Below are 144,179 nucleotides of genomic sequence, written 5' to 3'. Positions count from 1 at the left end.
TATAGAGGCAATTAAGTTTAGCAGCACAATTTGGTGTTGGGTCCTTATATAGTTTTTTGTTGGAGATTAAGACAAATCCTCAAGGAAATTACAAAAAATATCGTGATCGTTTGTTGTGTGTAGTTGTGGTCCCTAATCCATGAGGCTCGTGAAAAGATGATATTTTTCTTACCAATAAGAATTGGTCTCCTTTTTTTTATTTGTGAGCTTGAATTGGGGATTGGTTCTATATGCTTCTGCTTTTGTAAATGAAAAAAGGTACTTTTATTAGCTGCCTTTTTAGATAGTGTGAAGGCCATTAGGGTTTTGGGATGCACCTACCCTTGGTTGAACACGTTCGTGCACACCAATGAAATTCATCAGTTATGGATTAAACCAGTGCTCTATATTGCATGCAGACCCAATGGCTAAATAAGTTCTATGTAAAAATGGATGCTGATGAGTTCCATGCATAAAATATTATAGATTTCTCACCAAACTATTGTGTAACAAATCAGATATATTTTATGTAAAACTCTTATGTTCTTCAACAATTAAATTATACAAAGCAAAACATTTAGAAGGAAAAAGCTAATCAAGGAAAGGTAGTATGTACGCGATTCAACAATTAAATCATATAATATAGGTGAAATTAAGGTATACAAATATGCTTGATTATATTGTTGACATGCAACAAAGCAAATTAATCATGAGCATGTGATCATGGGTTAAGTTTGTGAAGTTCCCTGGCTATTCTTTTGAGGCGATGGCCCCCAGTTGAGTTAATTCTATGCCTTCTTATAGTTAATAGAGCAGAAAGATCATGTTATAAAAATGTTTTACATTTCTCGTTTGATATATAGTGCTGTAAAAGGATGCATACAAATGCATGCATGATACGTAAGTCCATGGGGTTTAAGAAGCTTACTTTACCCCAATGAACGTGCTAACATATATAAAAACTCAAGATTTTGGGATTATATCTAGAGGAAAAACCTTGAGTCGAACAATCGTCTTGTTCTTACAACTATCCTGAGCGAGGAAGCAGGTTTCGGAAGTAGGGTAGTGAGTTGGCTACTTAGAATTACTTCTAAGAGTTTCCCCCTGAGTCTTCGCCTCCATCTTGGTGAACCGAATATTTTGGAGAGTTTTGTGAGCGAGGTTGGAGGCTTTGGAGGCTAAGCCAAAGCTATTATACCAATCATATTACCATTATCATAATCCACCTCTTATTTGGGTCGATTATATTGTTTTACTAAGTCAAATAAAACCAATATCTCCCCGTCACACAAATACGAGTGGTATCCTCACATTCTGTCACGTTTCATCATCCCAACATTATCACGATCACAAAGAATGAATTATGGCGCGACCCTATGAAAACATGTACAGCACAGGAACATAAAACTTTAAACTACTTGCACAGCCAATGAAGATGTTCTCGATCTCAAAAGCGTTTCGTCTAACCTAAACTGATTTTCACAAAACACTGATGAGACATTCTTAATCCCTCATGAAATAAATGTCTTTGTCCAATAAGTACTCATGTTCTCGTCTTTTTATGTGAACGATGGCCAGCTAACACTAGTACAAAAATCTATTTGCGCGACGAAGTAAATTTTGTCGTGCAAAGTGTGTTTGCGCAACGCTAAATACAAAGCGTCGGGCAAATGTCTTTTGATCAACGAAACTTTGCGCGACGAAAGTCGTGTTGCGCAAAAGGCATTTGCGCGACGCTTTTGTGCGTCGCGCAAGATTTTGGCACGAAACGAAGGATATTTACCTCTTTTTTCCCAACTTTGCGAGATGCACATGGGCAGTTGTCGCGCAAAGTGAAACCACAAATTAATGTCCTTCTGTCATTTATCACACTCTTCACTCCAATTCCAACACTCCACTCAAAACTGATAAAACCCAATTGCCAAAAGAACTATTTAAACGTACCATAGGTGAGCTTTCTTTCCCCCACAATTTTGCTACTTTTCAAATTTTATTTGGCGTATGCAATCTCGCTTATATACAAACAAGTTTGACAGTTGGATCGTTAAAACTAATGTCATACAATGCGTTTCCCATCAAAATCAATGGTATATGTATTTACCAAGTACATTTTCATTTATTTATTTTGTACTCATAAGCAAAAGGGCAAAAAAAATAAAAATAAAAAAAATAAAACTTTGCGCGACGTACGTCCTGCGTCGCTCAAAGATGTTTTGCATTGCCTTCTGCTTTTGTGGTATCCTCTTGTGTAAATGTTTTAAATTGACGATTGAATCAGTTCGTTGTATTCATATAGGTCAAGGAGTGTAGCTGTAAAAAAATCATCAAAATCGGAGTGAATATAACCGTTAAATCGTGATTTTTTGTTTATAACCGTCAAAAAGTTTGTCTCGTTACTTGATCTCTGAATGTTTATCTTTTGCGATTTTTGGCGTATGCGATCTTGAAGCATATACAAACAAGTTTGACGGTTGGATCGTTCAAACTAATTTTGTACAATGCGTTTCCCATCAAAACGATAGATTCACTAACACTTGGAATTTATTAATACTTTCATCAACTATAACATAAGATTTTGTGGTATCCACTTGTGTAAATATTTTAAATTGACGATCGAATCAGTTAGTTGTATTCATATAAGGTCAAGGAGTATAGCTGTCAAAAATCATCAAAATCGGAGTTAATATAACCGTTAAATCATGATTTTTCGTTTATAACCATCGAAAAGTTTTACCTTGTTACTTGATCTCAGAATGTTTGTTTTTTGCGATTTTTGGCGTATGCAATCTCAAAGCATATACAAACAAGTTTGACAGTTGGATCTTTGAAACTAGTTTCATACAATGCGTTTCCCATGAAATTCAATGGTATATACTAAGTATATTTTAATTTATTTATTTTTTACTTATAACACTTAAGAACTTGAATGATATATATGTAAAAAAATTATTGTGTGTTTTTGTTAGAAAAATGTATTATTGTGGGGTTTATGTAAAAAACAAATTGAATTTGAAAGGAGGAAAGTCACATTTTCAGTAATTCTTATAATAAATATTTTTTTTCGAAAAATACCTTGCACAACGTCTTAATGTGATCGTCGCATAAAACCACTTTGCGCGACGTCAAATTGTATACGTTCGTCGCGCTACTTGTGATAATTTTGGCGGTACCATAGTGAAAAATAGGCGATTTTTTTTTCAATTTTCCAATTCTTTCCCCAAATGTTGAACCCTAACTCTTTCTTCCCGTAGACCTCCAACTCTTTCTTTCTTCCTTCTCACTCATCTCTCCTTCTCTCTTTCCCCAAATGTTGAACCACCACGCGAATCTCTCCCTCTCTCTTTCCCGTAGACCACCACGCAAATCTCTCCCCCTCATTCTAAAAGACCGGCCGCCACGCTCTCGAACCCGACGCGAATCAAGTCCCAAAATCAAGGTAAGGGTTTCTGATTTTCGATGGGTTTTTGTTATTTAGGGTTTAGGGTCAAATTGCATGTTGATTTCTGAGTACTTTGTTCAAATCTTGAGATAAAATTGGATGTTGGTTCTGGTTTAGGGTCAAATTGCGATTTTCGTTATGTATGTTTTGTGTATGAACATGGAGGAAAATGTTAACAATTTCTGGGCATCCATCTTCAATAGCATTATCCCGTTGAATACGAGGTCAGTGCTTGGCAAGTGATGCCAAGAAGGGTGGTTGAAAGGCAGTGTAATGGTTTAGTTGTGTTGGAATTATCGTGTATTGTGGACTTTACTTTGGAATGTACGATTCTCTAAAACATGTGGTTTTAACTGGTGGCCTGCATGATAGCTTCTTTGCTAGCTTCTTGTTTTCTTGTTGGGATGGGGAATTACGATTGGTGCTAGATTAGCTTCTTACCCCCATTGACACAGTGCGCCACGGATGATGATGACCTAAGAAGCAGCGGTTAAATATAGTAGCTCTTTGGATGCATTTAAGCAAAATATAAAAAACGAGGGTGCTAAGTCACTGTTTAAGGGTGCTAGAGCAAACATATTGCGTGCTGTTGCAAGTGCCTATGTGCTTACTGGCTATGACAAATTGCAAGTCCTGATAATCCCTCTTAATTGGAGTCGTTGGGTTACAGGGCAAGATCTTCATAAATTCATTATTCTTTCTCATTCTTTTGATAGTGTAATGGTTAGTTATCTTTTTCTCAGTGAAAATGTTTGCTTTTATGTTCTTTTTCGTTGTTTGCATCAAGAAATACTTCCCCGTCTGATCATGTTCTCCATCTTAACAATCTTTTGTTGTTGGTGCTTGTGTAATTAATGAAAAGTAAATCAAGTTTGTGGTTCTGAGTTTATGCACTTAATTCATAATTACTAAACTTTTCTCATTGAATTGTCAGGTGAGCAATCTAAAGTTGAAGAACCCCATCCAAAGGTAAGGCAGGTAATACTATGACAGGAAAAAATGCACTTTGATTTCACAAAAGTTCATTTCCACCGTGAGCCGTTTATTTTTGGACATAGGTTTTCTGGTTTGTTTGTTACATTGGCTTGCTATGTTCAGGTGAGCAATTCATAATACTTGTTGATGAGGCAGGAAGTGCTTTTATGTTTCAAAATGTTTTGTATGGATCTGTTATTAGAAAGTCATAGTTACAGGGATGAATAATTTTGAGTTATGTGTGCTTGTTATCTGGTTGACCTCTAAATGGAAGTCCTTTTACGTTTTTAAACGTCCCTTTGCTGAGAAAAAAAAAAAACTATTAAGTGTAGACGGATATCACTGCAGTTATTATTGGAACGTAGATTTCTAAAGGAAAAACTAGAAGAGTCTGATCTTTGAGAAACCACCTTATATTATCTTTTGTCATTCTTTTTGATAAAATTATCAAATGTTTTTTTATGGAGAATTTTCATTTTTTTTTCTTAATGGCTCAATTGTAAAAGAATATGCATAGTTATTAAACAGGAACAACATATGGTAGGCAGAGTTTTCTGAGATGTACAGGACGTGTTTTCTGGTTCTATTAAGTTTATAAAATATTTGTTTTCAGTTACTGTTATTTATGTTAGCTTTGTTAAATAGAAGCAGTGTTTGACTGACCTTTTAAACATGGATTACTTCCATATTGGCATTTGGCAGCTGCATTGTTTATGTATTACCATGGTCCTTTTATTTGTTGTTGTGTGCTTCACTTTTGTTGCTGATTTTCGTAGCATATTGATTTTTTAAATGTATTTTTCTTAAATCAGGGTTGAAGTGTGTTTTTACTAGGAAGATGTCGTATCAATGCTTTTTCACACACGGTTTATTTGTTCAGTTTTCTTTGATTTTTTCTTCTAGTTTCAAATGCAAGAAAGGATTAGTTTCTAGGGAAAATTTGGAATAGGTCCAATTTTATAGCCCAACTTTTGAAATAGGTCCAATTTTTAGTGACTTTTGACTTTTGAAATAGGTCCAATTTTTAGTGACTTTGGACCCATATCAAAAGACCCCTAGTTTCTAATGTTATATTTTTATGGTTAAAAAACTGTATAGATGTCTCAGTTGATTACTCGTTATCGGAGTGCGACCAATGCGTCTCCCGCATTAGCAGCATCTATTGCTCCAACCATGAGTGCTCCATTGATTAGGGAGCCTACACCCCCTGCTGAGGCTACTTTCCAGGTGTCCCAGGTGCCTGTCTCATCAATGTCATCAGTGTCCTTTCTGCAGCTTAGTGCACAGTGGCCTCACCGGCGCCACCTGCGAGCCGGAGCCTTCTAATCACACTTCCTCGACATCCAGAGTCGAGGGTGAGGCCTCCTAGCCAGGTAGTTTTTTTTCTAATTCTCACAATATTGTATTTTTTTTTTTTTCATTTTAAAACTATTATTTTTATGATGGTGAAAATTTCCTGGATTGTGAAAATGTGTTGCAGGTTGTGAATTACTGTTATTTTACTATTTTAAGGTTTTGGGAAATGCTATACTATTAGGGGAGGTTGTGTCGAATTTTTTTTACAAATTTAAGCTTAGGGTTTTCACCATTTAAGTATTTTTGGCCAGCTAAAAAAAAACACCAGGGGGCCTAGTCGAATGCTGAAGCAGGCATAGAGTGCATGTCAGGGCGCCTCCAAGATCAAGATTGTGTATGACTGGCGACATTGTGGAGCGGCTACCTCACAGCAGCATAGTGGTGTCGCTTGTAGCTATGGTGTTGTTGTTCGACAAAATTGTCCTTTTCAGTCGGAGTCTTGGGCAGACATCCTCGAGGAGACGAAGGAACTAGTGCAAGACAAGTTGTCGGTTAGTATAATAATTTTTAGCCTTTATCATTTTTGTAATTTTGTTTACAAATATTAAAAACCAAAATATATTATCTTAATATTATTAAATTTCTTACTATTATTTTATTGTTTTTCATATTCGTAGGTTATTTATGATCTTGAGGACATATCCCCTGAGACCATGGCCTACTTAGAGAAGACCTTAGCAATCCGGTACAAACAATGGAAAAACAATTTTCACATGTATTTTAAGCGATGCGATAATCTGGAGATTGCTCGCCTACATGTTCCAACGGAGTTGCAGGACGGCCCTAGAGGATTGGGAATGGCTCTGCAAACATTTTACGAACCCAGAATTTGTGGTATGTACATAATATTTTAATAATAATTTATTATTGTTTTAGTTATTTTTTAAGCTTTTTTTTATTAATTTATTTCAAATAGTCGCACTAACATGTATATTGTGTGTTTAACAAAAGTAATCTATTGCTGGCCAAAAAGCTCAGGCGTCAAAGACACTTCTCCACCATTTCGGTTCGAAGCCCTTTTTGTATAGGCTTGAGGCAAGATGTCAGGTAAAAGTATATTAACTTTGAAATTTTATACAATTTATTTATTATTATTGATTAATAAAATTTTCTTAATGGTTTTTTCTTCAGGAGGGTTCTAAGTTCCCAGAGATCGACATGTTCAAGGACGTTTACGTTCGACCTAATAATGAGAACACTAAGCAACTTCATGTAAGTATATGTAATTATTAATATTCTTATATGTATGAATCGTACAAATATTATTTATATTTTGTTATTAAACATTATATGTCTTTTCTTTATTAATACAGGCTACTATGGTGGAAAAGAGTATTGTTGTTCTCCAAAAAGCAACATCGCAGCTTCCCCCGGAGACCCCGATTGAGGACGTCATGGTACCCGAGGTTGTAGGTTTTCAAATCATGACTGATGTCTTGGATCAAAACTTAGGTCGTCGTCGTGGCAAGATTGTTCAGGGTATGGTCAAAGCGTGGATTCATGAGACAGGTGCTTCTTCTTCCAGATCGAACACAGCAGAGGTTGATGCATTGAAGCAGGAAGTGACAACCTTAAAGGGTTTGCTTGCGATCCAGGAAGAGCAGATGAGGGCACAGATGATGGCTCAGAGTGAGTAGATGGGGGCGCAGCTGAGGGCCCAAGGCAAGGAGATGAGGAACTATGTCGGGACGATAAGAAACCTTGTACAGGCCATACAGATGTCTGACCTCCAAATCCCGCTACCATCATCTCATATTGCTCCACCTTCGACCTCAGAGCCACCTTGCCCTGCCGATACCCAATAGCCTGATGTATTAAACCTAGTTCACTTGTAGTTTTTTCTTTTTTGTTCAAACATTTTGTATGTACATTTTCATATATTTTATAATTAAATATTTTTGCTTGGTTAATTAATTATTCTTTAGAATTTAATTATAATATTTATCAAAAATTAAAAAAAAAATTATTTTTGACCAAAAGAAAAATAATTTTTATAAAAAAAAAAGGGGTTTGCTCAACACATGCCTACGTCACTCAAAGAATCTTTGCGCAACGCACATCCTGCGTCGTGCAAAGCCTCTTTGCACAAGTGCGTCACGCAAACCCCTTTTCTGCGTGACGCATGTTACTTGTTTGTCGCGACGGAGGTTGCGTTGCGCAAACCCTTAGGCAACGATTTTTGACTTTGCGCGACGAAGGTACGTACGTTGCGCAAAGTGTTTTTTTTACTAGTGTAATGAGCTATATTAAATGTGGTGTAATGACAAACTATCTTCCCTAAAGCACTCATGTTAGTCTGATTAGACTTAACCACTTTTCCAGACGCACCCCCTTAGACGGTAATGATTGCTAACCGTTGTAGATAAGTATGATAAAGAAACAAGTTGTAAAGTATCCTCTTTTTGACATAGTCTTTAATCTAAAGGGTATAAATATTGGATTCGAAACTCCAATGGCTCACACATAGTAATGAAGAAGGGATTCATTCATTACTCCCCTTATTTTGGTCGGCTAAAACACATACAATTGTCTAACTCTAGTCTCCAACATGTATGATATGATGTATTTTCATACTTCAAATATGAGCATGTCACTTTGTATGAAAAAAAACACTAATACGTTATACCAATCTTAGTCTAGTTACTATGGCAACGCCATTGCGTGAGTCTCTTGGTATAGATGCCCTCTCAGCACCCACTTGAAACAACTCACATTCGGCTGTAATCAGGCTACTTGGAGTCATGGAAATATATCCATGAATTACTCCAAAACTGACTTTCTCCATCATAAGGTCTCATCTTAGTTCTCTTTCTAAGGCGACATATTAGATAATATACGTGTATTCTTTGCTGTACCAAGTAATGCACACGTCTGGATGCATTCTTTGTGCCTAGGACATGTGCGGATGAATGCACTCCATGCTACTAGTGTTACATTCCTACCCGGGCCCCACTACATCCTAGGCTCGACTCCACCGTAGCACGATATTGCCAGCTTTGGGCCCCGACCACGCCTTTAATGTTTTGTTTTTGTGAACTCACACGAGAACTTCCTAGTGGGTCACCCATCCTGGGATTGCTCTCGCACGAATTCACTTAACTTCGAAGTTCCAATGGAATCCAAAGTCAGGCTCCCAAAAGGCCTCATGCTAGGTAGAGATGAGAATATACATATAAGGCTTATAGGATCCTCACCCCTAGGCGATGTCCAAATTGTCACATCCCGACGATATTGTCCGCTCTGGGCCCCTACCACACCCTCACGGTTTTGTTTCTAGGAACTCACACGAGAACTTCCCAGTGGGTCACCTATCCTGGGATTGCTCTCATGCGAACTTGCTTAACTTCAGAGTTCCGATGGAACCCAAAACCAGGGAGCTCCCAAAAGGCCTCGTGCTAGGTAGAGATGGAAATATACATATAAGGCTTACATGATCTTCACCCCTGAGTGATGTGGGATCTAACAACTAGGACATAAATGTCTCAACTTAATTGCTTGCTATCTCAAAGCGCCAAGTGAATCATTCGTGTGAGTGAACCTATTCAAAGCTCGGTGATATCTAATAAAAATGCGTTCGCATGCATGAAATGAGCCACTAAATCATAATGTCAAAAGCAACTCTAGTCATGGTTTTAACCATGCTAGTTGCTTAAGATGCATCTCCAGATTGCACCTTATTGTGCAATTCGGATTGAAACAACCATTTCTAATTGAAGCAACCATACATTTGGATCGTCCCAAATTAGGGACTAATTGCATGGAGTAGGGCAGTTTCGCTTTTGTACTCAAGTATAGCTAATCATCTCTGGGCTAAAGATCTTTCAAACGTCATCGTTGAACTTCAAGCTACACCACCTACCTTCTAGGTCTATGGCTAACTTGAACTCTATAGTGAGTTAGGCAATATAAGTATACTTGTTTCTCATCCTCTGAGAGAACATTTAGGTGCGTGTATCACCTTATACTGTGTTGCCCTTCTCTCTCTTTCCATTGCTCATCCTTAAGGGATGTCTCTAGCCACCTCAAGGTAGTCAGTAGAGAAGGGCAATGGTCTTACCTTGATATTGAAGAACTTTCTTCTTTTAATCACATGAGGACGTTCAGAAGTTCACTAATAAACACAATTAACTCTCAGTTAAAAATTATGATCACTCATATCAATCTAAAACGCGTTATAGCATTCTTTTTAACTCATACAAGACAAAAATTTATAGTCGTATCATGACATGACGCTCCACAATATTCTTACCAATTGTCACGAGATAGTATAGGAAAGATCATGTCAAAGAATGCATATCAATGCATGCATGATACATACGTTCATGGGGTTTAAGAAGCTTACTTTACGCCCCAAATATATAAAATTACTTCGAACTCAAGATTTACATCAACAAAGTAGAGACTGGGTACTATTACACCAATAACTACAAGCTAAGTATTTTTCGTTTTGAGAACTTAATGTACGATTTGTTACAAAAACTAGCTCATACATGAGCGTGCTGCGTGCATCTTGAACTTTAAGATGCCTTTTTCATCCAACGGTTGCAAGGTTGATAAAACAGTGGTTTTCTCAGTTCTTATTGCAAGATTTTGTTGTAAATTGAATACACATATTGAAGACAATATATATATATATATATATATATATATATTGTTTTTTCTTTCAAAATATGTTGATTGGCAACTAAATTGTTCACGAGGGATTGCTTGTAAATCTTTAGGTTTTTCAAACATACGTATTAAATTGTACAGGTGATTCAAATGGTTATGACCTGTGAATATATCTGAGACGTAGGAATAACTGATCAAGTTTTCGATTCCCTGAAGAATGATTTGGAATTCATTTTAAATGGACCTATCTCAAGGACAAAGATATGAATTATAATTCAGAGAAAAGTACAATGACATGCATGTATGTTGAAGTGTCACGTTCCGATCCCGACATACATCTAGGATCGACACATGATGTAACAACGCGTTCCGAAATTTATGGAACAAAAAGAGTATTTTTTGTATTTTCACTAAATTTAGGGATATTTTTCCTTTTAAAAATGGTTTTGGATCTTAAATGGTCTACCCAAGGGCCCACCCCTAATTTGTTTGTTCCCCGGTTCCGTTACCCTTTTCTTTCTTTTTTGATTTTTTTAACTCTTTTTCTAGCTTTCTCTCTCCCCCCCTCCCCCGAAACTCTCCGCATCTCTCTCTTGACCTTACTGTTCCCTCCTCACCGTCGAACACACACATACAAACATACAAACACACGACGGCATCACCACCATTGTTGGACCTTTCTTCTCTCCCTCCCCCTCTGTGAAGCACAGAGACCAAACCGGCGAGTTCTACTATTCTCGACTAAGTGAGTTTCGAAATACCATCACTCGTTCTTCATTTTCAATGATATGGTGGTTTTAATGAAAATGGGTATTGTTTTGGGAACATTTTGACACAGGAAAACCACCTCAGAGAACTAAACCCAGATTCCAGCAAATACTCGTGGCTTTCAGTCCACTTTCTGGCCAAACCACGATGAGTTGGCTGACGTGCAAGTATGAATATCTTTGTCTCGCTGAGTACTACAACTTTTCTTTTTGTTTCACCCAATTTCGTTGAGTATTGAAGAAGTTATATCCATTTGAATCTTACCCAGTTTTCGGTGACCTTCGCAGCTTTCGAGGCGTTTTCCAACCAAACCACGGTGATTTAGATGTCATGCAAGATACCATTCTCTTCGTCTCTTCGAGAGCTACAATTTTCATTTTTAAATCACTCGATCTTGTTGAGTATTGACAATGTTATGGACGTTCAAAATTTGTCTAAATTTCGGCCGAATTCCGGCCTTCTTCTCCAGGGTGAAACCCAGCCCAAGAAACCTTCTAGGCCTTCGGGCCGTTCCTACCAAGCCTAAAACCCTGGGCAGCCCAACCCAACCCTTTTATTTCTTTTTATTTTGTTAATTTAAAGGCCTTTGGGCCATTTCCCTTTAAAGCCTTAGGCCCGTGCACTTTAAAACCCCAAAACCCTTGACCCGGATCCGTTGTCTTTGACCCGGTCAACGATCATCGTTGACTTTGACTTAGATCGGTCAACGGTCAACGTTGACTTTTGGGGTTTTCGTGCGAGACCCCTCCTAGGCTAATTTCAATGTGTTGAACCTGTTTCCGATGTCTGTTTTCACAAATTCAATCATTTGAGTACAGTTTGACTAAATGTACCATTTATGTGCTTAGGGGTAATTAACTGTAGCGTTTCCATCTTCACTAGTTATGTGGCTCTTTGACAGCTAAGTACTATAAATGGACCCCTTCTAAAAATGCATATTTTGATAGTAGAAATGCATACATGAAAAACATGATTTATGAAACTGTTTTATGAGATAACATGCTTACTGAGGCTAGTTTGAATTATTACTATTTTTCCTATAACCCGTGTTCTTATAGAATATCCGATGGATGACAATATGATATTTAGAACATATTTAGAACACTTCTTTATAGTATAGATGATGGATGACTTTATACTATGAAGTTGCGTTTCAATATATGTATGTTCACTGGTTTTGTACTTACCTAGTGGTCCTTTCCGCTACGGGACGTAGGGATAGATTTTGGTCCATCCCGGGCAACGGTTGGTGTTGGCATAGGGTCTGCAGTGTGTTTCCTCTGACTATTAGCATAGGGACGGGGAGCCAGTCATGGGGTCTGAAGTGTATTTTGCCTCTGACTGTCTGCTCAGAGATAGGAAGCCGGCATGGGGCCTAGGGGTTATTGGACTTTCACTAGTGATTATTGATGTGTAATATTCTAACACTCAAATTAAAACCCTATGATTGTAGTATATGAAAGTAGGGATCGTTTTAGACTGGGGATTAGAAGGGATGCTAATCTACTCAATTTAAACTCTAAATCACTAAACTAGACTCAATAACAGACAACTAAACTCTTTATGACTCAAAACAAACTAAAAAGACTCAAAACAGCACAAAATAATCAAATAGACTCAAACTAGATACTAAAGGATGATTTGGATGAATTCTAACTTAACTTTGACTCAAAACACTTAAAAACATAAATTTGGACAGATTCTAACTAAAAGACACAACCAAGTAAAGGGGGATTGGATTTTTGGACGAAACTAAGGTAAAAACAAGCAGATTGTAAAGACTCTAAACAACTTGGATGAAATTGGGTGAAATATGGGTGAATGGCTAGCTAGAGAGTTCATCTCCGCACATGACATATATGCATACAAATCGATTTCCACTTATTATTCCTTTAAACCATGAATGACTATGCCCCAAGTTAATTGCATCGCACAACTAACCATCAGATTTTCCTTATTTCATTGAATTGAATGAATACGCATTACAACCAAATTATCTTTCTCAAGTTCCCTATATGAAACCCATGATAGAGATACATATCAAAAGTCATTAAATTCTATGAAAATCATAAGCATTGGCAAGGCATTCATCACTATGAAACGCATGAGACTCCTACCAATGATTCACTTAACACAATCATAACTAGTGACTTCCATTACTTGTGAATATAAGTGAATAACTATTACATGAAACTCCCTTATATTCTAGCATCAAATTCATTCATGCATGCAAACTAAGTAAGACTCCTTAATCAACATACAAGAATAAGTTATCAATCAAACAGATAAGTAAATCGCATTCACGATTTATGAAACAATAATTGGATGAAATCAATTCATATCACATATATGTTCATGGCTTTGAATTCACCTCTAACTAAAACGAATTTGGTTCCTCATGTTCGCAAAACAAAGATAATTAAATTTAAACATTGAAAACAAAGAATAGAATACACCTAGGAACGCTCCAACAATCCAACGTTTTGAATGGCAAGCACGGTTCTAGGTGTGGTGGATGGTGTGGTGTGAAATAGTGGTAGAGGGTGGTGGTTTATGAGTGTTGTGGCATCATGTATTTATAGGGTGAAGGGAAGGCATGAAATTGGGCTGAAAATGAGGGGAATTAGGACTCCAAATCACCAAAGAACAAGGACACTTTCAATCAGATTCCAGGGAGGACAAGGAATGGTCCTTATGGCAGATTCTAGAACTTCTAAAAGGGTTACATGTGGCATAAACTTAGGGCACGAAAATAGGGCTTCTAGAACCTGATATTTAGGTGATTAAATGTGAAAATGAGTCTTCTTTGCAGCTAGAATTAAGGTAGGAAAATATTAGGATATCATAAGATAAGATAAGGTTGGATAAGGTTTGGATAAGATAATGTTTGTTTGGATAATGTTCCTACTTTTATAGCTGATTCCTTATCTTCAATGCTTCCAAATTTTTTTCTCTAGATATTAAGCACATTCCTAGCCACTCTTGATCTTCAAATTCGTCTATCCTCCTTGCTCCTTATGCAAGCTATCCATTTCATGCCCAAAACTGCTCTAAAATGCTCCAAATTGCACTTTCTTGCCAACTTTGTCATTTAAACCTACAAACATACGAAAATAGCTTAAATCACTATAATAAATAGAAACTAACTATGTAAATGCAAGAAAACGAGCTAACTAAATTGCATAAATATGCTCCTATCAATTATTATATATACAAGTTATGATTTGAGACATTGCACGGACATGCTAGGTTTCAGAAAACCTATGTTTATCATGTTTGTTTTGCGCCCCCTTCAGCACTTAGAATCGAGGCATACAATCCCAGCGTCCAGACACTTCCGCATGGGCATTCGAGACCTCTTGGTGTAGGATCCATTCTTTTGTTCATTCAATTTTATATTATTTCTTTTAGTGTTCTAGATTAGATGTGTGCTCTAAACACATTCCTTAATTGCATATTCATTATTCTTTTATATTTATAAGTCTTATCTATCCCTTGTTTTCAGCATTTGCACTCAATAAATGGCTTTCGTCACCCTCGGGTGTCGACCAGCACGTGCCTATCCTGGTATTCATAGTTCGTCGTTTGCTATACCTGAACATTCATCATGTAAATTACTATGTCTCAACATAATACACAATTCAGCGGATGCAACATCTCAAGGAACAATCGATGAAGCGCAACATAATCTGTAGCCATATTGGTCAACGGGTCTAATCATAAAGACAACAATCACAACCAACATCATTCCGCAATCACATCAATCAATAACATATACCATACACCGAAATGCAAGGCTAGAGCAACACAGTTTGGCTGAAGCCTACATCTCTAAAGTTGTCTCAAATGAATCAATCCAAGGAACCAACGAGTCAAATGATGCAATTTCGGACCACTCAATGAAATCCATCAACATCAGGTTCTGGACCACTCAACGGAACCAAGACACCAAAGGGATTCTGAACCACTCAACAAAATCCAAACCAAGGTACGATTCTGGACCATTCAACAGAATCGCGGAGTACAATGCATATTGAACCACTCAATGAAATTGAAGCTGGATACAATTCCGGACCACTCAATGGAATCGTGGATCACGAGGGATTCCGGACCTCTTAACGAAATCCAGACGGAGAAGGGAACCGAACCACTCAACGAAACCCCAATGGAAACCCAGTTCCAAATCACTCAACGGAACCGAGCAGAAGTTCAATGAATATAGCAACGCTCAAAGAACAAGACATGAAACAAGTACTCAAAATACAAAAGCTCAATGAAACAAGAAATGGAACAAAGCACAAGGTACACAATTAGAACGGCTCAACAAAATGAGAAATGAAATAATGATACGATATGTGAAACAAGTCTCGAAGCAACAAACTTTATGACAATGGGTTCATGGTCTACTACTAGCCCTCACATTTCATCACATCAGGCTAAACATACAAATCAATCACACTCCACAACAAGTTCAATACACAAGTCAAATCACATAAAATCAATAAGCATAACACAATGTGATGCCATTAGTATGTTTATCAAGGTGCACATCAATCGAGAAAAACACATCATCATGTTAAGCCCAATGAACTCTATGGAATCTTAGCTAGGTAGTGATCACCCTATTGCGGATATACCAAGCATGATTACTCCTAGAATGCGTATGGGATATACCAAGCAGAACCATAAGCATAGTCTAATCGTGCAGACGGTGATCATCTATCATGGATATACCAAGTATGATTACCCCTGAAATACGTATGGTCCCCTATCACAGATATACCAAGCATGACCATCCATGTACTACTACTACATGGTGCTGTAAATTCAACACACAACCTAACCATAGCTCAACCCTTATGAGTTACAACATAGTTACCCAGGGCTGGGCAAACGCGTCCTCGACCTGCAAGTCGGGGTGGGTAATTGCAATTTAGGGCAGGTACATATATTGTAAATTCAAAATAGGGCGGGGCGAGATGAGTTCACTTAATTAGTGGGGCGGGGCGAGTACAAATTTCAAAGAAAACAGGGCCCCCAACCCGAACCATTTCCACCATTTATTTCTTAGGCTATGTGGATTCTAGACTTCATCCTCTCTCCAAAGTTTATGCCACCCAAAGTTCATACTCTGTATTCTGGAATCTAGACTCCGATTAATTCCCTCCTCTCTTCAACTTCGTATTCGCTTTTCTCATCGCTATCGTGACCACCACTATAGCACCACCCTTCTCTCTTCCTTAATGATATCTCAAAGCATCCAGGTCCTAGAACCTCAAAGGCATAACCCATCCTAATTCTCCCCTCTTCGTCGGCACCACCCATCTCGATTTCTAGACGATAGCACCATCGTCGCAATCATCATCACCCTACCACCATCGTTGCCTACTATAATTTTGGTAATTTTGAATTAGGCATTTGTTATTTATGTGAATTTTTGGTTTAAGGATTTAAGGTTTTTGAATCAGGAATGGTATAGATTCTGTTATGGGTTCTAAATTTCTGGTTGAGGAATACAAGATTTGCAGCTGTCACAAGGAAGGTTGTGGGGATGGAATTGTATTCATTTGATATATGTGTCTATTCTTTAATTTTGTTTTCACTGTTTGGTGCAACATCTTTATTTTGCTCCCAATTTTCAAAAAACCCAAATTGGTTTTGATTTGGGTTTCCTGATGGTTTTATCTCATGAGAGACATGAGTTTGGCCTTGGAAAAGATCTTGAAGATGGAGTTAAAGGTGTTGTGGACCAATAAGGCATCATGGCAGGTCTACAACCATTCTTTGATAGAGAGGACCACATCCCTCGACAGAGTTATATGGGCCATGGTTGAGAAATTGCATATTCAAAACCATGGACGAACAAGTTAAAACCTTTTCAAGAGATGGTAGCTAGAAATGCATCGTCTCCTCTGAGTTAGAGTGATGATATGCCATCGACAAGTATGTAGCGTTTGAAGCTTACCCTCGCTACCGTAAGACCTGTGGAGACCCGTAGGAACCAACTCGTTTCAAAAGGGCTGGGTCAGGTCCGAATCCTATTTTGAAAAATCCAAAACCTGCCCCGCCCCCTATTATTTACAAACGGGCTCGGTCCAGTTCCTTTAATTTTGGGCCCGGCCCGACCCTGCCTACCCCTATAGTCACCTACACTATCAACTTCTCAGGGCCAGCAACTCATATGTCACACAAGCATATAAGTTCTACAGAATACTTCTAATAGGATTCTAGGATCACATTGTCATAACATTTATCATACTTATCATTCACATTATTAAGAAGATAAATGAACACACACATATATATATATATATATATATATCACAATATGACGTCTTATACACGTAAACCGATATATATATATATATATATATTATCTGGGATAACTCATTAACCAATATAGGCCCACTAAGCCCTATCTAGTCTCTAGTAATACTGATTTTAATATTTAAGATCAATTCATAACATATTGACCATAAGTCAAGTCTCTGTGAAAGGTGGGGTCCACAACTTTATACAGTTAATTTGGAACAACATACTAAAATTTCATTACAATCCATCGGTTGGATCTCCACCAATTGCAAATTCAAGTGGCAGTCAACATTTGATCTTACAAACTTAGAAATCCAATTGGGGAAAATCAGTACTTTGAATTCCCGATCTGTAAGTTCCTAATGTCCTCAAATATTATGTACTATTACTTATTTAAGTTTGATGCCGATCCAATGGTCAGATCATCAATTCATATAATGACTTTCTGGCGACCAACTAGGTGATCAACTACAAAACTATATTAAAACCTCCAAATTTCACTAAAAAAAATGATAAAATATGGAATCGGGGCATCAAAATTTGCCTAGGATGGTCAGATGGGGTCTCGACCCACGCACCGCCACACGCGGTGGGCGACCGCCCAGAATCGTTGAAAAATTCAACTATTTCCAAAAATTACTAAATTTTACATGCATGTAGATCTCAATGAGGGGAGTAATTTTCTTTCATGTGGCTAAGGCCAATTTGGCCGGGAAAAGCTTCAATTTTCCTCGAACTCACCTGAAACCTTAAAAAGGGTGTGCCTCAATCCGTCACCTTCGATGCTCCACCGCCCCCAAACCTGTTTGGGCTTTGTTCCTGGCCTCTAGAGGAGTGTTTTGGTGGTGGTAATTGAAGGATTTAGCTTTAGGATTTTAGGAATCGCCGCTTTGTTCCTGGCCTCTAGAGGAGTGTTTTGGTGGTGGTAATTGAAGGATTTAGCTTCAAGATTTTAGGAATCGCCGCCAGGAAATCGCCGGTGTCACTGTTGCCAAACGCCACGAAATTGGTTCAAAAATGAAGGAGAAGAAGTATGCCTGAGAACTGCCAGATTCCAACCGAGTCAAGGACTAGTTGGCGCAGGTTGAAAAGGGTCCGGGTTGGTTCCCCTCATTCTCTTCTCCTTTCCCTCTTTTCTCTTGTCTCCCCTTGGTTCGTCTCTCTCCCCTCCTCTCCTAGTTGGTCCGTACCCCTTTTTCCTTGATTGGGCAGCCAATGCCCTACCTCCTTTCTCTCCCACACCTCCCTTCTCCCCTTTCCCTTGTTGCTAGTCTCTAATTATTTTTTTTTCTTTTTTTTTTCAAGATTTCACCCCCTCTTATTGGTCCATTCCCAAATTAATAAGAACCCCTAAAAATATTAAATCCCTATTTTATTTAAGAAACTTCTAATGTCCGTAGCTTCTCTTTTCCCGATTCACGAATGGCCTTCGCCTATGTGCTCATGGGGTTGAGCTCAATCAAAAACATTAAGAGTGACCCCCGAAGGTCTACGGATTTAAATAATTATTTTCAAAAATTAAAACTTTGTAATTAAGTAATTAGAATCTAAAATTAATATAAATTACCAAAAATAATATAGAATCTCCTTAATAAAAATACACAGTTTGCAATAGTGAAATCCAGGAACGGGATTTCACATGAAGAATGTTAAAAGTTCCATGTACAGAATATGACAGATTAAAATTTATATATAGTGATACCACTATTAAATACATCCCAAAAATAATATAGAATCTCCTTAATACAAATACGTAGTTTGCAATAGTGAAATTCAAGAACGAGATTTCACATGAAAAATGTTAAAAGTTCCATGTACAGAATATGACAGATTAAAATTTATATATAGTGATACCACTATTAAATACATCAGACCTATCTCAAGGACATAGATATCAATTATAATTCAGAGAAAAGTACAATGATATGTATGTACGTTGAAGAATGTTAAAAGTTTCATTTACGAAATATGACGGATTAAAATTTATATTGAGTGATACCACTATTAAATACATTAGTTATTTTATGGTAAAACCATACATTTTGGTTAACTTGAGTTTACTAAATCGCCACTGAAAACAGACTGCTCATGAGAATTGAGTATAATATCAGTGTTTGGCTCTTTTAAGAGTAAAAAATTGCTTTCGTGTAATTTATTCAATTCGAAGATCGATAAGAAAGAAAAGTATGAGAAACTAAAAATTGTTTGATTATTGGTGCCGTAATCTTCTTACATTTCTGACCTAAGTCTGAGCTCTTTATATTGGAGTTAGAAAGAAAGAGTCTGTCTAGAAAAAGTCCAAAAATGCCGAAAACGATTTAGAGTCCCATATAGCTTAGGGCCAATCATTGTACAAGCCCATACAAGTTCATGCAGCACTTTAAATTCAAGGCAGGCCATTCATCTGGGTTGTCTTTCAGTCCATACTAACAATTATCAGACAAAACCCATAAATAATTGTTCATTCTTTTTTATTTTTTCCATTTTAATTTCCTTCCTAATTAGTATTGAGTGCTTGTTATGATGCACATTATCAATCTCAGACATCCCATTATCTATCAAATGAATTTTTATTCGAATGTATAAGTCAAGCTTTGACATTTCACAACATATATTTAAATGAAAGCACAAATGTTTGTTTTTTTTTTTTTTTAAATGAAAGCACAAACTTGTTGAGCAAAAAATAATATAGAAAATAATGGAGCTAGTATGTGAAATTTTATTCACAAGTGATGAAAATACCCTCATTAAATTGACGAGACCCACATCTGTTTAACATGCAGTTCAACTCTTAAGAAAACCTGAGATACTGATTACAACTTCTTCAAGCCCTCATGCCCATGGCAAGAAGAAAAGACAAAGGTATTAAAGATGAGACTAATAACTAAGGGGAAGTGTTATTGGCACTCCAAAAATCTCATTCCACACTCCTCACAAGTGTATTTTTTTCTTTCCAAATATATAAAGTTTGGAGTGTAGAATGAGATTTTTAGAGTGCCAATAACAATTCCCTAACTAAATTATCTTAAAAGCTTCCTTATTGAAAACCAACTTAATCAAATAAGAAATCACCATCAAATCCAATGAAGGATTTCATTAGATAATTCCAAGATATTATTAATTAAATAATATCTTCGAGATTATTTCTCAAGTATCTTTAAGATATCCAACATCTTAAAGATGCTTTCCTACTACATCTAATAGATGACACACCTTGGCCAACTGAACGTCAACAAATGGCATGACAATCCTACACAAGTGGGGCAGCAATCTCCCTATAAATATCCCATTCTCCACCAAATTATGGTAAGTTTTTGGTACGCAATTAAGTCTTAAACACTCTATTTTTAGAGAAACTAACTTAGGCATCGAAGATCCATTGGCCAAACCTTCCCCTCCCCTCTCCCATTCCTTAGGTGCATGAGTTTATTCATTGATCAAAGGTGTTTAATTACTTTTGCAAACCTGCATCCGCTTCAACGATCTGCGCTCCTAGCCTAGACCAACTCCAGCAGACTTATCCCAGACCAGTTCAGTCAAATCGGTTGTTGCTCCCCAGACCTGATTTGGCTCAGATTGAATTGATTAGTTTGACCGACTGACTAGCTATTGAATCTGGGTTTGTTCACCCCATTTTTCAACAAATTTGATCCGTCCTAGCTCAAATTTCGTGCCCAATGTCTACTACACTTCCACCACTCCCAGATATACCTATCAATCAAGCTCATCCATCCCGAATAGTGACATACATATATCTCGACAGGTCTCGAATATAACAAGTGACATCGCGCAACAAACTACATTGGTGAATCAACTCCATGAGCACATCGAGATGCAACGCGCTCCTGACGAGGTGTCTCAAAGTTGGACAAGGGCAAATGACAATGTTTCTTTCCAACAACGTCCCGATAAACAACCGTTCAACTAACCACGAACCAGGCGTTCACGTAGTATACACTCTCTCTTAGCCTCCACAAAAACATTTTCTCCCACCTTAGAGCACTAAGAAGTGTTTATTGTCAGCTTGGCCCACAAGTAAGTCCTACATTTACTATTGGGTCCATACTTTAACGAATACTCAAGACCTGAATCCAGGCCCAATATCCATTCGCGACTTAGCTCATAAATAATTCCTCCTACCTCGTACCAGAGCAAACAGCATAAAAACATGAAAGACTTGAGAAAACTTAGGATAAAGTTTAACTGACACTGAACACAAATCGCAATCACCAGTAACTTGATTGTTAGTTAGGGATGAATAACGTGTACCACAGCCGTGATATAGACGAGCAAATCACAAGAAAGAGCATCACATACCTGAAAACCACTGATGTCGGCAACCGGAGGCACCATTGCACCAGCTGAGGCGAATTCACGAGGAGGTAGAAAGGCTTGAGCTGAATGACTACGCGATTTTTAGCTGATTGAGACCATGGATGAAGCACATCTATAGCAGATTATAGCGATCTTGAATATGAAGTCTCCAGCCATTCTGAAAGAGATCTGAAGTTTGATTGAATGAGCAGCAGCTCTTAACAGACTTCTTTCGCGATCAAATTCTTAGTTGATCACCAACCAAACCTTGGGGAGTACACAGCAAAACATCTAAGGGCGGCACAAATACCTAGAAAAAAGTCTGAGAGCAGCTCACAATATTCCTTACTTACACCTTTATGCAGGTTCCACGAGTAGATAACATTCATGCAGACGCATTTGCGAGTCTAGGCTCTACCCTAAACCACCAGCTTAGACATTGCATCCCAGACAAATATTTATAAGAGCAGAGCATATACACGGAAGAAGTGGCGTGGATCAACATAATCCCAAGTTGGCAAGATCCTATCACTAACTACCTAGTCATTGAAGCACTCCCCAATGATAGACTAGAGTAGAGAAAACTCCAAATGAAGGCAGCATACCACTACATGTAGAATGACGTGCTCGTTCAAAGATCATTTAACTGGGCCACATCTTCGTTGCTTGAAGCCTCATGAATATCTAAGGGTTCTCACCCTCATCCACAAAAGTGTTTGATGCAATCTCTTTAGAGGCCGATCCTTAGCTCGAAAGTTCTTAATGCAAGCTATTACTGGCCAACCACGCATTAGGATGGTAAGTATTTTATACATAAGTTTGACAGATTTCAGCGCTTTAAGCTAGTGCCCTACCTATGAACACCATTTGCGGACGAGCCCTTGGCCATTCATGTAGTAGGTGATCGACCTGTAATGACCAATGCTGCCTACTTCTGGGGAAGAAGAATGATGATTGTGGCGGCAAACTATTTCACCAGATAAGATGAAGCTGAACCCATGACAATAGCTACCCAGGCAGACATAGAAGCCATTTAAGCTTATCCAAGTTTTTCAAAGTCTTAAGCACATTGTCAAACAAGGCATCACATGCTAGAGACTATTTCAGTTGTTTTGTAGTCTTGCTTTGCTCGGGTGCACTCATAACAACAATTTACATGCTCTCTAGTGTGAGAAGGAAAACCAATCTCTCAAAACCCATCGGGTATGCTCTTTCATTCTTTCTGGTGAGAGAGGGTAAACCAATCCCCAACACCCATATGGGTATGCTCTTCAATGCAAGAAAGTAAAATAAATTCCACGACATCCATCTTGGTATGCTCTCCAATGCAAGAGGGTAAACTAATCCTCGACACATATCTGGGTATGCTCTCTACTGTTAGAGGTTAAACTAATTCCCCAACGCCTATCTGGTATGCTTCGCTACCACTATACTCTCACCTGAGAGGGTGAAATTTTCTAGTTATCTAGGCATGGATGGGTTTGACTACCTTAGTGTAAGTAGGTGCACGACAACCTGTGTCAAAGTTTTCGGAATTAGCCATAATTCTTCATCAAGATTTAGCTAACTAGCTAAACTAAAGGATTATGCCCTTTGACCTAATCTGTAAGGACCCGATTTTCTTTATCAGAAAAAGCATTAAAGTGCAGTACATTCCTTAAAATGTTCCCCATGGGAATTCATATAACTACACACATTTGTTATGACAAGTTAGCAATTTTGTGTCCACATGGAGCTTTATCATGTTGTGTTACTAGTTACGTATTCTACACGATTCATGACCCACAAGTGCAGCACATCCATTGGGTTACTACCCATGAATTTCTACACGACTGCACATTTTTTATGTGGCCAGTTAGCGATTTTCATGTCCACACTGGTCCATATCATGTTATGTTATAACTATCTGACCTTCGAGTTTTGTGACATAAAATACAATGCATTCCTTCAATCGTTGCTTGTGAATTTCCATATACCTACACACTTTTGTTGTGACTAGTTAGTGATTTTTATGTCCCAAAAATCTTTATTATGTTGTGATATATGCTATGCAGCTCAAAGAATCGATGACCTCAAATTACATGTGCAATCCAACTTTCTGGCAACTTATGAAAAACTTTGTCTTGTCACATGCATCAGCCTTATGAAGTACAACTTCTCGTGAACTCAAATTGCACTACCTATGAAACCTCACCTTAGTCTCACAATAAGTTCTTACTTTAGACAACTTTTGTTCAAGCAATGAAGTCAGCGACCAGCATCACAGGTCAAGAGGCAGCTGGTGCATGATGAACTAAACTGCTTAAGACCTCAGAAAGCTAAACCTCACAACCTAGACATGCTTGGTAGGAGTGCTTTCTTTTATCAAAGCGACATGAATAGTTTGCACCTTTATTGCTAGCATTTTTACAAGACGCTTCAGACAAGCAAAGTTCCACGAACATTTAAGTCAATTGAATAATGAAGATGGCGTAAAGCGAAGAAAACAGTTTTTTTTTTTTTTAATTTTAACAAATTGATAAACTTGCACTGCCACCAGAATTTGATACAAGCTAAACAAAGCAAACCACTCATTAGTAAGCTTGGATGATCACAGGATCTACAGCAGCCATCATGATTCCACCGGCTATCTCGCCTTTAACAAACACTTTACACTTAGCAGTTTGCGCTTATGCTATTTCATCTTCAGCAGCTCCAATCTCGACAGCTTCATCTTTTACTGCTCCATCTATAAAGCTCGAGCAAATTCCTCCTTCTAGGCAAACAGATGCCTCTTGAGCACCGAAATCCACTTCCCCAAGTGATGACCTTTCATCCCCACTTCTCATAATGACGAGCCTTTTAGAAGTCGGTTCAGACTTAGCCACAAATGGACTCTTCACTCTATCTCCGAACCTAGACGTTAAGGGCAGTACATAACTTTTGCGCTGAATGATCTTCTCAGTTAAGACTTTAGCTTTTTTTAGAGTAACATATTTCACAGGCTCATTAACATCAAACCTCCCACAAGCAATGGTGACTTCTTCTCAATTGAAGGTCCAGCAAGCAAGCCAAAATACTAACAAAGCCCCGGGCCTTTCTCGTGGCCATAGCTGCCCTGACTTGCTCCACAGCTCCTAGCCATGATACCTTTACTTCATTATTCTAACACCGCACCGACCTATGAGACAATGGCTGCACGATTTTCGCAACCTAACACACACAGCATAACACTGTAAACCCAATGCCCTAGCACACTAGACCTAAAACTCAAGAGCCTAGCGCTATGCCTCACAACCTAATCCGCTATCTCTTCTCCTCCAAAATGATCGAGCCCAGCTCCTTAATGATAGGCCTAACAGTTTAGGAAACCTAACACCTCTCAATCATCTCTTTTTCTTAAGCCTAGTAGGGCAGGCCCAAACCCCTTTCTTCCTACATGTGGGCCCGCACCAGCCTTTACCGTGGCTCCCAGCTACGCCATCCATTCATCGACCCCATTCAAGCCTCATCGATGCCTACTATTAGGCAGCCCATGCTACTATGCCACCCACGAAGGCCCCAGCCCACTAGTCCTGAGCTGCCCCACTGTAGTAGCAGCAAGAAGAAAGAAACTTTTTTCTTACCTTTTAGCACAACAACAATGACAAAGATTGACTCTTCAAATGGCAAACAAAGAAGAAAATTGGAGGAAGGGAACAATATCTTTGGATTTTTTCTCTTTCTTTTTCTGAAAATAATTGCTCTTTAGGTTTATTTGCTCCCCTACTTAAGGTAGAATTAAATAAATTCTATAAGCAACTCCATCTCCTAGAAGACTTTTACTACAAGTCAGATATTAGAATCCAATGTAGTCAAAGAATCCATATTTGGCTGGCCTACTCAACTTGGACTTCTACAACTCCTACGCACAGCACAGCAGGTGTGAGGGCATTTGTAGAGCAAAAAAAGATACGAAAATCCTAGAGTTAAAACGTGGACTTTTTCCCTCAAGTGACGAGAATGCCTCATTAAATTAGCGAGGCACACATCCGTTTCACCTGTAGTTCAACTTCCAAGAAGATTTGAGCTATTGACTACGACTTCTTCAATCTTTTCTTCCATGGGATTAATAACTAAATCTTATCTTTAAAGATTTCCTTGTTGAAGACCAACTCAATCATGTAATCAATCATCATTAAATCTAATCAAGGATTTCACAAGAAAATTTCAATATATTATTCATTAGATAATAACTTTGAGATTATTTCTCAAGTATCTTTAAGATATCTCAGCATCTTAAAGATACTTTCCCACTACATTATTTAAGACACATTTTATCATTGGAGAATAAAGTGACCACCACCTACCATTACAAAACTAACCTCTTACACCACCATTGCCATTACAACCATTATTGCCACTACCGTGACACCACCACCACTACAACCACCACTACAACCATAACAACTAGCACTACCATCGTTGGCACCACGGCCACGGCCACCACAAGCAATAATGAAAAGGTAATGGTGGGGGGGGGGGTATTGCAAATCATAGTGTCTTTGGTGATGAGAATTAGGTTAGAGTAAATAGATCACTGAGATTGTGACAAGTGCCACAATCGCTCGTGTTTTTTAAAGAGTTGTTAAGGGTTTATTGTAACAGAATAAGAGTAGACAAGTACTTTGTTCATTGTAACTCCAAAATACCGAAATATCAGTATTTGATATTTTAACTATTAGATCTTGATTTTTATATTTCTAAACAAAGATTTGGGGATTGAAATAACCCAATATAATTATTCATAACTTCAGTAGATAAGTGATTTCTGTTCTATTATTCTTATCTTAACGCAAATTACATTTGTTCCCTTGTTAGTTTCTTTCTTCATGATTGGGATTTTTAGCACTTCCCATGTACCCTTGGTCTGGGAATGGAGTGGCACAGAAATTAGCATGTTTTATTTTGTTGAGATAACGATATAATTTTGTTTAGTAATATTTTCTTTTCTTTTAAAGTAAAAGAATTTAAATTTGACCTATTCTATATTAAATTATTAATGACTCATTTGTACAATAATCCAACTTTGCTCCTACGTCACGAATCAATACCCTCGAAGGTACAAGTAAAGTCTGGTAACTTTTACCAAGTTTTTTCTTTTCTTTTTTTTTTGAGAGTTTTAACGAAAATTCGCAGTATTGTTCATTTTAACGAAAAATCACATTTTTACACTAAAAAGTCAATCCTAGTACTATTCACTTTACCCTTTATTTTATCCTTATCGTTAAAACTCAAAGTTTTCAAACATTTTTCATTAGTTTTCTTTTTTTTTTTCTTTTTTAGGAAAGCTAATGAAAAGGGCTTGAAAACTTTGAGTTTTAAAGATAAGGACAAAATAAAGGGTAAAGTGAATAATACCAGATTTGACTTTTTAGTGTAAAAATATGATTTTTCGTTAAAGTAAACAGTACTGTGACCGTTTCGTTAAAAACTCTTTTTTTTTTTTTTTTTTTCTTCTTCTTCTTCTTTTGCGTCAAACCAAGAAAAAGTAAAAGCCAGCTGCAAAGAATTGTCCAAAATTTTCAACCAAAAACATTGCAAAAGTCGGGATAATTTGATAAGATGTTAGATGTGTGTGGAACCGTATGGGCCATGGATCTGACCAACACCGTGGGACCACCGTCCTCATGAAACCCAAAAAACCTTCTCCGACACATAACTGCTGGGAGTAAGATTATCTCCTCTTCTATTACCATTCATTTCCATCCCTGCCTCTTACATTTGTTTTTTTGTCTTATTCTTTATACAAAAAAATTAAAAACAAGATGTAGATGTAGCGTAATCACAACTGTTTAAATAGGAAGGGATGAAAGGGGAGAGAGATTAGAAGGGGAGAGAATCATACTTCTGTCTGCTGAGACAATTAGGCGGTGGATTGAAACGTAAACGGATGGGCCCACTTAAGTGTTAAGTCTCACACCCGCGCTCACGACAAATTTTCTCAAATGCCGAATATTTGAGCAATATTACATGTGTATAATATAATTAAATGAAAACTAATAAAAACGATTTGAAAATTTTGAATTTTAATCAAAATGGAAAAAATGTGTTGTAAGTGAATAGTATCAAGAGTAACTTTTTAGAGTAAAACTATTATTTTCGTTAAAAATGAAGAATAACGGAAGTGTTTCGTTAAAACTCCTTCTGTTCTTTCACTTATTTATGACATAAAGAATACCTATTTGAATACCGGACATTTTCAAAATTTTCTTCACTGTCACACTAGTGTGACTCAAAGACACATATTGTCTCTAAAGGGTAGAGAGACTTGTACAAAACTGAATTTCTGTAACCGTAATGTCTTAAGTTACCAATACAATTTTGTGTAATGTTTTGTATTATCTTGTACAATAAAATTTCTCTAAAATAATACTCTATAAAGGATTCCTCTTTATAGTCATAAGAAATTTTGATCCCAATTTGGGTTGTTATGTATATGAATAAACTCCGCATTGTAATAAGTTATAATTTTGTTTAGTTCTGTTTTAAGGAAACATGCATCCACATGGTGTTAATAAGTACAAAAATATGCAATACTACATATAAAAGCGTAAGATAAACTAAAGTATTTATTTGGGACAATGTTTTAGTTTTTAGAATTTGATACCACGTCTTTGAATTTGCACGTATGTAATACTTCGTCAACATGAACACTTTCTTGTTGAAGCTCAAGCATGTTTACAGCTTCTTGGCATGAAACTTGGATATTTCCATATTGTCCATCCTTAGGATATCTCCTTCTCTTTCGAACTTCTCAAAATGTTTCTTAAGTCAATAAATAATATTTTTTTAATTATACTTCTATTAATAATAACCTTCTTAAAATTATTAAATTTATTTATTCCAACTTTATGACTATACTAAATGTCACATCCCGGCCCAGGGCGGAACACTTCCCGGGCCCGCTCCACCACCGTAGCACGATATTGTCCGCTTTGGGCTTACCATTCCCTCACGGTTTTGTTTTTGGGAACTCACGAGCAACTTCCCAGTGGGTTACCCATCATGGGATTGCTCTAGCCCCCTTCTAGCTTAACTTCGGAGTTCCTACGGAACCCGAAGCCAGTGAGCTCCCAAAAGGCCTCGTGCTAGTTAGGGATGAGAATATACATTTAAGGATCACTCCCCTGGGCGATGTGGGATGTCACAATCCACCCCCTTAGGGACCCGAAGTCCTCGTCAGCACACCACGACCAAGGTTAGGCTCTGATACCAAATTGTCACATCTCGGCCCGGGCGGGATCACTTCCCGGGCCCGCTCCACCACCGTAGCACGATATTGTCCGCTTTGGGCTTACCATTCCCTCACGGTTTTGTTTTTAGGAACTCACGAGCAACTTCCCCGTGGGTTACCCATCATGGGATTGCTCTAGCCCCTTTCTCGCTTAACTTCGGAGTCCCTACAGAACCCGAAGCCAGTGAGCTCCCAAAAGGCCTCGTGCTAGTTAGGGATGAGAATATACATTTAAGGATCACTCCCCTAGGCGATGTGGAATGTCACACTAAAAGTATTACTTTATCAGTAACATAAGACAACACGGAAATAATATACCCTTCCCACCTAGGTTGCCTTAAAAAGAGGTCAGTGGCACTAATAGAATTATAGAAGGGCAAACTACAAAACCAAATGAAAATTCTGCGAATTTTTTTCGTCATACAAAAACTCAGAGTACTATTTGGCATTACTGCATTCGATTTTACGTAACATTCATGCAGTAAACGATAATCAAGCTTTATGTTTTCTATGCACCGACTCTTCGGTACACCAATATCTTGACTAAATTCTTGCACTCATTTTTTCTTTTGAACATTTCTACACTCTTTTTGTGACGATCCGTTTCAAATTTTACGTTTTTATTGTATTTTAAAAGCGTGAATTTACGAAAATGCCCTAGAGGCAAAGATTTTGACTTACGTTGACCATTGTCTAGAGTGACGTATGACTTATTCTTTTAACATATTCTCGTAATACTCGTTGGTGTGTGAACGCATAGGCAAAAGCCATTTGTGAGTCAGGATTATAACGGTATAGTTATAGACGTTTGAAAATGGTTATTTAAAGTTTAGTTATAAATTATTTGAATTCCCACCTTATAGGAAAGTGGCCAATCAGATTTTAGGCACAAATAGGAAGGACCAATCAAGTATAAGGTCAAGGAACCAATTAGAAGTAGAGGGAGAGGGTGAGACCCAATCAGAAAAGAAAAGAAAAAAAAAAAAACAAAGGGAAAGCTTCCCGTGCACCCGTGCCCAACCCTGTGTGACCACCCATTTTCCAAGGCCGATTCCGGCCAACTCCGGTGGAGTTTTCGAAGCCACCACCTCCAAATTGAAGCTCTCAATCCCCTCTACAAAATCCACCCAAGAACCACCTTGATTAACCTTTGTATGTGGCAGTTTGAGGCCACGAAAGTTAACGGTTCTCACGGTGCCCTGGCCACCCTTTTTTATTTTCCGGCAAAACGGCAAAGCGATGGCCGATGCCACCACTTGGGCTTTGTAGCCCATCATCCCAGGAGCAAATCCCAACCAACTTTGACCCCGTTGGTCCACTATAGACGATGAATCGACAGCAGGAAGTTTTAGTCACCGTCGACTTTGTGGGCAAAATTGACCATCTTCCGTCCACTTTTGAACTTCATGGCAGGTATGAAAGCTTCTCTACTCACTGAGATCTTCATTTCTGTGAAGTTTGAGAATTTTTGGAATTAGTAGGATTTTCTGGCAAGTCAGGGCGGCCGACCGCCACCCACGGCAGCGCGTGTGGCAGCGCGTGGCCAGTGAGCCACCAATGCTATTTTTAGGCTATGTCGAATGTCTTGAATTCAGTTTTGATATTTGAATGACGTAGGTTGATCGTTGGAACCTAAATTCATTACGATACGTTACTTGATAAAAATGTGAATCGACGATCCGACTGTTGGATCATCACCAAACTTGGATACGTTATAATACGTAATATTTAAAGATCATAGGAATTTATGGATTGGGAATTTGACGTGCGGATTTTCCCGAATTGGATTTGTAAGTTAGTAAAATAAATGTTAACCGCCACTTGGTTTTGGGCAATTAGCGGAGATCTGACCATTGGATCATAATGAAATTTTAATAAGTTATTCTAGAAGCATATGATGGATCTTTGGGAGTTGCGGATTGGAAATCTGATATGCGGATCTTCCGGGTCGAGTTATACCAGGTGTAGACCCTACCGTCGATCTTTGATCGACGGTTAACTTGTGGTCAATGGGTCTTGAACTATTTTAGAATGTCCTTGAGGATGTGTTTTACATGAATTACGTATTCTATTGATAAGAGTTCTGAGATGTGATTCGATAATTAATCACATGCACCAATCATTCAGGACGCCTCGATGCATGCGCTAGAGAATCATAACATGGATTCCAGGTGAGTGGATCTTTTTCTTTTTATCATACATATTATTGATAGTTCCATCGACACTTTTAAATTGATTTAGGTATATTACTTTCATATAATTAATGTGAATGTTTGAAGTGCTAATATGAACTACGAATGGCTTGATCCCTGTTTAGGGTACATAGGTAGTCTAACGAGACGTTAGATGCAGCCATAATATATTTGAGACAAAAGCCTTATTTGGGAAATTGAGTAATGCGAAGGAAATTGGTCAAGACAAGTTTTAGTTTTGTGAATTAGTTAGTTAAACTAATGTTAATTGGGCTTGTCACGGATAATTATCTCTAAAAATAAGTAGTTCGCGAGTAGGGTGTTATTGATTGTACTTTTTACACCGTATTGTAAGTAATTGGAAATGCCATGACATGGTTGAGTATTAGATTGCATCATAGTATATCCATATGTATATTACCTGCACATAATTATTGTGAATGCTTTGAAGTGCAAAGGTGAATGCAGGACACCCAGGTAAGTTCAGGTGAGTTTATGGTATGAGTTGAATTGATAGAGTTATAGCATGACTACAGTTATGTGTTAGGCAACTCTGACACTGTCGTACTAGTTGCCCATGAGTTGTGCATGTTATATTGAGATGGATTGATGAGATATGGATATCTGCACCCCGGTGTTAGTGCTCCCACCCATAGACAGGGCACAATCCTTCACGTAATGTTCACCTCCCGCACCTTACGCTCATCTTGGACTTAAGGTAGGTGCACAGTCTTGTCGTACATACCACTATAGGTGGTTCCGACTCGTAGGTGACCCGCGATTATTTGCACAGTCTTCACGTGATCGTAGGACTTGAGCGTACTTATTTACATCCAGTCCTGTCGGACAGACCACTAGAGGTGGTTCCGACTCATGTGCAGGGATGATTGGTGAGATATGGATACATGCACCCAGGTGTTAGTGCTCCACCTATAGACAGGGCATAGTCCTTCACGTGATGTTCACCTTCCACACCTTACGCTCACCTTGGACTCAAGGTAGGTGCACAGTCTTATGGTACAAACCACTAGAGGTGGTTCCGACTCATAGGTGACCCACGATTATTCGCACAGTCTTCACGTGATCGTAGCACTTGAGCGTACTTATTTACACCCAGTCTTGTCGTACAAACCACTAGAGGTGGTTCCGACTCGTGTGCAGAGATGATTGGTGAGACAGGTCACTATAGGTGACTCCCGACTTATATGCTAGCATTGATTAATGAGATATGAGTACAGTCGTACGAGTCATATTAGGTGATTCCGGCTAATATATCATTTATATTGATCAAGTTCATTTGGCCTGCTTGTTAATGCATTGTAGAGTTGATGGACATGGCATACCCATGGTTTTGGCCATTTTTGAGCATGGGTGGATCTATATATATATATATATATATATATATATATATATATATATATATATTCGTGTAGTACTGTCCTATAGAAAACAATAAGGGACAATGAGGAGTTATTACTGTTAAAAAGGTAATAGTTTGGTTTTATTGCTTACTCACACTTTCTGTTTTGTACCCCTTCAGGTTTTAACTGCTGAGTTCGTATCGACAAGGATATATTGCTAATCTTAGTATTGGTGGCTACTTTTAAGGGTATGATTCTTACCCACACTACTGTACTTTACTTATGCTCTGGCATCGCGTGTGAAATGGGTTCGCTCCAACTCGTAGCGCACTCTGGTATTTAGACACTTTTAGGTTCAAATTTATTCACATTATACACTATCACATTTTATGGCTTCGTCACCTTCCAGGTGTCGGCCAACACAGCTCGATTCTATGTCTAAGTGGACTTTCCTGATCGGGGGGTGTGTCACTTTTTCTTTTCACACATTTTTAATTTTAAGGGCATTTAGATTTAGGGATTAAATAAGATAATTTTAGATTATAACTTGAATGGATTTTTAAATCTAATTTAAGTGTCTAAATTAAAACTCACTATCGGAAATTACCATTTGCCTGACGAAATTTTTTCAACGACCAAACTTTTGTCGAGCAAATAAACTTTATCCAATGGAATAAAAAGTTCGTTGGGCAAACCTAATCAACATTTTGGTTTATTCAGAGGTTTTTTGCCGACGAAAAGTGTTCGATGGGCAAGGTTACCTACGTCGGGTAAAGTTTTCGAGCCAAGGAAAAAAATGGCGTATAATATGGCATCCTTTACGCGACGAACCATTCAGGTCTCTCAAGCTATATATTTTATGATTTAGCATTTAGGGTTTACCATTCATTTAGAAAAATATACTATTTTGTCGGGCAAAAGTGAGGGACATTTTGGCATATGCAATTCCTTCGATAATTTTCCTAGTGTACAAAATTAATTTCAACAATCTAACCATCAAAATTGTTTGTATAGATTTCGAGATCGCATATGCCAAAAATCACCAAAAACAAACTTTCAGTGTCAAATCCCGTTCCTGGATTTCACTATTGCAAGCTACGTATTTGTATTAAGGAGATTCTATATTATTTTTGGGAATTTATATTAATTTTAGATTTTAATTACTTAATTACAAATTTTGAATTTTTTAAAATAATTATTTAAATTCATAGACCTTCAGGGGTCACTCTTAATGTTTTCGAATTGTGCTCAACCCCACGAACACATAGGCGAAGGTCATTCATGAATCGGGACGAGAAAAGAGAAGTTACAGACGTTAGAAGTTCCTTAAATAAAATAGGGATTTAATATTTTTAGGGCTTCCTATTAATTTGGGAAGGGACTAATACGAGGAGAAAAGAAAAGAAAAACGAAATGAGAAGCTACTAGATGGCAGCAAGAGGACGGGGAAGATGAGAGTTGCAGGAAAGAAAAGGAGGGATCTAGGGACCAATTGGGGGAGAGGAAAAGAGGGAAAGGAAGAGCAACCAACCCGAATCATTCCTCGACTCGTTATAACCGCGTGACTTGACCCGGTTCCGAAGTGAATTTTTGACGTGAAATCGTCGATTTTTCCGGTGAATTACACTAAACCAACACCTGTAAATGGATCCCCGACCTTCCTTCTTCCCTTTTCCACCAAAAATCCGAGAGTTTTTTGCCTCAATTTCGTGAGAATTGCACTAATGGGTTCGTTGGGAGTACAGCGGCGATCCGCCAATTTTGCAGGTACCACCATCTACCACCACCGTCATACAAACCCTTTTAAGACCAGGAACAAAGCCTAACCAAGTTTGGGAGCGGCAGAGCTTTGAATTCGACGAATTGAAGTTCACCCTTTTTAGGGTTTCTGGCAGATCGAGGTGATTTCAGGCGACTTCCAAGTCAAACTGAACTTCGGCCCATGTATGAAAAATGTTTCTCTCAATGAGTTGTACATTCCTACAAAATTTGGTGAATTTTAGAGTTGGTCAGAATTTGTGGTTTTCATTCGCCGAAAACTACCACCCACGGCGGCGCGTGGCTAGTGGGCCGACGTTGTCTTTTTAAGTTAAATTTGATGTTCTTATTTCAGATTTGATATCCATCTTATGGGGTTTAATAATTTGAACCTAGTATGGAATATTACGCCACTTAACCATTTAATGATTCAATGATCCGACTGTTGGATCGTTACTAAACTTTAATATGTTATAGTACGTAACATTTGAGGACCATGGAAACTTAAGGATCGGGAATCCAATGTACGGATCTTCCCAAATTGAATTTCTAAGTTTGTAAAACCAAATGTTGATAGCAACATAATTCTAGCAATTGGCGGAGATCCGACCGTTGGCTTGTTCCAAAATTTTAGAATATTATTCTATTAAATAAATGAGACCCTTGGGAAGTTACAGATCGAAAATCCATGGGCGGATGTTCTAGATCGACTTGTATAGGGTTGTGGACCCCACCGTTGATAGAGACTTGACTTTTGGTCAATATGTTATGAATTGATCTTAAATATTAAAATCAATATTACTAGAGACTATGTAGGGTTTAGTGGGCCTATATTGGTTAGTGAGTTATCCCAATTAATATATATACCTCGGTTCACGTATATGGGATGTCTTATTGTTATATATGTGTAGTTATTTTCTTGATAACAAGAATGATATGTATAAATGTTTTGACAATGTGAGATAGAAGTATCATGTAGAACTTATATGCTTGTGTGACAAGTTAGTTAATGACCATGAGAAGTTGATAGTGCAGGTGCCTACGTTGTAACTTATAGGGGTTAAGGTATGGGTAAGTTGTGTATTGAATTTACTGCACCATGTAGCAATGGTAAATAGATGGTCCTGCTTGGTATATTTGCAATGAGGGACCATACGTATTTCAGGGGTGATCATGTTTGGTATATCCGTGATGGGTGATCCTCGCTTGCACGATTAAACTATGCTTTTTGTTCTATTTGGTATATCCGCGATAAAGGACCATACACATTCTAGGAGTGATCATGCTTGGTATATCCATGATGGGTGATCATTACCTAGAGCTATAAGATACAGTCCTGCTTGGTATATCTGTGATGGTGAACTATTAGGGGTGATCATGCTTGGTATATCCGCGATGGGTGATCACTGCCTACGTTATTAGACTATACATATGGTTCTGCTTGGTATATCTGCGATGGGGGACCATACGTATTTTAGGAGTGATCATGTTTGGTATATCCGCGATGGGTAATCACTACTTAGAGCTAGGATGTGGTCCTGCTTGGTATATCCACGATAAGGGACCATACATATTTCAAGGGTGATCATGCTTGGTATATCCATGATGGGTGATCACTACCTGCACGATGAGATTATGTATATGGTTCTGCTTTGTATATCTGCAAATGGGGGACCATACCCAATCTAAGGTTGATGAGGATTAGTTGTACTTGGTACATTTTGATAAGTGATCATATTTTAGTTAGATTTCGTTTAGTGGTCCGGAATCCCTACTCTTGCTCATTTCCATAAGGTCAGCTCGATTCTAGATTTGAGTGAGTAGGAATTGCTCACAGTATACGTTATGTTTATAAATTAGAATTACCATGTTATTACTTGGAATCCAAGTAAGGAATTATGTAGAATTCCTTTATTAAATTTTGTTCATTGAAATGCAATCTTATTGATTGATTAATGTAGTTAAATGTTAATATGGTGCATCTTTGATTCTTAGGACTGATTAATTGGAGTGATTGTGGAATAATGTTGGATATGATTGTTATTATTATAATTAGACTCGTTGACCAATGTGGCTAGAGAATAACATTGTGCTTCGTTGACTGTTCTTTGAGATATTGCATAATATGAATTACGGTATTATGTGAAACACAGTGATTTATATGATGGATGAATTGGAAATCTTGATGGTAATGTGGGTTTGTTATGTAGCCTGAGTCTAGTAATTTCATGCTTGTCAAGTTCTAAAGAATGATTAAGGAATTTTATGCCTTTCTTCTTGAACGGACTGTGATATATGTCGAATTGTAGTGAATGGTGAACTACAAATAGCTTGATCCCTTTTAGGGTACGTAGGCAGTCTAATGAGGAGGTCAGATGCAGCCATAAAGTATATGAAAATTATCACGTAATTCGAATCTTGAATTATGCTTTGTACATATCCCGAAGGCAAGGTCTATTGGATATACGGACATTTGGTGACGTCAAGTGTCGATCTTGGACATATGTCGGGATTGGGGCATGACATTCAAGGATTAGGTAACTGGACAAAATCCTTTGACGATTAGAAACGGAAAATCACGAGTTAATGGCTACTTTAGCTCCGATTTTGATGAGTTTTTACAACTATACTCCTCAACCCTAGAAGAATACAGTGAACAAAGCCGATAACTAATTTAAAATATTTACACTAGTGGTCACCACAAAATCTTACGTTTACTTAATGGAAGTATAGGAAACACTCAAATGTTTGTTGAATATATTGTTTTGCCGGAATACACAGTCTAGGAAACTAATTTCAAAGATCCCACTGTCAAACTAGTTGGTGTATACTCAAAGATCGTATACACCAAAAACAAACTTTCAGGGATTAGGTGACGAGACAAAATCCTTTGAACGTATCATCAAGATTAACGGCTATATGACCTATGATTTCGTTAGGCAAACGTAAAATTTCCCCCACTTTTTTTTTTCAAAAAAATCAATTTTCCCTTTGATTAAATGGTTTCCCAACAAAATATTCTACAATTTCTTTGGGCAAAAGTAATTTTCCACCATTTTTTTTGTCAAAAATTAAACTGGGCAGACATTTTTAAGTGACCTTTGCCCAACTGGTTGGTTAGTTTGCCAACGAAGAATACTCCACTCACCACAAAGGCCTCCCTTCATGATTTTTATTCCACTTAGAATTTTATAATCTACTTACTTTCCAAATTCAATTGCAACTCTCCAACGCAACCCCCTTCCCTCCCCTTTCCAAATCCCACAACCAAGCCTCATGTGTGCATTCTCAAAATTTCATCCTCATGACCCATTTCCAAATTCACGACAATCCAATGCCACCCTTCCAAGCCTAATTCCTTCTTCTGGTCTCTCATTCAATTTTAATTTTTAAATAATTGTTTCATTAGTAAAATGTTTTGATCAACTCTTATTTATGATTAAACCATAGGAATATAAAATGAAAAAAAATATATGCTTGAAGGAATTGAGATAGTTGCAAAGAGATGGGGAAAAGAGAAGAGAATCCCTTTTTTTGGGTCATTGTGTGTCATTTTGCAAGAGTAAAATTCGTATCAAAATTTTTATTAAAAAGGAAGAGATAAAGTAGTGAGATGAGTTTATCAACACTCTTCATTAGGCAACATCTTACAAAGGATGTAGTGTGAAATTGTGATTCTCTTCATCATTGAGGCATGCACTGCATGAAGTGTGCTTCTGTTGACAGATCAAACTCTCCAACTATCAGTTTGGACGATACTTCTAACAAGTCAAATTAGGAAGACAAAAAGAAGAAGAGAGAGAGAGAGAGAGAGAAAGAGTTCAAATGACACTACTAGAAATTTGGCTATAAGCCGCTCTTTTCATTGGTGGCTATTGTCAAGTGTTGCCACTCACATTGGTGGCAAACCTCTACGGCCACTAAGCACCCACTAAACTAGAGAGTGTGGCCTATGTAGAGGACTCTATTGTAACAATGGTTATCAATATTGCATTGGTTCCTTTCTTGCAGTGCCACCCTAATTCACATCGGTGGTAAAGTTGCAAAATAATATTAAAAAAAAGGATGCCCTGTGTGGGCACCCAAATTGGAGTATCATATTTCTTTTTCTATTTTTGGTGAGAAAACAAGTTGTTATATCATTAAAATATAAGAATACAACTATAAATTTACATAACGGATATTTTATAAAATTTTGTACAAATGTTGGAACCAAACTTTAAAAAGTCTTCAAAGCCTTTGTTTCCAAGAGCTTAATCATCTCAATAACTTGAATCTGATCATCAGCTGCAGCCTGCACCCAAAATCAAACCCACAAATTTCCTAAGAATAACGTTAACTCAAGTCCAACTGAAAGTGATTAGAGTTGAGGACAACACTGAGATATGATCACATAAATACCAGGGAAAAGTAGATTTTCAAGGGGTTTGCAATCATAATTTACCATACAAAAATCTCCACAAATTCACTGCAACCCTTTTGCAACTTCAACTAAGAACATATTAAATTGACAAGTTCATGAATATGCAGACCACCTTCAACCTTGAAACAACAAATGATCTCCCAATCAACGTGGGTATTCAAGAATAAGATAAAGAAAGCATAGATACTATATTTATGACCAATGGGCAGAGGACAAGATACAACAAAGCATTTGCATATGAATAAGGGAGAACAAAAATGAGAATGGAATATCAGTGAAGAGCGCGCGCATACTCACACATATAAATGCATTAACATTTTCTCTTTTTTCAGAAACTCAAAAAACCAGGAAATTCCAATACAAGAGATCACCAACTAATGATCCAGGCAGCTACAAAACAGAAAACAAAAAAGTGAGTTCTAATTGAATTCATTTACATAGTGATAGCTATTTACTGTCCTTTCTCACCATAATCTTGACTCTATTCCATTATTCAAGCATTCTACCGTCCTTTTAGTTCTACCATATGTGAATGTCTTCATATACATGTCAGCATATATATACATATACATACATATGCACACTGAATTCTGAAAGCAATGAGAGAAATATACCTTTGGGGCGTTGATGCCAGAAGGTTAAGTGAGGGATCTAAGATGTTTGAGAGCAAGAATTTTTGAGCAATTTGTCTGAAAAAAGTTGAAAATCTTCGAACAGAGTAGAGTGAGTTGGCCTGGGCTAAAATAAAGAGGATGAACTCTAGAAAGTAGAAAATGTTGTTGTTCAACCAATCTCAGAAGTCAAGAAACCATACTATTAACAGATAAATAAGTTTTAGATATCAATGTTTACATGTAAGTTGTTTGAGAAGGTAAATTAGCAACATATACAGTGATCAAAAGATTAACAGCAATAAACTGCTCATTATTCGAAATATACATGAAAGTTGTCATTCACATGATCCGAATGGTTGTTAATACAAAGGACAAAACAGAAGAAAACAAATATTATAGCGGCATAAGTTGAATAATTGCAACAAGCAAACAAATATAAGACTTAAAAACTGGAAATGAAAACATGTAACATTGAGTTTTAATAACCAAAAAGGGACCTTGTTTAAGCAGCTCCACAACAGCATTTATGCTTGGACGATGAGCTACAAAAACAGAAAAGAAAACACAAATTAAACTAAAAAAATATAGAATTTAACACTAATCCAAGGATTAAATATCAAATATAAAGTCATTAGGATTGGGACATTTGCATTGAGGAATATCTACTACATTATGAGTTCCTAATGATAAAGCCTAATCATGGGGTTTTCCGGTGAGCCACGAACAGCTAACTGTGCGCAACACTGCCAAACCCAGATAATATCAAACCTTACATGTTCACCAAACAGAGTTTGGAGTATCAGTCCAATTTATGGGAAATGGTCAAGTTCAAACGGAATAATTAAAAGGATTCCTAAGACATATCAACCGGGATTTGGATTTGATAAACACCTAAACGAATTTCTGAGACAAATCAGTTAGCAAGTAGTTTTAATCCAGTCATTTATGTCCAAACAATCTTCCCAGCACACAGGAAGGACAGCCCTACATTGGCTGAGTGCATTAGTTTGCACATGATGACCTTCTAAGTTCAAGGAGTTCCTTCTGCATATATATGGTTGGTGAGATTAATTTTAATAATCTTTTCATCTAATACTATGTAGCTAATTGGTCATGCAACTTGATTACTCCTATGCATATTAGAAATAAATCAAAAACACAAAAAAAATTGAAATTTTCATACCTCAAGTTTCTAGGAGGGTAAGAGTAAAAAACCACGAAAACAATAAGTGCGTGCTCAGATCAAATCAGCCAAAACTTGATCTAATTGCAGCAACTTGAGTGAAATCCGACTTCCAATTGTTGCACCTCCTAGCTTCCTTCTGCTGCAACTCAAATTTGGTAGAACAAAGTCTCAATCTTTAACAGATCGGAAAAACCCAGTAATCACACATATTTAACAGATCGAACTCAAAAATTAAAGAACGAAAAGAAAAGGTGAGGAATTTACTCGAACCCACAAAATTAAAATTAATTACAGCATAATTAGGCTAAAGATTCAAAATTCACAATGTAAAGACCTAAATTAAACATAAAATTCAAAATTCACGACGCAACAACCCGAATTAAACACAAAATCAAGGTCCTTTCAGAAACATAAGCTTAAGAAGGCGAAAATCTGAAACCTTTCGAAAGCGCAGAAATAAAGAGAAAAAAGAATTAGGGGAAAAGTTGGGAAACTTACTCGATGGGTTTAGGTGAAGGTGCCAAAATGAGCTGATCGGCAAGGCGGATTGAAGCTCGAAGGGTCAAGCTTGGACTCTCCGACAGTGGTGATATCTGGGGTTTTTATAGACATAGAGGAAACCTAGATTCAGAAAATAGAGAGAGAAATAGAGACCTTGATTCGAAGAGAAATGGTGAAGCCCTAAATCGAGCTGCTTGGTGCAGAAGAAGAGTGAGGCGAGGAGGGAGACGGGGAGAGCATGAGTCAAACAAAATAAGGAAAAGCTGATAATGGAGAGAGAGAACCAAAGCACCCAAAGAAATCGAAATCGCAGAGGATAAACGTGGCCTTGAAAGGCAAGGAAGTCATTTTATTGTAGAAAAGATGGCAAAAAAGTGGCTTAATAATCGAATTGAGGGGCATTTTGGTCTGCACACTACCCTAGAACAGTACCACCCGAGTTTTGGTTTTAGTAAATATAAATTTTTATTCATGTATTCCATCAAGAAAAGAAACTCGGCGTATAGAACAATTATAGGTACATAATGATTTGATAAGATAACACTTACAACTGTGCAAGACCTTGCTATTGCACCAGCATGGGAGCAAAGCGTAAATTATTTTAATCAAGTACATACCAATCGGTTGTAAATTTTTTTACTGCAGGTTGTTGAAATACCAACCACAACAATCTTAGCATCAACCTCCTCCTGCAAGGAAATGAAGTTAAACTTAAAACAGATCAATCTGGGAACACATGTAAATGAAAATTAGGGTTGTCTAACTACGTATTTATTTGGGGGTGAAACTACTGTAGAATAAGATTATTAAATGAAAAAACAATTATTTTTGACAGATACAAAGGAGAAGACTGAAAAAGAAATAAAAAAATATGCCCCAAAGTTGAAAAAACATGTGTCTTTGGTGTAATTTTAAGAAATAAAGTTAGTTAACAGACACCAATCATTGGTGGCTGATTTCTTAAGGCCACTGATATCAGTGGCATCCCACTGTAAAGCCACCAAAAAATAGTAAGAGTAGTAGTTTTATATCTATGGCCACCAATTGCAAAGGGTGTGCAAAAAATGGTGTGCAATGAGCATAATTCTAGTAGTGTGATATCCTCCAATGATGAGCTGTAACTTGTTAGTGATTCTTATGATCAATCGAGAAATGTTAGAATCAATCGTGCGTGTCTACATGTAGTGCTACCCAAAAGCAAATTTAGGGTTAGAAATAATCCACCAATCTGATAAGTGATGAAGTGTAAATCGATAGGGATACAATTGTGAGATGCGATATGTGCACCATATCAAAAGTCCCATAATTTTTCTTTTTCTATGAATTTTGACATACCGACCTCCCCAGTCCACTAATATAATATTATCGTCTTGTTAAAAATATAGATTATGTACAGTTAAATATGATTTGGGCAGAGGCCCTAATAAAAAAATTTCTGAAACATTGTCATCTTCGCAAAAGACAGGAGTAAAGAGTTCATATTTATAAATATTAAATAATAAAAGACAACTCCTTATTCTGTTTTATTTGTAAGTTAAAAATCTTATGTTTAATTCTCCTTAAAAACAAATTTGAACTCCAAAAAAAAAAAGTAATAACAAGGTGACAACGAAGCACTATTTCGCTATTACATATTCTGAAATGTAAAAGTGACAAATCAACACACTGAATTGTTAAGGATACTCTGTTAAAACCCGTTTGATTGAATAATGCTATTCATACTAATTATTTATACCGTATATTATATATCACCTTATGTGCTAAGTGAAGAGGACACCCTGTCAATAATTCTGAATTTTATAGTTATTTTTTCATTGAATTTTATAATTCAATTATTCAAAAAAGTAAAAGCAAAAAAGCAAATCCCAAATCTTTTTCAATTCATTATACCACATTCCGATAATTCTGATTAACTCTATCTTTGGCCTCAACATACCACGCCCACCGATGAATTTGGATTTGATGCCAATGGAAGCTACTCCGATCCCAACCCACGATGAAGACTCATAGAACCCAGTGGCGGCGCTGCCCTCTTTCACAAACCCAGCACTGCCGTCATCTGCATCTCTATTCTCCTTACCACCTGCGTCACTCTCTCCACCGCCGCCGCCGCCGCCTCCCCTCTCTTCTACTTCTCCAAAATCTTCCCCCGTTTACGACTCCTCATCACTCGAATCCAACCCTGTTGTTCTGTTGGTTTCCGCAAATGGGTTTCGATTGGGGTACGGCTCGGAGGGTCGACGCCGATTCGGATTGGGGTTTGATAGGCTAGTGTTTTAGTTAAATAAATATTAATTTTAACGAAAAATCACAGTTTTACATTAAAAAGTTAATCCTGACATTATTTATTTTACCAGTTATTTTACTTTTATATTTAAAATTCAAAATTTTCAAACTTTTTTTATTAATTTTTCTTAAATAAATTAGGACATTTAATTGAGGTGGATGCCCACCACAGTAAGGCAGTATAAAAAATATGATATAAATAATGGATAACAATAGCATTATCCTGTTTAATTTGATTTTATCTTAAGTAAAATGTTCGAAGTCTCTAGTACCAAATTAATGAAATTTGACCATGACCCCAATCGTATCATCGATCCCAGCAGTATTTAAATTTTTAAAGTTCCCTTTCGGCACCTAAAAAAAGTATTATTAATTAATTAAAACACAGGAGCAATGTAATATGACTTGATCACGTTCGAGAAATTCTTTAATGTATTCAAAACATGATTTATTAACTACAATCAGTGGTTCAGTAGTAAGGATGTAAATTTCAGTTCTCAAAATACAAAAAATAGGGAGATCTTACGTTCGAGGCTCCAAACCGATGAGTCTGCTTAACTGTGACTAGGGGAGACTGAAATGCTTCTGTGAGTCTTCCCAACCTCCAAAAATAGTGGATAACCATAAATTGCCACTAGTTTATTCCCCTTAAAAAAGAAAAAAAAACACGATTCATTACATTACGTATCATAATATTATTAAAAAAAATTGAAAAATATATTCTTTCTAATTATATTAAGACACCTAAGGCCATTTCCAACCGAAAGATGGCCAAAGGATCATGTTTAGCCCTATAGTCCTGCAAGAAATAATATTTTAATGAACAATGTCAGGCCATATTTTATATCATCTCCAACTGAAGGGCCAAAGGGTCATAGGCCAAACATAGTTCTTTGACAAAAAACCATCTCCAACCGAGAGGGTCAAAAGATCATAGGTCAAACATAATTTATTATTTTAATTGAATTAATATGGTTAATTGAATTTAACTACCATATTAAAATATGGTTTTCGGACATATTTTGAGTGCCACTTGTCGCTAAATTAATAAGCCTTCGAATTTCTTATCTTTATAGAATGAAAAGGATGTGAAAAATTGGTGAAGAATTGAAATAATGAGATAAGAAAATGTGGAATGGTGAAAATGATGTGAGAAATGGGGTAGAAATAGCATAGGTATTTATAAAAAAATGAAAAATAAAAAAGATTTCTTTTTATTTTTAAATTTCGTCTAAAAAAAAAAAAAGTCAAACAATAACCTAACGTCAGGTAGCAGGTGCTTGGGCTGGGCTATAAGGCTGGCGGACTGGCTGCTCTTGGCCAACCCTTTGGCTAGTTCTTCCATTTTTGGCCGGCCAAGGCCCACGAGCCCTCTAGCCTAACTCTCGGTTGAAGACGATTTTCGCGTTAAAACGAACTATTTTAAGTCTTATGGCCCTTTGATCAGGTCATTTAGAGATGGCCTAATGTCTCAACTTGTATTTCAAATACATAAAAAAAAGTCGGGAGAGTCCCATTTTGTAGGGAGCGACGTGACATGGGAGACCAGGGTCATGTCGATCTCACCTAACGCAAGAACATGCACGATACAACAAAATAAAGTGAAGAATAAAGATTGCGAAAAAGCAAAATGAAATTTGTGATGGAGGGACCACTCAATTTTTCTAACATTATGTTGATATGATAAAAATAAATTTGAAATTTAGACAAAAGTCATAATTTACATATGAATGTGCATCAATTTTTTTGTTTGGGTTCATAAATATAAAAATTTAGGATTTTCTAGTGAAAAAAAAAAAAACTTGAAACTTGAGATTCAATTCCAAAGTTTAAATTTCATATAAGTATGAGTTATTTCCAAATTTCTGTAAGTGAGAGTTTAAAAATAAAAAACACATGAAAACTCAACCATGATTGGCCACGACCACAACATGTCGCCACCACCTACCACCACCACCTCCCATCATCACCATCACGACTACCGCCACCACCACCGCCATCGTCGTTGCCACCGCCGCCACCACCCACCATCATCACCTTTGTCGCCACCACTACTACTAACACATTTCATAATTACTATCTTTTATTTATGTATTAATAACCCTATACACACGTTAAATTTTGTATTTAAATTCTATCGTTTTTTTAGGTTAAATAAATAAGAAAATTCATAAATTCTAGAAAATAAAATTCCCTCATTTTTATTTTTTGTCAATTTAGAATTCTTTAGTAATCTTAAATTTTCTCAAGCACACTGTAATTAAATTGTCACAAAATCAAGCTACTAGCACCTACGAATTCAATACGTATGTGATACCATGCGCAAGGAAAACTTGGCTCCTTAAGATTGCGGAGTTCCTCCTCAAGATACGTTGTGACCATTTCAAGAAACTTTGTACTCACGATTGCAACTCTTCATAAGTACAAAGAGATAGACGGTTCGTAATAAATTCATTTAGCCAATCAATTATACCAAACAGATATATATCACAACATACGTCACCCATGGATATTGGTTACAACACTCATGTCTGAAGGTGTATTAAGTTCCACAAATGGTAAATGCATTGAATGAATTCTGGCAAACATAACAAGCACATACATGGGTCCAAAGATCGACCATCAACAAATTCACACAAAAATATATACTTTTGGGGAAAATTAATTATAAATTGAATAAATAATTTAACTGCTGTTCAGAGACAACACTGGAATGTTATAGCCTACATATTTTGTACATGAAACATTTCTCTTTTGTCTTTCTAATGATTGTTTTGGCAGTGGATTCCCCCAAAATACAACAAAATTGGAACTTAAAGATAACAAATTAAGAAATAACTAAGCCTAAATGATCAATTGGTGAAAAAAAGAGGGAAAAAAAGCTGTTTATATTTCACTGATCTCACCCTCTTTACATAAACCAACATCTATCACCATGGTCCCCTTCTTCTTCGAGTCCACGATCCTGCAACAATTTCGCCTCGGAGACTGCCCAGAAACACACCCCAAAAACGAAGGAATGAAAACGCGTTAGTTATCATTTTTTGTTTCAGTCGACAAAGATGTGGTGGTGAAGTGTGTAGTGCAGTAGTAGATAAGTGAAATGGAAAGTTCAGAGTGGTGGTAAATGGAAAAGAGGAGTGCAAGCTCTTGAAATGTACTTACTCTATCCCATAGATGCGGGTTGGGCTTCTTATGAACCTCAACTTTGTCGAGATTAGAAGGATTAGCCATCTTCCACTTGCAGTGGGGATGGGGGGTACGATGCTGGACATACTCGCTAATTGTTGAATTCGTCGTAGCATTAAACCTTACCTTTGACAAGTAATAGACAAAAGGTTTCTGGCATGGGTTTCGGCTAACAGGACGGGTGTTGAATGCATATGCAGTATAATCTGCTCTTCTGTACCAATTTAAAAACGTTCGGGATGGCATTTCCATCTCACGGGGAGAAAAGACTCCCCGAAAAATTTGTACAGCAAAGCCCCATGAAACTGAAATGGTCCAGCTCTTTGACTTGTCGTAGCAGATGGATTGTTGCATAATTCCTGCCGAGTCCAGCTGCACCGGTGCAAAAAGCCGCTCAAGGGCTTGAATACGGGTCACATTGGGGAAGATGGGCTCGACCACATCCAGGTGATGCATCGTTACTAAGGGTGCCACTGGGTGTGCTGCAAGGAGCCCGAACAGGTTTCCGTACACATCATACTGAGAGCCATTGATAAGAAAGAAACGCACTGTAAGTTCACACCAAATCTATCTGAAAAATCTACAATTTAACCATACAGAAAATCAGAAAAACATTGTGGGAACGGCAGCGGAGGATCTTGCTCTATTGCCAAACTAAACCTACGTTCGTTGAATGCAACAAATATATATCGGTTTAACCTAAAGCTCGCAACAAATCCGCCGTTGCCTGCTATAATTCTATGCCAAAATTAAGCTTAATCCATCAATGTAAAATGATCACCGGAAAATTTTCATGTAAAAGGAAAAAAAAAACCAACAAATTTCAACCTTCTTCACCTCGAAAGACCACCGACATAATTGAGGTTGGGCAAAACTGAAGCTTCCATTCATTCGATGTCGACAGGACTCTACCGAGTCGGTGAAGGAGCGCGACGTACACGGACAGCAAGTGGTCGTGGGGGATGTGAAATTGTGTAAGCGCGTGATGTGTAGTGAGCTGTGAGACAGACCTGGTCTAACCCTTAAATGCACGTGGGGCCCATCCCGTCATCTACGGATCCCGAGCATCGACAACTTTGAGCAAATCACCCGCCCAGTCTTAGATCCCCACCTCGGACCCAATGTTTTGTTTTTATAGACCGGTTTTACGGTCTAGTGAACCGACACAACGAAACGGCCCAATCTACCATTCGCCGACACCGGAAAGTAACGTATAGGGAATTATCGAACTAAGAAGATGATTAAACATTAATTAAACTCGTTAATACTTAATTAAACAAGAAACACTAATTAATTGTAGTTCCAGAATCCAATGCACAGAGCCAAACCGACACTGACCCAATTCGTGTTTCGGACGATTTTTCGGCCCAAACTAGAGAGTTTCGGGATATGCCGGGTGTACTAGTTTCCATTGCAGGAAATCAAGCTGGGTTTTCAAATTCGGAAAAAACCCCAGATAAATTCAAGCCAAATTACGACTAATTAAAGCAAAAACAAATCAAATTAAGCAGATTAGAGTACGCACCTGGTGAAATCCGAGTTCTTTAGTGAGTGGGACGCCGAGTTCCGCCATGCACGCATGCATTCGGTCGTCGGAGCCGTAGAGTCCGGGGTACCTCTGAATGCACCGGTCCTGCATTTTGCTCAGCGCCATCGCCAGTGGGTAGCTGATGGCAAAACCGCCGCCGCCGTACGCCATGCCGTACGAGAAGAAAATGTTCTGCAGGTGGCTTTCCGATAAGCTCCCGATATAATAGTACTGCGTGTGGTCGTACTTCCTCAGGACCCGGACAAGGTTGTCGGTGATGAAAACGGTGTCATCGTCGCCCATCACGAACCACCGGACGTTCTTGAGGCCGAGACGCAGCGTTTCGCTCACGATCCGGGATATCCGAATCGCGGACCGGTGGCCCTGTTTGTTCGTGTAGGCGAACCCGGAGGTGTCGCCGGAGATTTTAATCGGCGGAAGACCGACGCCTTCCGGATTTTTATCCTCTACTTTGCGGTCCAGCCAGACTATCCCGCGCATCGACTTGGGCTTGTACCAGAGCTTGATGTAGTTCTTCCTCTGTTTCCAAAGCTTGGCGGAGGCGGCAATGCCGAAAACGATGTCGTTTATCTCCGTCGGCTGGTTTGCTTTATCGGGTTGTTGGGTTTTGAGCTGGAGCATCTGGGAAGTCCGATCTTGGGCGGTGGTGGTGTTGCCGGTGGAGGAGGAGGAGGAGAGGCGGAGAGGGGTGAAAGGGTCGTTGTCATCGGAGCAGGCGGCGCGTGAGGTGGAGACGACCTTGAGAGTGTAGACGATGTAAGTGAGAGAGACGAAGAGGAGGAGCCAGACGAGGAGTTTAGGGGTGGCTCGAGATTGGGAGCCGGGTCCAGGAATTGGGGTCCCTGTGGAGCTCCGCATCTGATCCCAAATCACTTTCTCTTGATCTTTCTGGCTCCCTTTCATTTTTCTCTCCAAGACCCTCTCTCCCTCAAAGCTCAACGCTTTTCGCTGCACTCTGTTGATTGAAGAAAAAAAATCAGAGGTTTTGCAGCATTGGGTTTTCAAAGGGTGTTAGATTGTGGGGGATATTTTGGTTCCTTTGGGAACCCAATTGGGGCGGTTCAGATCACTCTGGAATTTTCAATCAGTGGTGGAGAAAGATTGGGACTTTTTGGGGGACAATTGGGGATTGAATGGGAATGGGGAGACCCAGTTGGGTGATTTGTTGGGTTAGGGGGTTTGGAATTGAAGGAAATGGGAGTGAAAAGAAGGAAGAAGATGAGGACGGTGTTGGTGTTGCAGAAGAGAGGTAAAGGTGAGAGCTTGCATTGCTTGCTGCCAGGTTGCACAAATCACACCCCAAAAGAGAGCTGCACCCCTGAATTTTAATCTCTAATACTTTTTTCCTTTTTTTTTTATTTTTTTTTAAATTATGTAATTTTGTTTTAATTTTGTTAATTTGTTTTGTATTTGTGTGGGTTAATTTCACAATTACCCCTAAGATTTGCAAATTTTTTCACTTTGGTCTTCCAACCTTTTTTCCGTCACAGTTTGGTCCTTTAACTTTTCAATGTATATCACTGGACCAGGATTCTCTCTAGATCATTCTATAAGGATCTTGTCAGGATCAATTCACCATAACCGTTCACCACAAATCATGCGGTCATAAGTAATTTTGAATTTTTTATCCTTATTTTTAGTTTGCAAGCACAAGTCACGATTTCGTTTCTTTCTCCATCCCTTTGGAGCCTTCTCTGTCACCACACACCGAAAACACCTCTGATATCGCCTCCAGACGAACCTCGACGGATCAAAACAATTGCCCAAAACCATAGACATTTGCAACCTCAGACCTCCAATTCTTCTTCCTCACCGTCACATGTAAGACTAAGTCCTGACTCCTCACCAAAACAAACTCTTAAGTTGTTACTCAATCAACAGTTTTGTTTTGGATAGGTTTTATATTTTTTTGAATATTTGTTTTACAAAGATTATTGCGATTAGCTTCCACCGTTTAATCTGGTTGTGATTTTGAATTTTGAATTGTAGCTTGTAAATAGGGTTTTCAAAACCCTGATGTAATCTGTATTGAATTATAAATACATGACACCCTACATTATTAAGGGTATGCAAAACCATTGAAGAAAACCTTGTTTATTAGTTTTAGTTTCCTGCTAGTTTCTACTTTTATAAACTTTTGCTCTAGTTCTTTATGGTACTCATAGCCCTATAAGTCCAACTACAAAATATCCAATTTTTTTTCTACCCATCATGTCTTCGAACAACAATACTGGTGCGAGTGATCCCATATTAACCCTCCCCCTACTTGCAGTCTCTACTACAAATATGTCTTTCTCCATGACTACTATTGTGAACATCAAATTGAATAGGACTAATTATCCACTGTGGTTAGCCCAGATTTATCCAATCTTGAAGAGTCGTGATCTTATGGGCTATGTCGATGATGATGCTCTCTACCCTCCCAAACATTTTGTTGGGAGCAACTTTGTGAATCCTGCGTATAACACGTGAATGTAGCAAGACCAAATGATCCTCAACTAGATCAATGGTTTTCTCATTGCCTCGGTTCTTGCTACTGTGGCATGCAAAAGATCTACTCGTGCAACATGGGAAGCATGGAAGCAAAGGTATGCCTCATTGTCACAGAATCATATTTTTTTTCCTCCACAATGAATTACTTCAAAGTAAGAAATGTGAGTTATTTGTTGCTGAGCACCATGATAATATGAATGCCATTGCTGACAATTTGGCTATAGCTGGTAAGCCTGTGGATGATGATGAACTCATCCAAATCATTTTGAACAATCTTGGCCTTGGTTCGAAATGACAATCAATACAGCTCAGGCTTGTGATACACCTATCACATACCCAATTCTGGAAGCTCTTTTACTGACTACTAAGAGGATGATGGAACAAACTATTCCTTATGTTGAATCAGCCCATGTGAATGCTTTTATAGCTGCAATAAAACTTTGTGGACGTTCTCATGATACTGGAAGAGGTGGATTTCCGTCCAATTGTGGAGGCAACAATCCACAAATTCCTAGTTATCGTAACAACTACAGCTACCAGTGTGCTTCTGGTGGTATCGGTGATTGATTTCCTTCTAGAGGCAGTCGCATTACCTGTCAAATTTCTGGGAAAGAAAGGCATTTAGCCCTTGATTGTTACCAACGCATGAATGTTGTGTTTGAAGGTTGGATTCTAACCAAACGCTTGACTGCAATGGCGTCGTCACCCATCGTCCGGATACCAGACATTCTACATGTGGCTTCTGTATTTATTTGGGATCTAATTTGGTTTCGTGGAGCTCAAAGAAGCAAAAGACTGTGTCTCATTCTAGTACTGAGGCGGAGTATAAGCAGTTAGCTTACACATCAGTTGTCATGGCTGCGATCATTGTTCAGGGATTTACAACTAAATCTTGTTGAACCACATATATGGTGTGATAATATATCTTCAATTTCATTGGCCTTTAATCTAGTTTTTCACTCACGTACAAAATATTTGGAGGTTGATTACCATTATGTCCGGGAAAAAGTGGTTCATGGAGAGCTTCTTGCGAATTTCATATGTTCCCAAGATCAAATCGCAGACTTGTTTACTAAAGGGTTGTCTTTCGCATGTTTCAAACTCAGTCTATCAGCTTACGGGGGGATGTAAAACTAAGTCCTGACTCCTCATCCAAAACAAACTCTTAAGTTGTTACTCGAACAACAATTTTGTTTTGGATAGGTTTATATTTTTTGAATATTTGTTTTTCAAAGATTATTGTGATTAGCTTCCACCGTTTAATGTGGTGGTGATTTTGAATTTGAATTGTAGCTTGTAAATAGGGTTTTCAAAACCCTGATGTAATCTGTATTGAATTATAAATACATGACACCACATTATTAAGGGTATGCAAAACCATTGAAGAAAACCTTGTTCGTGTTTTTAGTTTCCTATGAGTTTCTACTTTTATAATCTTCTGTGATTCTCTAGTACTTTAACCTCTAGAACCCTCCATAATCTATCTCTAGTACTTTAACCTCTAGAACCCTCCATAATCTATCTCAAGTACATTAACTTGAGATTCATTACCAATCCCTCGCCGCCATCCACTTCCCCGTACTTGTCGTAGCTGTGACCTCTCTTCAACACCCTGAGAGCTCTTGGCCTTCAAAATTCAATTATAATTCCCAGATCCTCACTGACCCATACTCTTTATGGAATCCAATTCTGATTCCAAAAAAATTTTGAAACTCAATGACTAATAGGTAAGAAATCTCCATGCAGCCTCGTTTTTGTATGGGGTAATAAAACTAATTTCATTAATGAGTAAGAAAGAGAAAGACAGTGAAAAGAAGAACATGAAGATTTAGAGGAAGAGAGGTTAGAAAGAGATTCAGATGGTGAAAGAAATAAAATATATTACATTACTTTCTCACCGTTGGATTTGGTTCAACGACTAATGTAGAAAGTCTGAAGGATACCCAGATAGAGATCAGGAGAGGCTTCTAGTCCCTTATCAATGAAAAAAAATGGCTTTCGTCATAAAAGAGTTGATGGAATGAAATGCATCCGTTTTTAAAGGGATTTTAACTATTCCATCTTCTTTGATAGTTTTTTTTTTAGTACTAGCTTGTGACCACGTATGTTGAGGGGTGAGTATTTAGGTTGAATTACGGACAAAATCAACCGCGCTAAATCAGTTTGTTTGGTGTTAATGTAAGGTATTTTTGATCATTAAAATAGTACAGGCCAAGAAGAAGACCAAGAAAGATCAAAGTTCAAAAAGGAGAATGAAGCCAAAGTATACAATGGAAAGAGCTTTTTACTAAGTGCTATAGTTGACCGCTCACCAATCTAGTTTGACTAAGTAATGTAAAACACTTTTCGACCGATAAGGGCACGTGGGTAGATTGGCAACTTTATGGCACAATGATTTAGGAACAAACCTACTCAAACACGAATCCAGGCCACGTGTCGGCCACTAATCAAGGCAGAAGTCTAGGACATGACATAAAGGTAGTTGGACCACTACTCGGAATGAACATTATTAACTAGTCAAGGTCGAACAAGTCACTCGATATGCTTTGGTCCAAAAAACCATGCAGTGCCGACTGAATGATTGCCACTTCGCTACCGAATGTTGACTAATGAACAAAAAGGTTGTCAACACTCCAATTTACGTAGATAACTTATAACATCCCACATCGTCCAGGGGAATGGATCTTGTAAGCCTTATATGTATATTTTCATCTCGACCTAGCACGAGGCCTTTTAGGAGCTCACTGGCTTCGGGGTCCTTAGGAACTTTGAAGTTAAGCAAGTTCGCGCGAAAGTAATCCCAGGATAGGTGACCCACTGGGAAGTTCTCGTGTGAGTTCCAAGAAACAAAACCGTGAGGGCGTGGTCAGGGCCCAAAGCGGACAATATCGTGCTACGGTGGAGTCGAGCCAGGGATGTGGTGGGGGCCCGGGCCGGGATTTGACAATTTGGTATCAGAGCCAATCCATGGTCGGATGTGTGCCGACGAGGACGTCGATCCCCTAAGGGGGGTGGATTGTAACATCCCACATCGTCCAGGGGAATGGATCTTGTAAGCCTTATATGTATATTCTCATTTCTACCTAGCACGAGGCCTTTTGGGAGCTCACTAGCTTCAGGTTCCGTAAGAACTCCGAAGTTAAGTGAGTTCACACGAGAGCAATCCCAGGATGGGTGACCCACTGGGAAGTTCTCGTGTGAGTTCCTAGAAACAAAACCGTGAGGGCGTGGTCGGGGCCCAAAGCGAACAATATCGTGCTACGGTGGAGTCGAGCCCGGGATGTGGTAGGGGCCTGGGTGGGGATGTGATATAACTCATTTAATGTCAGAATAGTAAAGTAGGTGCGCCAAAAACTTTCTAGGTTCAGTGAGGACTTATATAAAGGGGTGGGCACCTTTTGTAGGGTCATACAAATATAAAAATAGAAAATTTAATCTCCTCTATAGTTAAGCGCCTCTTGTCATTTTTAAATCAATATATTACAAGCAACACAGTGGATGTAGCCCAGTTTTAAGGCATGAACCACTTGTCTTGAGTCTATTTTATTCATAGCTTTAATCTCAAGTCCACCGAGAGCTAATTGTTTTAGTTTGTTAACTTGCAAATTTTGAACATTAACAATTTGACATTGTCTATAGGAAACACATACAATTTAGTTGGGCTTTCTACCCAACTAACTCCAGCATATTTCGCAATGAAGTGATCATACTCCCCCAAGTATCATGAAAAGCAAGAAGGCTCTTACTCAAAGAAAAGAATCATTGAATTATGGAATGCCATACATCCATCATATAGAATGATAGAGGGAGAAAATTTTCCATGTGGCTGGAACATTAGCTGACTTGGAGCTCCCAACCAATAAAGCTTTAACACGTGTCTATTTCATAGTTAATTAAAAATTTTGCACGTTTTTCCATTTATGATAGACATTAATGAATTGATCAAAATATTTCCTAATATACCCCTAACATAACAGTTCAAAGATGTCAGAAAACTCTTAACTAACCCCCTTCCACGCTGACCACCTAAAAACCACCCATATCCATTGCCGCCCCTATGATTCCACCAGCGGCACTCCATCTTTATTCTCTTTTCCTCTTTTTCTTTCTTCTGTCATATCTCGTTCTCTCACTCTAATTCGACATGGAACTAGAGGGATGGTTGGCGACACCTCTGACTTGCCGTTGCCGAACTTTGATTTAAGATCCTATCAGTTTGTCGATGTTCTTAGTGCCTTCTTCATAAGAGAAGAAGATCACAAAAAAGAGGAAGAAACAATGAAAATGAAAGAGAAAGGGAGATAGAGAGAAGTGAGAGAAAGATAGGGGGTGGACGGTGCAAGTCTTTGGGAGTGAGTCGGCAATAGGGGGAGAAGAAGGGTCATGGAGGCGACTTGGTGAACTAAAAACTTTTTATTTTAAATTTTTTTATATGAGTTAATTGTGTTAAATTAATATGTTATAGAATACATGTGTCAATAAGTTATTAGTGGGGAACATTACTTTTTATGCTGAGGTGTGTGTTTCAGTCATATGAAAGAATTTGGTGTTTGTCCGAACACAACATAGTTACAAAGTTATTCGCTCCAATCTTAAAAAGCAATTGAACCGAATTACGCCCTTTTTCGTCAAATTTTGTAGATGACATCACTGTTATCCTCATTAACATATATTAGTGATCAACTTGGGACTAAAAAAAATTCAAGGACCAAAATGAAACCACCAGTAAAATTAGGGATCAAATTTGTAATTAACTTTTTGTGAATTTTTGTCTCTTATTTGGGTCCCACAAGAGTAGAGGCGAGATTGTGATTCAATCTTGGGTTGGGTTAGGTCACTTGCTTTTTGGGATGGGGTCAGACAGATCAGAAACTAAGATTACGCGCATCAACAGTCTAAAATTATTGTTGTTTTTTTCTAAAATTTTTTAGTAATCTAATTATTTTATTTTAGAAGAAAAATAATCTAATTATTTAAATACATTAATTTATTATCATACTTGTCGTGACCCTAGTGGCCTCATTGCAATTACTAATAATTAGCACTAGGCTTTAAAGTTCTCTTTTCTACTTTCGTAATTATCCTTTTTTCAGTAATCACTTCTGGTTGGTAGTGCGGTACTTAAAAAAAAAAAAATTTGTTTTTGCTGTTAAAAATAAACAGCGGTAAAATTAAGTGCTTTAATTTTTGATAATTTTTTTTTCTTTTTTTTTTTTACATAAAAATAATGTCTGAATGTTTAATAAAAATTGCTGTAAGTATGTTACAAAAAAAAAATATTGTATTTATTGAAACAAAAAGATAGTCTGATAGAAAAATACAAGATAGCGACGGAGGGAATGAGCAGGCATGCAATGCAGCAGCTGCTTGCGTTGGGATGTTGGCGAATCTGGAAGTGCAGAAATTCTGCTACTTTCCACGGAGAAACCTGCTGCCCGGTGGAAGCTCTCAACAATCTAAAATATCCAATCGAAGGAGTGGGTCGCGGCCGGCGGCAAGAAGAGAGGAGCAGGTCACCGTGGAAAAGAATACAAGGAGGGAGGAGACGGTTTGGAGGAAGCCTGCAATTGGTTGTTTGAAGGTTAATTGTGTGGTGCATGGAGATCGAGAAGAGACGATGATTGGAGGTACGGGTTGGGTGATTAGAAACAGTGCTGGGTGTGGGTGGTTCCAAATGGGAGGGGGACGTGGTGGAGTGAGGGCCGCCTCCTGTTTAGCCATCGAAGCTGTGGCGGTGAAGCAGGTGAGGGAGGCCTTATGGGCTTGCGTTGAGAAGGGATACCAGCAAATAATTGTGGAGTCTGATTCCTTTAATCTCATCTCGATGCTTAATGGTAAAGAAGTATATGATGCAGCCATTGAAAGTTTAATCTTTGACATTCGAGAGCTTGTCAAACAATTGAGTGCTGTCGAGTATGCTTTCGTGACTAGAAACTGCAATAAGGCGGCTCACTTGATGGCCTCATACACTAATACTAAAGGGACCAGGATCCTCTCGTAATTTAAGGATGAGAATCCTCATGACCAAGAGATGTGGACCGTTGGATAAAAATCAAACAGTTATAATTATTATAACTTTAAAGAGACCCACCTGTTTGTAGCTGTTAGATAAAAATCCAACGGCCCACATCCCTTAATCATGAGGATCCTCATCTTTAGATTAGGAGATGATCCTGATCCATACTAAAGGGGTTCTCAAAGGATGGAATTTTTGTTTCCTGAATATTTACTCAATGTTTTTGCTGAGAATGTAAATGTTGATATTCGAGTTGATTGAATAAAGCTATCGTTAGGCATAAAAAAAACAAAAAAAAACAAAAAGAAACGCATAGACATCTTTATATTTACTAAAGCTAGGCTTTTGATCTTTGTAGTTAGATTTTATTTTACGGTACATATGTTTTTATACCTATGAAAATTTGGACACAAAGAGTTGAGTCATTCGTTGTCACACTATTATAAATTTAAGAACTAACTCATCAAAACTTCAAAAGTACAAAAAGAAGAGTACAAAAAGGTTTCGTTTCGAATTGTAATTTGTATGAAATGAGAATGACTTCTCAAAAGTGCTAAGTATTTTTCGGTAATAAGTAAAGAAGGGACGCAAAGAATGCAAGTGATTCATTGTACATTTTAGTTGATTCAATTTGAGTTTTATAATGTTATATTGTATCTAATTAAATCCATTGTAACTAATACTTTCACCCTGTCAAAAGAAAAAAAACCCAATACTATTACGATTTTTGCTAAAACATTGTATTTGGGCATTTTTTTAAATTTATCAAGAAAAATTATAATTTATATAATATATATATTTTTTGCAATCGAATTAGTAGGTTAAATTGTTAATTGGTAGGCTGTCTTCAATAGGAGGGTAGTAAAAAAACCTAACTTTTGGTCCAAATCATCTCCAAAAAATGTATTTTGCGGTGGAAAAAAAAAACGATTTTGAGTTGCTAGTTTCATCTAAATTCTAATTTAATACTTGAAGTAAGTGAACTTTAATTTAAATTTTAACCTTTTAATTGTTTGATATTTGAAAATTCTTTTTAAAAGGTTTCAAAAAGCTAACTATGATTTTCTAGAAAAGGTTTTAAAACAGAAAAAAAAAGAAAAAAAAAAGGGGGGCTTACGATAGCCGGCTTGGGTTTTCGAACCAATGCGCAAATGTGCAGAATATCTTAAGCCTTCGCAACCTCTCGGGCAAACGAGCTACTTGCATGAGCATAGCTCATCAACTGTTAATATTAGTATGGTCTAGTAAATAATTAGAACCAACATTGAAAATATAAACTGATTGTGGGTTTGTTTTTAAGTTTTTTTAAAATAATTGAAAATATTTTTATGAAAGTGTCTTGGAAAATCAAAATCAATTTTTAGTAAAAATGTAAGTGAATCTTGTTAATGTACTTGAAGTGTTTTTAGCAAAAAACACATAATTGATACTTCTTTTACAATGCACTACAAGTGCTATTGAAACTCAAAACACTTTTACCAAAAACATTTACAATTATTTAAAAGGAGTTCCAAACAAATTTTGCCTCTCAACTTTTATTATTCAAAATTTCAAGACATTTCATTATAAAATAGACTATCTACTAGGAAAATATGACCAGAAAGGGGAGCATTATATATCTTTGTCTCAGTCAAATCAAGTGGTTGTCCTTTTCCTAAACCTAAACCAACAAATTCTATTACGCCCAATTAGGCTTTAAAGAATTGAAGTTTGAACCCAAATCATAGTGCTCATTTTGTTGAATTCCTCCAAAAACCCATAATTAATTTCCGAATATTGTGTCAAAGTCGATGTAGAACAAAATGGTTGAGGAACTAACTACATGACACAATAACAAAATCCATCATTTGTGGATTTGAATTAATATTTAGACTCTTAATATAACACTTTTATAGGAAAATAACTGCAAAATCTAACTCTAGATTCTAAAAGTTATTTTAAAGTCGAATTCAATCGTTTACCAGGTTAGACCACAATGACATACTCATTAAATTTTTTAAAAATGCTTGTATTTATGTTACTTGTCTATTTTCATATTAACTTTGGATGACATTAGAGTCTGACGTAGTATACAAAACAACTTTAACTTTATCTTTAGTGTTGTTATTCATATTTTTTTTTTTCAATTCATAAACTTTGAGATTTTTCTCCCTTCCTAAGTGAAGTTCATTTCCATTGTACTCTATATGGCTCCAACTACTTTAACTCTCGTCTGTGCATTCAAATCCAAGTTTCCTGCATTTTCCTGCAGTAGCAGTGATTTCTCAACTAAAGGTTGTAGAAAATTGGCAGTGATTTCTCAGATAAAAGGACCACAAAACTGTATTCCACAGCCTAAATGATCAATCCAAAACAAAAGATGAGAATCCGTATTTGGATCTTGACTCTGCGCCTTTGAGAACGATATTTGCCAGGAATATTGTCAGTTGGGGTAGCTGGGTGCCCTAACGTGTTCCGGAACTTAACGGCTACTTTGTTCTGTCAGTTGGGACAAGGAAAGCTAATCTTCCCGCCTTTGAGAACGGTATTTGCCAGGAATATTGTCAGTTGGGATAGCTGGGTGCCTTAACGTGTTCCGGAACTTAACGGCTACTTTGTTCTGTCAGTTGGTACAAGGAAAGCTAATCTAACCGACTTCTCTACAACATTACATCCATGACCGAGTTTTGTATCAACCTATTGCGAGAAACCAAAACCCTAAATAAGAACAAATATTGCAGGTTGGCCCGAATTCTGAAGACAGTGCCCGTGAAGAAACCATGGCAGCTTCTCGGTTTCTGATCAAACGTGGAACATATGGATGGTGTGATTAGTGGGGGAAAGTATTTGATATATCTTGAATCTGGTTATTCAGCATCACCCATTCTTTACCATTTTCATCGCACTGTAACGAGGATAACTAGTCACGCTTATGATAGGTTTGAGATCGATTCCCCCCAATATAAATGAAATTCAAAAGATGAAAAAATAATAATTAATTTTTGGCACGAACCAGCATAAAAAATTGTTGACACTAAAGTTACTGAATTAAAGTTAATAGAAATTATAGAATATGGTTGTGTCAAGTTATCTTCAATCTGATAAAGTGGACAGTTTTAGTAACATAATTATTTAGTATAATTGCATGTTTTATAAAAAAAAACATGTATGTATTAATGTAAAACTTATTAGAAATGTATTTTTCATTTCATTGATCACAAGAAGATTACTTTTGAGTATATATACATGTAAGCCAAGTCTAACAAACTGTAACAATTACTTAGTCTCTAAGTTTTATCTCTTGAGGAGATATTTACACTTTCATCCTCCCTCAAACTAAGCTGAGGTACCCAAAGAGAGAGTTTGTGTCTGAGAAGGGTAAATCTGGACTTGGACACAGACTTGGTACAAATATTTGCAACTTGATCTTGTGTACACACAAATTTGACAGCAAGTTGCTTGGCTAACATTTTCTCCCTTATGTAATGATAATCTATTTCAACATGCTTCGTGCGAGCATGAAAAATAGGATTCTTCGCCAGATAACTGGCAGAGATATTATCACACCACAACTGAGGAGAACAAGGAAGAGAATAGCCAATATCAACTAAAAGCTTGGAAATCCAGGACAACTCTGCGATAGTATTAGCAAGGGACCTGTATTCTGTTTTAGTGGATGATCTTGCCACTGTTGGTTACTTTTTAGCACTCCAACTGATAATGGAACTGTCAAGGAAGATACAGAAACAACCAGTGGATCGCCTGTCTAAAGAGCATTCTGCCCAGTCAGCATCAGAGAATGCTTGAATTGCCAAAGGAACAGGGCTTTTAGAGAACCATAAACCCATATCAATAGAACCTTTTAAGTACCGAAGGATTCTTTTAACAGCCTGAAAATGAGAGACTCGGGGACTATGCATGTACTGACAAACAAGATTAACAGCAAAACTCAAATCAGGTCGAGTCCAGGTGATATATTGTAAGGCACCTACCAAGGACCTGTATTCAGTAACATTGTTAAGAAGTGGAGACTCATGATCAAGCTTTTTTGTACTGAGGGGTGTTGAACATGGTTTTGCTCTATCCATGTGAGACTGTTACAAAAGATTAAGAATCTATTTGGTCTGATTAATAAAGATCCCGGATGATGATCTCTTGACCTTAATGCTTAGGAAATAATGCAAATGACCAAGATCTTTAACACGGAACAAACTACTCAATTGTGTAATCACCTTTTGACATTCTGCAGAAGAGGGTCCAGTGACTAAAATGTCATCCATATAGATCAGTATGAAGACCAAATGTGGAGCCCTTTTGATAAACAGGGAATGATCATTTTGAGAACCAATAAACCCCAAAGAAACCAGAGTACCATTCAATTTTTCATACCAAGCTTGAGGAGCTTGTTTTAAACCATATAGAGACCTGTGAAGATGACAAACATGATTTGGCTTGGATGAGTCCTCAAAACTAAGAGGCTGTTGCATAAACCTAGATTCTGTAAGTGTACCATGCAGAAAAGCATTGCTAACATCAAGTTGGTTAAGAAACCAATCAAATTGACATCAAGTTGGTAACTGGTTTTGCCACGGGACTAAAAGTCTCAGAATAGTCTAAGCCCTCTTGTTGATTGAAACCTTTAGAAACTAATTGGGCCTTGTATCTGTCAATAGACCCATTTGGCTTTTTTTTTTTATATTCTGAATACCCACTTGTAGCCGACAATATTATGAGATGATGTGGAGGGAACTAAAGACCATGTACCTCTGCTGAGAAGAGCATTATATTCCTCGTGCATTGCTTGGCGCCAGTAAGGATGTTTGGATGCTTGCAGATATGTGTGAGGAGTATAATATGAAGAAATATGAGCTGAAAGTGGATGCTTTGTGGCTGTGAAAACCTTGGGTTTAAATATCCCAGACTTTGATCTTGTCTGCATTGGGTGATGATTAGAGGAAGGTAAGAGAGGTGGTAAGGTTGAAGTAGGGGGTGATGATATAACATGAATGAGTAAAGAAGAAGGAGGTGAAGTAGGAGTAGTAAATGTGAGAAATGATGGGATTTGTTGAGGAGGAGAATTGAGAGATGTGGAAGGGACAGGGACTGAAAGATTATGAAAAGGAAAACTTATTTCATCAAAAAGAACATGCCGGGATGTGTAAACTCTCTTGGTTACAGGGTCAAGACATTTATAGCCTTTATGATGCAAGCTATATCCCATGAAAACACATAACTTGCTCTTCGGATGTAGCTTTGAAGGAGAGTATGGTTCTAACCAAGGGAAGCAAGCACATCCAAAAACTCGAAGAGTACTGTAATTTGGCAACCTTTGAAATAATAACTCCCAAGGTGAAGATTTATAGGTAGTAGGTAATCGATTGATCAGATAAATTGCAGTGGCAAATGCATTAACCCAATAGAAATGAGGAACACTAGAAGCGGCCAACAAAGTCCTTGCAGTTTCAACTAAGTGCCTATGTTTCCGTTCTACACACCCATTTTGCTCAGGTGTACGAGGACAACTAAGTTGATGTTGAATGCCATTGTCAATAAGAAATTGAGAGAAATAACTACTCATGAACTCACCACCAAAATCAGATCTAAGGGCAATTATTTTAGTACACAGAGAGTTTTCAACTATATTCTTGAATTGAACAAATGTAGAGAAGACCTCAGATTTGTATCTCAAAGTGAAAAACCAAGTACACTTGGTGTAATCATCCACAAAAAGTACATAATATCTAAAGCCATTGAGAGAAGACACAGGTGATGGCCCCCAAACATCTGTGTGAATAAGCTCTAGAGGTTTACTTGTAGTGCAAGTAACAGATACAAAAGGAAGTCTAGAACACTTGCCTAATGCATAATCTGAGCAAAAAGACTTATTTTTACTATGAGAAACTGAGATACATGATGTTGCAGCCAATTTATGTAAAATCTTCACAAAGGGGTGGCCCAACCTTTGATGCCACACTTTATTGGAAGCTTTAACAGTTGCAGTCAAAGCTTTAGGATGCACAGAATGGGATGAAGATGGATGAAAAAGATAGAAACCTTCTCTAACAGGACCTTTAAAAAGCATCATCCCCGAAGAAAGATCATTCACAGTGAAGTGAAAAGGATAAAGATGCATTGAGTACCAGTTATCAATCAAAAATTAATTTGCAGACAATAGATTTTGCTTAAGAGTAAGGACATGAAGCACATTATTTAATTGAAAATTATCATGTGCAGTAGGCAAAATAGAAGATCCAGAATGAGAGATGGAGAAACCTTTTCCTCACCAATGTAAACTTGTTCAGGTCATCTATAGGCTTCTGGATTCTGAAGATTGCCATATGAGTTGGTTATGTGAGAAGTAGCACCTGAGTCGACAATCCAAGTAGGAGCAGAATTCGAGGTGTTTGCCACCATTGCAGAGTGAGAGGATGTAGCACTGTAATTGGCATTTATGCAATAAGGACAGTCCCAAGCTTCATGATCAAATTGTTTGCAAATTTGACAAGAAACTTTCTTGCCAAAAAATTGAAAGGTGTTTCGACCTGTACGATAATTATTATAATTTTGCCTCTGATTGTCGTTGCGATATGAATTATGCCGTTGATTGTGATTATTGTTTGAACGAAAATTACCTCGATTTTGAGAATAATTCCTAGAATTGCGATCCATGCCACGACTGTTGTTTGTGGAATTTGAGAAATTATGAGCAGTGAAGGCTTGAGAATTAAGGTTTGGGCGTAACAGTGTAGGTAGAATACCAGCGGACGATGAATAAGCCTCAAAAGGTGTCACAAAGGACGATTTCTTGCGATGATTGAGTTGAATCTCTTTGCTTATCAACAGGCCATGAAGTTCATCAATCGTTGTAGATGCAAGTCGAAATTGTATCGCATCCACAAACGAATCAAATTCAGGAGGCAAGCCATGAAGAGTGATGGAGATGAGATCAGAATTATCAACCGGTGTGCCAGCACTAGCAAGTGCATCAGCAATTTCTTCAATTTTCTGGAGGTATTGAGCAGCAGTAGATTGACCTTTGGAAAGATTGCAAAGCCGAGATCGGAGCTCATGAATATACGACTGGCAAGACGTGATTCCAATTTAGCCCAAAGCTCATGAGCAGATGTAACGCCAACGGTGTAAGGAATAAAAGACTCCGAGAGCATTGAATTTAACCAGATGAGAATGTTCTGATCATTCTCGAACCAAGTCACAAATTCTGGATTCAAGGTTGTAGTACGATTTCCTGAGGCATCAAGAAGAAATTTAGGCGGTGCCTCCATGGATCCATTGATCAAACCAGTGAGATTATACTGACGGAAGATTAGAGCAAAAAGAGCACTCCAAGTCAGATAATTTGTAGTAGTGAGCTTAATCGGAACTAGAGATCCAATATTCTGAATCGTGATTGAGGTAATTGCAGAAGAGGCAGAGGAATTAGGGCTTGGAATCGCCGGAAGAGAGAGATGAACATGAGAATCCGCATCAGATGACGGAGATGCACCAGTCGCAGCAGTCACCATGGCTAGGGTTTGAAGTCAGCAAGCAGAAATGAGGCAAATTGGAGAAGAAGATCAGAGTGGGAAGCTAAAACGTTGGGATTGAGAAAGAAAGGCGGTCGTTAGACCAAAAAAGGCTCTGATACCATATTAGAAATGTATTTTTCTTTTCATTGATCACAATAAGATTACATTTGAGTATATGTACATGTAAGCCAAGTTTAACAAACTGTCCTAACAAAACTATAACAATTACTTAGTCTCTAAGTTTTATCTCTTGAGGAGATATTTACACTTTCATCCTTAATAAAACTTGCTTTTCCATCTTCAATTCATTTGTTTAATTAGGATCAAATCTCACCAATGAAAATGAGCAATAACAATGGAGGTTGGATGATCATAGTGACTCACTAACAACAAATACAAGCAAATACAACAACGATGACGACAACAACAAAAAGGCATATGAAGCATGTTAATTAACAACAAAATGTTTTGACAATAATTAAATGTCTGCTTTTCGTAAGGGGGTGGCTGTTTTATTGCCGTTGGGATTGTCATAAGAAATTCTTTAGGAGTATTTATTGTTTGTTTTTGTGCAAACTTTAGTCGAGGTGAGATTCTAAGTGTTGAAGTTTGCAGTGTATTTATTGGTTTGAATTTGCGTAGAATAAAGAAATTGAGAATATTTTGTTTGAATATGATTTTGCTCTTGATGTGCACTTGATTCTAAATGCTTAAGTTGATAATATCCTTTTAAGGAGTTTGGTTTTAAACTATTGTAATCTTATATGTACTAGAGTTGGTCTTTTGAACTATGGCATGTTTATTTGGAAATGAATTTTGTTACTGATGAACTAATTTGTTTGGGTTTATTTTGCAACTCGATTCCCGTATTTTTTTATCAAGCTCCCCCAAATCTTTATGCCGCAGCTGGCATAGGGAGTGCTATTGGAAAAGTGAGAAAGGTAATTAAGGAAAAAATAGTCAGCAAGGACCCTAGTTCTAGTTGGCTTCGGGTTCAAGTTGGAGGAATGATGCATTACTTTTTTTGCTGATGACAAATCACATCATGAGAGTAAAGAAATACATAGTGAGCTAATAAGGTTGTATTGCCAAATGTCAATGACATCAAATTGGAAAATGATGGTCCAAGTTTAATGATCTTTGAATGTAAAATCGCATCATTGAGAGTAAAGAGATGCATATCTAGCAATTCTCATTGCTTGCTCGACAACCACTTGCTAACAGAAGTGGCATCCTTGCCATCTGAGCAGGTTGGATTTTAAATTTATGAAATCCGGTCATATATGCTAAAGCAGTTAATATTAAACAGTACTGCAAGGTTTTACCATTATATTCATTATCCATCCTACAAGGCGCACCCAAGCCGCTACGGGAAGGTATTAAATAACAAATGATTTGAGATATAAAATATTCATAATCCACACATATGCACATGTCTATATCTCTGTATATAACATCGGCCATTAGCTTTCTATTTTTTCTCCATGGAATGCGTAAATATTAAGCTGCTTTTCAAGATTATTTGCAGAAGTCCAATAGTTATAATGTATAACCAGTAATCAAGCTTAGAATATCATTTTGTTTTACTAGCTTCATGAGTTGTGAACCTTCTAAGTGTTTAAAATGAATGATTGCAATGTAGTATCTGCTTGGAATTTGGCACGCTAATGTATTGGGGTGCTGCTTCAAGTTGAATTATGAGCAACAGTCGTGGAAACTAGATGGAGCTATTTCCTTATTTTTTATATTCTGAGCTTTCTTTTGCTCTTTTTCCATAGTGAACTGCCATATCTGACTAGTGAAGAGAATAACAGAGTATATGAAAATGTAAAAGAGTCCAAAGTTAGTTAGAGTTAGTTAAAGTTACCGTTGTAATAATTCTTTTACTTTTCCTTTTGGTAACTTTAGTTTTTACTCTATTTGTTTGTATATTTATACTCTGTAAAATTATTCCTTGAGTTAATGAAAAAGACTTTTCATTTCCTCAATATGGTATCTCTCGCCATAGTCTAACCACCTCGATCCTTTCTGAAATTTTATCACCTACCAAACAGCCTCTTCTCACATACCAAACAGCTTTGCTTCTACTTCCCTTTTGTGATTCTTGATTGGAATTCTGCAATCTCTGATCTTTAATGGCGGTCAATTCTTCTAGCTCATCTTCTCCGGTGATTGCCCTTCCTCGGTCTTCTCCTGCGATCGTAAATCCGAACTCTTCTCCGCTCATCTCCAATCCTAATTCTTAATTTCAGGCTTCGATTAACTCGATTACGATCCAGAATATTACTAGTATGGTTCAAACAAAGCCCAAATGCCACAATTATCTTGTCTGGAAATCTCTCTTCGATCTGATCTTCCGCCGTTATAAACTTACCAGAATCATCGACAGATCTGAGCCACTACCGCCTCAATTTCTTGCTGATGACTTTGGTAATCTTACCTCTTTTCCAAATCCAGCCTTTAAGCAGTGTTATAAGAAGGACCAGAACATTATCATCTGGATCAATTTCACTCTCTTGGAAGATCTCATTTCGTTCACTATTGGTGCTTAATCTACTCATGAGCTTTGGTAGAATCTTGAATGATAATTTGGTGGTGTCTCTCGCTCGCATATTCATCAACTCCACACTAATCTTTAATCAATAAGCAAAGGATCCTCCTCAATCTCTGAATATTTGCAGCGCATCAAGGAGGTTACAGATGCTCTCGCTGCTGCTGGCGCACTAATTGATGAACATGATCTTCTCCTCATCATTCTTAGTGGTCTTCCTGATGAATATGACTCGTTCGTGGATTCTATTCAATTCCACTTAGCTGACACAACCGTTGATGATCTTCATCGATTTCTTCTCAATAAAGAAATGGCTCTTTCTAGAAAGAAGCAAAATCAAGGTTTTTCTTCCAATGAACCGTATCAAGCTTTCAATTCCATTCAGGCATCAAATAATCCTTCACTGCTACCTAAACCAAATATTCCTAGGTTGCAAGCTCACAATGTTCAAACTCAGCCAAACAGAAACAATTTTTAGAGGAACAATTCTCAATGCAATTATTCCAATCGCTACAACAATAACAATCGCAGAGGACATCGTGGTGGAAATTGTGGTGGTACTTACTACAACAACAATCATAATTCTCCAAGACCTATTCCTTGTCAAATTTGTGAGGATCTAGGCCATCTGGTTATTGATTGTTCAAATCGTATGAATCCAAATTTCCAAGGGTGCATTCCACATGCCAAGCTTGCCATGTGTGCCAACACTTCCACCTATTCTTCCCCGCCATGGTTGATTTACTCCAGTGCAAGCTCTCACATGACAAACAATGTTCAAAACTTACAAAATCCTCAGTCATACAATGGTCCTGACAAAGTCTATATTGGAGATGGCCAAGGTTTGCCAATTCTTCACTTAGGTTCTTCGTTTATTAAAACACCATAAGCTACTTTTAAATTGAACAATGTTTTGCATGTTCCCCATCTAAAACATGATATTGTCTTTGCAAATATGTTTCTTTTAGATAATTGGTGCTCCTTAACCCTAAACCCCTGTTTCTAGCCTTCACTATGGGAACAACTCTTTCACAAGTCCCCAGAGTACACTAACCTTAAGGTTTTTGGGTGCACACGTTATCCTTAGTTAAAACCTTATACCACCTTCAAACTTAAAGCTAAGAGAAATTTTTGTGTATTCATTGTTTATAGTCTACTTCACAAAGGCTATAGATGTCTCAATCCTTTCACTAATAGAGTCTACATTTCTGGGCATGTCTATTTCAATGAAACCTCACTCCTTTTTCACCAATCTAACTTTGTGGCACTGCCTACATCCCCTTCCTTAACCACCACTCCACCTTCTTCTTTCTCTCTTACCTTTCCAAACTTATATCCCTCATCAAACTACAAGTTTTCTTCCTTTTCTCCTCAAGAATCACCATCTGGTTTCATTGACCAAGATCGCTCTCATCATGTTTGTTATTTAAAGAAGTCTCTCTATGGATTGAGACAAGCTCCACGAGCTTGGTTTGAAAAGCTATAGGCTGCTTTAATTTCCATTGGATTTCAGGTTTCTTAATTAGATCACAGTTTATTTGTACTTCATTAACTAGTTCTAGTTCTTGTTCTTGTCTACGTGGATGATATAATTGTGACCGGACCTTTTTCCATTGCCTATAACAATGTGATATCTCAGTTAACTGCTCAATTTCCTGTTAAAGACCTAGGTGATCTTCATTACTTTCTTGGGTTAGAAGTACAAAGGTCTTCTGCAGGTGTGTTTATTCATCAGTCTAATATATGTTTTAGACTTGCTCAAAAGAACCAAAGTGGATGGAGTAAAGCCTTGTGTTACTCCTCTAGGCTCTGCAAAACTTGACCACACTAATCCATTGCTTGAGGATCCTACAGAATATAGAACCATTGTTGGGGCTCTTTAATATCTTACTTGGACAAGGCCTAATCTCTCATTTGCTGTGACCCTTGTTTGTTAGTTCATGCATTCTCCAAGGACCCCACATCTTCAAGCTGTCAAACATATATTGAGATATCTCAAAGGTTCTTTTGGTCATGGTTTATGGTTTCCAAAAGTCTCATCCTCTTTCACACTTAAAGCCTATTATGATGTTGACTGGGTAGGTTGTTCTTAGGACAGAAGATCCACTGGAGGTTTCTGTATTTTTCTCTGTCATTCACTCATCAGCTGGAGTGCAAAGAAGCAACACATTGTTGCTCGTTCATCCACAGAGGCTGAATACAGATCTTTAGCCCATACAAAATTACTTGGATATGCCAACTGTTTACTGATATTGGATTCCAGTTACTTGTTTTACCCTAGATTTGGTGTGATAACATCTCTGCAATTGCTTTGGCCTCAAATCCTGTCTTCCATGCTCGGACTAAACATGTCGAAATTAACTACCATTATATTTGGGAGCTTGTTCTTGCTAAGCTTCTCACAGTTCAATTTGTATGTAGTCAAGATCAGATCGCTGATCTGCGATCCAAGCTTTCACTCCAACCTTCTCCATTCAGCTTGAGGGGGTGTTAAGAGAATAATGGAGTACATAAAAATGTAAAAGAGTCAAAAGTTAGTTAGAATTAGTTAAAGTTACTGTTGTAATAATTATTTTACTTTACCTCTTGGTAACTTTAGGTTTTACTGTATTTGTTTGTATATATATACTCTATAAAATTATTCCTTGAGTTAATGAAAAAGACATTTCATTTCCTCAATAACTAGAAACTATCAGTTGCTCGAATGGAAGAAGAAAAATGTAAATATAAATATATAAAAGTAGAGCTAAGAGTATTTTTTTAATCTATTTAGTATATTCTATTTAGAAATAGGGAAATTCATAATAAAAATAATTAAGAACGTAGTGATCAACTGATCATACATTTCCGATTACGATGTAAATCTATAACTTCTACTTCTTTGGCTCTAGCTAAAACTGGGTCTTACTGCAGCGACGTTTTTGCTCTGAAGAGGCTTTGGAGAGCACAGAGACTATTGAACGAATGGCATTTGCAGCTATTCTTGATTTTATCTGTCCCCGCTTTGGAAGAGGCTTTATGCTTCTGACGTTGTTGGAAGTTTCAGTGGCAGGAACAATAGAGATGCTGCTTTTCATTTTGTAAGCTGAGTAAATATCGATTTTTTTTTCTTTAGTGGTTCTCTTGTTTGATGGGTGTGTGGATATAGTGGCATTGGTTGGGAGTTTATATAGCACACCCACCCAGCTCAAGCATAGGATGGGAGAGGATTGATCCGGGAAGATCAGAGAAAGCTACAAACAAGCTTTTTCAGAGACCGTTGTTTGTTAGGGGGGCATGCCAGCTAGAATGTCTTGCTGTACATGACATTTGAATTTGTGTGATGATTTGGTGGCTAATTAAAAGTATTATACATAGTTTAATGTTAATGATTGGTTCAAGTTTGTCCTAACACGTATACGTGCGGGTTTTCACAAGCTCCACGGTGGACCTCGGTTCTGGTCCCTGGTTTTCTTTACCAGATCGGCTGAAAGGACCAGGGGAGGACACATATTCTAATACAATGGTGAGGATTTGGTGACTTCTTTTTTTTTTTTTATTTTTTTTTATTTTGACAATGTTAATAGATGATTATATTACTTTTAATGCAAGCTGTGCGGGTAGCAGGGAGCAGAACATAATCCATTTGTGTATATGTATTGATATATATATACTTTTTTTTTTTTTTTTCTAATGAATGCCCTTGTTTTTAGGGAGACCTTGGAAATGTCAAACCCGCCATGTTGCTACCTACAGGTGAAGCTATCTTGTTCTATTATTTGTATATTTGGATTTGGTTTTGCATCGCAGGGTTGAATAGACTGATCCCCAAGTAAAGAGAAAGAGATGAAAATAGCAGTGTGACTCTCATTGATGCTTATTTATTTTACATGATTTCTGTGTACTCATTTTTTCTCGATTTATATTTCAAGTTATTTTTGGCCTTTAGTTGAAATGAGTCAAATGAGAATTAAAGTAGTGTGCGGAAATCATTTCTCTGAATTATAAATCTAATAAAATTGGAATAAAGTGAAGGGATCAACAAGTGGACAAAGATATCTGTGTCTCTTATATTTTGATTTCGTTTAAACTTGAAAAGATGCTATATGAAGTGCTTCTTATACACTTAAAGTCTCTTTTTTCAGTGCAGCCTGCATAAATAGTAAAATAAACATAAAACTTCCTCCACCTCTTGAGATTTTTTTTAAAGTTACAAGTGAAGAAAATGATATATTTTTCCGTATTCCTCCACTTATTTTATAACACCTAGAGTATGCGCTTGAATACCGATCACTTTAAAAAAATTCTCCTCTACGTTGTTGTCTGTCAACCATGTGCGCTGAATCATTTTGCTGGATTCTCTTTGTAAAGTTTATTTTGTCCTTTCAAACCCAAAAAAAAAATTGTTTTGTCCTTTATGTGTAATTATCATTATGTGCATGTACATGCTTTATCTAATAACGTTAGTTTATCAAATAGTTTGCCCTTATAATCGTACCATCTGTTTGAAACAAAAAATTTCACTCAATGGATGATTGAGGTTCACATTGTTAAACTGTTTGATAAATTTACTCATCATAGAATATAAGCTACAAACACATACGTATACGGTCGACCGTACCAACTAACTATATATGTATGTAGATGAGACTATTTTGAGGAAAAACGAATTACATAGCTAAAGAGGTCCTAATTAATCTATATTTCCATGTTCCAATTCTACAATGGCAAGATGATTGCCAAGCTGTGACCCTATGAATCTAGGGTATCTAGTCATGCACAGGAGCATCGAGGCCCATGCAATTCCTTGTCATGCCTAGTCCTAACCCCCCACATTTGCTGCAACAGTAAAATGGCTAAAAATGCTAACAATTAAGAATTGGAAATGGAAAAGCCAATTCAACTTCACGAAGAACGTCCTGATGGGTGTGGTGGGGTTGGGTTTGGTTTGTACGACCGGCTTACATTTTCTGTTGAATTATGTGTGACAGTGATCAAAGTAAGACGTAGCCATTTCCTTGACATCTTCTTGTTGTTGTTCGAAGTTCTATTTTTCTCTTTTTTCCAAGTGAACAGAAACAAAATGATATACAGGAAGAGATAAATACATTGAGAAGGTAGTGATCAACTGATCATGATATGAAACTATTTCAGACTAAATATGGGTTTTCCTGCAGCGACGTTTGCAATCTGAAGAGGCTTTGGAGAGCACGGAGACTATGAAATGGATAGCATTTGCAGCTATTTTTGATTTGATCAGGCCCCTCTTTGGAAGAGGCTTTCTGCTTCTTAAGCCTTTGGGGATTTCAGTGGCTGGAACATCAGACACCTTGCTATTCATTTCGGAAGCTAAGGAAAATTGCAATATTTTTCTCTAGAAGATTTTTTGTTTGATGGATGTCGATACAGTGGCACTGGCCGGTGTTTATATAGCAACCCCAGCTCACTATATGATCCCAAGAATGGGGGTCGATTGACCCGGGAAGGTCAGAGAAAGCTAGAAACAAGCTTTCTCCGACTGAAGTTTGTTAGGGGGCATGCCAGCAAGAGTGTTTGGCTGTGCCAAGATTCCTTTCAGCCCAACTTGAGGTAATTTGAATTTGTTTGTTAACTGACTGCGATTGATTATGAATATTATCATCGATAGTCTAAGCGCCTCTTAACGTGAAGACGCGAACACGTGTGGGTTATCTACGAGCTCGTTGGTGGACCAGGATGGAGGCTGGTCCCTGGTTTTCTCTAGTAGAAAGGCTGAAAGAACCAAGGGAGGACACAGACTCTAAAACAGCGGTAAGCATTTCGCAGTTCATTATTATTATTTTTTGTGTCCTTGTTAACAGATGATTATAGTACTTAAATTGCAACTTGCACTGATGACAGGGAGCAGAATACAATCCATTTATGTACATGTACATTATTTTCTAATGAATATCCTTCTTTCCAGGGAGACTTTGGAAACGTCAAACCCACCATGCTGCTACCTATATAGGTGAAGCCATCGTATTTTTTTATTTGTATATTTGTTGTTGCATCGCATGGCCGAGTAGATTGATCTTCAATAAAGAGATTACTAGCATATAGACAGGGATTGCTGTATTATTCATGACCTGAGGTGGTTTTAACTTATAGGGCTACGCTGCTGCTGTATGAAATACTTCACATATGCTTTGGTACTCTATAAACCTTGTACGAGCAATCATCATGCAGGATTTTCTTAACTAGTAAAGTATATAATGTCCTTTTGTAACCAAGAAAAATGTACGCTTTGTCGTTTATGGATGAACATGTGCCTTTTCATCCTTTCTTATTATGTATGATATATCTAATACCAATCTTTTATCAAATAGTTTGACGTACTATTTTGTCGATCAATGAATGATCTTGATTAACATTGCCAGGCTGTTTGATATCTTTTCTCAATAAACAATGCAAGTACGAACACATCTGCATACAGTCATGTTCTAACAGTTGTAAGATCTCACATCGTTCAAGAAAGTGATCCTTATATGTATATTCTCATCCCTATCTAACACGAGACTTTTTGGGGTCTTACTGGCTTTGGGTTCCGTCGGAACTCCGAAGTTAAGCGAGTAGCGCACGAGAGCAATCCCATGATGGGTAACCCACTGAGAAGTTTTCGTGTGAGTTCCTAGAAACAAAACGGTGAGGGCGTGGTCAAGTCCCAAAGCGGACAATATCGTGCTACGGTGGTGGAACGGGCCTGGGATGTGGTGGACCCCAGGCCGGGATGTGACAATTTCTTCCCAGAAACAAAACTGTGAGGGTGTGGTAGGGCCCAAAGTGGACAATATCGTGCTACGGTGGAGTCGAGCTAGGAATGTAATGGGGGTTCGGGCCGGGATGTAACAACAGTTGTACGCAGATAACATTATTTAGGGAAGAACACGTTTTCATTATTTTGTTTTGTTTTTATTGGAAAAATTAGATAAGGGATTTGTTCAAAATGATACAGGAATAACAAAAATAAGATGATATAGGAAGAGCTAAGTACATTGAGAAAGTAGTGATCAACTGATCATACATTTTAGTTTATGTTTTGAATCTACAATTTCTACTGCTCTAGTTCTCACTAAAAAGGGGCTGTCCTGCAGCGACGGTTGCGATCTGAAGAGGCTTTGGAGAGCACGAAGACTATGGAATGGATGGCATTTGCTGCTATTCTCGATTTGATCTGCCCCCTCCTTGGAAGAGGCTTTCCGCTTCTGAAGCTTTTTGAGATTTCAGCGGCAGGAGCATCAGACATCTTGCTATTCATTTTGTAAGCTTGAGGAAATTTCAAATTTTTTTTCTCTAGAAGCTTTCGTGTTTGATGAACGCAGACATTGGCTGGGTACTTATATAGCAATCCCCAGCTCAGTATATTATCCGAACGACGGAAAGCAAGCTCTTTCAGGCTGATTTTTGTTAGGAAGCATGCCAGCCAGATTGTCTGGCTGTACAAGATTCGTTTCCGTAGTTTAATGCAAATGATTGTCTTAAGCCCGTCTTAACACGAACACGTGCAGGCTATGTTCGAGGTTTTCGGTGGACCTGGATGAAGGCTGGTCCCTGGTTTCTGTTTGGTAGATAGACTGGAAGGACTACGGGAGGACATGGACTTCTCTACAGTGGTAAGGAGTGACTGATTTATTATTATTTTTGTGAATTGGTAATTGTTAACAGATTATTATATTACTTTAATTGCAAGCTGTGTGGATAACAGGGAGCATAACATAATCCAGTTATATATTTCTGATGAATATTCCTTGCTTTCTGGGACACCTTCCCGTTTTTCCTATTCGGTGCTGCATCACTTGGTCAAGCAGATTGTTGAGATGTCCAAACTATTGGAGGGAGGGAGGGATGGAGGGAGGGAGAGAGGCATGACTCTTGTTGGTCTCCTTCCTTTGACTATATTTTGAGAGAGAGAGAGAGAGAGAGAGATAGAGAGGTATGACTCTTGTTGGTCCTTCTTCCTTTGACTACATTGCTCTATGTACTGAATTATATATCATCCATGGAATAAGCAAAAAAAACAAGCCGAGCGCTGCTGGTTTGAGTATGTGAAAGGTTTCTGATTTGAGTTTAACAGATGACAAGTGTGATACGTATGTGAAGCTGACTTATTGTGTAGCTTAGCTCACATTTCTTTCTCTTTGAATTGTATCAAAAGAAAAACGATGGTATGCATGCAGGTGACATCATTATGGAAGAACAAATTGTAATAATCAATTAAAACTATGCTCCAAGAAGTTTAAAATTGCATTTCCATTTTCCAGCTAAACAAGACCAAGATGATTCCCAGGCCAGCAAGACCTAAACCCCTATGAAGTTAGGGTATCTAGGAACAAATAATTGAGACATATAAACATATAAACATAATTCCAAACATATAAACAAATATATCGACAATCCATTGATAAAGCAAAGATTCCATATAGAATTCCCAATTCCTTCAACATAATTGAAACATATAAACATATTGATATTTCATAAATATGTTGTTTATATGCTACATTGTTAGACACTAAGAAGACAAGTGCGAGAATACCTCACATTTTATATCTGGAGTTCCCAATAAATATTCTCATTCACTATGCTAGGAAAACCAAAATTTTTAAATCAAATGAGTGTCATGAATAAGAAGTAAGTGCGTTAATCAATAGTTCATTAATAATCCGATCATCTTCAACCACATCATTTGGTTTGCAAAGTTGGTTTAAAAAATTGGTCTCCCAAACATTACCTTTAGTATAATTAAGGTTTCCATCACAATGATCCCTAAATTATGCAAAATTACTTTAGTCTAAAGAAGGAGGCGAAATTGCACTGTAGAAATGAAAAGTGTTTTTCGACATTTCAGTTTATTTACAAGATTGCCACTATGGTGAAAGCGGCTGGGTTAGTTCGTTTTGGGCTGTGTTTGCTAGGCTTACCTCAATTGTTGATGAGGCATGCCCTTTGGGTGTTCAAATGATGGGAATGCCCATCTAGGGTTAAGATTGGACGGCCCGAATTAAAAGTTTGGAGGGTACTTTTGTCATCTTGATTGTCGGGACTGATTGGGATAGATGGTGAGGGGATTGTAGGGCAGACACGAGGCCATGCCGCCTCTAAGATAGAGATGGAGAGAGGGAGACCGCGAGAATGACTGTCTCGCCTCCATCCTATCCTCCTCTCGCCGCCGTCTCCCTTCTCTCGCCTCCGTCGTCTTACTCCTCCTTTCTCTGTCTCTAGAATCGTTCGCTCTATTCGAAGAGGATCGAGAGTTCTGAAATGGTGTTTAGATAGGTAGGGGGTTGTGCGTGTGAGGTCATGCTTGATGATTGTGGAAGCCAGCGATTCTGCTTCTACGACATAGCCTCGACCCTGCTTCCATCTCCATTTTCTCTCCTCGCCTTTTCTCTCAAAAATCACCAACGAGCTCAAAAACCACCAAGCCGTTAGAAATCTCTTCGATTCTCTCTCTCAGAAACTACGAAGCACAACGACCTCTTGCTGAAAAACCGTGAATATGGTCCCAATTCGAAGGAAATTTTAAGCTCAGAAAAGCCTTGGTATCCTGGTGAGTTCTCCGGCCGATTTGGAGTAGGTAATTTTGTGATTTGCAGTTTATTTTGGGAAATGATTGATGGGTTTGCAGCTCAGTTTACCATTTCCAGAATATTATGTGAAGTATTATTGTCTGAAAAATTAAGTATGCATGTATATTTTATGTGTGTGCGCGTGCACACCTCTGCATGGTGTTAATCTCTTTGGGTCATCTATATATGTGTAGACATATCTCTGTGTGTGTGGAATGCAACATATCAGATTTAGGTTATACTGTGCATAGTTTTATTGTCTGTTGTTATTTGCGCTATACCATTTCTATGCAGGCTCTGAAAGTTATTCATGAGCTTTATAAGCACTTTCCATAATTTAAGCAGTCTGTTTTGGGTTCTTTTTCATTAGGTCATTAGCAGCTGATTAATGGAGAAACGAGGACCATGCCATTGCGAGAATTTGTAGTTTGCAACTTTCATTGGTTATTATATTTGATTGAGTTAAACTTGGATTTCTAGATTTTGACTTTTTCGTTTGTTTCTCTGTTGCAGAGTTGGCTTCATTTCATTCCAGTAACTCTAAATAGGTCCAAGAACTCACTGAATAGGTAATTGTCTTATATCTTCTTCTCTCTTTGTGTTTATATTTATTTTTCCCGAGTTGTGTTCGAATATGACAAACAAGAACTACAAAGGCAGCTAAGAATATCCAGCGATCCATTAACAGTTGAACAATTAATTGGCTATATATCTTGGATTTGCAGTTTTTTCGTTTCGGAAACGTGGGAGACTTTATGCATCATGTATATCTGCAATGTATATCCCTTATATATTTATTGTACAAAATATTAGTTCGCTTACACTTTAATTCTATTCATGGTTGTGGTGTCTTTTCAAGGTAAATGGTTTATATTGAAGTCTATTGATACTGCAATTTAATTCTATTCAATAACACTTTTAGTTATTTCTGCTCAAATTTTGGTATCTAGAAACGCTTTTAGCCTTACCAAAGCATCCCAAACACACTCCTTAAGTTGATCAATCATTTGTTTTGTTCAACATGGCAAGTTGCTCTTTAATATTTATGTGTATTTGTTAAAAATTGAATCAATTGATTAGGATGAGAACTTCAGTTTTGGGTTTTGTTCCACAAGGACCCTGGTTGGTCATTTTATCTGTGTGTGAATTTTGTAGTGAAATTAAGGAGTGGATTAAGAAGACCAAGTAAAGAAGAGGCGTGGTTTTGTTTTGATTTTCATCATCCAATATGTTAAATTTATTGTTAATTTCAGGGTATTACCAGCTTTCTGCCGGCTCTAATTCCACACTTCAGAAAGGTATGCCTCTAATTTATGATAAATTTTGCCAGTTTGCTTCTCTTGATTTGGAAAGGTACGACTCCAATTACTTTGTTTTCCAAAGCCATCTTAGCATCTGCATCCCCAATTATAGAACAAAAGTTAATCCAATTGCTAATCTTAGCATCTACATCACCAATTCACCATTATCTTTCGATTTTGAGTGCCTTTATCAAATAGAGGGTAACAATGTAGTTTTATATCTTCGATATACAAATATCAGCACTGTTTTCTTTTCTTTACTAAATACGTGCATAATCTGTGGTTCGTTTGAACTTTGATATATGTCAAACTTATAATACAGGTACTGGGATGTTGTTTGGAACAGAGCTGGAGGTGACAATGTGGTGGAAAAGTAAGTCCTCTTACTTTCCTCCCTACCTACCTAGCATACTACATAATCTTTCCAACTTTAACTAAAATTATATCCACAACTCATTTGCAGGCTACAAGGACTGGATATAGAGTAATGGTTTAATAATGGTTTTAGAATGGTAAATGATTGCAATTAAGTGCAATTGTGGCTTCTTGCTCTGTGTTTGTTTATTGGGATACCTAGTTGTGGTTTTCCTATTGGTCCTTAATGTGAAATGGAAAGATGTTGGCGGTCTTGAGAATGTGAAGAAATCGATTCTGGATACTGTTCAGAACTTCAGGTATGTGCTCTTTGTATCTCTAATGCTTAGCTTTTATGAAGGTAATCCCAATAAGATCCATCGGTTTGGTTCACTTTAGTTTTTATAATTCTTATTTGTTCGCATTTCCTCATGTTCATGCAGGACAGTGCATCTTTCCAAAGACTTGATGGGCGACTACCTTCATTACCTATTCAAGGGGCCACTTTGGCATAACGCTACAGAATAATCCCTTGAATGATACTTAGCTCTCAGTTTCCAAGCCAACCCCCTTCGATGCTGATCAGAGATACTCGCGTTTGCACATTTTCTAGTTAGTTCTAAATCAATAACATATCGTCTTTATTGTTTGACGCTGCACATTAGTGTTTGCTTCCTGTCCTCAACTTCATAAAAAAAACAAACATCCATCACAATTAACACAAAGACGCACATGCAACAAAATAATCGAAACATTGATATGCATATCAAAACATATGGATCATATCAATTATTAAGCAATTTTAAAGTTTGAGAACCAAGTGAGGAGCTTCGCGTGATTTAGAAAGCTACTTAAGACTTTGGAACGCTGCAGCTCAATTACTTGGCGACGCTTGCTACATTTTGCTTTACATTGGAAGGTTTTTCTTCAACTAGACGATTCTATTTCTACAAAGTCTTTTAGCCAAGCAATACCAAGCATTACAAGGACAGCTAAATCACCTGTCAGTCATCATTGCTATCACGACTTGACCATGTTTCTAGCAGCGAGAGAAGAAGCAATGGGCCGAAAACTGGTGGAAGGGGCGGAGGCCTGCTGAAGGCGACCATTGGTTCGGTTTTCTCTTTTGTGACAGTTTCTCCTTCCGCATTATCGTAGTTCCCAAGTTTCTTTGGTGTTGAACTGGCCAACGTACCTGATTATAATACATGACACTAGTCAAACACACAAATTGTTACAACATACAATTCTAATTATAAAATCCTCAAATGAGAGAATATATATTACCCCATGACCCTTTGATAGGGTAGAGTCGTTTGAATTTGATCTTTGAGGGCGATTATGCAGTTATTCCACGCATGTAGGCTATCTTTTTGCTGATCGTTTCACAATGGAATGGTTAATACTACGGAACCGACAATCCTGGAGCAAAGTGATGACATGGAAGATGTGTTAGAAAAGCCAGTTTTTTTTTTTTTTTTATCTCGATGTTCTTCCCAATTCTCCTACACGGATCGACACACTCTATGATCATTCAACGTGAGAGAGTTCAGAAAAGGAAAAAAAATGAGTTGTATAGCACTATCACATCAACAATCATCATGCAAATCGTAAAATTTTGGAGACGGTTGATCAGATTCCTTGAAATTGAAAACCTCATATCGGAAGCATATGTAAAAGTACAACACAAGACAAGACAACGAACAAGAATCCCATGTTCTATAAAGCAAAACAAGATATTAAGGCTTCCTGAAATTTATTATACCATAATTAAACTCCAAAATTAACAATTTTCGCGCTTCTTTTGTTCATTCGCACTCTCGTCCCCTTCTTTTTATGCTTCGATTCTCCTTTTATGCATTCAATTATCAAAGCGCGGTACCGTAAGGGAGGAGTGCAAACGGATAAAACGAGAGAGTGAAAATCGCCTCCTGATAGCGTTAACACAACATTTAAATGCAAACTAGAAAGAAAAATGAATATATATTTAAGCTTCAATTGCAACCAAGGAATTAGCGTAATATTTTGACTAAAATGTTTTAAGTAATAGAAAGTGAAAACTTGATAGTACGTTCCTAGTTGATCAAGTTAAGAATTGAAACAATAAACATTAAAAACATAATAAAATCAGACAGACAGTTAATTTCCAATGACTCGAAGAACGTACGGTTAAGTAAAAATTATGGAAAACTATAGAATGATGAATGAATCTTAAAGTTCGTTGTTGTGTTCAATTAACCAAATTAACCCAACAAAGTAATAGAGGAGAGATACTAATTAAGATTAGAGTTTGGTCTCGTACCTGCCTGCTGTGCTTCTCTTGACCTGCAACGAACATCGACACAAACGAAGAGAGAGAATTATGCGACAACGTTGTGGATGTGGTTCCTGTTCCAGAAGATATGGATGGCCAAAAGAAGGTTCAGGAAGTTTCAAGTTTTGAGTGGACTCGTCGTCGGACAGATAAGGCACCTATAATGGGGATTTGGATCCTCACTCGAGCTTAAGAGGCTGAGCCTCCTAAGCAAAGCGCAAGGACCGTTAGATTTTGATCTAACTGCTATAATTATTATAACTTTTAGATGATTCTCCTATTTGTAGTCGTTCAGGAGGCTTAGCCTCTTAAGCTCAAGAGCGGATCCAAATCCTTATAATGGGATTTTGACTCGTTGACACGTGTGCACTTAAAACAGGAAACAAGTATCTAAACATCACGTAATTACATGGATTTTTTATTTTATTTTTTCAAAACGAGAAAAGCAATTGAATCAAACTGTAAGGTCATCTTCCTAATACAAAAACGAGAACTGTTATTTACACTTTAAAAATTTTATTCTACATTTTTTATAATTATATTTTTCTTTCTAATTATAAAGTTTAGCGTGTAAAAAACAATTTCCTATAAAAAAAAATTAGGGGACTTTAACGAAAAGCTCCCCGTATTGTTTACTTTAACGAAAAACCATATTTTTACACTAAAAAAATCAATTTCGGTACTATTTATTTTACCCTTTATTTTGTCATTTTAGTTAAAACTCAAAGTTTTCAAGCCATTTTCATTAGTTTTCCTAAAAAATTATGCTTCCAATCTCTTTCTTAGATTCCTTTTCGTTATTCGGGATTTGTATTAAAGTGGATGAATCTAAGTCAATTATTATGAAGAAATTGTAACAATGGCCCCACAACTTTAACTTAATTGGAGTAATGGTCTCTTAACTAAAAATTCATGATCATTGGTCTCTTAACTCATCAAAACATGCTGCTATGGTCATTTTTTTCAACTCCGTTAGAACTTCCGTCAAAATGAGTCATGTGTTTGCGCATGTGAGGCTGAATAAAAGGCAAATAAGGAAAACCAAATGAGAAAAATTGTTACAATGCTCTTTGAAATTTAATCCAGTTCGAAAAATAGTCCCTCAACGTTAATCCAATTGGAGCAATGGTCTCTCAACTTTAATCCAATTGTAGTAATGGTCTTTCCAACATAACTCATTTTGATGGAATACTGATGGAGTTGATGAAAATGACTATAGCTGTACATTTTGATGAGTTAAGGGACAAATGGTCATGAATTTTTAGCAATGTTCTAAAGGACGCTAGGCGTTTGTCAGGCAGCAGGCTGGGGCCTAGCGCCTAGGCGGCAAGGCGGGCGCCTAGACTGACTAGGCTGATTTATGTAAATCTATTATATTTCTTGTAAATAAGTGTCAGTTTATACTTAAAATATAAACAATTTCATTATAAACTACAAAATAGAATGACATATATATTATGAAGTATTGGAACATTGTGAAAACACAGAGAACAAACATATAATGTGTGTTCATTTAAGTCTACAACAAGTCGCTTACAATTTATTGAAAAGAAATAAAATGTAAAATGAAAGTTATCTATTTTCTGTCTAAGTGAGTCGAAACCTAGGCAAGTGCCTAGGGTCTGGGTGGGTTAGGCGGGTGCCTTAGCAGGTCTATGTTGTGACAGCCCGTTCCAGATTTTCGAACCGTAGGGGTGAAATGACGATTTTGCCCCTAGCATGGCTGTTTCATTGTGTGGTTGTTTTTGGGATTTTTGTTGGCAGGTTCTGGGCCACACACACTCCCCCATACCTCCCTCACCCTTTCCCTGCCCTGCACCCCTGTCCCGAGCCTTTCTCTCTCCCATTTCCATCCCCATTTGTACGGACACACCCCAAAACCCTCCAAATCTTCACAGATCGAGGAAACAAAGTATATATTCATGCTTGTGAGGTCTGTAGAAGTTCAACCATACCCATTTCAGGTAAGGATGCCTTCGTTTTCACGTCGAACTCGGGATACCCCGATTTTGTCACTGTTCATGCACACGTTAATTCTTGTGTTTTTGGGAATTTCAAGCTTGTAGGAAGCTTGGTGAGGTCCTTAGGAGGCTCGGGGTGGTTCGTTTGAAGGTTTTGGACGTCGGGATCGTGAGTTTCAAGGTTGGCCGGAGTTGGTGGTGTTTTCCCGGCGAGATTCCATGGATTTTAGTGCTTGAAAGTGGTATGGATTTGTTCCTCTCGTTGTAAGCTTCATTTTGGTACCAATTTTGTGAAATTTGGTTGAAAAACGAAGAAGATATGAAGTTTTGAAATTTTCACGATTTTCGGGCGCCAACGACGGCGCCGGAGCCTCGCCGGAGAAGACGACGGAATATTCTGTCAGTTTGGACGGAATATTCCTAACGGCGTTAACGGAATTCGTTAAAGTTAACGAAATATTCCTGACGGCGTTAACTGACGCCGTCAGTGTGCCAGGCACGTGCCTGCGTGTGGGGACGTGTGCGACGGTGGAAAATTTTTCTAAAAATATGGGGATGTTCCTGAGGTTGAGTAGATCACGTTGGTATATTCATACACCCCATTTGAGCATTGTATGAGAAGTTATTTCATAAGGTTGGTTATGTGCTTTAAAATTAATGTTTTTATAGTTGTTTCGCATATAGGTGAGACCTACCCCGAGGACAAGCGCGGTCACTCGAGGACGAGCGCGGTCACTCGAGGCAAGGGGGTTACGACCCTTCTACATACCAGTGAGTGGGCTTTTGGTTTTCCGTATATACCTATATACTTATGTTTTTCCCAGAAATTGATTTGAAACATTATACGTTTATATACCATGCTTATTGTTTGCCATTTATTTACGCATTATTAGTCGCATATGTTTATATATGTTTGGTGCTGCGGACGCATAGGTAAGTGCCAGGTGAGTTATGATTTATGTTACGTTCAGTAGCGATTTGAGATGCATAGAGAGCTCATAACCTGCACTCCCGGTGTTAGTGCTCCCGACCAGAGTTGGGCACAGTCCTTCACGTGATGTTCACATCCCGCACCACACGCTCATCTTGGATCCAAGTTAGGTGCACAGTCCTGTCGTACAGACCATTTTAGGTGGTTCCGACTCGTAAGTGACCCGCGATTCGTCGCCCAGCCTTCACGTGATCGTAGCACTTGAGCGTATATATATTACACCTAGTCCTGTCGTACAGACCACCCTAGGTGGTTCCGACTCGTGTGCAGGTACAATTAGTGAGATAGATATTTGAGCTCTAGATTCAGCCGTACAACTCACGTTAGGTGACTCCGGCTGACAGCTTATATAACATCGATTTGACGTTCCTGAGCACTTGCATTCTATTTAGAGGCATTTGGCATGGCATATATTTCTGAGCATGACTTATCTATATGTATATTCTACTTTTCTGAGAAGTATACAGGTTTTACGGCGAGGGGTTAGAATCTTGTTTTTGAAATGGTTTTTGAAAAACTTTGTTTTTGCCCACTCACGCTTTTGTTTTGCGCCCCTCCAGGTTCTAGTTGGCTAGCACTTTTGGTGGCTCCCCAGAGGATTTCCCCGACATATCTGACAGATTATCACCAGTGTAGGACCACCTTTGGGTGTGTTTATGTAGTATTGTTTCCCCCGGACTGCATTAGGTCTTCATGCTCTGAACTTTGTTTTCACACTTACGCTTGCACATGTATGTTATTACTTTGTGTAAAGCTGGTTTTTATTTATTCGTACTTTTATTTTTATTTTATTAGCTTCCGCACTGTGCACATGGTTATGTCACTTCCACGTAGCGGCCAGCATGCCCTGATCTCGGTCGGGGTGTGTCATATGTGCCATTTCTTAATTTTCAAATGTCTAGACATTAATCGTGGCGGTGGTTCGTCACGTAGCGCTTAGGCAGCGTTAGGCGGGGATTTTTAGTTAAGAGATCATTGCTCCAATTAGGTTAAAATTAAGAGATCATTTCTAGAAATTTCTCCTATTATTACCTTCAAGTACCTTTGATGAGTCAATTTCATATTATATATTTTACCCTATTCTTAGTATATTTTGGTTAATATTTTGGAAGAATTTTGATACTTTGAATTGTATTTCCAATATAGGACTTTCGACTTCTTTTGGAGCAAAACATCCTCAAATGGATGAATTTTGGAGTAATTCAAGTTGGAAGACGATCGTGAGTCACTTAGCTTGATCGTATCAAAATATCAGATTTTTCTACCAAGCGATGATTTTTTGGCAATAAAATAAAGGAGCAATGTGCAATGCTAGAATAATGATGTTTTGGGCTTGAATTGTGTTTTTGGAGCTCAAGATGACCTCAGATGGGTTCATGGCCTTCTGGAGATTTGTTCAGAACGTCCTGATCTTCAAAACAAGCTATTTTGGGCCGGATTTGGAGGAGATTTGAGGCTAAAACGTGGCTAGACAATTACTTGGCAGATTCTCCTAGTTTAATAAGGGCTATATTTTATAAGATATTTTATTATTATTTGGTTTCCTAGTTGGAATAAGAGGCCTATGATTTAGGGTTTGTGCGATGGCTTAGCAAATATATTGCTTGGCCGTTCTTAGTCTTTTCTACACTTATTATTATGCAACTTTGGAGACAGAGAGCATTGCTAGGGTTCTTGGAGATTTTCTACTTTAAGGTGTTTTCATTTCTTTTATTCTTAATAATATTTTCGGTGATTTCAATTATGAATATGCGTAACTAATTCCTTTTACTAGGGTGAAGCCTTGAGCCTTAGCATGAATATGTAATTTTTATTTAATTGCTTCTGATTGATTGCATGCACACTTTGAATTATTAACCACCGTGATTAAAACTATCTAATTGTCTTAATGCCTGATCACTATTAGGATCTTTAGAAAAATAATTTGATGCAATTTTGGTTGGAAGGTTCCCTGAAATTGGCGCTGGTTGCTTGTGATTAATAATTGTAATTTCATTTAGGATGAACACCACATCCTAAGGGTTGCATGGTTTTTCAAAGGGTTTTCATAAAGCATAATGAGTCTCTCGTGTTTAGATTTGATCCGAACGTCCGGACGGATTGCATGTTAGATATACGTTCTATGTTAGAGGTTCCAAGTAGAATATGAATTAGGAAAACCTAACCTTCAAAGTGGCATGTGTAGATCATAAGTAATTGGTAAAAATATATAGGATTGCTAGGTGATGTTGGAACCCTAATGCTTTCTTAATTTGATTTTTCCAAAATAGTTTTCTTTCCCCTTTGTCTTTAATATTGCATATTAGTTTATTTTTATTAATTAAATTCGTTTTAATTATGGTAGGCCATAAAAATCAATCATCTCAACATTTTTCTTTACAATAATTAATTAGAATTTGGTGCTTCGATTTATTTAATAATCCCTATGGAGAACGACCTTGCAAGAATCGTTTATACTACAATATCCTTGTCATTCTTGCAAGTATTATAGGAGTTTTTAACCTGTTTGCATGTGTGGTAAATTACATATCAATCTTTCTTCGCAACATGCTAATAAAGCTTCCTTCACTCCCAAGGGCCCAAGGCTTCAAAGGCCAAGCTCGAAATCCCTCTTAGATTTCCTTTGCCACCCCATATAGTTTCGAACCACCCTTCCAACTCCCCCTAGATGTTTCTGCCGTTCTCGCACAATCGCAATAGACTTTTAAATAACCAAAATCTGGTTTCATCCATGTGGCCTTCGAACTACCCCCAATTTCTTTAATTTCACTACTACCCATAGTTTCCTCAACTTTCCGCAAATCACACCATTCTTTCCAGTCTCTTGACTTTAGAATTAATTATGGCGGTGACCAGCTACCTAACTTTTAAGCGAGACCTAAACCGGAATTTTTAGAATAGTTATTTGAAGTACTAAAGATCAAAATTAATCTTAACAATCTTAATATCTATTTTATTTAAGGACTTGATGAATGAGAATAAACAAATCAAAACAATATTATTAATTAAAAATGATGAATTATCAATCTAATTGTGTAAGGTGTGAGCTCATTTTTCACTTATTATAGTAAATGGCGAAATTTGTGTTTATTCTTACTGTGCAATAATTGACGGGCCAAATGGTTAAAAATAACACTAATACATATATTTTGGCAGGTAGGTTTAAATCGTGTCAAGTTTCAATTTGTGCTTAATACTAACATTACAACACTAATCACATTAAAGCTTTGTTGTCTCATGTAGTTAGGTCCTTTATATATGGGGTTGGCATTCAATTTATGTTTGATGTGATAAATGTAGTAATACAAGTAAAAATCAAAATAAAAGTTAATTACAAATTGATGGAAAACTATCAATGAAAGTACAAATTGATGGAAAAAAAACTACCTTTAAAAGGCCATACACAAGCCCGGTGGAAGAGGGAAGGTGCAAATTTTATGCGAAGAAATATCCATAGAACCGACATATTGATGGAGACAGGGAGTGTGCAAAGAAATATGTATGATTCTACATGCTATCTCTCAACGAGTAATGCTATTTGTAGACAAAATCTGTAAATTAAATAAAGTGTTGTACTAATAAGAAATAAACATATTAATTAACAATTAAATAATCATATAATCATCAACTTCCCTTGTAAGTTTACAAAATTTTATTTACACATTTAGTCTCCTTAGCATTACCCTTTCTCCACAGCTGCCAAATCAATTTTATATTGGTAAAAGTCAATTAACTGGGCATTCGAAATCCACAAAGAGTGCCACGCTTTTGTGTTGGAGTTAAGTGTTTAATTAAATGGTAAATTTTTCTCGTCCCATTTTGTACCTTATGATTACCAGGCGTTTTGCAGTTAATTGGCATACAAGGAGCATTTTGGGGCTAAAAAAAGTGGCGAGGAATGGTGAAAATATGGAGCAGAACGAGGATACCTGTGTTAATAATTCATTGTAGCTAAAATTAACTCGCCGCTACCACCACTACCACCACCCACCCCTGCCCTGCGTTGTATTCCACCTTGTCAATTTGGTAAATTTGAGAGCAAGTTGATGGTTGTAAGCAAAATGCAGTGTTCAAAGTCAATGAAACCCTCTTTATATAAGAAAAGAGTAATGCTAATAAAATTTGCAAACCATACAATGTGCCACCAATAAATAATAAACATATTATTCAACATTTAAGTAATAATTCAATCATCTATAATGATGTAATGTGGTAATACACACGTATTGTAGTCTACAGTTTGCAAGGCTTGTTGGGTTAGAATTAGGGCTTTTACTATCTCTTTTTTATGGGCCTTTGTTACTCATGGGGAAAAAATTGTAATAAAATCATTTTGAATGGACCTAAAGCCGATAGAATTACAAAACTTTAGAGGTAAGAGGGCCCTTTAGAGCATTTTTACCAGTTAGTGGAGGACAATGACAATTGAAGAGAAAGAGTAACAAAATTTCCCTCACTATTCACTCTAAACTGTAATTGCCTTTGTGCAGGTCTACACGTTTGGAAGGAGGAAAGACAAGGACAAGGGCGATTACTATTCATAAACATTTTTTTTTAAATATTTTCTTCGTCTTATCCCCACATATCATTATCGCCGTAGATTTTTGGGTAATTTTAGACGTTTAATTTGTAAGTGTGTTGGACTTTGTAAGATTTTTAAAGTGTGAACTTTGTAAGTTATTTTAATTTTTTGGAGTTAGATTAATCCTAACCGTTGAATTGAACAATTTTTTGAAATCAAAGGCTCACAAAGAGCCACGTGGGTGGAGAAGTGGGAGACGTGGTGAACATCTTACGAGTTGGAACAACTCTAGGCTTCACATGGGGTTGGAGGGAGGGGGCTCGCTTGCTGGGCTTCAAGTAGGGCACAAGCCTTTGCAATTGTTGAAGGGGTAGCTACCCTTGAAGTTGCCTTCAACCCAATTGCTTCCTATTTTGTGGACTGGTGGAGGAGTTTTTTTGGGTGAAGGGCAACTTAACCTAATTGCTCTGGTGGAGGAGTTTTGTTTTTGGTGAAGGACAACTCAGCCCAATTGCCTGTGCAATTGAGTGACTGGTGGAGATGCTCTTAACGTTGGGCTATAACTATCAGATAATTTCTATTTTTTGGGTGTAGGATTCAAAGATTTGTATTTGGCTGTCTTGTGTTTTTATAACCAAAGTAAGAGATATAGGTTTAGGGTTTACCATCAAAACGATCATACACCACCTAAATTTGAACTCTCGATGTCTTCCAAATATCATATGGCCATTGACAGATTTTTTTTATCATTTTTAATTTTACTATTATTAAGTGGTCCTACTTAGTAGGATAAGACTTTATTATTATTGTTGTACTATTATTAAGTGGAGGGATGAGAGTTCAAAACTATTACATTAATTTTGGGGAGGAGAGATTTCGAAACTATTACATGAGAAGGTTTTTCAACCAATTATCTCAAGAGATGTTTGTTTGAATATGTAATATTTAGACAGGCCAGGGGTTTGCTATCCCCAATTTGTGTGTCTCATTGATGTCTCATTCTTAATTTTTTGACACATGTTCCTCTATTTAACTTTAAATTTAATATTGTTAAATTGCATAAAATTTAATTAAAAAATAAAAGACCACATTGCTGAATAAACCTTTCAGCAACCTCCCCCAAATCTCGCACTGCAGCCACCAACCCCATCTTTCCAACTATGCATTTCGGCCATGGGGCTCTTCCTCATCGGGGTGAAGCTTTCTTTCTCTCTCTCTCTCTCTCTCTCTCTCTCTCTCTCTCTCTCTCTCTCTCGCTTTTCCAGCAAAGTTGTATTAACATTCTTCGCTGTCGTCACTTATCGATCGATTAGATATTCCTAAATTTTAAACTTCACTACCTATTTGCCGGCTGTGATGAGATGGATCGATCACATATCGATCAATTAGAAATTCCCAAATTTTAACTTCAAACTTCACACGTTTTGACAAGATCGATAGATCATCAGGAATTGAAGAGAGACAAAGGAAAGGAAATAAAGCATCGCCGACTGTGAGGAGCAACATGGCAGCGATGGGGTTGTGCTGTTGCAGTGATCGGCGGCGATGGGGTTGTGAAGTTGCAGTGGATGGTTATGAATAGGGGTGGGCATAGTCAGGTTCGTTCTGATTCTACTCTCAAACTGGAATTGGAATTGGAACATTTCAACGGTTCGGTTCAGTGCGATTCCGTTCAAATTTATTACTAAAACCGTACCGTTTGATTCATAACGGTTTTTGTTCGGTTCGTGTTGATTTACGGTTCTAACCAAAATTATATATATATATTTATTTATTTATTTTCTAATTTTCTACATTAAATACCAAACATATATTTCTACCACAAATTTAAGCAAATTTGAGTTTCTACTACTAAATCTACAAGATTTGTGATCGAAAAATAGATAGTGTACATATAAATATAAATCAAAAGATAAAAAGTCTCAAATTACGATCAAAATGTATATCTTAAACTAAAACTGAAGTGTACATAATGCATAATATAATGGAAAAGAATTGAGAAAAATAAAGTAGGGGGAGAGAGGGATAAAACAACAAGGATAAATTAGAATTAGATGCTTCATTTTAGATTTTTTTAAATTAAACATCTGTTACTTTTCAACTTTTGATTAAAGTGCTTTTACTTTTAATTAAACTTTATATGCAAGGTATATTCTTAATTTAAGTATTTTATAAATTCTTTTAAATACATTTCTATGTAAAAAAAAAAGAGAAAATGCACTCAATAATATTCATTAATTTATTGCTATTTTTAAGGAATCTCATCCCTTCCTCAATTTAAGGATTCAATTATATCTACTGGGGTTCAAGATTAATTAGATGAAATATAGTTTTTCCAATTTCCAACTCAACATTTTATGTAGATTATAAAAAACAAGAGTTCGTTTATTTAAAATTGAGATGTAGACAAGACTGCCTAATTTCATGCAACTGAAAATAAATTTGAATTTTTTAACAACTACTTATAGTAGAAACGTGAACTAAGAGTTTTCACATTTTTATTTTTATTTAAAATGATTCCTTATTCCAATTATTAATTATTAAGAGTTGACAAAATATTTTTTAGTGCAATGTTTTAATGTGAAAAGTTATCTGTTTTTTTTTTGGGTTACACAACTTACACATAACGTACCACAAGTTTTTTACGTACCAAAATAAGAATAATACAACGTACTAATAACTTGGTACGTACTAAATTAAGAATTGCATAACGTACCAAAAACAATATTTTATAACGTACTAAAATACTAATACGTACCCAGATTAAATTTATATAACGTACCAATAACGTACCAAATGATTGGTACGTTATATTTAATATATCTGTTTGGTACGTTATATTTAATATATATGCATGTTATATTTCATAATTGTATGTTAATAGGATGTTTATGTGTTTTTAGAATTTAAAACAGCAAATTATTTGAATAAGAAAAATTCATTTTGAACGAATTATGATAAGATAAGATAGGATGTTTGTGGTGATTTTAGAATATTTGTGATATTATTTTCTGAACTAGTTGGTTAATTAAATACAATAAAAATCATAATTTTTAATTAAAAATTAGTAGAAGAATGTTTGATCAAAAGTTTAAAAGTTATAGATGTTTGATTAAAAAAATTCATATTTGAGGCATCTATATCAAAATGCCCCAAACAACAAAGGAGGGGAGACAAGTGAAGAAAAATATTGGGCTTATGCACATAGCCTTCTTGGAAAAATGTCTTATTTATCTCAAAAGCGGTTCGGCCCGGTTCCTCTTGCTTTTAATATTTCCAATTCGAAACCAGAACCAATTTGAGACGGTTTGGTTCGATTTTTGTTTCATTTTTTTACTTTTCTGGTCAACGTAGTTTTTTACCCTTTATTATCATGGTTTGATTCAGTTTTCCAGCTCGGCAGTTTTTATGCCCACCCCTGGTTATGGAGTGATGGTTTTTATTTTCTTTATTTTTTAGTTTTTTAATTAGTATATGCAAAGTTAATAGTGTTAAATTAATAGAAAATTTGATGTTAGATTACACAGTGATTATAGTACTTAGACTATATATGTTTAACTTCTTTTAATTATAAATGAGAAAACATTTCAAAAAATATTAGTGGTACAAAAAAAATGTAAATACATAAATATATGAAAATTGATTGGTTTACCTAAATGTCTGTACCGAAATATACATAAAAAAGTTAAATGCATGTACCGAAATATATTAAATAAATTAATGTACCTAAATGAAGAATAGAATTAAATACATAACCATACGTGAACACATGGATATTTACTATTTTAGAAAGAAAGAAAAAAAGTTTAATAAAACCTCAAAATATAAGTAACATACGAAGTGATTAAATGTATGTTTACCTGAATATTGAGTCAAGAGACTATTTTTAGATTATAGTCTTACGCAAGGTTTTATTTAAAAGAAAGATTCTAAAAAGCGCTATACGATAGTTGAGCAGTGTCACATCCCGGTCCGGGAGGGGACCATTTTTCGGGCCCGCTCCACCACCGTAGCATAATATTGTCCGCTTTGGGCTCCGACCACGCCCTCACAATTTTGTTTCTGGGAACTCACACGTGAACTTCCCGATGGGTCACCCATCCTGGGAATGCTTTCGCACACTACTCGCTTAACTTTGGAGTTCCAACGGAACCCGAAGCCAGTGAGCTCCCAAAAGGCTTCGTGCGAGGTAAGGATGAGAATATATATATAAGGATCAAACCCCTAGGCGATGTGGGATGTCACAATCCTAATTATCACATCCCGCTCATGCGGGACCACTTCCGGGGCCTGACTCCACCGTAGCATGATATTGTTCGCTTTGGGCCCCCAGCACACCCTTACGGTTTTGTTTCTGGGAACTCACACGAGAACTTCCCAGTGGGTCACCTATCATGGGAGTGCTCTCGAGGGCTACTCGCTTAACTTCAGAGTTCCAACGGAACCCGAAGCCAGTGAGCTCCCAAAAGGCCTCGTTCTAAGTAGGGATGAGAATATACATATAAGGATCACACCCCTGGGCGATGTGGGACGTCACAATCCACCCCCCTTAAGGGCTCGACATCCTTGTCGGCACACCAAGGCCAGGGTTAGGCTCTGATACCAAATTGTCACATCCTGGCTCGGGGTGGACCACTTCCTGGGCCCGCTCCACCACCGTAGCACGATATTGTCCGCTTTGGGCCCCGACCACACCCTCACGGTTTTGTTTCTGGGAACTCACATGAGAACTTCCCGATGGGTCACCCATCTTGGCAATGCTCTCGCGCGCTACTAGGCTTAACTTTGGAGTTCCCATGGAACCCGAAGCTAGTGAGCTCCCAAAAGGCCTCGTGCTAGGTAAAGATGAGAATATACATTTAAGGATTACTCCCCTGGGTGATGTGGGATCTTACAATCCACCCCCCTTAGAGGCCCGACGTCCTCGTCGGCACACCACGACCAGGGTTAGACTCTGATACCAAATTGTCACATCCCGGCCCGAGGGGGACCACTTTCCGGGCCCGCTCCACCACCGTAGCACGATATTGTCCGCTTTGGGCCCCGACCACACCTTCACGGTTTTGTTTCTGGGAACTCACACGAGAACTTCTCGATGGGTCACCCATCCTAGGAATGCTCTCGCGCGCTACTGGCTTAACTTCGGAGTTCCCATGGAAGCCGAAGCCAGTGAGCTCCCAAAATGCCTCGTGCTAGGTAAAGATGGGAATATACATTTAAGGATCACTCCCCTGGGCGATGTGGGATCTTACAGAGCGGGTGTCTAGGCGGGTTTAAGCAGAGCTAGGTGGGTGTCTGGGTAGGCAAGACGGACGCTTAAGCAGGTATAGGTGCCATTTTTTAATTTTCAAACACCTAGGAATTAATTGGAGCGGTTGCTAGCTGCCTAGCACCTAGGCGAGAATTTTTAGAACAGTGTTTAAAAGTAATTTTTTTCCAAGAATTTAAATGAAGTGTTCTATATATTGTATTCAATCGGAGACTCAACACGATGTCACCGGCTTATTCATTTTCACAGGAATCCAACAGATTTGTCTCATATATTTTTGCATATATGGGCGATCTTCATCTGTCCCCATCATGTGGCTATCAATAAGGGATTCCATACTTTTACAATTTGGGACCCAATATTTCATACCTTTACGTGTAATGTTCAGTAAAGAGGATACATGTAGAGCTCCTTTGTTTCTCAGTCGGCTAGGTCTCAGTCATAACCTCCACTTCCTTTTTCCAGTTCTAATATCCTTCCTAGGTCGTCTCAAATTTCCATCAATACTTCATTACCTTATCTTTTTTCATCACTCACTCATAAGATTCCACAATCCATATACAACCGCATCAATTCCTTAATGCTTAAGGCCTAAAAGAAAACAAAAACCAGTTAAGTAATGGGGTCTTGAAACGAACCAACTTAATGGCTGTGTTATGTGGTGAGGCCAACATGTAGATAATGTTTCTGTTGATGGGCATATCTACAACTTGCTTGCATTACTTTAAAATATTAAAGGAAGTAGTTTCGAAACAAGTATTTCAATTTTCAGAAAACTAAAATAGTTATCAAAGGAACTAGTTTTTATTTTGTGTCTTTCCTTATGCATTTCTTCAACATCTCTACCACAATCCTTCCTTCATCTCTCATTAACTTTTGAAATCCCTCTATCACTAGTACAAAATTGAAAACCAAAAATTAAAAACAAAATGTTTATCAAATAGGGTTTCTCTTATTATCTGCAATTTTCACACTGGTTGATTCTCTAACATAGCACAGCACAACAGCATCTTGAGTCCTTCACTCATACATTTCACTTCATGCACTCCTCAGCACCTCCTTACATATACCAAAAAGTTTCGGTTCATTAATCCTGGCACACCACCTTATTCCATTTCTCCTTTAGTCCTTGACTCAAGCCTAGTAGTTTTCATGCAAAATTATGCATCAATAGTCAAACTTATTATAGTATTGAAAGCACCTGCTAGCTGTCATCAAATACGGATACTTTTTGCCCTAATTCTGTACCGATCTCATTTGTTCTATCAGGGCGGGACGAGAGAGAGAGAGAGGAGAGTATAGCTGATGAAGAAATGATCTTGATGGCATTTCACTCAAAATAATTGATGTCCAAAACTAAAACAGATGACAGATACTACTGACCATCGAAGTACAAGTACAGATTTTTACAGGAATAACATAATTCATATTCGACTGAATGAGCGATGATACATTGGTTGACCATTATTATGTCACTTTGAGGGCCATATAGGGTATCATATTTTTCTCCAACAACTCTCCCTGCCCAAGGTTCAAACAAACACTACTCAATGGCTGACAAGACCTCAACACATTAATTCATCACCACTTATATCTCAGCTACCAACTTTCTACGAATCAACTTATATTAGCAAACCTGTATACTTAATTCATACTATTACTTTTTGTTATTGATTAATTTGTTTGTAGATCCAACAAATTAAACCTCATATTATAATTATAATATTTTCTGTTGTTCTAACTTCGTAGAGTGCTAACAGTACTACTTAAGTTCTTATCTCAAAGAAAAACCTACCATCACTATCTTTTTGTTTTCTTTTAAGAATTTATCTGAAGTGAACTGATTTTTTCTTCTTTTCCTTTGAATTACTTTTGTGAGCTAGAAGCCCAGAAATACAACTATTACTCTATGTATATATCTGTCCATTTTCTGTTTTTCATATTTTATGCATAAATATATATAGAGAGAGAGAGAGACAACCCCCCCTTTATAGATGCTGATAGACTCATCCATGCACTATCATACTGATTTAACCCCAACTAAGATTGCTTTAGTTCTTAAAATAATGTGGTTTTCGGCAATTAGTCCCAATAATCACATGAACCTGTCGAGTGGGTGACAGTTAAATATATCATGGACTACAGTAAATCGAAACCCATATGATATAAATTCCACCTGCTTTTTGACAGTAATGAGGTAATTTATAACACTTTTGTACGATTCCAAACATGTTATTATTGATTAATATTGAGAGTTGCATATGATCTCCAGAGACATTATCAGATTCACAACTAATATAATTGCATACGATTTCAAACATTGTTTTATTAGATTAACTGAGAGTTGCATACGATTTCAAATATGGTTTTATTAGATTCACAACTAATATATCGCTTTATAGACATTGATGATTGATCCATAGCATTCGCTTTATTGTAGTAGTGATGCTAGCTCTTCCGGTACGATTTCAAATATAGTTTATTGGTTTTGTTAAAATTGATTTTGTTAACTTTTATATATATATATATATATATATATATATAATGATATATTTAAACTAAAGGGTGGGTGAATAAATTAGTTTCGAACTCATTATCCAAAAGATTCGAACTTAAGTCCTATCATTTATAATTGAAGAGTAATATCAATAAATCTTAATACTAAATGACATTTTTAACCTGTTAATTAAATGCATATCTATCAATTTCAATCAAATGCGGGGGAAACTAAAGTTACTAGACAAGTCAAGTGATTAAGTTTTTTCGTCGGAAAAAAAAAAAAGTGATTAAGTTTCTATGTAATCATATACCACTAATTCCAAATTATGCTAAAGATTGATTTCAAAGGCTAATCAAGCCCACTTGATCTTGACATTCAACCAACTTAAGCAACTGTTTTTAAGTAATTTTTTGGGAATTGCTATTATTAGCATTCCAAAAATTTAATTATGTACTCTAAATTTTTTTATTCTGAAACAAAAAAAATACTCTTACGAGGAGTGTACAATTAGATTTTTGAAATGACAATAGTAGTTCTCTAATTTTTTTTTTCTGCTTTTCAATATGTTTACTAGTTTTACTAATTACATGAAGATTACAAATTAACAAAATTTATATCGTGCTTGCATATCTATCAACTTCGTTGAATGTGGTTTAGAAGTGTACAACATTTCATTTTATTTCAAGCCAAATTATATGTGTGAATTGTTGAAAAACTGAGGTCTAATTGCTATATTTAATTACACAAAAATTGAGAAATACTCATGCAATATAATATCAAATTTATGCATACACATTTGACGTGTAAGAAAAACAATTACTTTCCCAAAGCGTTCATAATTAAGGTAACAATTTGAGGATAGTCCTACAATTACAAGTAAATAGTTCATCATTCATAAAAAATTTAAAAAAGGAAATAGTTCATCACTATTTTCCCTTCAACTCAAACATTTTTTTCCCCAAACCCTTAACTAAACAAATGCTAATAGCTGTGAGGATCTGAATTTCAAAGTCCCTCACGGAGGGTTAAAATTTTTGGATGGTCATATAAGGGAATGGATCACTCTCTCTAATGTCAAATAATTTTAGGGTTGAATCAACTTCATTCATCGTGTCAATTCATGATATCAAGTCTATCCACATGTGAAGTCCAACATCCACTTTTGTTGTATATGAGAATATAAAGTTCAAAGTCCCACGTCAAAGAGTTGAGAAACATTACATAAACGTATAAGTTCTTAGGTCACTACCTATTGAATGAATGCTTGAACAACTGTTTATTCATGGTTGAGCGTTTCAATAAAAGAGCAATTAACTATGGATGGATCATGAAAGGTATTACATGGAAACTATTAGACAATCCCATACATATACCATCACCATGCAACAAGGGCAATTACTCAATCCATCGGATGCCGTCCCTTTCAAACCTAAATTATTATGCACCATACGATTAAAGTTGATTTATATAAATCACTAAAAAAAACAAATGACAAACTAGGTATGATGCATCATCATCGTCAACATCCAAAAATATGCACAAAGATTTCACACATAATTTGTTTATATATATTAGCTAGGGTTCTCTTTCTTTCTCCTATATACCTCTAACTTTAGACAAGCAGATCTTGAAATTGTCAAACTAAGCTGCCGCCATGAGTAGAGGTGGGAGCTATGGTGGGGGACAAAGCTCATTGGGATATTTGTTCGGCTCAGATGATCAGCAACAAAGTCCACCTCCAACCGCTAAGCCGGTAATACCACCATATGGTATCGACAGATTCGATTCTAGCACTGAATTTAAGCCTCCAGATACGCCTACTAACTCTTCAGAAAAACATAAAATTTCCAATAACTATCACAGAGCTGATGGCCAAAATTCTGGGAACTTCTTAACTGTAAGCTCTCATGTTTTATAACTTATTTTGGGAATTCAACTCTTTGCAGCTATAGCTTACTTATTATAAATTTATAATGTATTTTTCTACCAAATGATATATATTCAGGATCGTCCGACAACAAAAGTTAAATCAGCTCCTGGTGGAGATTCATCACTCGGGTACTTGTTTGGAGATAAGTGATGTGGTTCTCTTTAATTTCTCCCACTTCTACCTAATATATATATTTGATTGTGAGTTGGGAGAAATTAAGAAAAAAATAACTTGTATAATAAGAGGGATTTATCAGTCCTCATAAGTGTGAGATTTGCAAGGGTTTCAATTTATCTGCTTTATATTTGGGGGCCGGAAACACGAAGACGAAGATGAAGTACTGGGTATACAACTACAAAAAATGTACGTTTGAATGATTTCCCCTTACGATGGAATTTATTAGCTAGGTTAGTCTATGTATATTTGAGTTTGCTAAGTTTGTCTACATATATATGAGAATATGATTTTATGTTTTCTTTGGGTGTTTGAATTCTGATATGGATTATATGTAGAATTGTTTATCTATCATACTTTGGCCGGATTTGGAAACATGAACATGACTCCGTTTGGGGTTTCGTTACCATGCATATTTCCGACCACTATTCTTACTAAAATCGAATTGGTACTCCTTTTTATTTTCTTTTCCTTAGTTTCTGTATTAACTGCTTTTTACTTACCAACTGATGGAAATTTAGTTCATGATTTGGTCTCTCTGTGTCTTCCAATTATGGCTCTGAATTTCATACTTAAAAAAACTTCTAGTAATTTAATTTATATTGATTACTAATTTATGTGTGTTTTTGTTTAATTCATGGTCATGGAAACAAAAAATTATTTGTTTCCATGTACATTAATTGAGTTACTCTCACGTCGATGGTTAAAACTTTTTTGCAAACAACTTATATATCTTGTCTTATTACAATTTGTGTTGAATCATGAAACTTGAATAAACTACTACGTACTGTTACTTATCTCTCCCTCGATTATTTTTTCGTTTCTTAATATTATCGTGGAAACTGAAAATTTGTGCCGGGAACCAACTTTCCCTTATATTCTGCATGTCCTTTGAATGTTCGACATAAACCAAACTCTTATAGGTAAGTAGCATTTTGTCTATCGGATCATCATCATCTTATATTATCATATGTAGGTTAGGTAACGGTTATTTCTTTGTCTATGTACTTCTCACGCTCTCCATATGATTGAAGAAGATAGGTAACCCTACGAAGAAGGTTAAAAACAGTTTAAAAATTGTACTTTAATTTGCCAAATTCTCTAACCAAAGTGATGCTTAATTTTATGTTTCATTTTCCAAATCGTGGAAAATGAATGTCTGCAATCACTTGCTTAGTTAAATCAAACTTGCTGGTACCGCTGCTATTTGCTAGGTAAGGAAATATAACTTTCAACCAGATTTCAATTTGTTATTGCATGAATATATCGTATATGTGGCTTCAAGCGTATTACCTGATTAACAAATAACATGTTCAAATGCAATTGCTGTTTGTTCTTGTTTAACCCTTGATCTAACTTAATATTAATTCATATTCCAGCCTCCCTCGCCACTAGATACAAGGGCGAATTTGATGAAGGGCTACGTGCCCCCCTAAGTATTTTGGATTAAAGAAAAAAAATAAAATGTATATATATATATATATATATATATAATTTTAAGTAATTTGTCAAAATAACTACCTTCAAAATATCGTTTTTTCAATTTTTTTTTTGTTTTTTTTTTGGTGAAACAAACGAGTTCGACAAAAGCTAAGCAACATTGACATTTTTCTAGCGCAACTCTATCACTCGATCCTCATTGAAGACCACCAATAGAAAAATGTATATGTTTTTAGTGAAATAACACCGTTTTTTCAATTAAGTTTAAAGTTAGTCGTTCTTTCTTAAAATAATAAAAGGGTCATCAATCCTCCCTTTTCCAATCCTCTTATAAATTTGAGCTCCGCCCTATACCCTATATGATCACTATTTGTTTGACCTATAATAATATTGACCTAAAGACACAAGAGCACTAAAAGAGCGGGATATACAGTAAGCACACAATGGTATGAGTCAACCAAATGCTCGACAAAATGCCTCATCAAAAACATTGGAAATTATTTTTTGGGACGCAACGAAGAGAGTCATGCATACGTCACTGCTTAATTAGTTATGTCTCCAGTGAGCTAACTTTCTAGATTCGCTCCTGACTAGATACGCAATTGTTGTCGTCTTTGCATGCTCAGTTTACAGGAATTCTGGTAGCAGAAATGTTTCCTGACATTACAAAAAAAAGGCTCTCCAAATACTTAAGCAAACAAATCCTGGGATCATTAGCTACGTAAATGTACAATTATATGATTTATATTCATATTTTTTAAACTTAAAACTTCTTTAACAGAAATTGATTGTTTTATCTTCCAATATATTCAATTCGCTCATATATACAATTAATCACTTCAATATCATATGCAATTATAATTTTACTTTACAAGGCTCGATATTACTGATTTCTGATTGTAAAGTATTCTCAACTATATACCTTTCACTCTAAAACTGTTTACTAGGCATCATCTTGCCTTGTTAATTCGTTTTTCATTTTTAAATGTCATGCCTGATTGGTTTCTAAGAAAAAAAGTTACTTAATTTTTTTAATTTGATCATGAATTATATGTTTGGCTTTGTAAGTTAAATTTCTAAGTTTTATTGTCTTACAATTAATTAAAAAATATTGAATATCAAAGGGTTATTCTATTATTCTTTTTATGATATAAGTAATATCTTACACTAAAATCATCTAAATAAATTAAAAAAAAAAAAAAAAAAAAAAGGTCTTTGGTTAAGCGCAAATCTGTAGACAATGAACTTTAGAATTAACATCCATTGCCTTTTTCGAGATATTTTTTTGAAATAGGCCACGAGCATTCAATTTTTTTAAAGAAGAATTTTAATATATAAAATTATACCAATTTTGTTGTAAAAATTGTGGAAATGCATGCCCACATGCTTTAGCTAATAGTGAGGAAGACTTGAGAATAATTGTGCTGTTGTTGATATATGAGGTTTTTCAAAAGACAATCATTTCATTTTTGTAAACCTTCACGAATGTGGCTCTATATAAAGAGCACTCTGTGTGTGATCATAATGCACAGCAAGAAAAGAAGTGAAAGCAATAATATCAGTATCCCTCCCTTTCTCTCTTTACCTGCAATCCTTTTGTGTTATAGTTACAAAACTAAATAGTGTGATATTTTGCATCTGCTTCGCTCTTGTCCCTAGAAAGGGTTATCTCTCTCTAACTTTTGCCTATTTATAACACGTTATCAGCACGACTCTTTAACCTTAACTAGTTCTCATCTCCCTTCGCCGAAAAAAGCCTCCTCCAAGGATTTTAATGTTCTTCTTCCTCATCTGCCTTTCCTGCTTGATGTACCCTCGCCAAGATCTGCTGGCACCATGTCTGCTCCTAGTTCTCAATATAACAATTACTTATATTTTTAATTTCTTGTCTGGTGTAGCTCGTGATTACTAACCCAGTGTTTATTTATGTTAATTTTACTGCGATCAAAGATGGTGCGATACAATCTCTCATCTTGAACTGCAAATTTAATTTTACTGCAATTTTAGGTGGTGCGGTATAATCGCGCACGCTACTCTACATATTTAAATTTCTTTGCTACTTAAGTGGTGTAGTATACTAGCTCATCAGATGCTATATTGTTTCAATGAGAGTGGTGCGGTACAATCGCCCTCCTCATTAATCATGTAAATTTCAAGTCTGAAGTTTCGAGTGTTTATCATTATGGCCTGCAGATCAAAATGAAAATTTTGTAACAGCCAGAAGTTCTAATACTATATTCCTCCAGAATACATATTATTGCAAGTTCTTATACATCTCATTTTTCTTTTAAAAAAGAAAAATGACAAACTTAGCAAAGCTTGATTTTGTTGCCCTGGATATTACTAGGAAGAACTACCTTACCTGGGTAGTGGATACCAAGATCTATCTGGAGGCAGGAAATCTTGAAGAAAACATCAAGGAGAAAAACAGTGCATCCTCTCAAGATTGGACATAGGCCATGACCTTTATCCGTCGCCACCTTGATAAAGTACTAAAGAGCGAATACGTAACGGTTGAAGATCCATTAGCCCTCTAGAAGGCATTGAGAAATAGATACAATCACCAGAAAACGATGATTCTTCCAAGGGCTCGTTATGAGTGGACACACCTGAGGATCCATGATTTCAAGTCAATTGGTGAGTACAACTCTGCAATGTTTAGAATTAGCTCCCAGATGAAGCTTTATGGGGAGACCATCACTGAGAAAGATATGCTGGAAAAGACTTTCAGCACTTTTCATACCTTCAACGTGCTCTTGCAGCAGCAGTATAGAGAACAAGGCTTTACAGAGTACAACCAGCTGATATTGGTGACCCTTATGGCTAAACAAAATAATGAGCTTCTGATGAAAAATCATCAATCTCGACCTACTAGATCGGCGCCACTCCTGGAAGTGAATGTTGCTTCCCTTGAAGTGAACACCACATCCTGTAGTGGCAATAATTACAAACAAAGACTGTGGCCACAGGTAAGCCTGGCAAATGAGTCATGTCTATCATGTTTGTGTCGTTTTCATGTAACACCTGTTATTTTAACGGGTCGTGTCGTGTGACACCCGTTATCCTAACGGGTCCTTAACAGGTCAGGTCACTTTACCCAACTGTTATGACACATTAAGAAAAATATATATTTTTTCTTAAATTTGCACATATCACACATTGCCACATAAATATTACTTCAAAACATTAAAACACGTTTGTCGTTTAAGTACTACATCTACGCTCGAAAATAAGAGCCTAATGAAAAAAACATCCATACACTACTAGTCTATTACAAAATATTATATGTACAAGGATATGCAAAATGAAAGACTTTGTTTTCAAGGTTGTGAAACTTTTCTCAAAAGTTTAAACCTTGCCAATTGAACTCAAAGCTTGCATGTTATTCCTTTTACAAAATCCTCAATTTTCATCGATCATCATGAGGAAATTGTATTGGAATTTTGGCTTGATCTATTGCCTTCAAGAGTTTGTTGATGATGTTTTCAGTAAGGTTTTCCACGTCATAACTCTCTTCCGCATAAACTAAGTATGAAAAAACCAAACATTAGAAACCATTCAAATTATGAGAAGTTTACCAAAATAATTATAAAAAGAAATAAAACAACAGTACTATACCATATAAAAATATATTAGCCTCCAACCTAATGCACAATGGACAGCTGAGATTAAATCTAAGCTGATCCAATGGTCACAAATTTTTTAAATTTAATTTAATATATATAAATATATAATTATTATAGTTTTTAGGGGTATAAAATTGTTAAATTAAAATATATAATTATTATAGTATTTTTTTAGAGTTATAAAATTATAAAATTAATATTTTGCTTATCGTGTATCATGTTACCCACGTGTATACCTGAACCAACCCGTCATCTTAACAGGTGCTTATCGAGTTACCCGATAACAACCCGGTTTGCTATCATGTCGACCCGAACACCTATAAATTTCGTGTCGTGTTATTGGATCGTGTCAGGAATTGCCAGACCTAGCCATAGACGAGGCCGGTGGAACGAGAAAGGCAAGAATCATGGTGTCCAGTTTTACAACCTGGGTCCAAGACATAATTCAGGCCCAAGCTTCAAAAATGTAAATCGCCACAAAGGTAAAGCTCATATGAATAACACTCCCAGAAATCCTGAACGAGCCTACCATAGGTGTGGTGGCAATGAGCACTAGGCGCGTACCTGTCGTACCCTAAAACATCTGGTGAACCTGCATCAAGCCTTCCTCAAGAAGTAGGGTGTCAAACTAATTTTCTCGACCAGGCTAAACCAATGGATATACTTGATCTAGTGTTTGATTCATTAGGGCAATTGAACACAACCCACATGGGTGTCTCTGATTTCATTATGGAAAGAGGGAATAAAATGTATCAGTTCGATTGAATCATTTCTGTTTGATGTATTCTTATTATCTGAACTTGTAGTTTAAAGCTTGCATTGCAATTCAATAAAAGTGGCATTTCAATTTCCTTTTATTATGAATAAATGGTTTTTGACTATGATTCCCTTACTCAGAAAGCATGGATTAAAACTATGGTTATTCTCAAAACAAGAGCAATGGTGGAGATATTTGTCTTGCAGATAGCGCAACCACACATACAATACTTCAAGATCGAAAATATTTCTCAAGCTTGATGCATACAAAAATAAAGGTAACAACAATATCAGGCCAATTAGATGTAATTGAAGGCTCAAGAAAAGCCCAAATCATATTACCAAATGGAACAATATTGTCCATACAAAATGTGTTGTACACTACTTGATCTACTTGAAATTTGTTGAGTTTTAAAGACATACGTTTAAATGGATACCACATTGAAACGAAAAGTGCAGAAAATGTGGAATATTTATGCATTACCTCCAATGATGGCCAGAAGCGTACATTGGAGAACGTGCATAGTTTATCGAGTGGATTGTTTTATACATACATAAAGACAATTGAAGCACATACTATCATGAACCAGAAGTTCATTGAACCAAAAATTTACATGCTTTGGCATGACCGTCTGGGTCATATAGGATCCACCAAGATGCGTAGAATCATTACCAACTCTAATGGACATCCATTATTGAGCAGACACATTATTATCTCAAATGATAACCTTTGCAAGGCTTGTTCTCAAGGGAAGTTTAATTAGACCATCACTATTAAAGATTGATGCTGAATCCCCATCAATTTTTCTAAAAATTCAAGGGGATATTTATGGGCCTATTCAACCACTTTGTGGACCATTTTGATATTTTATAGTTTTGGTTGATGTATCTACCCGATGGTCACATGTTTGCCTCTTGTCTACTCTAAATGTAGGTTTTATGAGACTTCTTTCTTAGATAATTAAGTTGCGAGCATAGTTCCCAGATTACCCTATTAAGTTAATTCGACTTGATAATGCTTGTGAATTTACGTCTCAAACCTTTGATGATTACTACATGACACTAGGCATTAATGTTGAACACCCTGTTTCTCATTTCCATACTCAAAATGATTTAGCAGAAGCATTTATCAAGTGGCTTCAATTAATAGCTCGCATTATGCTAATGAAAACAAAATTGCTAGTTTCTACATGGAGACATGTCATTTTACATGCTGCATCATTGGTTCGATTAAGACCTATAGTCAACCATCAATACTCCTCAGTACAACTCGTGTTTGGATATTAGCCAAACATTTCACATTTACGAGTTTATGGTTGTACTATTTATGTGCCTATTGCACCGTCGTAACGCACTAAAATGAGACCTCAGCGCAAACTGAGAATTTATGTGAGTTTTGATTCACCATCTATCATTAAACCCTTGACAGGTGATATGTTTGCAGCTCGTTTTGCGGATTGTCACTTTGATGAGACAGTCTTCCTGTTGTTAGGGAGAGAAAAAACCATTCCAGAAGAATGGCAAAAGTTGACATGGGTTATGCCCACCTTATCTCATTTTGATCCGCGAAACACTTCATGTGAAAATGAAGTGAAAATGATCGTTCATCTTCAAAGTATTGTTAATCAAATGCCAGATGCATTTAATGATGTCCTTGTTGGACAAAATAAAGTGGTAGCAAATGTTTCATCTGGTGTACGCCTGAAGTGTGGTAGACCCCCAGATTAAAAAGATTCAGCCCTTCGAAAGAGAAGATGAGGGCATAGCTGAATCCAAATGAAATCATTCAGGAAAGGAAAATGAATGACAAATCCACAATTCAGGATTATGTACTTTCAGAAAAAGAAAATGTTCTTGATGAGACACATATCCTTAAAGAGACAGAAGTACATAAAGCAAAGTAATCTCCATAAATTATGCATGTACTAATGAATTGTGGGATCAAAATGAAATAATCATAAATGACATGTTCGCATTTGCAGTAGCCATTGAAATCATATTAAGCAATGATATTGAGTCTTGCTCGGTTGATGAATGCAAACAGAGACAAGATTGGCCTAAGTGGAAAATTGCAATATAGGTAGAATTAAATTCCTTAGAAAGGCGAAGTGTTTTTAGGCCGTTAATCCAAACCCCGCTTGGTGTAAACCCCGTGGGTTACAAATGGGTATTCACAAGAAAACGTAATGAGAAAAACGAGATTGCAAGATATTAAGCACTACTCGTTGCACAAGGTTTTTTACAAAGACTTAGAATTGATTATGAGGAGACATACTCTCCTGTAATAGACGCAATTATGTTCCGTTACTTAATAAGTTTGGTGGTTTCAAAAAAACTTGACATACGATTTATGGATGTCATCACTGCGTATCTATATAGAGAATTAGATACTGACATATATATGAAGGTTCCAGAAGGACTTAAGTTGCCTGAAATAACTAACAAACCATGAGGTATGCTCGCAATTAAATTAAGGCGATCATTATATGGGCTGAAACAATTTGGATGAATGTGGTATAATCGTCATCTCAGTGAGTATTTGATCAAAGAATGATATACCAACAATGTCATTTGCCCTTGTGTGTTCATTAAGAAATCAAATTCTGGATTTGCTATAGTGGCAGTATATGTCGATGATATGAATTTAGTTGGAACCCTTGAAGAGCTCAATAAAACTGCTAAATATCTAAAAAGTGAATTTAAAATGGAAGACCTTGGAAAAACAAAATATTGTCTCGGACTGTAGATCGAGCATTGTGGTAATGGAATTTTGGTCCATCAATCAGCTTACATTGAAAAAATCCTGAAACAATTTGGTATGGACAAGGCTTTTTCACTCAGCACGCCAATGATTGTTCGTTCTTTAGACATTAAGAAAGATCCATTACGTCCAAAAGAAGATGATGAAATGATTCTTGCTCTGTAAGTACCATATCTAAGTGCAATAGGTGCTTTATTGTATTTAGCATAATGTATTAGACCAGATATAGTTTTTTTAGTCAATTTGTTATCAAGGTATAGTTCTTCTCCAACACTTCGTCATTAGAAAAGAGTCAAAGATGTTTTACGATACATTCGTGGGACAACAGTTATGGGTCTCTTCTACTTAGAGAAATCTATAAATGACCAGATCTTTGTTGGATATATAGATGTTGGTTTTCTCTCTGATTCGTATAAAGCCCACTCATAAACTAGATATGTGTTCACTAATGGAGATACAGTGATCTCATAGCGCTTAACAAAGCAAACATTAGTTGCTACATCCTCCAATCACTCGGAAATACTTGCTTTACATGAAGCAAGTCGTGAATGTTCTTTGTTAAGATCAATGATCCATCATATCTGGAATTCATATGGTCTACCTTCAAAGACAGACACTCCAACTATCGTTCATGAAGATAATGCAACTTGTGTTACCCAAAGGAAGGAAGGATTCATCAAGGGCGATAAGACCAAACATATATCTCCAAAGTTTATTAGTGCACATAAGCTTCAGAAGGCTAAAGTTATTGAAGTCAGACAAATCTGTTCCAATGAAAATCTGGTAGACCTATTAACAAAATCTCTACCAAAGTGCACGTTTCAGAAGCTAGTGCATGGTATCGGATTAGGTCTGCTTACCAATTAGTTAAATTTGAAGAATGCGGAATTAAGGGGAGATACATATAAGAGGGAGTATCCATGATACATGCATGTTCTACTCTTTTTCCTTTGTCTAGGATTTATCCCACTGGGTTTTTCCTATCAAGGTTTTAACAAGGCAACTGATGCTGATATGTGGGCATCTAAGGGGGAGTGTTGTAAAAATTATGGAAATGTATGTTCACATGCTTTAGCTAATAGTGAGGAAGGCTTGAGAATAGTTGTGTTGTTGTTGATATGTGAGGTTTTTCAAAAGAAAAGGCAATCATTTCATTTTTGTAAATCCTTACGGATATGGCTCTATATAAAAGCACTCCGTGTGTGAACACAATACACCGCAAAAAAAAAAGAAGTGAAATCAATAATATCAATGTCTCTCCTTTTCTCTCTTTACCTGCAATCCTTTTGTATTATAATTACGAAACTAAATAATGTGATATTTTGTATCTGCTTCGCTCCTCTTCCTAGCAAAAATTATCTCTCTAACTTTTGCCTATTTATAACAAATTTGTATTTTTCGTCTATTCAACTGATTCCATTAAAATAATAACGTGGTAGACGTGGAACTGATTTCTACATTGCAAAGAAGCCAAGCAACAGTTTCCACTTGTCCCTTTATTTGGGATTCGACCCAACTGGGTCTCTCAATTGAGCTTCCTTTGACCATTGGGTTTGTCAAGTCTGTTCACAAAATTAGCCCAATATTTTCTTCTCACATTTCGGTCCATATGAATGTGAAGAAAGGAAGAAGGTATTCTTTTTGAGCAGCACCATAATCTTTGGGATGTGATATTTACACATCTCATTTTACTTTTCGCACATCTTTTTAATTTTCGGTCGTTGAATCGGATTAATTGAAGAAAATCAACAGATAGAAATTAATAAAGGGTGTATAAAAAGTAAAATGAGTTGTGTGGATAGCACACCCCTAATCTTATATCACAAGTGAAGTGTAGAAAGTTAAGAGAATTACTAGCCATATTTTCTTGCGTTGCACAACATAGCGAGAACACATTCAAGGCTTTTAGTCTGTTTTAGAAATACAGCCACTCTAGAATCCCCATAACAATACCAGTAGATCAAGTACCAATGATTTCATATCCGATCAAAATTTTGGCTAATTGATTGTTTCTTTGGATCATCATAGCATACTTTCACATATCCACTAAGAGAAAGATCTTTTCATAATGGATGACCCTCGAAGCCATAATCTGTTGAGACCGTTTGGAGCAGTGCTTGAACACATATGAGACCACTTGAGAAGTGTTTGAAAACCTCTTTAATATGTTCGAACTCTCCTCAAGTGGCAAATATTCTATAAATCTAAAACTACTAAGCAGGTAAGATTCAGCCACTAGTCTAGTGTAATCCACTAAGAATTTGAGAGTGAATTGTATACTTAAATATAAATACTATAATCATAAATATAAAAAATATATAATTATTCTGGTCATGAGATTTTGGACTGCGATCAAGCTTAGGAACAGAGAAAAGTTGGTGCATGTACTTGCAGATAAGTTGGCTTCCTAGCACTCCACTCCAGTCCACTACTTGAGCAGTGCCCGTGAAGAGCTGGCCATTGCTCAAGTCACGGGTATACATAATGCGGTGCATATGCCATAAAAATACATGCAAGTTGTGACGACAAGGTACTATATATAAAATTATGGACCCCAATCAAACACATCATAATCAGCCAAATATCCCCATGATTAAGTTGTTTTCTTTACTTTTTTAATTGGTGGTCTTATAACAAACCCATTTGTTTTTCTACTCCACCAAGCACTAACCGCCCAACATGACCTCACCATTACCACTTTCATTTTGGGATACCAAATTTCTCACATGAACCTTTACATGGAATGTACGGGTGTTCGAACGACTAAACTAAGACTGTCAAAATTCAATCATCCAATGCACTGCCGGTAAATTGAGACTATCAAAATCCAGTCACGCAATGCACCCTTACATCACATAAGCCATGCACTATAGAATTTTCAAAGCAATTATGAGAGAGGAAAAGATTGTTTCATATTGAAGTATCAATAGAACGATTTGTATAATTTGGTAAATTATTAACACTTGATTACTCTTTTTTTGTCAATACTATTCTATAATCTCATTCGAAAAAACATTGACCAAATGTATACAATGTGTCAAATTTGTAGTTCTAGCAACCATTTACACAATAATCAAATCAAAGTTATGTTTCGATCAATCGATCATACTTGAGTAAGTGACTTTCAAGTTAGCAGGATTAAGGAACCACAACACGTGTGAGTCACGCACTTACACGTAACGTGAGCAATTATCGTTAGCATTTCTCAAACAAATGGAGGAAGTAGTGTACTACTTTTTACCGTGTGCGGTTATAATACCGCTAGTGTTTTAGGGTTCTCTCCATTCTCAGGTCTATAACAAGGTGGGGACTGAAGTGAACCAACTTTGAGGGAGAAGAGGATGAATCTCATCCACAAATAACAAGGAAAAAATGAGAATGCTTTCTATAGTGCGCACTGGCATTCAGTTTATGGTGAGTGTGTTCGGCATCGTCACCATCATTAGGTTGTCATAATATCTTCTAGAACCCCCTATATCGGCCTTTCTTCAACTTCCAGTTTTAGAAGTCTATGAAGCAAATGTGCTACAACTTTTTCTATATGGATGGAAACTGATCACGTGAACAATGATGACCTCAAACAACTAAAACGGAGCACAATCATATTCTATTTAGGATTTTTATCACAAATTGCTTCTGAAATTGAAAATTAATCAATGTAATTCTTGAAAATAGGTGTCGCAAATCAATGTGGTCATTCCATCATAATTCTGTTAAAAATTCAGTTAAGTGTTGATGCGGCACATACATGGGTTCCATAAGTCCTTTTTTTTCACAAATAGTCCTTGAAATTGACCCGCGACATCAAAAGTCCCTGAAATTGACTTGCGACATCTAAATAGTCCCTGAAATTGAAAACTGATTAATGTAGTCCTGCAAGTAAGTGTCGCAAATCAACGTAGTCCTTCCATCACAATTTTGTCAAATATTATGTTATGTGCTCTGTTAACCCTAAAAATTACGAAGCCTACGTGTCGTGCATGCCGAGTAACTAATAAGCTAACTATATCCTTCGGTTGAATGCGGGGCATGCCAACTCGTCGGCCAAGCTCGGACGAGGAGTAAAATTTGTTGATGTTGTGTTGAGTGCGCTGCTGACTTCTTTATCTTGCGACTGTGGCCGAGGAAGGAACAAATCTTGGCCTTTGGATTCTCGAGCCTGAAGATAAGGCTGCTAGTTCTGCGAAGTTCATTATCAAATTCAGCTCTCAGGGTGCCGAATGTAATAACCTGGTAACACCTCACTTCGCCGAGAAGGCTAATGAGATGACCTCTACCAATAAAGATTCGAAAATCCTTCTCAGCCAAGACTTGGATAGATAACCAATCGGCCTCGACGCAATGTTGTTTATCCAAACTAAAGGTGTTTCGGGAACGGCTGATTCTACGGCAACGGTGCTGTTTATCCAAACTGAAGATGTTCGCCGGTTGCCTTCACAATGCTATTTATCTAAACTGAAGCTGTGTCGGTGAAAAAAGAAAATAAAAAAATCTCAAGTTGTTTGAGAGGTTTACGCAGGGCAATTGTGGGTTGAATTGGAGGTCATTTTTGTCTTTGCCACTGCCTTTATTTATAGATTTTGTAATGCTCAGCCACTAAAATAAAGTATTCCAGTTCCATTCTAACTCTCAGCGTCCATATATTGTGATAAAGAACCTTTTTGATAATATCCCTCAAAGTCAAGATTCCTTGGGTCAATGTTGTGTGCTCCTTTCATCTTTGTAGAACACCAATCTAATCAAAGATTGGTTATATTAAATGTCGTGGATCTCTGTCATCCAAATTCCATGTACCAATGACATTCCAATTTGCATCATTATCTTGACTTCAACATTTTCCCAAAACCATGCATCTTGACTATTCAAACCTCATCTTAATGCACCATCCCTATGCTGCTGCTCAATCTGATAATAGGAGTCCCAAGTCCTTTTGAATTGTACTGCTTGCTCGAAAACTTACTTTGCATCTTATTATCCTGTATAAGAAAATATCAAGATAATTTGTTAAACGATAATTATTCTGATAAAAATCATAATATTATCTTTCAATAATAACAAAATTATCTTCACTTTTCATCCGACGTTTGAGAGCTATGCTCACTCAATGGCCTTAATTGTACGGGCCGATGGTGTAAATTTGGGTCCAAACATTGCCCCCCAATTTCCTTGAACTTCGGCTTGTAGGCCGAATGGTTAAGGAAATTAGCACAGTCGAAGAACTCTCGTATCGTCGATAATGAAACTTTTTACTCGGCAACATCTCTGTACTGCCAACGCTATGGTCTTCCTTCAGTTCCTTGGCTGCCACAATTCTATACAAGGCTCGGCCACCTTAATAAATAACCTCTTCGACCATCTCGAAAAAATTTGGACCGAGGAAAATCAAACGCCGTCAAGGGCCAAGATATATAGGTAACCTGATTACCTAATATAATTAGTCGGTCATGCCTATATATATAAAGAACCTGTACCAAGCACCAGTTCGCCGAGCTCGGCATGTACGATACAGGTCGAGGAGAGTTAGGGGTGAAGGGCTGAGGGAAAAATCTTCCTTGACAGCTTGTTCCTTGGCCACGGCCATGCATATACATATACACACACAACCCATTGTCAGCAATCATGACTAAATAGGTAGCCTGATTGATGTGATGCTACTATATATCCAATGTCAGCAACGCATGTGATTTTTGTTCCTGTGGCCAAAAGCATTCTTTCGGTCACTTTGGTCAAAAGCATTACTTCTGAGCTGGCTAAATGGGTTAATATCCTCGGCCTCTTTTGCATTTTTTTTTTTACACCTTCAGCCAATAGCCGAATGACATTTTTATACTCATTCGGCCCTTCCATTCCTTCGGCCAAAAGTTTCTCTCCTTTTTATTTTTTTTATTTTTTATTATATATATATATATAGTTTTGTAAAGTGGGCCGAGGCCGAGACCAAAAAGAATTGGGTGTAGAGCATATATATATATATATATATTTGGATTGCCGCGCTCTTGTTGCCCCCTTTATTTTCTTATGCATCGATCTAAAAGGTCAAATGGGTAAAAAAAAAAAATTATTCATTATATATATATATATATATTTTAGCAAACGAAAATAAATGTGGCTGAATCGTAAAGTGAAGGAGGCCAACTATGTTTTATTTCGGGCCGAGATCTTTTCACATCAAAATTCTCAAATTGATTTCGCTCTAGGCCAAGAAAAGATTTTTCTCCAAATATTTTTGACTCGGCGGAATATTTTTCATTTTCGGGCGCTGAATGTGTTGGACAATTATTATGCCCCCCAGGCATAATAATTTCGCCAATTTCGGCTTTTAACCCGAACAATTGAGCCGAACGGGATTGCTCCATATCGGCTTTATCACTAATAATCATATCGATTGGCGTGGTTTGTTCAACTGAAACCATGAATTGGTCTTGTTCGTTATTGGAACACTTTTCTGACGAATTATTTTCTGAGTCAATTTTTGGCTCAGAAACTTGAACATTTTCTTCTAGGCCTACCACACTTTCAGCCTCGACCGAAAAAATAGGTGGCCTAGGTTTTTCTTCTCGGCCGACCATATTTTCAGTCTCGACCGAAAAAATAGGTGGCCTTTTTTCTTCGGCCAAATTAACAATTTTCTTAGGCCGATGTTTGATTATGGCCGAAGTGGAAAATTGCCCCCTGGTATTTTCAACCAACCATTCCTCAAATGGAATCGATTTGTAGTCGAAAACGTAAGGAAAATATTTTCCATCTAGCCAGGTATTAAATCGAGCCCTATCTTCATTTACCCATTGCTCTTGCAGGGTAACAGGAGCTTTTATTCTCAACATGTAAGCAAATGACTTTTGCATCTCTGTATGGCCACGAAGAATTTTTTTCCACTTCCAAAGATCTTTCGTTCCTCATTGTGTTTTTTCAATTCCTTTAGGAGCTCGTACAATCGACTACGTGGAGCCGGATTGGAATATTGATATATCATATGAACTTTGTAGTTTTAACACTGGGTCCCACTAGGCGTGCCAAAATTTTGACCCTAAAAATTACAAAGCCTATGTGGCACGCAGGTTGAGTAACTAATAAGCTAACTACGTCATTCGGTTGAATGCAGGGCGTGCCAACTTGTCGGCCGAGCTCGGCCAAGGAGTAAAATTTGTTGATGTTGCCTTGAGTGCGTTGCTAACTTCTTTATGTTGCAACTGCGGCCGAGGAATGAACAAATCTCGGCCTTTGGATTCTCAAGCCTGAAGATAAGGCTGCTAGTTCTGCAAAGTTCAACATCAAATTCGGCTCCCAAGGTGCTGAATGTAGTAACCTGGTTACACATCACTTCGCTGAGAAGGCTAATGAGATGACCTCTGCCAATAAGGATTCGAAAATCCTTCTCAGCCGAGACTTGAATAGATAACCAATCGACCTCGATGCAGTGCTGTTTATCCAAATTGAAGGTGCTTCACGAACGGCTGATTCTACGACAACGGTGTTGTTTATCCAAACTGAAGATGTTCACCGGTTGCCTTCACAGTGCTGTTTATCCAAACTGAAGGTGCTTCGGGAACGGCTGATTCTACGGCAACAGTGTTGTTTATCCAAACTGAAGATGTTCGCCGGTTGCCTTCACAGTGATGTTTATCCAAACTGAAGGTGTGTCGGCGAAAAAAGAAAATAAAAAAATCTCAAGTTGTTTGAGAAGTTTGCGCAGGACAATTGTGGGTTGAATTGGAGGTCTCTTTTTTTGTTGCCACTGCCTCTATTTATAGATTTTGTAATGCTCAACCACTAAAATAAAGTATTCCAGTTCCATTCTAACTCTCAGCGTCCATATATTGTGATAAAGAACCTTTTTGATAATATCCCTCAAAGTCAACATTCCTCGGGTCAATATCGTGTGCTCCTTTCATCTTTGCAGAACACCAATCTAATCCAAAGATTGGCTATAATATTTAAGTGTCGTGGATCTCTGTCATCTAAATTTCATGTACCATTGACATTCCAATTTGCATCATTATCTTGACTTCAACATTATCCCCAAACCATGGATCTTGACTATTCAAACCTCATCTTAATACACCATCCCCATGCTGCTTCTCAATCTAATAATAGGAGTCCCAAGTCCATTTGAATTGTACTGCTTGCTCGTAAACTTACTTTGCATCATATTATCCCGTATAAGAAAATATCAAGATAATTTGTTAAACGATAATTATTATGATAAAAATCATAATATTATCTTTCAATAATAACAAAATTATCTTCACTTTTCATCTGATGGTTAAGAGCTATGCTCACTCAATGGCCTTGATTGCACGGGCCGATGGTGTAAATTTAGGTCCAAACATGCTCATATGACACATAAATGGATCACACAAGTCTAATTAAACTAAAAAAAATTACAAATAGGTTTAATAATTTAATAATTAATAAAAAGTTGTGAACTCAAAAACCCAGTCATGCCATCACCTCCGATCACAGTCAACATTCCTCTACCTCCTTTGCTGTCTATTCTCTAAAAAAATCGCAATACACCCATCTTTACACACTTTGACACCGTTCACCGAATTGAACCTAGATCTAGATCACCTTTGGAGACGACTTGGTTGATTGGCAATGACTTCTAGGACATCACTGTTAACATTTAGGCAATCAACATCCTCACAACCTTAATCTTGGAGAGCTTGTTTGGTAGTTCTTCGATGATCTTGTGACTCAAAGAACAGCGAGGTCTACCTTGAGATAATGAGGTTATAACCGAGGTGCGTCTATTGTTGGTTGAAAACTATTTCCAAACCCTCTTAGGCCTTGGTTAAACCTTGTGCCTTTAAGAATTTATGGAAGGGATCTCTCTTCGGAGTGGGTCCTATTATAAGAAAAAAATTCTATTGTGCAAAAAGGTATTTAGACAACTTTTTTAATTAATTATTAAACCCACATCAGCACATAACAAAAAATTTTACAAAATTGTGGCGGAAGGAATTATATTGATTTATGACATCTATTTTTAAGGACACATTCATCGATTTTTAGGGACCATCTTGATGGTTTGAGTCAATTTCAGAGATCATCTTAATGGTGTGAGTCAATTTCAGAGACCATTTGTGATAAAAACTCATAAATCTTATGGGGCCCATTTAGGAATTTTTAATAGAATTGTGACGACATGATTACATAAATTTGCAACACCTATTTTCAGGAACTAAATTGATTGATTTTCAATTTCATAAGGTCATCTTGATAGTAAAGATAAATTTCAGAAATTATTTATGATAAAAACTCTATTTTTTTGTATATTGACATCGCATTCTCAAAGAATGATGCTTTTTGGGTGAAAAGGTCACTAACTTTATGATCTCCATCTATTTTGCTCTGCAGATCAAACTAAAAACAATAGAAAATAAATACAGTACACAACAAACTGCAGACTCTATATATACACATACTTCAATTCGCAAGAAACTAAACTACAGACGACAAAGTTTGAATAACCATCATTTTTTTTGCACCATGAGGAGGAGGACTTCCATGAATACTCAGGTAATTAATCACTCTTCCATTAATTCTACAAATTATTTTTATCCACCAAATTTTAGCTCTATATAGTTTTTCTTCCTTTTTGTTGTGGGTTCCTCATATTGTTGAATTTACAATATTGGCTCTCATTACTTTCGATTTCATCCAAAAATAAAAATAATAAAATAACAACAAAAATTACAGAAATTCCATCATTTTTTTTTTCAATGTTGCAGTTATCTGAGATGGTGATGGCAGTAATATTTGTTGTTTTATTGGCCACAACAAAAGGAGTTGAAAGCCGCAAGGCTCGGAGGGAGAATGCAGGAGGAGAATACTTCGAGTACTGCGCCATAAGTTGCAGAGCCAAAAGTGCTTCTCTGACAGATTATGGAGGAGTTGGCGATGGAACGACATCAAACACTAAGGCTTTTCAAGAAGCAATCACTCATCTGAGTCAGTACGAGTCAGAAGGCGGGTCACAACTCGTTGTCCCTCCTGGTAAATGGTTAACTGGCAGCTTCAACCTCACCAGCCATTTCACGCTTTATCTCCATAAGGATGCGGTTCTTCTTGCTTCTCAGGTAATTACACAAAATTTCCCCTAAAAGTTCCCCTTTTTTTTTCTCTCTTACCAACGCATACGAAATGAACAAAAAGGAACATATGTGGGTCAATATGTAAACATTAGGAATTGTATTTTTTTTTTTTTAAACAAACATTATTATCTACTTAAGAGACATGAGTTAGACTTAGCCTCAGAATAAGTTAACAATAATGTAATTCAAATTCATCTAACATTAAGAATTGTATTGAAGGAGAGAGCAGTTGATCTCGTTCTCATTTCTTCTCTTTCTTTATTACAATGTTCCAATTTATGATTTCTCTCGTTTCAAGTAAGTAAGCATGTCGTTAATATTATTTAAAATGAACTCCTGTAAAATAAACTAAATACAAAAGGGTCGAAGAAAAAGCATTCTTGTTGTAAATCACATTCCTTGGTTCTGAAAATTAGTTTTACATCTGTTATTATGTGGGAAAAAGTAAAAAAGAACAAGAAAAACAGAGCAAATCCGTGGCAGGCATGCAGGGCGATTGTGGCGAGAGGGAGAGAGTCAAAGCCCAAAATAACCTTCAAATTTTTATAAGATTTTTGTGAAGACTTCAGGCAACTGCTATTCCCACGTTCGAGTTTGTTGTGCTATTCACACTTTTATTCCGTCGTCCTGCATTTTAAGTGCAACATTTTATTGTCATTGGGTAGTGATTTTACTTTGCACAACCATTATATCCTTTTGCACTCATACTTTTGTTTCAATCGTTTGATTTATTCAACTTTAAGCCTATAAAAGAGGGGGAGGAGTGCCGAGTGCATAGGGAGAACAAAGAAAGTACGAAAGTCTCCTCTCTTATTTAAATTCCCCTCAAAGAAAACGTGCAAGATGAGATCCTGAGAGTGAGGACACATTGCATTTTGTGTATCATCATTTTTCGGTCACACATAGTATGGTCTAGGCATTCCAAGGCTTTCAGAATTTGACAATAATTGTCGTAGGACGAGAGCGAATGGCCGGTGATTGAACCCCTTCCGTCGTATGGCCGAGGAAGGGACAACACAGATGGTGGAAGATTCATCAGTCTGATATTTGGAACCAATCTCACTGACGTTGTAATTACAGGTAAAACAACCACGAAATTTAATCAAATTATGAATTATACTGCACAGAAAGTTGTTGAACATTTTGATACCAGGTGACAATGGCACCATCGATGGCCAAGGTGAAGTATGGTGGCAGAAATTCAAAAAGGGACAGTTAAATTACACGCGACCGTACCTGATCGAAATCATGTACTCCGAAAAAATCCAGATTTCCAACCTCACCTTGGTTAATTCTCCTTCATGGAATGTTCATCCCATTTACAGCAGGTTTTTTCCTCCATCTCTCCAAATTTTTATTCTTTTTGTTAATGTTTCATGTGGTAAGAACTGGTGAAAGAAGTGAAAAGCACCCTTTTAAGATTTTTCTAATCAAAGAAGTTGAAAAATGCAGCAATATTCTTGTTCAAGGCATTACAATCCTTGCACCAGTGACATCTCCAAACACAGATGGGATCAACCCCGGTAAGCACTTTTCTTAAAAGCAAAATTTGGTTACACTACTATAAGTGCTTATGAAGTTGCCATTGTTTTTGTGCAGATTCTTGCACAAATACTCGAATTGAGGACTGCTACATTGTCTCTGGGGATGATTGCATAGCAGTAAAGAGCGGTTGGGATGAGTATGGAATTGCTTTCGGGATGCCTACGAAACAGCTTGTGATCAGACGGCTGACATGCATTTCTCCATTCAGTGCAGTGATTGCACTTGGGAGCGAGATGTCAGGTGGAATCCAAGATGTGAGGGCGGAGGATATTTTTGCCATTAACTCGGAATCAGGAGTTCGAATCAAAACTGCTGTGGGAAGAGGAGGGTTTGTGAAAGACATATACGTGAGAGGAATGACTATGAAAACAATGAAATGGGCGTTTTGGATGACAGGAAACTACGGATCCCATGCAGATAATGGCTACGATCCGAATGCCCTTCCTGTGATTCAGAATATAAATTATCATGACATGGTTGCTGAGAATGTGACAATGGCAGCTAAGTTGGAGGGGATTCCTGGCGATCCGTTTACAGGGATTTGCATATCCAACGTTACGATTACACTGGCAAAGAAGGCGAAGAAATTACCGTGGAATTGCACTGATATTGCCGGGATTTCAAGCGGCGTGGTTCCTCAGCCATGTCAGGCTCTGGCAGACCAGGGTCCAGACAATGTTACAGCATGCAATTTTCCAGAAGAGAGCCTGCCAATTGATAATGTTCAAGTTCAGGTGTGCTCTTACAGGAGGGAGCACTGGTGATAGACTGAAATATCATATTCCCTACCAGGGAATCTGTTTCTTATGAAGATTGATGGACTATATTACAAAACTATATTAAACGTTTAAATTGAAAAGTTGGATCGATTACTTGGTGTGCAAGGCATGGTTTACTTTTAGGAACCCTAGAGAATGAAGGGAAGTGATTTTAACACTCCCCTTTCTCCCCTGCACTCATTATATTAAACGTTTGAATCGAAAACTTTGATTGGTTTCTTGGTGTGCAAAGCATGCCATACTTTTAGGAACCCTAGAGAATGAAGGGAAGCGAGACAACAATAAGGGGAGAAGTGTAGAAAGAGAACACGAGGGGAAAAGCACCACCCTAAATTTATCGGCCAGTAATCTATTAATGCAAGTTTTACCATAGCAATCTGTGCATCAAGCACCCGGAAGTGAAGCGTTGTAAAGGAAATGCCGATGCATAACAGCTAAACCTGCGTCAAGTTCCCAAACTAGGTGCAACCGAACCATCATCACAGTAAACAGAATAACAAATCCAGGAAAGAAGCAATAATCTGAAATGTGCAAGATCTGAACAAGAAGAAACACGAAACAGCTCTTCAAATCTTTTGATTTTATATGATTAGTGAATAGAAAGAAATTTCACATCCCAATTCCAAATCAGTACAACATTTAGAATCTTTCTGCCAAGCTCGAAATCAGTTTTCAACCACACTTCAATACTGCTTTAGAGTCTTCACCGATATTCATAGGACACTAATTCCCTCGAGTATGTAAGCTCCTTGCAAATAACTTGACCCTAAGTTATAAGCAAAAGTTCTCCGGAGCCAGTCTTCTTAGGGCAAATGGTGATCGATTATACATTGTTAAAAGATGATAAGTTCTTCATAATACATATATCTACAGCCCTAGCCGACATGTTCCTTTAATGGGTTGGGTCTGGATTGAACTTCACTGCTTCTTGCCAGATGAGATCTTTGATGTGCTCTTCAGTGCATAATGGTTGCCCAAAATCAAAATGGAAGGGCCTTGCGCAGATGGGCTCATCATTGTTGTCGTGAAGGGACGACAAGTATGGGTGACAAAGTGCCTCATCAACTGCAGACAGATATAGACCTATAAGTCAGGAAAAGCGTGGACTAAATGAAATCCTTTACTTTGAAAATTTGGACTCATTTCTCATACCAGTAATGCGTCTACTAGGATCGAACACAAGCATTTTTTCCAGCAGATCCACAGCCCCAGGAGACATGTTAGGGAATCTAGCAGCGAATTGTTGCCTCTGGAATTGTGGAAGCTGTTTTGCATATCTTCGGGCATTATCACTTCGAAGAAATCCGAGGCTTGCATCATCAGGTGAACCTATCAACTTTACACAGAAACAATAGAAACACACTATGTTTCATTTACATCATACAAGCATGAATATATAAAGACTGTCGAATAAAAAAATAAAAAAGGAGAACGAAGCATTATTCCGAAAGAAAATGATAGGATAGAAGAGTGATATGAACCCAAAAGCATGTCATATTGTTACGACCATGAACAATTTGCATAACAATATTTGGAACATATCACAAATCTATCTTTTTCCTTTTATGTCCAGTTAATCTAACAAACTTCAACCGCAGATCAAAACTAGAAAGCATGCTTAACTAGCGTTTAAGTTCATTTGGAAGTTCCACTAGTACCTCCGTAATAAGCCTCAGCTGATGGACATAATCTTTCCCAGGAAACAAAGGTTCTCTCGTCATGATTTCACCAAGTATGCAACCAACAGACCAGATATCAATTGCAGCAGTGTACTCTGAACAATTAAGTAGCAACTCTGGTGCTCGGTACCAACGAGTGACAACATACTCGGTCATGAAATCTGTCTCAGATGTTGTTCTTGCTAGTCCAAAATCTCCGATTTTAAGGTCACAGTTAGCATTCAGAAGCAGATTACTTGGCTTCAGATCACGGTGCAAGACATTTGCCGAGTGCACATATTTTAGTCCTCGTAACAGCTGATACAGAAAGTACTACACACGATTCACAAAACATTAATCCGATGTATGACTTTGAACCCCAAAAAGCAAACAAGCCAGATCGCAATGTCCAAAACAGAGAGTCGCATTTGATAAGCGAAGAAATTTTTTATAATTACTAACATCCTGATCAGATGTTATTCATTTGTAACAGTTAAAAAGTACTAAAAAACCCATTCTGATCAGATTTATTTAAGTGCAATTTTTCCTTAAAAATTAACAGTAGTCACAAATACTTAGTACTGCGTGAATTCTCTTCAATCAACATCTATCTCTTTCCTATGTCACGTGATCTCTGATTTGAAGGAGTCCGTGTCTAAGTTTCCATCTACATTTTTCATTACACTTAAAAATGTCCAGATTCATTAAGCATCAAACTTACAGAAAGTGTCAATTAGAAGCCTCAAAAGTATGCAACAAAAAAAGCAATGAACATATAATATATTTACGAGTTTGAACTATCTGACTGTAACGACAAGGTAAGCGAGTATTGATTCCAAACCTGACAATGATCATCTGTTAGTGGTTGATCAGAACGAATGATCTGATGAAGATCAGTGTCCATTAGTTCATAAACAATGTAGACATCATTGAAGGTCTCTGTTTTTGGTGGTCGTACAATGTCCTTGATAGAAATAACCTGTGGAGTGACTGAACTGTAATTCTGAGCAGACCCAAATAGAAAGAGTGATGCATGTAGTCCAAAAGGCAAATAGAAATGAAACCGGGTCTGGCATATGGCTGTCAAACTTATACCTTCTATGCGTAAAACATATTTTCATTCACTAATATATAGCCATTAAAGATAAACAAAACTGTTTGCCACAAGTAACTCTTGGTGGGGGGCTAGTACGATATATGCTGTAGACTGCCACTCAATTTACAGGGTTACCATGGGAAACGGAAGAAAAGAAATGAACCAGACTGCTGAAGTTCCACACAGAAAACCCAGCAAGACAACAATAAGATGTTAGACCCACTAAACATTGAAGACGCTGTAAAGCATCCTCCAGAGTCTTTAGCAACATACGACCATACACGCGTCTTAAGACTTGCTTTCAAGTTTTGTTATTACTCTTAAAAATAAAACTTACATTTTCATGGTCCATGTGGCGAAGAAGCTTGATTTCTCTTAATGTCCTTTTGGCGTCTATTATATTGTCAAAAGCATTACCAATCTTCTTAATTGCAACTTCCTCATGGGTCTCTGAATTGACAGCCGCACTGAAAAGCAAGAAATTGTGTTATCCACCACTTTTTAGCCAAAGATTATACTTGTAAAAAGAACAATAGGGAAAAGCTTTCCCTTCCTCAATAAGCAGTCTTCTACGCCTAAACTGCTCTTCACAGTACATGATGAGCAGACTTCGTTGTATGTTAGCAGTTAGCCGAACTGATATTAAAATACGCATAGAGGGAGAGAAATATAAGCACTACAATGCATTATTGAAACTATATGTTCTCTATCCGAAAATCGAAATAAAATACTCCTCCTAGAATTTGTTCTCATGGGAATCCTGTTCAATGCCATCACCAATAAAACCTCTTGAGATATCACATAATTTTGACAACAAAGTGGCTCGAAATAAATCGATCATGTCGTCTGATTTACAATATATCAAACATTTTGTCTGCATAATAGTCCTGAACATCATTAATAGCACTCAAACTATTCAACAGACCAAACTCATCTTGAAAAATTAAAACCAATTCTAAAAATATAGCAAAACTATCAGGATTTCATGTGGACGTATTGACTAAATATTATCCAACTGATATTGTCCCCAACTTGGTCGACAGGAGTGTCAGTTTTATTACAAAAGGTCTCGTCATGAAACAACTCAATATACTTCATGTTTAATTTTGTCAATTTTTCGAAGTGAGATTCTGGATTCTTCAACAAAAACATCGAACGATAGCAAGTAAACGTACAAATTTAATTTAAACATCAAATCAAAGGTACCCCAGATAGTAAAAGAAGCCAAAGATCAAAACTTTGAAAGCAGAAAGCTTACCAGACAATGCCATAAGAACCTCTCCCAATAGGCCTAATGGGGGGCACGTACTTGCTGGAGACTTCGAACAAGTTACCAAACACATTGTACTGCGCATATCTACCGCCATGGGTGAGCACCCTTTTGATTTTTCCGTCCGACGAAGCAGCAGCAGCTGCAGAGCTCGACTCCTTGGCAGCCATTTTCCTAACTTCCAACTTGTGAAAAAAGCGCTTTTCTCAAAAGGGTTCAAAAACCCCCGAGTGGGTTGCTTGGGGCTTTAATGGCGCTCGTGAATCAGCACAGCAGCGAGGGAATCAGCATAGTAGGTGGATTTTTCGGATAACAAGTAATGGGTTTTGTGTGAAACTCTTCAGTGAAATCCAAGGCAATGCAAAAAGCCAACTGCTTTTGCTTTTACAGGAAGTGCTTTTGATGATCGTGAGTGAGAAAAGTTTGCAAAATCCGTGACTTTTGAATGGGACTTTTCTTGGTTCAAAATTTTGAACACGAAATTGGGAGAGTAACAATACAAGGAAGTTTGGAAGTATAGTCATTTTAGAGCATTTTTAAAGCAGATGTAAAAAAGTTTACATCAATAATAACGGTAAAAAAAAGAAGGTAATAATGATGTTTTTCAACTGAAATATCAATTCCTATATGGCATGATATAAAATGACAGCAGAAGAAAATCTATATTTATTGAGTAATAAATGCTTTTATTAATTTTTATTATTATCCTTTGTTTTAAAAATACCAATTACACTTATGAAAAGTAAATAATAGTATAAATTTGACATATCGGGTTGACAACAAAATTAAAAAAAGATCAATATGCCACATAAGCTTTCAAATTTAATTTTATGTTTAAAATTGAACATCTCCTTTAGAGAACACTAGCAATTGAGCCGCACCATGCCACAGGTTTTAAAAATGGGTTTTAAAATTGACTTACATATTTATGTTCAATAAGGAACAAAAGGAAGTGTTTATATAATATGTTACATAGCTGTTCGTATAGATATAACACAACGGGTTAAGGTGACAGATTAGATATCAAATGAATCTATTGTGATGCTTTTTCAATACCCCACACTCTTTAAGTTCTTATTAGTAAATAACCCTACATGACATCCGAAATCACACACCAATCAAAACAGAAGCAAAAGCTCCCAATAAAAAAATGTGGGAGGTTTCGAGTTCGATGCTCTGAACTGGTAAGTCTGTTTGACTGTAGCCATGGGTGTTAACAGAGCTAAGAAATCTTAGAGAGGGAAAGTATATTCGAGAGAGAAGAGAGAGAGAGATGGAAACAATCTTTCATTTACTAACCAACCTTTACACTCTAACAATGGGTAGAGTAAAATTCTCCATAGCCTCTCCAGACCTGTAAGGAATGAATAACCGTGATTTGTCACCACATGTCTCCTTTTTAAGAGAGAGAGAGAGAGAGGAAAGAAAATAAATAAAAAACCAGAAGCAAAAGCAAAAGCAGAATAGTCCACTCACCTAGGTGAATTGCAAAAAAGCTTCTTTCCTTTGTTTGCTGATTCTGTTCATTTCAGGTTGCACAACAACTTTATAACGATGATGATTAAGTAAGAACGCTATTAAGTTAGCAGCAAAACTAACAACATACTAAATGGAAGTAATGGATTGAATCGGGAATCAATGCATATATACTTGAAATGTTGATTCCAACTCGGTGATCCCTTTCCCACCTTAGTAACATTTAACAATTTCAATTAGAAGGAAAAAAAAAAAATGATAAAAGAAACAAGCATAACAGACCGACGCACGGAGTGAAACATACATAAAAGACATAAGTAAGTAAAGCAGACATAATAAGTAAAATAGACATACATAACAGACTGTCGCACAGAGAAAAATAGAGGACAAATAGAGAGCAGTAATTGGTTTGCTTGTGAGCCTAAGATAAAATAGTTAATCAAAATACAATATCACATATTAATGAGATTGATTGAATTGAACATGCAGAATACATGACAAAGAAAACAGAAGCCAAAAAAAAAAAAAAAAATCCAAAATCGAAATGCTTCTTCATGTACACAACTATTACAGTAAGCCAAAATCATTCATAGTCAATGGATTTTTTCTGGATAGACAGAAAAAACGTAATGAGTATCATATATAAAGTCCAGACATGTTTAAAGAATTTAAAAAGATGTAAACTTTTAAAAGAAGCGTGTGTGTATTAGAACGGAGTCAGGAACTTACAACAATTGAAACACACTTCGTAGATAATTAGAATACCTTAAGAATATAATCAGTTTGAAGTGTATTTTTCAGTCCCTCAACACCTGCAATAGACAACTTCAATCAAAATGATGCGTGAGAAGCAAAAATGGTTGTGTGGATAACAATACTCTTTGATAAAATATGCAACGGATGTACTAGATGCAATGAATTCGTAAGTTTGCATATAACAATGTGTAAAAGATTAGGTATAAGATTGTAATGTCACCCAAACTTAAGAGAATAAAGTGTACTTAACCAAGATTGTAATATCAAATAAACTTAAGAGGGTAAAGTGTAATTTAACCTAGTTGTAGTGCTTATGTATACTGTGTCGTATATAATTCATGCATTAAGCTTCAGAATGCCACTTACGGCAGCATAACACAGGTGTAGCAACATAAGCCCCCCAACAAGTGTCACCAAAATTGATCCACTTCATTCATGCACAACCGACTCAGTACTATCAAACCCCTTCTGGAACTTTTCGGGTCGGTAAACAAGGCACCAGAACCTCCAAACACTAAACCTACAAATATTTATAACCCTAAGTTTCCAACGCAGAAGAGAGAAGAACTGCAAGTTTGACATTAACTCTTGTGTGCGCTTGTAATATTTCAGGGCTGAAGAAGTTGCAATGGAAAATACTGAGACCTTTGCTTTCCAAGCGGAGATCAACCAGCTGCTGAGTCTGATCATCAACACGTTTTACAGCAACAAGGAGATCTTCCTCCGCGAGCTCATCAGCAACGCCTCGGATGCTGTGGACAAGATCCGGTTCGAGAGCTTGACTGACAAGAGCAAGCTCGATTCTCAGCCGGAGCTCGTCATTCGGATTGTCCCTGACAAGGCCAACAGGACCCTCTCCATCATCGACACTAGTGTTGGCATGACCAAATCAGGTACAAATATATATTACACATATTTTAATCAATCAAACATTAGCCGAGTCGCCAAATTGATTTACCAAATGACGTGTCAGTATATGCGTTGTAGTTATACTACACATCCAAACTACGTACTTAATGATGTGCGCATGTTGCCACTTAGTACTACGGTCTAGTGATATTTTTCTCTCATTTGTAAGTGAGATGTCTTAAGTTCGATTTTAGTCAAAGATTACGAGCTTCTTATATTTAATTTATTACCCAAAGTTGTCTAATTTGAAACTAGCAGATTTTTTTTTTTTTTTTCCTTAAATTAGCCTACCTCGAACAGAAAAAGAAAATTAGTCCATTACTATAAACTTTTCTAGCTCCGCCCTTGAATATAATGACGTGTCTGTCTTCATGTAACTTTGAATAATAAAATTTGGGAGACTAAATAATTTATTTTGAAATGATTGATGGTTTTTTTTTTTTTTTCTTTGGGCTTAATTTGTGAAAGATTTGGTGAACAATTTGGGGACAATCGCAAAGTCTGGGACAAAGGAGTTTGGAGGCATTGCAGGCAGGGGTAGATGTGAGCATGATTGGGCAGTTTGGTGTGGGATTCTACTCTGCTTACTTGGTGGCTGAGAGGGTCGTTGTGACAACAAAGCACAATGACGATGACCAGTATGTCTGGGAGTCTCATGCCGGAGGCTCTTTCACTATCAGAAAGGATGTCAAGGGGGAGCCCCTCGGTAGAGGGACAAAAGTCACTCTCTTCCTCAACGAAGACCAGTTGGATTTCTTGGAAGAGTGGAAGCTAAAGGAGCTTATGAAGAAGCACTCCGAGTTCATAAGCTATCCTATTTACTTGTGGACTGAAAAAACTGTCGAGAAAGAGATTAGTGATCATGAGAGTGAGGACGGAGAGGGAGCGGAGAAGGAAGAGGAGGGCAAAGTCGAGGAGGTGGACGAGGACAAGGACAAAGAAGGGAAGTCCAAGAAGAAGTTTAAGGAGGTGAGGCATGAGTGGGAGCTGATCAATAAGCAGAAGCCGATTTGGCTGAGGAAGCCCAAGGAGGTTTCGAAGGAGGAATATTGTTCCTTCTACAAGAGTCTCACTAATGATTGGGAGGACCCTCTTGCTTGGAAGCACTTTTCTGTTGAAGGGCAGCTCGAATTCACCGCCACTATATTTGTTCCAAAACGAGTTCCATTTGATCTTTTCGACACGAGGAAGAAGATGAGCAACATCAAGCCCTATGTGAGGAGGGTGTTTATCATGGACAACTGTAGCTCATGCCCGAGTACCTCGGATTTGTGAAGGGTGTTGTGGATTGTGACGATCTGCCACTTGACATTTCTCGAGAAATGCTGCAGCAGAACAAGATTCTCAAGGTTATTAGGAAGAATCTGGTCAAGAAGTGCATTGAGCTGTTCAATGAGATTGTTGAGAATAAAGAGGATTATATGAAGTTTTACAAGGGTTTCTCTAAGAATATCAAGTTGGGAATCCATGAGGACAGCCAGAACAGGCGTAAGTTGGCTGATTTGCTCAGGCACCACTCCACGAAGAGCGGTGATGAGATGACAAGCTTGAAGGATTATGTTACAAGGATGAAGGAGGGCCAAAAGCACATTTACTCCACCGGTAAGAGTAGGAAGGCAGTGGAGAACTCACCCTTCTTGGAAAGGCTCAAGCGGAAGGGGTATGAAGTGATCTTTATGGTTGATGCCATTGACGAATATGTTGTTGGGCAGTTGAAAGAGTACGATGGGAAGAAGCTCGTGTCCACAACCAAGGAAAGGCTTAAGCTCGAGGACGAATCAGAGGAAGATAAGCAGAAAACGGAGGAGAAGAAACAGTCGTTCGAGAACCTGTGCAAGATGATCAAGAACATTCTTGGGGAGAGAGTAGAGAAGGTGGTGGTGTCTGACAGAATTGTGGACTCGCCTTGCTGCTTGGTGACCGGAGAATACAGGTGGACAGCCAACATGGAAAGGATCATGAGGGCTCAGGCTTTGAGGGACAACGCCATGAGCGGTTACATGGCCAGCAAGAAGATTATGGAGATTAACCCTGACCAAGGCATAGTGGAGGAGCTAAGGAAGAGGGCTGACGCTGATAAGAGCGACAAGTCAGTGAGGGACCTTGTGCTGCTGCTCTATGACACTGCTCTTCAGACTTATGGTTTCAGCCTTGATGACCCAACAGCTTTGCCAGGAGAATTCACAGGATGCTGAAATTGGGTATGAGCATGGACGAGGATGACACCGAGCTAGTCGATGACATTGACGTGCCTCCGATTATTAATGTTAATGTTGGTAACCTTCTGTTTAAATGTTGGTAATGTTGGTAACCTTCTGTTTAAATGTTAATGATCTTTTTTTTCTCGAGTCGGAGTTGCTTTTCTGTGTAAATCGAACTGCAAACCTCCAACCAAGTCTCCAACCAACTGAAGACCGAATACTGTTAAACCTAACCAACTAATCAAAATACTCTTCACTCAAGAAATAGTAAATCGTAGCTATTGTCCTTCAACTTTAATCAAATTGGAGTAATGGTCTGCCAACTAAAAATCTATTATCATTGGTCCCTCACCTCATTAAAATATATAGCTATGGTCTTTTTTATCAACTTCGTCAGAATTTTGTCAAAATAAGTTATGTTAGAAGGACCATTGCTACAATTAGGGCTCTTCAACTCATCAAAATATGTAGCTATGGTTCTTTCCATCAACTTCGTTAGAAATTTGTCAAAATGTGTTATGTTGGAAGGACTATTACTACAATTGAGTTAAAGTTGAGAAATCATTGCTCTAATCGGGTTAAAGTTGAGAAACCAATGGTAATGGATTTTTAGTTGAGATACTACAACTGCCCATTTTGATGAGGTGAGAGACCAATGGTAATGAATTTAATGTTGAGGGATCATTGGTCCTACTGAAATAAAGTTAAAAAGATCATTGCTACAATTTACACCTCAAGTAACAAAATATATAGCTCATTAAGTGCATTTAAAATTGACTAAAAACACTTTTTATTAGAGTTGTTTTTGGAACTAATCCTTATTAAGAATGTAAGCAAATCCTGAAAGCACATGAATGGTGCTTTTTATAGGAAACACTTTAAGTGCTTTTAAAACCTAAAAGTACTTTTACCTAAAACGCTTTCAGTAATTTTAAAAGCACTTCCAAACAAAACCATATTCTCTAAGTAAAAATCAACTAATCGATACATGATGCCCTCGCTAAACCAACTAATCAAAGTATATTCTGCTCCGACCATTTGGGGTCCAAACTCTACAGGTGTATAAACCAAGGACTTCACAGACCTTCGGAAACTCTGATCTATGACTCATGTTTGAAGCAAATAATTATAAATCTTTCATAGAGAAACTGATCCAAGATTTATATAGATAGGTGAGCAAAAGAAACAATTTTGCAGAGTGCGGTTCAAAGACCGAGAAGAACAAAGTAAACATCTAATACAATCCCGCGACTATTTCAAATGTAACCGATTTAACAAAAACTGCTACAATCTCCTAATGTAGAATGTCATCTTGTTCTCAAAATCCACCCTCAGGAAACCGAGCATTGATCAAGTAACAGCTCCCTTAAGAAAGGTTAGAGCCGCTAGCCGGGCCTGCACCGAAACCACCAGCTCCACGACCGAAGCCAGGCCTTCCACCAGGACCCTGCAATTCAGAAGCAATAAGCAAAGATAAGTTTTAAAGGTTTTCATACGATGCTCTGCAATATCGACCAAGCCATGGCAAATAATAAGAAAGGAAGATAAACAGGACTATTTCTACACCATGACTAAACAGCAAAACTGAAGAAGTTCACAACGAGAACTATTGCAGCCAATTTGATGAGCCAAATTTCAAGCAAGCAAATGGATCGTATTCCTAAAGTGAGTAAATCAACTGATCATGAAACACAGATGGGCAGTTTAAATGTAAATTTATTGAGGTATCAGTAAAAAATGTAGATAGTAAACAATTCAAAACTTTCAAGAATAGCAAACTCCGTGGCCATTGAAAGGCAATTACTCTACAGCCTTGTAAACAGTAAAACATGAGACAAATTATTTGGCAACAAAAAAGTTACCCCGAAAGCAGGCTTGTAATCAGCAGGAGCTCCACCCTTATCGCCAAAGTCACCCCCAGGCGCACGGGGTCCTCCACGGTACCCATCCCTGTCACCACCGAATCTACGCTCTCCATCAAAGCGAGATGGGCCACTGGAACAGATAATCAACAAACCCAAATTTATTCCAAAAAATCGTAGGAGTTAAACAAGTAACTACACAAAGAGTTCAAAACCATGTCCAAATATACCGGCAGAATAAAAATAACTATCGCTAATCGGACAAAGCAACTTCTACTTACATGACCAAAATTATATCTACTAACTCGCCTGTTAGTTAAAACGCAAAACAAAGATCAACCGAGTTGACAAGCATTTCAAATATCCATTATGCCCAAATTAAGTAACAATCAATTGCAGTACTCTCTGTGAACTAATTAACTATTGCAACCCTTCTGCAGCATTTTGCAGTATTCCAAACTAAACGATTTAGTCCTAGAGTATCAAATTCAATCAATCAAACAAACTTCCTACACAAAATACTTGTATATAACAACTTATCAGCGACCTAAGAACACAACCCAATAAATTCAAATAACCATTAAGAATTAAAATGCAAACAATATACAAATCAACAGACACAATCACCAACAATGAATAGGAAACGAATGGATTACCGTGGGCGATCACCAGACGGGCCCATTGGGCGGCCAGCCGGCTTGGCCTGCTTCTTCAAAGTTGCAGGGACAATCTCAGAAGGAAGATTGAGGTAGTTCCTCAAAAACTCGATACCGTCATTGGTAAGGTACCAGTAGTAATGCATCCAAGCAAAAGTTTCTCTCACATACTCCTTCGACTTAAAGCTCTGCATCAGCTTAATCACCTGCAGGTTCGGCACATCGATATCGGGATGCTTCGCCAAGTTATAGTCCTTCTTTGCATAGCAAACTCCCTCTGCTCAAATTAAATTCAACAAAAAATTGAAAAAAAAAATTAATTAAAACATAATCTTCGCATTGAGAACTCCCTCTGATCAAATTAAATTCAACAAAGTTAAAAAAAAATCGAAACAAAAATTAGCAACTCTAATTAGAAAAATTAACAAAAATCTAATCTTCATAGGGCACCTTGAAAGAGGTACTTGGAGATCTCGCGACGGTTCTTCTCTGAAATTATCTACGATAGAAAAATAAAAAGCCACAGAAACAGATCAGAGAAATAAGCAGAAAAAAATTCTCTTCTCTTATCATTTCAGTTTCTGGGGAACCAAACAGAGGATAAGAGAAAATTGGTCTGAGAAAATACCATGGGTTCGGATGAGCTGACGACGAAGAGAGGAAGAGACGGCGGCGAAGGTCTGGGGTCTCTGGAACTCTTATCGTCTGCTGTGTGGAGAAAACCCTAAAACTCTGATGTGTGCGATTTGTAGTAGGTTTTCGGGTAGCAAGATATGGGCTTTGAATGTAGTGCGCTAGTGGGCTTTGGGCTTTGCATTTGGTGCTCTAGTGGGCTTTGAGGAACTTATGTTCTTGCAACTTACTCATGAGCTTGGCCCGTTACTTCCTTTTCTTTCTTGTTTGGTTTCTTTTTAGGATAAATTACACTTTACCACCTCAGATTTGAGGTATATTTCAACATCATGCAACATCTTTAAAACATTTCATTTTCATACATCAAGTACTATTTTATTTCAATATAATACATCCATTACATTTTCCATTCATTTATCCGTTAAAAGTTGACGTGGTTGTCACAGTACCACGTAGTCAAAAAAAAAAAAAAAAACAACCCATCCCCCAACCCACCTCCACTCCCTCCCCAAACCACTCCTCCCTCTTCACCTTCCGGACCCACCTTCTCCCTCTCCTCCACTCTCTTCACCTCCCCTTCCCTAGCCGCTGCCAAAGGAAATTTTCGCTCAAATGCCTCATTTTGAAATTAATCAATTCACGAGAGATCCATTTTTTCTTGAAAAAATGAAAATCCCGTTTTCCTTTTTCCCTGTACTTTCCTAGCTACCAAACAAATAATCTCACTATGAAAAAACAGCCCCACACAATAATTTCTTCCCATTTTCTTCCATGATTTCTCACTAACCAAACAACATTTAGCATCATGAAATTCAAAAAATCACACTGTTCAACAAGAAAAAGAAACCCACAATGCACCTATCGAACCCAAATTCAAAACCCACAACTTTAGAAACCAAAACACCAAAAACAAACACACCTAGATCTACAAATCGCACAGAAACCAAAAAAAAAAATAAAAAATCAGACAACAGAGAGCAATGGGTTACCTATTGAGAACCCGGGTCGGATCCAACGCAAGAGAACGACAGAACACGACCACCCTTTGTTCCTCTCTCCCTCTAAAATATGAACCACCAGAACCACCACTAGAAGAGGTTTCAGCATTGTGGGTCAAGTGATGCAGGGAGGAGTGGTCTGGGGGCTGCAATGGTGATGGGGAAGGGCTATGGTGGTGATGGGGAAAGGGGTGGATGTGGTCGAGGAATGGGTTTCTGGATTTTCTGGTTTTTTTTTTAGGGTAATAAAAATTATTTTTTTGTCATGTGGCATAAATTTGGCAGTCACGTGGCATAAATGTGGCAACCACGTCAGCTTTTAACAGATCAATGGATGAAAAATGTAACGGATGTATTATATTAAAATAAAATAGTACTTGAGGTATGAAAGTGAAATGTTTTAAAGATGTTGTATGAGGTTGCAATAAACCTTAAATATGAGATGGCAAAATGTAATTTACCCTTCTTTTAAAAAAAAAATTAGCAAAATTAAATTCCTATTCTCCATTTATTTTCATTTTTGTCCATTGAAAAATTGACTTCTTCTTTTTTCATACTAGTATATGCCTACATACTTTCTGTGTGAACATTTTTTATTTTTGTTTTTAAAATAGAAATGAGAGAGGGAGAAGGAGCGTGGGAGTGGGAGTGGAGAGAGAGGCTTTTGTTTATTGTTTATTATTTTTAATATTAGATATATGTTAAAGTCATTTGTATGTGAGACTTAAATTAAAAAAGTGCTACTATACTCACACCACTCTTTATTAAATTTTGAATGACTAATTTATCCTCACATAAAATGATATATAAGGACAGTAAAAAAGGAAGCATCGCTCCCTTGTCCCTAGCAATTTAGCACACCCGTTGCATCCCTGTTTTATTGTCTCCTCCAACCTCTTTTAGTCTTTTCCAAAACTCCAACCTCCAGAATCGACAACACGATTAAGCATACTATTGTGATCAAGGTTATGTGACGGACTAGATCTTGTGGATAGATGACACAAGTGAGGCTCATGTTTTTGTTACCTTGTGTCGGTGAATGGCGAGGAGAGAGAGGAATGGGATGAGGCATTTGGAGGGAAGGCAATTATTGCGGATTGAGATGCCACTGCCATTGCCATTGCCAAACCCATTAGCCAGGCACCAACAAAGCATGCAAATTGCAATGGAGGTCAAGAGTGTGTATGGTTGTATCAAGTGAGATTGGCATTTTCCTTTCTATTTTGTTCAAAATTGTTAAACAATAGTCCCATGTTGATTAGAAGTATATTGTAATCTGTCAAAGGATGTGATAATTGTAATCTTGTGTATTCGATATAGATGGGAACTCAGTATCCCAGTAGGACTCTTGTAACTCAAACTAATTATTTATACCGATGTATGCAGCAATGAAAGCCAACGCTTCCATCATATTTGGAAATATTATTCAAAGAATTCAAAATATAATGGAGAACATGTTACAGGAGAAGGAAATCAAGCATTGATATGATAGGACCTGGACTTTAAGTGGCCAATACTGATCGGAATAAAAGGCCAATGAGCAAGGTGTTAGGGGGAAGGGTGCTTTGGGAATAACAGTGGCTGGGAATATGATATAGATTTCTTTTTTACTTTTTATGGTGGGTGGAAATATAAGGTGTGTGACAAGATAGGACAATTGGGTGGGTTTATCAACACTCAATAAAAAACATTAAAATTTAGTTTTGTGAAATTACATTACTGTCCATAATTTTTTGTTGTGATAGAAGACTAAATAGTCTTTTCACCCTCTTTTGGTTGACAAAGAGAATTTTGTTTTTCAGATACAGGGAGGGGAGATATCCAACAATTTACAATATTATCACAAAACTAACAACTATGGTAAAATTTTACAATTTTTTGTGCATTAGGAACATAAGGTGGTATATCACGTATTACAATATAAGTGACAATGTGGTTTAATATGTCTTTTAGGGCATATTTTTCAATATCCCCGCACTAATATTGTGACACGTGGTGTATTGACTTATGTTCTAATACACTGAAAAAAAAATGTTTACAACGCTAGTAAAAAAATTCACATATATATGTTTGAATTTACGGTTTTGATACATTGAAAAAAAAAGTTCATTAACGTGCTTATTTCTTATTGGTGATATATCATTTAATTTTAAAATTTAATTTAAAATTTTAGTATCACTAGCATTACCTTTTAAGAAAAAATGAAGTAATAAATGCGCAAATAAGGAGGCCTTCTCTAGTTCATCTTTGTTTCTCTTATTGTAGCAAATCAAAGACCCAGAAATCTCAGATGAGTTGGGAATCTCTTTCTTAGTTCAACCATTTGAATAAAGGTTAATTTCGTTGGACCGATCCTTTACTTGGGAGTTGTTTTGTGGAATGTAGCAGTCAAGCTTGTGTTATTTAATTAGGTTTTGCCATTCCATTTAGCGATTGGAGACCTTTAGATAATGATAAAGAAAATGAACGTTCTAATTATAATGTTCGGATAGTAAATATTTGTTAGTCGTAAGTGGTGGGGCACTACTTGTCTTCCTATATGGGGACTACTTGTCTCCCAGGGTACACAAACATTATCCTTTTTAATTATATGGTGTACCAATACATTCTTGAGAAATCAATCATAATTATTACTTCTCGAAACTCAATTGTTACGAAGCCATTTGATAACTATTTTTTTTTTTTTTGTTTCAGTTTTTGTTTTCACAAAACCCTCCCTGACCACTGTTCTTAAACCCTAAAGCTAAAGCTACATCCTTATGCTTTCCCTCTGACAAAGCTCTCCGCATCCCCATTCCACCAAAATGATGAAAAAAAGGAAGCAGTCTCTTTTTCGTTACCTCTAATATATTTTGTATTTTTTTATTTTTTATTATATACATGCTCAACGACATCTCCACTAACTAACAATATATGGTGATTAAACATTAACGGCAGATTGATCAAACATTTACAATATTAATCAAACAGGAACAACATATGAATAAAAATCAACATCATATCGTCGATGTCGATCATGTTGAGCGTGTGAACATTTGTCATAACTCATAAAAAAACCATCTAAGACCCTTACTGAAACATGTATACATTTGTCACATTAAAAGAAAACTCCATGTAGAAATATTGGAATCACAGAAAATCCATTTATGATAAATATGTGTGTATATACTCTTGAGTGATTAAGGAAACATTGGCCGGTGTCGTGTCAGTGATACATATAGCATCATTTCGTATTCGCCTTAGTGGCCGACCATTTTTACATGTCCATCTATGATTCTATATATATCGAGGACGACTGAACCTTTTTTTTTTTTTTTTTCTTTCCATGGCATCTAACTTTTGAATTTAGTGAAACAAGGTCACATCATATGTATACGGGTCATTGATGTGATGCTAATTAATCGTATAATAATTTCAGACCTCAATGCAATTTAAGTTACTCTTTTATTCTATAAATGTTCAAATCACGTTTTCGGTCTATGCAATCGGCTTTCGTGACGAATCCAAAATTCTAACCTCATGGGTTCCAACATAAAATATTTTTCAATTTTTTCATTGGGGAATTTAGTCGAGTAATTAGTTGAGTTATCTTCTTAGTTCTATCAACAACTTCCAAGGCTTGATGCTGAGCATCACTTGCCAAGGCATGCTGTCAAGGCTTGTCTCAAGGCCTGTTGTGCATCACTTGCCAAGGTACGCCGAATTCTACCTAAGAATTGAATAATTTTTTAGCATTCTCAAGTTCCAAACAAGACGGTCATAGGACCTTCTGCGACTATCTCCCATATTTCCCGACTTTCGTAAGGTCTTGGGACCAAAGAGGACCCCTGAATTTGCCACTGCACGTATCGATCAGTTTTACCACGTAAGTTGTCATATTTGCTCCATGAGATTCACCATAATAGTCTAAAGAGCATTCAAATTCAAAATTATGGGTCTAAAGACACAAGAATAGCCAACGTTTTTCTTGATAGACAAGAGGTTGTTGGAGTAGTAAATATTATATGGTTGTTGAGCCTTGTTAGCTAGGTCGTCTTTGTTAATGTGTACGTGAGAATGTTGCATTCAAACTATACTACTAATTAATTAGGACATGAACAGGGAAAACATAGCAAGGAAGGACGAAAAAAACAGGGGAGGAAATATAAGGCTTTTCCCTTTTGACGAAATAATAATTTCCAAAGTTATCATTTGAGAGGTTGACGAAGGAAGCGGATTTCGTCATCAGTTTCATAATTATGGTGCCATATGCATATACCCAGATCTTTGTGTTAAAATATTTGAAGGTGGCAATCGGGTGTTCGGATTACTTATATATGTGTCGTGTTTATGTCAACTTACAAGCTAATCAAGATGCAAATTAATATGCATATTCTTAGTTCTTTGTGTTTAAGATATTTAGGGGTGGTAACTGGGTTACTTATATATACTCATGTCGTGTTCATGTCAACTTACGGATAATCAACGTGCAAATTGATATTAATATATGTGAACAATGTCAGTTATACTTTAATCGTGTACCCATCAGATTCTACGTACATTTGTGAGTTTCAAGTCTTATAAGCATCCCTTGTCCGGAATGGCCTTCCCTATCAATTTCGTAGATTTGTGTAAGTTTTCATCTTATTTGCGTGCATGCATTCAAATTCACACAGGCCATAAGCATTCGTATTGCAATATAATACCTTTCAGAAGAAACCAGTTATATAATGTACTTGGGCGTTGTTATTGGCACTTCAAAAAAGTTGTCATACACTTTAAAATAGTAAAAATGTAAGGAGAAAAAAATCTGAAAGAGTGAAAATTTAAATGACATTTTGAGAGTGCTAGTAACACTTCCATGAACACACAAGTGTACTTAATTTAATTAAAACATATATACACATATAAGATAAGATATCTAATATTGCTAGTTTTTCCTCTTTCCTTTATTTTCATAATATTCTTAGTTTTCACTTTTCGTGACCTTTTCTGATTAAGCATGGAGTAACTATGTGCTTGAGGATCCATGCAAACAATTAAACTGGTTAATTTTCTTCATCTTTCAAGAGTATCATAGCTTGGAATTTAAGAAGCCATGCATGAGGGGAAAGGAAATATTATTTCGTACTGAACATGTAATTCAACACGAAGACAAAGGATCAAAGGTCACGTTGCATGTATTATTCATTCCTCTTCTGTTCCCAAATCCAAATTAAATAAACATTGCATGCATTTTCTTATGTTACTCCCTTTTTACAGCTCACTTTAATTTCACAACCGATCACTCTCACCCGAAAATTAAAGAAAACAAACTCTGTACTCAAAAGCCTGGACCAATTTGAAAAAGTTCTTCCTAGAGAGAGAGAGAGAGAGAGAGAGGTGCATGGTAAAGTTAGATGGGACAGCAGTGTACGTACGTTGTTCACACCACCACTAATATTTCATAGAGATGGAGGGAAAGAAGACAGTTGTACTGCGTTTGATGAAGCAGGATGTGCAATCCCATGATCTTGTCCAACAAGAACTATCGCTTGATCATCAACAAGATTGTCCCAAAATAGAAAGTTAGAGCATTGTTGCTGGGAAACAACCCATTCATTCAACTCATGCCTTTGCATTAAGCACTCCAAGGCCATCTGATCATGATCTCCCTCCTCATCAATATTGTGACAAGATTGATGATGATGATCAACGTTCGGTACCATGTTGTCCATGTTCTCGATCAACGGTGGCAAATAGTTTGTGTCCATGGTAACATTATTAGTACTACTATTTGTAGTATTAAATGACATTGTTGCCGGAGGTGGGAAAGCCTGGACTTGATGCTGATTCAAATTCCAAGGCTCAGATGAATTCAAACCCGTTGCAACAATCATGTCTTGGAAAATCTCCCCGCGAGCGTTGTAACTTTCTGGAGCTGCTTCAATATTGGCAGTAGTACTTGTATCAAACATGAACATAGGGCATGTTGAAGAAAATAGGGTTTCTTGAGCTTGAGGCTTTAGGGTTGTACCCAAATCTTGGTGTGCAAAATCTAGTTGGTTATTGTAATTACCCAAGTGGAGAATTATATGCTGCTGATGATCAACACTAGGTGGTGGACTTATTGTGGAAGCACTTGAAGGTGTGGAAGGCTTCCGAATCTTCTTTTTGATCCATGAATTCCAGTAGTTCTTGATCTCGTTGTCTGTTCTTCCGGGCAGATGGCTTGCTATATGAGCCCATCTACATATATAACAATAAAGTTATAGTTATAGTTATAGTCGTGCATATATATTATTAGTAAACAAACTATAGGGCAATTAAATTAACCGTGTATTTAACTTCCATAAGCAATTAATTAATTAACTTGTAATTTACATTAACAATATGATTGTGTGTGTCTGCATTAAATTCATCATGAGCTGAGATGTTCAAAGCCAACCTCCGAATTTGACTGCTTAACGTCTTTCAGCAAAAAAAATTAGGTGGAGTATGGTTCTTACGGTACAGGTGATGAAGACAGCTTCTGGATTAACTATAAATTTAAAACATAAACTTGACACACACATATATATTTGATTGCGAAAACTTGTTTATTAAGTTTGTTTGTATTCAGTTAGAGGTCCATTTCACTTAAGTTTTTTCCAAACACCCGAAACCAATTAACTTACCATTGGAAAGAAGGTTTTTTAGACTATATTATTATGGGAAAGAATAAACGTGACCATTATATGTGATTTTATTTATCAATGAAGCATATGAACTCAAGCTTCAAAAGCACTTCTTCCAAGTACATACGTACAACGACAACAAAACAACCTTCAAATTTACAGGTTCTAAGATAAAACAGACTCGCCAAAATCTTGAAATAATTTGAAAATGGTGAAATGAATTTAAATTTTCAAAAGCGCTGCTTGTTCAAGAAAAAAACAGTAGAAATTAACTTCAGGTATATACCATTGTATAAGAAAAGTAGAGGCTTCCCAAAACCCCAATTGATCTTTTCGAACATGGCGATGGCTTTAAATTTGGAGGGTTGAAATAACTGTCTAGTCTACTAACGTCATCACTCTAAAAAAAATTGAAATTTGGATTGGATGCAGTCACTGAAATAAATAGAGTAATGAAATTAATTAGCTAATAATTCAGCTTGTTAAATTAACCTGTTGCCTACAACCCCATGGAGGCTAATAATCAATTTCTCTTCTTCTGGAGTAAATCTCCCTCTTCTAATATCAGGCCTTAAATAATTAATCCATCTCAAGCGGCAGCTTTTACCACACCTTTGAAGCCCTGAAAATTACACAAAACAATTAAGCACCCTTTAACATCAGTAATTAATTAAATTATGATATAATTAACAGTAACGAATACAGAGAGAGAGAGAGAGAGAGAGAGAGAGAGAGAGAGAGAGAGAGAGAAGATCATGACCAGCTTTTTCTGGGACTTCACTCCAACAGCCATATCCATGAGTAGTGATGTATCTGATGAGTTTCTCATCTTCCTCAGGGGACCAAAGCCCTCTCTTAACCTTCTGTTGATTGCAGCACGAATGGTGCCCCATTATTGATCTCCTTAATCTGTAATTCCTAATATGTTGTTAATTAACTTAAACCCTCCGAACTCTGATCGATTCTGATATCGTTTGAATATCAGAACTGATGAAACTCGATATAGCGATGATGGTAATCACCAACACCAAATTTGATGTTTTGCAAGAGTTGGGTCTCTCTCTACCTCCCTTTAAAAGTAATACAAGTACAGTAGGAGGCTATGAAGATATAAGCCGACATGATGGGGTCCATAAGGGAAGCAGATTTCCATGTAACCCTACAATGACATTCCATCAGCTACCTCTTTCTCTCCCTTAATTATATCATATTCCATTGTTGGTTACTATTTTCTACGTACATATTTGTGTATTGCGTAACCAACTTCACGTACTCTAAGTCATGCTGGTGGTTCCACACACCTAGGTCCTTCTTGTTCTGCTACTGTGAAGCAATTGGTCATTTCAACCAATCACTTTGTACCACGTCACGATATATATGTGAGGCTTTATGCTTGGAAATGATTGGGAGAATGAAGTCATTGTAATTGTCTAACTTTTTGTTCAGGAAGGAATGTATTTATGTGTTGAAAATTTCACAGAAAGGGAATTTTACGAATAAATTAGGCGACATCCTGGTGTAATATGTGATATATATGCTTTTGTAACCTGTTGGTCATGAAAATATCTGTGTTTTTGTAACCTGTAATTACAAGTTTTTTTTACATTTCATTTTTCATAACTAAATCAACATAACTATGGTTTTATAATCTGTATTATGGTTTATATATGGGTGCCATTCTTAAACAAAACCGAGGAAGATATATCCAATTTATCGGAACAAATGACCATTTGACATTCAATGAAATTCAAAGTCCTTGGGTTAGCTCAAGTATTGCAGAATAGTTAATTAATGATTTATGATTAGGAGATATTCAGGATTGATAATGTAAAAATAAAAACAATTAGTATTAGAAACAAGTAAATATCTCTCCGACACACACAAAACTAAAAATGCATGCAGCTCCATGTATCACATTTTGCAGAACAATCTACTAATTATTTTGAGCACGACACATTGAAAAAATTGACTTGATCCATAAGATAAATTAATAATTATCAATGCCCAAATTAACTTTAGAAAAAAAAAACATCAGCCTTTACTAGCTATTTGATAGCTAGTACTTGCTTATTAAATATATATACACCTAACTTATAATATTTAGGCAAAGGCAACTATAATATATATTACTTAGGTTTTAAGTTATTACATGACTGAATCTTTTTCTCGTGTTTAGGGCAACAGTTGTACTATGTGACTCCCCTAAAATGAATAGTCTATGTGGAGCGTCAGCCCTTGCATGAAGCAGTGATTTTGTGGGTGCCCGGATTACTTTGCATTTTGAGTATTTTAACGGTAACATTTTTATTTAAAAGTACAAAAATTAAGATTTAATTGTTAAAATATCTATAGTACTGAGTAAACCAGAGCACCGAATACACCAGAGCATCCAAGAATTTTTGGATGGAGTAATTGGAACGGCTGCACGGAGCCCCCAAGGAAATTAAAAAGGAAAAAAATGTACGAGGGGAAGTCATCTTGCTTAAAGAGTTGGCCAAAAGCATAAATGTCATGGAATTAATCCGGTGTGTTGCTTGGTGCGTTGTGTGTGAGTTTTGTATGTTTGAATAACTTCATTCTTTGACCAAAAAAATAAAGAATAACTTCATTCTATGTGTATTATTTATTTCGTTTTGGGCAATGTTAGAGATATCATATATTTAAACTATATTTTGTAAATTATATTACGTGATTGTTGATGATTGAATTATTACTTAAGTATTGATTAACGTGATTATCATCTATTGGAGGACACATCACATGATTTGCAAAATTGGTTTGGAAAATTTTATCATTTCTTTGAGAATCTAAAACTATTACACAGTAGGACTGAATTTATCTTTAATTATAAAGTAGGTTGATTTGATATCTCTCAAATTACTCTTAAAATGTTTTTCTGGAAAAATCTCAAGAATTCTTAATTTTTTGTGTGAGAGGCCTTCGTTTTGTTGTGGCTCTGAGTCTCCAAAATCTCAAGACCGGTCATCCATGTAAAGAGCATTTTAGGAGTGTAAAATTGAATTGCATATCAGACTAAGTGATACTAAGCCCATTCACACAATACCAATTGATTTTGAGTTGAATGCTCATGTTATGTCACGGAAGTTACTTATTGTGAGCCTTTTTTTTCTCAAAAGAAATTAATTAACCAAAGAGGTCATAAGAGTGTAATGGACTAATCTATCTATACCATTAGAATTGAATCCCAAAAAACAAAAAGAGTTTATAACCAAAGAATACAGATGTTCATTGCCAAGTTGTAATTTAACGTTAAATGATACGAATTATCAGCTATATATTCTCTGGTTTAGTTAGGAGACAATGGAGACCTCATGAAAATGAGACATGTCAATTCTGATTTTCCCTATTCCTTAATGCTTACTTATAGATTAATTATAATTGCTTCATCTAAACTGCTAAAGGCATGCTGACGTCATCTCGACTAACAGGATTTTTGTATCATTATTGGTACGTAATATGCATTTGTGACGAAGGCATGACGCAATTCATGAGTTAATTAAATCAAATTATACTCTGGGTTAGTTTAGTTCCTCATGGCTTCCAAAAGAATCAATGGACATCGAGAAGGACAAATGTAGCCAGTTTGTTGCTATATGCATGACTTAAGATCATCCGACAATTAAATACACAGTGATCCAATACAGCCCTCTCTATTAATTTTCTATCGACTTGTTTAATTTTTTTGCTTTAATAACAACAAATGAACAAATTAAGATCACAAATATATATGGTGTATAAATAAAGTCTATGCGTCCATGATTAATTAATTAACATGTTTGACCTCATCTAGTCGACATACCTACAACAACTCCCTGATTAAACTCATTCACTGGTTCTGTTTTTTTTTTTATTTTATTTTTTTTTTTATTTTTTTTTAACTTTAGGGTACACATTTAGAATTTTTTTGGCATTGTTGTTGAGAGTGAATCCCACCTCATAGAAAGAAGGTTTATATGTATTTGGTTTTTTATGATGAAACCTCAACTTTCTTCAATTGCTTCAATTTCACTTCAGCCTTGTTTCATTAATTATTTAGAGAACTATCTACTGATGGATGATCACGTGAATTATATCGAGCATTAGAGACTGAAAACAATATGGTAATAAGTGAAAAGACCCAAAATTTTATATACTACTCCCCAGTGTGAGATTTTCTCCCAATTACCACTGTTAATCTATATCAGATGATTAACATATACTGTAATCTTGTATACTGAATCAAGAACAGAGGAGAAAGAAAGAGAGACTAGAGAGAAGTTAGAGAGAGAAGAACAATCTGTTATATTTCTTGATGATTAAGTAATTACATGATGAGTTCTTATATATACTGTTACATATAACAGCTAACTAACTAACTATAGTAAGATTGTGACAAGTGTCACAATGTTAAAACACTATACTCTAACATCCCCCCTCAAGAACATGCGGTGATGAACCAAGCATGAGATTGCGGCAATGAGTTCGGAAAAGAGGACCACTTAAGCCCTTGGTAAGAATATCGGCAAACTGCTCTTGAGAAGACACAAATTGCACTGATAGTTGTTTCTGTGAGACCCTTTCGCGAACAAAATGGACGTCGACTTCGATGTGCTTGGTCTTTTGTTGCTGGACAGGGTTGAAAGACAAGGCAATGGCTAACAGATTGTCACAAAAGAGGACAGGCACACTAGGTAAGGGAATGTGCAGAAAAACTAACAACTGTTTGATCCAATCCAACTCAGCAGATGTAAACGATAAAGCTCGGTACTCAGCTTCGGTTGAGGATCGAGAAACAGTTTGTTGCTTCTTAGAGGACCAGGAAATCGGACTATTACCCAAAAAGACCACCAAACCAGTAGTAGATCGCCTGTCATTAGGGTCCCCTGCCCAATCAGCATCACTAAAAGCCTTCAACTGCAAATCTCCTTTAGTATATGATATACCAAACTGCATTGTGCCCTTCAGATATCGTAATATGCGTTTAACCGCAGTAAAATGGGACACTATTGGATTCTGCATGAACTGACACACTTGGTGCACAGAAAAAGCAATGTCAGGCCGTGTGAAAGTCAAGTATTGAAGAGCTCCTACAAGACTTCGATACAACGTAGGATTGGAATAAGGTTCCCCATCCTCCTTCAGTAACCTGTTGTAAGGAAGACAAGGGGTATCACACGGTTTGGCTTCAATCATTTCAGATTTAACCAACAAATCCTCAACATATTTGGTTTGTGACAGGAACAAACCATGTGCAGTCTTAGTGATTTGAATCCCTAAGAAGTAGTGGAGTAAGCCTAAGTCCTTGATATCAAACTCAGTGGTGAGAGCACTAATAACCTATGTAATTGCACCAGAAGCATTGCCAGTTATAATGATGTCATCCACATAGAGAAGCAACACCACAATTTCATGACCAACATGCTTAACAAACAGAGATGAGTCAGAATATGTGGTCTCAAATCCCAAAGAAGGAAGAAACTGAGTAAAGCGGTCATTCCAGGCCCGAGGAGCCT

The 144,179-nt window shown here is 37.0% G+C and overlaps 6 protein-coding genes, 2 long non-coding RNA genes and 1 pseudogene across 10 annotated transcripts; 4 read left to right on the top strand and 5 right to left on the bottom strand.

The window, feature by feature from the left end:
* Positions 1-45,976: 45,976 nt before the first annotated feature.
* LOC103939377 lies at positions 45,977-49,348 on the bottom strand. Its single transcript, XM_009349459.3, has 3 exons — positions 48,045-49,348; positions 46,496-47,038; positions 45,977-46,318 (listed from the first exon to the last, which is right to left on the bottom strand). The coding sequence occupies exons 1-3, from the start codon at positions 48,969-48,971 to the stop codon at positions 46,217-46,219; spliced, it is 1,572 nt and encodes a 523-aa protein (XP_009347734.2). The 5' UTR covers positions 48,972-49,348; the 3' UTR covers positions 45,977-46,216.
* A 26,105-nt stretch (positions 49,349-75,453) lies between these two features.
* LOC103966591 lies at positions 75,454-78,392 on the top strand. 3 transcript variants are annotated; one of them, XR_007260391.1, is made up of 6 exons: positions 75,454-76,177; positions 76,567-76,765; positions 77,352-77,494; positions 77,820-77,870; positions 77,961-78,171; positions 78,295-78,392. It is a non-coding gene; the product is annotated as an uncharacterized LOC103966591 (long non-coding RNA). The 3 variants fall into 3 exon arrangements; XR_007260393.1 differs by having other exon boundaries at positions 78,300-78,376; XR_007260392.1 differs by having other exon boundaries at positions 75,457-76,177; positions 76,710-76,765; positions 78,295-78,391.
* A 219-nt stretch (positions 78,393-78,611) lies between these two features.
* On the bottom strand, positions 78,612-80,311 carry LOC125479972. Its single transcript, XR_007260394.1, has 3 exons — positions 80,154-80,311; positions 79,139-79,273; positions 78,612-79,046 (listed from the first exon to the last, which is right to left on the bottom strand). It is a non-coding gene; the product is annotated as an uncharacterized LOC125479972 (long non-coding RNA).
* A 16,621-nt stretch (positions 80,312-96,932) lies between these two features.
* On the top strand, positions 96,933-97,812 carry LOC103936963 (protein SPIRAL1-like 5). Its single transcript, XM_009346852.3, has 2 exons — positions 96,933-97,305; positions 97,414-97,812. The coding sequence occupies exons 1-2, from the start codon at positions 97,063-97,065 to the stop codon at positions 97,486-97,488; spliced, it is 318 nt and encodes a 105-aa protein (XP_009345127.1). The 5' UTR covers positions 96,933-97,062; the 3' UTR covers positions 97,489-97,812.
* A 17,629-nt stretch (positions 97,813-115,441) lies between these two features.
* LOC103936958 (probable polygalacturonase) lies at positions 115,442-118,609 on the top strand. The gene is made up of 6 exons (XM_009346847.3): positions 115,442-115,617; positions 115,830-116,177; positions 117,149-117,272; positions 117,346-117,520; positions 117,645-117,715; positions 117,792-118,609. Exons 1-6 carry the CDS (start codon positions 115,588-115,590, stop codon positions 118,499-118,501), a joined length of 1,458 nt encoding a protein of 485 aa, XP_009345122.2. The 5' UTR covers positions 115,442-115,587; the 3' UTR covers positions 118,502-118,609.
* A 470-nt stretch (positions 118,610-119,079) lies between these two features.
* Positions 119,080-122,962, bottom strand: LOC103936959 (mitogen-activated protein kinase homolog MMK2). Its single transcript, XM_009346848.3, has 6 exons — positions 122,529-122,962; positions 121,608-121,737; positions 121,016-121,153; positions 120,175-120,507; positions 119,669-119,852; positions 119,080-119,581 (listed from the first exon to the last, which is right to left on the bottom strand). Exons 1-6 carry the CDS (start codon positions 122,708-122,710, stop codon positions 119,409-119,411), a joined length of 1,140 nt encoding a protein of 379 aa, XP_009345123.2. The 5' UTR covers positions 122,711-122,962; the 3' UTR covers positions 119,080-119,408.
* A 2,213-nt stretch (positions 122,963-125,175) lies between these two features.
* On the top strand, positions 125,176-127,983 carry LOC103936960 (annotated as a pseudogene).
* A 1,039-nt stretch (positions 127,984-129,022) lies between these two features.
* On the bottom strand, positions 129,023-131,172 carry LOC103936961 (40S ribosomal protein S10-1). The gene is made up of 5 exons (XM_009346851.3): positions 131,029-131,172; positions 130,851-130,899; positions 130,401-130,677; positions 129,745-129,877; positions 129,023-129,329 (listed from the first exon to the last, which is right to left on the bottom strand). The coding sequence occupies exons 1-5, from the start codon at positions 131,029-131,031 to the stop codon at positions 129,249-129,251; spliced, it is 543 nt and encodes a 180-aa protein (XP_009345126.1). The 5' UTR covers positions 131,032-131,172; the 3' UTR covers positions 129,023-129,248.
* A 5,994-nt stretch (positions 131,173-137,166) lies between these two features.
* Positions 137,167-139,721, bottom strand: LOC103936957 (myb-related protein 308). The gene is made up of 3 exons (XM_009346846.3): positions 139,427-139,721; positions 139,159-139,288; positions 137,167-138,238 (listed from the first exon to the last, which is right to left on the bottom strand). The coding sequence occupies exons 1-3, from the start codon at positions 139,557-139,559 to the stop codon at positions 137,455-137,457; spliced, it is 1,047 nt and encodes a 348-aa protein (XP_009345121.2). The 5' UTR covers positions 139,560-139,721; the 3' UTR covers positions 137,167-137,454.
* Positions 139,722-144,179: the final 4,458 nt, after the last annotated feature.

This window comes from the organism of the source record quoted next, unplaced genomic scaffold (assembly GCF_019419815.1).
Source record: "Pyrus x bretschneideri cultivar Hongxiangsu unplaced genomic scaffold, Pyrus_bretschneideri_v1 Contig30, whole genome shotgun sequence".
Lineage (NCBI taxonomy): Eukaryota > Viridiplantae > Streptophyta > Magnoliopsida > Rosales > Rosaceae > Pyrus > Pyrus x bretschneideri.
The sequence above is the reverse complement of the archived record's forward strand: the minus strand, read 5'-3'. Positions and strand labels throughout refer to the sequence as shown.

What these genes read in the sequence shown, in the direction of transcription:
- LOC103939377 (XM_009349459.3), bottom strand. Translation starts at nt 48,971, where the DNA reads ATGAAAGGGAGCCAGAAAGATCAAGAGAAAGTGATTTGGGATCAGATG. An exon ending in AAGAACTCGGATTTCACCAG is followed by an intron (nt 47,039 to 48,044) that starts GTGCGTACTCTA and finishes AATGGCTCTCAG; the next exon opens with TATGATGTGTACGGAAACCT. An exon ending in ACCCGCATCTATGGGATAGA is followed by an intron (nt 46,319 to 46,495) that starts GTAAGTACATTT and finishes GTTTCTGGGCAG; the next exon opens with TCTCCGAGGCGAAATTGTTG.
- LOC103936963 (XM_009346852.3), top strand. Translation starts at nt 97,063, where the DNA reads ATGAGTAGAGGTGGGAGCTATGGTGGGGGACAAAGCTCATTGGGATAT. An exon ending in ATTCTGGGAACTTCTTAACT is followed by an intron (nt 97,306 to 97,413) that starts GTAAGCTCTCAT and finishes ATATATATTCAG; the next exon opens with GATCGTCCGACAACAAAAGT.
- LOC103936958 (XM_009346847.3), top strand. Translation starts at nt 115,588, where the DNA reads ATGAGGAGGAGGACTTCCATGAATACTCAG. An exon ending in GTTCATCCCATTTACAGCAG is followed by an intron (nt 117,521 to 117,644) that starts GTTTTTTCCTCC and finishes TGAAAAATGCAG; the next exon opens with CAATATTCTTGTTCAAGGCA. An exon ending in CACAGATGGGATCAACCCCG is followed by an intron (nt 117,716 to 117,791) that starts GTAAGCACTTTT and finishes GTTTTTGTGCAG; the next exon opens with ATTCTTGCACAAATACTCGA.
- LOC103936959 (XM_009346848.3), bottom strand. Translation starts at nt 122,710, where the DNA reads ATGGCTGCCAAGGAGTCGAGCTCTGCAGCTGCTGCTGCTTCGTCGGAC. An exon ending in GCCACATGGACCATGAAAAT is followed by an intron (nt 121,154 to 121,607) that starts GTAAGTTTTATT and finishes GTCACTCCACAG; the next exon opens with GTTATTTCTATCAAGGACAT. An exon ending in AGCTGAGGCTTATTACGGAG is followed by an intron (nt 119,853 to 120,174) that starts GTACTAGTGGAA and finishes TTCTGTGTAAAG; the next exon opens with TTGATAGGTTCACCTGATGA.
- LOC103936961 (XM_009346851.3), bottom strand. An exon ending in CTCCAAGTACCTCTTTCAAG is followed by an intron (nt 130,678 to 130,850) that starts GTGCCCTATGAA and finishes TAATTTGAGCAG; the next exon opens with AGGGAGTTTGCTATGCAAAG. An exon ending in CCGTCTGGTGATCGCCCACG is followed by an intron (nt 129,878 to 130,400) that starts GTAATCCATTCG and finishes TATCTGTTCCAG; the next exon opens with TGGCCCATCTCGCTTTGATG.
- LOC103936957 (XM_009346846.3), bottom strand. Translation starts at nt 139,559, where the DNA reads ATGGGGCACCATTCGTGCTGCAATCAACAGAAGGTTAAGAGAGGGCTT. An exon ending in TGAAGTCCCAGAAAAAGCTG is followed by an intron (nt 139,289 to 139,426) that starts GTCATGATCTTC and finishes TGTAATTTTCAG; the next exon opens with GGCTTCAAAGGTGTGGTAAA. An exon ending in CATGGGGTTGTAGGCAACAG is followed by an intron (nt 138,239 to 139,158) that starts GTTAATTTAACA and finishes TTATATATGTAG; the next exon opens with ATGGGCTCATATAGCAAGCC.